Source organism: Anastrepha ludens, chromosome 5, assembly GCF_028408465.1.
Source record: "Anastrepha ludens isolate Willacy chromosome 5, idAnaLude1.1, whole genome shotgun sequence".
In the NCBI taxonomy this organism is placed as follows: Eukaryota; Metazoa; Arthropoda; class Insecta; order Diptera; family Tephritidae; genus Anastrepha; species Anastrepha ludens.
This window is the reverse complement of record NC_071501.1, coordinates 27,816,050-27,960,228: the sequence shown is the minus strand read 5'-3', so window position 1 is coordinate 27,960,228 and position 144,179 is coordinate 27,816,050. Positions and strand designations below refer to the sequence as shown.

Below are 144,179 nucleotides of genomic sequence, written 5' to 3'. Positions count from 1 at the left end.
TTAGTGACTTGTCTTATCTTAGTGGTACCATTTTTCCTGCGCGATCACCACTCAATCAAAGTGGGCTCCTCTACATTCTTATGGAGAGTGACAACCACCGTAACCTCTCCGAACCTAGCACTAAATGCAGAAACAACTATTTTTCGTACCGTTGAAAAAGCATTTCTGGCATGGAAAACCAAAAACCATCTTTTGCAAAAAATCCCCAAATTGTATGTTATGCGCCACAGATGAGAAATTTATTTTGGCTTATAGATATTTCCCTTTTATAAATTTATGCAATTTAAGTTGAAAAGAAGCCTTCTAGGAGTGGGCAGCTTCAAAATGCAATAGCGACTGCTCAAATCGGTGCATTCCGCACATAGTTATTAGCACACATACAGTCAGGCTGTACTGAATGCCCTGGAGAACACAAAGCTAAACTCAAAGATTGTTCAAGAATGTAAGAATAAGCTTTATTCTGTGGCAAGACCGATATAAGTGGGTTCCAGAACACTGTGGTGTTCAAGAAAATGAAATTGGCAATGAATTGGCCAACTGTGGATCAGCGGTTACTCCACAGGGACCAGAGCCAATAATCGGAATCAGTTCTACAGAAACCATGAATTGGATTAGCGATTATATATGCAATTTACACAAAAGAGCGATGTTCCGGTCTAGAATGCTTTAAAACTGCGAAGTGTTTTGTGACAAGGCCGTACAGAAAACTGTCGAATTTTCTTCTAAAACTCGGAAGAGAACTGATGGTCGGGGGTCAACATATGACCACCTTTGGAATCATTGAGGACCCGTTTTGCCTATCTTGCTTAAAGGAGCGGGATAGCATTAAGCATTTTCTCTGTGATTGTCCTGTCTTTGCTAGAGCAAGGCTACGAATTTTGAGTTCCGATGTCACGAGAATGAGTAAAGTTCGCTCTCTCAAACTGGAGGGTATTTGTCGGGTTTGCCAAAGAAACAGGAAAATTCTCACAGAGCTAGCTATCACTGTCTCTGTCTCTTTTCTATTCTATCTTTTTTCTCTTTCTCTTTGTCACTCTCTCTTTCTCTCTCTCTCTCTCTCTCTCTCTCTCTCTCTCTCTGTCATGCTATCTTTTCCTCTCTGTCCTTTTCTTCTTTCCTCCTTGACTATCAACCCTTCTACCAGAGCTGCGTATGCAATGGGGTTTTCAGCCTGAGTAATTTAAGATTTACCAAATCTCTCGGTGCTTCTTGTCTCGCCTTCTTCTAATCTAATTTTCAGTTTGTACCTAACGGAAGGTAAGAAGCCAGCTTTATTTTAATAATAACAACTTACGCAGCCAACCGCTGAAATCTTCTTGTTTCACTCATCTAGCGCCCATCTCAACCAAAGTAGAATAGCAGCTTAATGTTAAAGGTATTTTCTGGTATTTTTCCTCTGTTTTTCAAAATCAAATACTCTTAAATCATTGCAAATATTAAAATTGTCGTTGCAAGATGTGCCTCAACCTCGTCTGCATAGAAATCTCTGCTGCACAGCTTCTAAAATGTAAGCTCGTCCTTCGTTGAAGTTATCTCAACTTATTGCGCACTTTTAGGCAATAAAGCTGCCAGAAATTATGTTCCCCTATTGCTTGTATGCTGTCATAAATTCAACATACAAAGCGCTTTCCCTACCCCCTCCACCCAAGTCAGTAAACGGAAAATTAAGTGCACAACTTGAAATTCGCTCTGATGCACTCATTCGCGTCATACTTTGTAACCATCTGTAGTAATGGAGACCCCTCACATTTGCTCATTTCACTTGGAAACATACTCTTGTATATGTGGGCTTTGTTAAATGTGGCATATTTTTAGGTCAAATTGCGAATATCAACAACAACAGGCAGGCTGTCAAGGCTTAATACAACTTTCACCTTCTCACTAATTTCAGTTTCATATAATACATTTCGCGTATGTGTGTGTTTACGTAAAATTTTGTACGTGTATGCGTTTGAGTGAAGCACTTTATACTGCCCTTAAGCGTATTCCCGGTTTGCATGTCAAATGCGCGCAAAACGTGTACTTCATGAGAGCTCCCTCAGGTGAGTGTATGCGGTCGGTAGGCGGACAGTTGGCTGCGTAGCTGGCTAGTACATCGACTCAAATAACGAATGGGCGGCAGCGTCTCGTGGTGGGCTGACTGACAGGCTGGCCAGTGGTTGCTTGCTGTATAACATGGCGCTGCTTGACTGCTTTTTATTAACCTTCCAGGTGGTTTTAGTATTTTTGCTTGTCTGCTGGTTGCTGGCAGCTGACTGCTGAGCCGTCGACCCCTTTTCGACTGACCTCACTTATCATCATCAAGCAAAATGAAACAAAACCATAACAAAAAGGGAGGGCTAGAAATCAACAACTACTAAACTCATAAAAACATGCCACGTACACGTGCCAAACATGTTGAAACACTTTCGCATTTGCCACTTAGCTCACTTATTCACACATCCACGCATCCTCACTCACTGGCGTACGCATCCTTTTAACCATCTGCAATATTTTGCCAGAGTCATCATGAACATCCTTAAGAAATGCTATAAAAATGTATGTCACTTGAATGGCCAAATTCACTAGACTAGACAGTGGCTGTGTGTGGCTATGTGATCTGCTACTTTTATCGCCATTCACTACTACTTTTGTTACTACACTTTTGTTGCACTGTGTGCGTGTGTGTGTGTGTGTGAGTGGCATAATAATGGAAGTGTACATTTTAGTTGTTTGGAAACGTTTTTTTTATACAGCTAATATCGTACTTTACGCTGATGCTTGTAGTGCAGATCATTTCCTTCTCGATGTTGATGATTTTTATTATCCTGATGCTTATGACCAGCATAAAGTTTGCGATGTTTCAGTTGCCCCGTCCTACTCCTTGGCTGGATATTAGTTCACACTCACACCTGTCTGCTCTAGGATACCAAGGGAACATCCCACCTGATCAAGGTTCATAGCTGCGGCCTTCAAAAATATTGTTAATCATGCAACCCTTGAAATTTTTATTTTGAATTTCAATTAATTTTTTATGAAAATATATTTCATTCTGTAGCAAATACCGTAATAAAACGAGTTTCAAGCTTTGCTTGTTAGAAAAATTAAAAAAAAGTATATTAGATGAAAGTAGAAAAAATCTTAAATTTTTGAATCTAAAAATGTTTAATAAGATTTTAAAAAACCAAATTGGGTACGCAGTTTTAGAGCCCCTTAAATTCTAGTTGACAAAATGCAAGTTTGGGGTGACTAAAGATTCGCGTTGATTTTTGATCATTTTTTCTACTGAAGTTCCATTGAAGGTGTCCTGATAAGAAAAGCACGAAATTTTTTTTATTATATAAGCAAAAACTGCGAAAATCGTCAGTGAAAAAATTATCAAAAATCAGCGAAAATTTTAAGCGACTTCACACTTGCACTTTTCTATAGTTGAACTTAATGGACTATAAAATTGAGTATGCCAGTTTTTTTTTTTAAATACTGCTGACAAATTCTGAGATTTTGCTACCGTCGGAGTTCCATCAAAACTTTCTCCTGAAAGTGTTTCTGGCTCAAAAGTTCACCGGTTTTGCAAAAAGTGTAGACTTTATAAAGAATTGTGTTTTTTTTTTCATAGGCGTAGTGGTAGCGCGCCACCCTCAAAAGGTCTTCTGAAACCAGGCTGAGCCTGTTTACTTACATCACCTCTGGCCGCGAAACTACCGTCAAGTATTACTTCGTTGAGAGGGAAGGCGATTAGTCGCCACTGCTGTGTCGCAGTCTTTCCAGACGCCTCATCTCTTTCATAATCTCGGCCACGAAGTCGCATGCCGCTTTCCACTTTTTCTTCGAGCGCACCATATGATGCAGGAATGTTTCCGGCGAAGGAGGTTCTCCAAAGGTTCCTTGAAGTTTCTCTTTTGCAGAACGGAAGCGCGCGCATGTGAAGAATATGTGGTGAACGTACTCAGTAACTCTTTCGTGACAGCAATCGTAATTGGGAATGTCGTCGTGGTTGGAGATGTATGGAATTGCTTTGAAACATCCATGTCCACTCAAAAACTGGGTCAGGTAGAAGTCCACTCCTCCATGTGGCCTCGTTAGCCAAAGCTTTAGGTTGGGAATGCATTTGTGCGTCCCACGCGCTTTTGCAGAGTTATCGCACCTTGCTTGGTATTAATCGATGCACTATTCTCGGAACTCCGCACGAGTAGACGAGCTTATAGGTTTCTATGCTCTCGCTATTTGGGCAGCTTCCATTGCTTACACGCCTAGCGGGTACACGCCAAATAGTTATTACTAAAGCTGCATCGTCGGACACCATTTTAAATGCGCTATATATGTATGTGAAGTGCGCACAACCGGTACGTAGACTGTAGACCTCGAAAGTGTGATACTTGACCCGTTTTGTTCACTCAGATTGGTGCACTACACAAAATGTGGCTTTTTACGACATTATCCAGATTCTGACGGCTATTGTGTTTTGCTTCTCGTACGTTTAACATCAACCTCGACAAAGCCCTTGCAGAGGTGTATGCTTTTTTGTTGCCGTACTCGAGGTGTGCTTTGAAAGACCGCCTTTGGTCTATCATTATTTCCAAGTATTTGATTGCAGGAATGGTCGATATGTTGAAGTTTCTAAAAGAGACCTCGTCTGGCTTTTTTCGGCTGGATATAAGGACTGCTTTGGTCTTTTATTGCGCTCATTGTAGATTATTTTGTGCTAGTCAAGATTGCACGCTTAGGACTGCATGGATGATGTTATTCCGGATATCGCCTCAATGTTTAGCCCTTACCACAACCGCAATGTCGTCGTGGGCTCCCTCTGAAATCTTGACTCGAAGAACACCTGCGTACATTATATTCCACAGCAATGGCCCGAGTACCGAGCCCTGTGAAAAGCCACTCGTCATTTAGACTTTTTTCGTCCCTTTGAGGTACTGTACGAGTACCATTGAATTTGGGCATCAAAATAACTGCGCAATATTCTCTCCTTTCCTCTAGGGCGTCTAAGATGTCGTTCAGTTTGCAGAGCTAAATGCATTTCTGACGTCTAGTGTGACAGTCAGGCAGTAGTCCTTGGTTCCATTTAGCCAACGGCTACCGCTGGTGTTATTCGTTGCGAGCTGGATTGCTGAAAAGGCTGCATCTAACGTTGACTTCCTCTTTCTAAATGCGAATAAATTCTCAGACTGGCCTTTCTTTGACCTGACTTCCGCGTATGTCTGAGAGAACTTATGTGAGCTACATTATTTCGAAAAACATTTGTGGCTTAAGATGATGTTAAGACTTTCTAGAGAGTCCCAATCGACATTTCTTATACCATTAAGGCAAACTCACGGTTTGCACTTCTTTTGTTTTGAGTTGTCTTAGCTGCTTTAAAACATTTCCGAACATTTCCCATTATGTAATACATCTTAGAGAGTACTTAGCATTTGATACGTATTAGCTTTGTTAATGCCTACAAATCAAAAATGTCTTATCGTTTAACATTTCGCCCAACGTCACACATTGGAAAGAAATTTCACATTAAAGCGGTTGAGTCTTCAGCTCGTCTGCTATGGCCTCATTAAAATTTCAAATCAGCTCAAAGCAAAAGCCTTTTAAGCTATTAAATAAAATGAGCTTTAAGATGCTGCTGATGGGTAAATGCGAGCAAATGAAAGGAGAATCATAAATGGGAGAGTAGGTGCATTAAAAAGTTTAAAATATAAAAAAAAATTATTTTTTGGTTTTTTTATATTTTTCTTATAAAACTGAAATATGGTTGATGGAAATGAGGTAGCAATGGAATGAATGAAGGAGAGCGCGCAAGTTATGGAGTTAACAAGTTAAGAACTGAATAAGTGAATGGATAGATGAGAAAGTTCGTAAGTTCGTGTTTGTGAGTGAGGGAGGTAATTAAAAGAGGAGGCTATTGGTCAAAATTGTTGAGTGAACTAAGCTAGAAATATATTGAGTTAAGTGAAAAGTGTTTTAAGGAGTCAGTAGGTTAAGAAATAGATGAGTGAGTGAGTGGGTAAGTAAGTGAATGAAAAAAGTAGGTGATTGACTCAAAGCGGCTGACTGAAGTGATTCTACAATGTATTGAGCTTGGCAGATAGTTAGTGAACTAGTAATTAAGGAATTAGTACGTCAAAAATGGATGGATGGGTGAGTTCCGAAGAGGATAAGCGAGTAAATGAAAAGGGTAGGCGATTGAGTTAAAGTGGTAGATTAGTTAGTGCATGAGTAGGTGAGTTACTTCGTTAAAAGGTGAGTGAGGGAATAAATGGTTGAAAAGCGATGGCGATTGAGTCAATGTAGTGGGCTTAATTGAGGGAGCAATTGAGTGAGTGAGTTAGGAAGTTAAAGAATTAATAAACTGAAGAGAGAGATAGCAAGTACGGGTCAAACGGGTTGTCTGAAGTGAAGTAGGAATGTATTGAGTGACATAGATATTGAGTTGGTAAGCTTGGGAGTTATTGAGCTAAGAAATGGGTGGACGAGTCAGTGGGTGAGTGAGTAAGTAAGTAAAAGAAAAGGATGGTAGATCAAGCTAAAGAGTTTGTTCGAAATGGAATAGCAATAGAAAGTGAGGAATGTAGTCATTTAAGGAGTTAGAGAATTGTGAATTAAATGAGTTAAGAAATGAGTGAGTGAGTGAATGAAGGGGTAGGTAAGCGACTGAACGTAAATGATAGGCAGTTGAGTTAAAGTTGATGTTGATATAGATGAGAAAGTTTGTGGGTAGGTGAGTGAGTGCGTAAGCAAGTGTTAGAAGAGGGTCCGCGATTGAGTCAAGCTGATTGAATAAAGTGAGATAGCCATAAGCTGAGTTAGGCAGAGAGTGCGCTAAAAGGTTTGTGAGTTAAGAAGTAAGTGATTTGGAGAGTAAGTAAGTGAATAAATTGAAAAATAAGTAAGTGAGTGAATTGGAGAGTAAGTAACTGAGTCAGAAAATATGTGAGTAAGTAAGCGAGTAACTGACAAGGATAGACGCTAGAAGCAAAGCGGTTGAGAGAAGTCAGTTAACAATACAGTGAGTGAGACAAATAATAAATTAGGGGGTTGGTTGGTTAAAGTGGTGATTGAGTCAGAATCCAACTATCGCTTCCGCACCATTTTGTTGCCACATCTTCACTACCAACTTGTTTAACGGTTATTTATAGCATGACTATATCCAGTCTGTGTGGTTTGAAAACTTTATTAGGTTCTTGACATCTAAGCCAGACAGTTGTTCGAGATTCTCGGACACTGGTTTGCCTAGTGTTGGCATTCTCTCCTATCATAAGATAGGGTATTTACAGAGGAAATTGAAAATCGTTTCCTATTTCTCTGGTTGATTACTAAGGAGGGTTAAGGAGTAAAGCAATTAATGAGTGAGTTGGTGAGTGGAAGGAAAGAGAATGAAAAGAGTAGAGATTGAGTCAAAGTTTTTGACAGAAGAGGGTGAGCGAAGGGCGAATGAGTTAAATGAGTGAAGAGAAAGGAATACGATTGAGTCAAATAAATATGGCATTGCTGTATTTGAGTTTTTTTAAAAGTAAAGTAAAAATAAAGAAGTGTGTTCATGTAAAGCGTTTTTCAGTAAGAGCGCTTCAACTTTTTTTTTGAATAAAACACAAACGGTTTGACTTTTTTAACAAATTTTTTTTTTATTATCGAGTTTGAACATATACATTTACGTATGAAATTCGATTTCTTTTGCATGACCACCGCGTGCACGTTTTACGAAGTCCAATCGTTGAACCCAATTTTCGACCACTCTTTTGCATAAATCGGCCGAAATTCCAGCAATTTCGCGTTCAATATTGGCTCTGAGCTCACAAATCGTCGCCGGCTTGTTACTGTAGACCAATGACTTCACATAACCCCAAAGAAAATAGTCTAGAGGCGTCAAATGACACGAGCGCGGCGGCCATTCGACCGGTCCATTTCTGGAAATAATGCGCTCATCGAACTTACTCTTCAACAAATCAATTGTAGCGTGTGCTGTGTGGCTTGTGGCCCCGTCGTGTTGAAACCACATGTCGTCTAAGTCCATACCATTAAATTGCGGCCAAAAATAATCGTTTATCATGTCGCGGTATCGATTTCCATTCACAGTAACGTGGCGATCGTTCTCGTCAACGAAAAAATATGGGCCAATTACGCCGCCGGCATGTAAACCGCACCAAACAGTGATTTTTTCAGGATGCAACGGTACCTCATGAATCACGTGTGGATTGCTTTCTGCCCAGTAACGCATATTTTGCTTGTTGACAAAGCCATTGAGCCAAAAGTGAGCTTCATCACTGAAGATGATTTTCCGACTTTAAACTTTCTTAACAGAACACGCATTTTTATAATAAAATTCAATGATTTGCAAGCGTTGCTCAAGTGTGTAGCGTTTCATGATGAAATGTATACTAATGAGGTTTACAAATGACAAGCGAAAAATAAAAAATATTGCGTCGTTCGCCCTCCCTATCGGAAAAAAGTTGAAGCGCACCTATTGAAAAACGCCTTATAAGCCACGAAAGATATTATGAGCGCTACTTTGTAAAAAAAAAAAAAATACAATACGCAAAAGTATCATTTTACCTTTCCTCTACTTAAACAATTGTTTTCGCCACGTATTTGTACGCACACATAGCAACAAATCTCAACTTCATAAACGTTGGCAAAACAGTTGACTTTCGTGGAAGAGATTTAAAATTTTTCATCTTCCACATTGACTCATAAAGCCACACTAAGCTTTTGTTATACAATTTTTGAGCAAGAGATGAATTATGTTTATAAATCTCACTTAACACACACACACACACACACATACGCAAACATATAATAAATGCTTCGCATAGTAAACACCACTGGTAAAGCGTTGCGCCACAAAATATGCTTTGTAACTACTTACCTGACGTTGTAGCAAAACATTAATCAAAATATAAAGTCTTTAAGTGTCTTAACAACTGGCTGAAAGCCAAAGCCAAAGCATCAGGCGAGCAAAAGAAATAAAGACAAAAACAAATATCAAAAAAATAAATAAAACTTAATAACACAGGAAACGCGAATATCAACAACGCGCACAGTTACCACGCGCCTAAAGACATGCAATAAAACCGCGTAGTCCAATGTTATTTGCAGTTGCCATCTCGTTTCTGTTGTACGTTCGTTGTTTGTTTTTTAATTTTTTGTTTTCTCTTTTTGTTTGTGTGAAAATACTTTTTGCAAACACAAAACTCGCAAACAACCAGCAAAACGTTGGTAGACTTAAGCTAATCTTATCGTTGCTGGTGGTGGTGCGCCTATTGCTATGCTATAAACTGTACGTTGACTGCATACTAAGTGGGAGTGATGAGTAGTAGGCAGTGCAAGGCTTGGGCACAAGCTTAGTGGCAAAACGCGTCATGAAATACAAACAGCAAACAATATTTAAGAAGAAAGTCACTCGCATACCAACAAAATGAAGAGAAAAAAATGTGGCATATTTTTGAATAGGCTTAGCTTGTGGCAACGACAGTTGCGAATAGCGCCTACAAACACCCGCCCCGTTTTATGCCAGCTCATACCAAGCCATGCTATGCCCGACCACGTCAAATCCCCACAGTAATAATAACCAACGACAACACAATAACAAAACAAAGTAGTGTACTTAGTGCGTTTGTGTAGGTGCATGGTTGGTTGTATTAAGTGTGGTATGTATGTGTGTGTGTGTGTGTGGCGGTGTATGTTTTTGTTGCCTTAGTATTGCACATTGTTGACTCTTTTGTTATTGCTGCGCATTTGTGGCTGCTGTGTTTTTGTTACCCATTTGCAAGCCTGTTCTGCGCGCCTCTTCACTGTGCGGTTGACTGCTTTTAGGCGCTACGCTCAGGGTCTAAGTCAAGTTGACAATGACAATAAGTTGCCGTGCATACACATAAATGTCAAACAGATTTTCTGTGCGTTTTTTTTTTTGCCTGCTGCGTTAGCTTACTCTGATTTTGCTAAGCTTAAGTCCTCTTTCCCCGCTCTAAACGTTTTTTCGCTACGAAATTGTTAAGCAAATGTAAGCAAGCCAAATCACTGTTGAACAATACTAATTTCTAGGAGGTGTGAGTAAGGTTTTTGTTACATTTATTCGGTTTTTATTATTAAAAACTTATGCTTTATGCGTTCGCGTCTGCGACGAATTTAGTAGTCTAGCGCCTAAAAATATGCAAAATTGTTTATAATATTAGCATAATCAAAATACAGGCTTTGTCTAGTAGATATGCAGACAAAAGCAGTAGTTAACTTAATAAAATTTAATAAACAGAGGCTAAAAAATACGGCTACACATAGCAAATATGATGAAATATTTTTTCTTTGTAGGTGGAGAGTTGAGTTGAAAATTGAATTTCGTGTTTAAAAAAATTTAAGGAAATTTAAAAAAATAGGAGACAATGCGCTGAGCAATGCTTGCGAAAAGTAGCCGCTTTTAAATCGCATTATACTGGATACTTATGGATATGTAAAACTCTTTCTAAAACCACCGATAAAAATCCATTCAAAATCGGCGGAAGATCTTTTATGGGAGTTTATTATATCTAAATTATTATATTTTTATTTTTTCCAAATTCTATTGGAGCATATGGCGTTCATAGTCCTAATACGATAGCGAAAGGTCGTCGTCGATTCATTTCATTGTTTTATCAGTGGCAGTAACTTGACGTTTCGTTAGCAAAAGGAATTTCACATAGATGCTGGCCCGCCTATCCTAGCTTGGCGATGGGATGTCTATCTGCAATTCCAAGTAGGTGTATGCCAGTTTTGGTACGCGGGTGGTATTTTACTTCCTACCTGCCCCTTTATCTACAGCGTATTTCCCGATCTTCTACCTGTGAAGCCGTCCGATGGGAGACAAGCAACCTCACGCGTCCCAAAGTGATTGGCTTCTCTTCAATTGTCGCATAAGTCGTTGCCTTTGACTAAAGATTTTAGAAGTTTTCCATAATTGAGTAAATATTAAAATTGAAGTATGTTTTCTTGTAAGATTTTGGTGAACTTTTAAAACATCTTTACCTTCATTTGTAGCGGCAGTGGTCTGGCATTCCCTAGAAGACCTATGCGATGTTTCTGGTATTTAAAACAATGATTTAATAATAACTTATTATAACCGCAGATAAACTATAATTATTTTATAAAACAATTTTAGGGTAGAAAGCTATAACTCGGAAAAAACCGAAATTAAAAGTTAAAGTAACATTAATCACATATTCTTTGAATTAGCAATTAATTGTAAACAAAGTAGCGAAATCAGTCTCTCCATTAGATCAACGAATCAAATCAAAAGTATTTATAATCAATTTAGCGTTGGTGTTCTTCAGCTTCAGTTTGCCTTCCAAGATTGCATAGGTGCGTTGTGCTTTCATCGTCTTAGCAGTAACTAAAATCTGAATGAAGTTAGTTTTTTTATTGAGTATAGTTTTTTCATTCTTACGACCATTACTAATGAAATTCTTAAGAACAGGAAGGCATATTGTGATGCTCACATCAGCTTGTTCAGCTAAAACTGATTTTTCGAACAAAGGCGCGCTTATGCTGTGCTTACCATCTAAAACTATATTAGGTCTTGGTCTTGCCAATGCCGCCTACTTTAGTAGGTGATTTGTTATTTGGAATTATATTTTAGCGTATCGCCATCTCACAAATGCAAGAAGCACCTGAAGCATACAAGTCCCGAGGCAGCGCGCATAGTCTATGCTTAACAAGTACTGAGTGCTGAGGAAGGGATGTCTTCCCAGCAGAAGAGGAGGGATTGTTTTAGTGGCCACGCTACTCAGCGCCGTAGATGACGATACCTATAAATTCGCAGGCTTTTTGAACCCTACCTCACCCACCAAAATAAGTACTGAGTGTTTTCCTGTAAAATTATCTTTGCTCACCGAATATTTCACATATCTGTAGTATACATTTTAATGGTCTTGCCATCGACAGTATTAGGTGTTTCCTAATTTACGATACGACTTCGTTATTCAATCTCCAATTTTAGTAATTAATTTTTTGTTGGAAGATTATAAGAATAAGTACCTGTGAAGAGCGTAAGAATACTCGTAAGTGTGAAATGAGCGGGCAGAATTCTGCTATCTAAAGCCGACCGCTGTCTGTATTTTGTTCCGCACACGTTAAATCTGAAAAGTTGACGATGTTTGCATAAAAAGTGAGCATCAGCTAGTCGCCGAATTTTCTGTATGAACAGCTTAGAAAGAGATTGCGGATAAAGTGGAGTGCGAGAGATATGCTTCTTAGTATATCATATCTTTCATACATGAAAGCTGAAGTGAAAATTAGTTAATCTTAAAAAGGGTTAACAATTTATTAAGGAATTTTTGGAGTGAAAAAGACAATTTTAAACAATATAGAAGTAACTGAGAGTGATTTACGAGAAAAGGTTATATTACAATAGTTAAATTAAAAAAAGGCGAAAGTAACTGAACGAAGTATTACCAGGAGAATACAAATTTCAAACAAAAAATAGAGAGTTTTGCCACATATATTTTTTTTAGTAAACCAAGAGAGCATTGCCACTTATTTTTAATATAACAAGTCCTAGTTAAATTAAAGAAAAGTGGTAAAAATTAATGAACGAAGCTCTAACAGGAGAATGTGAATTTTAAATAAAAAACAGAAGGGTTGCCACATATATTTTTTAGGTAAAAATTAAAATTATTAAAACTTAAGAAAGAGGGAAAAAGTAACTGAAAGTAATTTCCAAGGAGAGTTACCACATATTTTTAATACACAAGCTTAAATATTATTTAAGTCACAGGAAAACAGTAATTAGTAGAATTTTTATAGGGAATAAGAAAAATTTACATACAAATTTAATAATACATACTAGAATAGGGCCTCGATAAGACTCAGTCTTGTGCTGGTTTCGTTAATCTGTTTTGCTTTCTGACAGGGTAGGTGATTAGCCTGCCGCCAAAATTTAAATATATCGTTAAGTTAAATAAAAGAAAATTTAGTTTTTTATTCAAAAGAAAAGTTTAATTAAAATGAAAAGTGAGCTGCCACATATTTTGGATGTGTGCATATATTGAAAAATTCGTTAAATTGAGAAAAAATTGGTAATTTCTATATGAAATGTCGCGAAAATCTTAAAAAAAAGTACTAAATTTATTTAAGTTTGCTGTATGTTTATTTTTTTAATTTTTATGATGATCAGTATTTGAAAAGCAAATCTAACGCTGTGCCGTTGTAAAGCGAAAGTCGTAAAATAAGGTTAATTATGAATGAAGTTACCAGCAAATATGTCTCTCGTTTTGTATTTTTTATAGTTAATGGTAAAGCCGAAATTTACATGCATACCCTCTGGTGTCTCGTGACTTTTAGCAAAAAGTATTTACACGTCTATTTTTCTATGATATTTTTTCTCTTTGGCAAGTACATACAAATGTACATATATCAATACCCATCATCATTTATTAACGCATCAGCAAGTAAATCCCATCAAAAACTTTTGTCATTAACACGGTAATCGAACAAACTCCAAATAAGCACTTAAAACTGCTAAACGATGTTGGCCAAGAAAATTCTCAGAAAAACGGCCAAAGGATGGATGGAGAGAGGAAACGCACTTAAATAAACCCAAATAAAACATCATTTTCACAATGGCAACAAATCCATTGTACAAGTATTGATGAGCTTACCAACATCTAGCAATAGCCTATTTGCAGGCGCAGAGCCATTAAGCATTAAGTAAAATAAAATAACACAAGCAGAGCACTAGGAACAACAAAGTAATAAGATATCAATGGTGGGGAGAGACGAAGCGGGGCGAGACGATGGTGATGGGGATGGCGATGGCGATGTCGATAATAAAAAACGATTGGGAATAGAAAGAAAATACGCATGTTCGATGTGAAACTTTTGACATAAGAAAATTGTTTGTCATAATTTGACAGCAACAATGGCAAAAGTAGCTAACACCCATTGGGAAAGGTGGCGCGGCAGCAAAGTATCGCATTACATGCGTAATAACGAAATAAAAATCCATAAATTGTACTGCGTGTGGTGTGTGTGTGTGTGTATGTGTGAAGAAAAGAAGCACACATTTTTGCGTTTGCTTTTCGATCTCTCTGCTGGGGGGCGAGGCGTGTCAAACTTTGAGCTATAGACGCCTGAAAGTATGTGCAAGCAAAGACGGGGCTTACCATCTGCACGTGCCTCACGTATGCGGTGGAATCGAATATCAGCCAGTCAGGTCGTTTTCTCGCACACGCATCGAACATTACATTAAGCCAGCGTAAGGAGAGGGGCAAGAGAGTAAGGTGCATATATTTTTTGTTTTCTCTTTTGGCATGCTTAAATTTATGCGCCATATGCTTTTCGCAAGTTTATTTTAATGTAAATGTACGCCGTTTCGATTTCTTCCTTATTTTTCCTTGAAAGTTATGCACATGAAAGTTTAGGCATTTTATTATGTGAAATTTCAACTTTGCCAACAGTCGCATAAAAAAGTAATTTTGTTTTATAATTTTTCTATTTTTCTTTTTTTTTTGTTTCATACTCGTAGTAATGCTTTGAAGTGTATTATATGACACACTTGTTGACTTTTCACATTCCATCGCGCTCGTCCCTCAATTGGCGCTTTGTCTTATCGCGCTTGGCTCATAATTTTGAGAGTGTATTTATTGAGTATTTGAGGTGTGGTTTTTCGGGCAATTTGCCAGTGAAACCGGGTTATGTGGGGTGTATTGCGATGGCAATTGGTGAGGTGTAAGTGTAGTTCACACTCAAAATGCCTATAAATATACTAAGCTTTTGCTGTATTTACTTTTTCGTTTGAGGGCTAGGCTGTACAGTCAGAGAGTGAAATTTACGAAACGAAAATGCAAATAAATTCTAATAAATATTAGACAGTGTTGAAAGATTGAATAGTATTTTACATTTCTAACATTCTATAGTATCTAATAGTTATCGACAAATAGTTATGTTAGATTGCTGTACAAAGTCCATAAACAAAGCATTCGATAATTTTTTTTAAATGGAAAAAATGGCTAGCACCGTCAGCGAAAAAAATCAAAAAAAATCTACTGCATTTTGTAGCCACTTGCAACTTGTGTTTTATTTTACTTAAAATAAACGGGCTATAAAACTACGTTACGAAAATTATAATACAAATTCTTAATCCTAAAGCTTCAAATTCTGGTGAATTTTTTTGCAGAATTTTCATAATTTGTTCACAAATATTCTTCTCTGAGGTATTAAAAGACTTATTGAATTAGAGACAATTGAATGGCAAATAGTTTTGTTTTACATTTTAACCGGATATATCCTTTTGTTATAAGAATTTTCTGTTTTTTCTTGCGCAAGTAACAAAAAACCCCATATATTGAGGGTAAAAAGGTTAGAAGGTAAAAAGGTTCCACAAAAATGTTCCTCGTTGTGTTTTACATCGAACTGCTGAACTCATCATATATATAAAATTTACAAATCACGCAGTTTCCGAACCCGGTTTACCATAGGAATGTACGAACGGGGAAAAAACTCTGATTCCAGGAAAAAAAATTCAGATGTAAGCTTTCAAACTGCCAATAATCGTCCTTTTTTGCTTTGCTCACCACTAACAAAATCCGTTGTCCATTTAATGTACCGATTTTCCATAAGAATGTTCAATAGGCGCGAACGTTTATACGCTTAAGATAAAATCCAGACTGTAGCTTTCAAATAGCATATTTTTGCATTTTTTTGTTTTTTATATCCTTGTTCACTCCGCTCGGAAGCATAGGACCTTGACAAGACTCTTCAATCGTACACGTCTCTGGGCTGCTGTTTTTGCGACGTCACATGTGAATACGACATCTGCTAGCTCGCGCAACATCAACCTTCTCCAAGTAATTTTTGCCCGACCCCGACCGCTGTTCCCTTGTGAATTCCAGTCCAGTGCCATTCTCGTTGCTGTTGTTGTATCAGCAAAAGCATTTCCCATACATCTACGGGGAGTGCTGCTGAAGTGGTAGTCCTTGGCCGGATATATAGTAAATCCGGGTCGCTTCGGTAACGTAAAACTGACTTCTCGTAACGCCATCTGGTGATTTTCTAAGTGTTTGGCCTATCCATCGCCACTTTCTCCGTTTGATTAGCCATCGGATGGGCTCCTCATTCGCAAATCTCCACATCGTGTCGTCGATGGTGTTCGACCAGAACTCGCCCATACGGTATGCATTCGCCCGAAAGCCGCCTTTGCTTTGTTTAGCCTGCAGTTGACATCTTCATCTGTTCCGTCGTCTCTCGTAATAGTGCAGGCGAGATAGCAGAAGCTTTCAAAAAATTCCACCGGCCACTTGTCAACCATTATTGTCTTGCTTTAATGTGGTTGACTCTAATAGCCTTTGTCTTGGCGATGTTGAACTCCAGTGTTACAGTGCACGCCAGCGTGACTAGTCTGTCCGCCTTCACTTGCATATGAGTGAGTTTGTGAGAAAGGAGACAGACGTAATCGGCGAAGTCCAGGTCCTTAAGATGTCTTGTGAAACTCCATTCGTTGCCACTTTTGTGCAGGGTCAGTTCGCTCATAACGTCGTCTAGGGCGATGGTGAAGAGAAAGAGCGACACGCCTGCGTGTGTGGTGATTGGATCGCTGATATTGCCCTTATGAAGCACTGCGATTTCGGAGTTCTCGTAAAGGGCTCTGATGAGGCCGATTATCTTAGCGGGAACTCCCTTTCTAGGCAACGCCAGCCATATTGAGTCTTGCTTGATTGTGTCGCATGTAAAGCGAGGAGCGCCACTCAACTGATTGTTCTACTATGATACGAAGAGTGTCGAAGGCTTGGTCAATACAGCTTCGTTGAGGCCGAAATCCAGCTCACACGCACCTTAAAGAGCGTTCGATACATATTTTTGCATATTATTCTATATTTTTTTTCTTCTACTCTACTAGATTGCAATTTATGTAGGAATATTGTCAACCGGCGTTCGATGTAGCCGTGATGCCACTCTCAAACCTTTACTCTAATCTCTTCAGCACAGTAATTGTTAGCTCCCATTCACCTCGTGCTACCCCAGGCTTTTGCAGGATAAAAGCTAGCAGCGCCTGAAGTTGTATATTTAAGAGAAATAACCATGATGAATCATGAAACCCTTCGATATTTGGGAATACTGAAAATATACAGTTTTCTTCCACATACGAGGTGTGTTCAAAAAGTATCGCGAATTTTGAATTTTCGCAGGTTACGTATACTCGAATTTCGATTTGTTTTTGGCGATATGTTGGTACTCATGTCTCTCACTCATGCCGACGAGTTCGGCCATTTTGACTGTTCAGTTGATTGTTGACAGCTGCTTTGCTTGCACGTGCTTCGGCTCGTCTTCGATTTTTACCTATTCAAAAAGATGGATCAAAGAACCTGTATCAAATTTTGTGTGAAAAACGACATTAAGTATGCGGATGCATTCCGAATGTTGACTGTATCATACGGAGATGCTACTTTGGACCAAAGCAACGTTTATCGGTGGTATAAAATGTTCTCAGAAGGACGAGAAGATGTAAACGACGAAAAGCGTGCCGAAAGCCCTAGCACTTCAAGAGCAGACAAAAAAAGTGATGAAGTGAAGAAAATGGTATTGGCCAATCGTCGACTCACCGTTAGAGAAGTTGCTGAGGACCTAGACATATCGATTGGCTTGTGCCATTCGATTTTTTTCAATGATTTGCGCATGAGACGGGTCACCGCAAAATTTGTACCAAAACTGCTCAATTTCGACCAAAAGCAGCATCGCATGAACATTACATGCGTGAGATGTTGGACTCTGTCCGCGACGGCCCAAATTTGCTCCAGAGGGTCATAACTGGTGACGAATCGTGGGTTTATGGTTAAGACGTGGAAACCAAAGCCCAATCATCTCAACGGAAGCTGCCGCACGAACCAAGACCGAAAAAAGTGCGCCAAGTTCGGTCGAATGTAAAAGTTTTGCTTACCGTTTTCTTCGATTGCAGGGGCGTTGTTCATCATGAGTTCTTGCCACAGGGTAAAACGGTCAATAAGGAATATTACCTACAAGTTATGCGCAATTTGCGCTAAGCATCGGCATCGAAGGAGGAGCAGAACAAGATAAAAAAAAAATGATTTTGTGAAGTGCTTCGAAGATTGGAAAAAACGTTGGCACAAGTGCATAATATCTCATGGGAATTACTTTGAAGGGGACAAAATAGATATTAATGAATAAATAAATAATTTTTGAAAAAACACAAAATTCGCGATATTTTTTGAACACACATCGTATGACCAAACGCTGAAACACAAAACTTCCGCACTGCCAAGAGTGGAGGAACAATTACCGCAGTTCAATTGATGGTGTAGCCGTGATTTCCTTCAGTTTTGTGATAGATTGGATGTTGAGCTCCGCCTAAGTGCATTGTTCTTGCATGTTGCTTCTCGCTTACTTGATTCTACAACGTCTTCCATCCTGAAGTGTGCTTTATTATAAAACCTGTAGAATAGCTCAAAATCGTAGTTGCCTCTTCGAAGATTTCTGAGTAGGAAGAAACGATTTCTCGATTTTCTGTTACTGTAATTTATGGCATAGAAGCTGGTTTGTGTGTGTGTGTGGGAAAATCCTTCGTTGATAACTTAAATTATAGTAGTTGGCGGAAATTGATTTGAAAATTTTATTGAATTTTTTCATATACTAGGGATGACTAAGACAGCTAAATTGTCGTAGCGCAAGTGAGTCTAACTCAAATTGTGCCTCTCTTTTGGGCAGCAGGCACTGCATTTTACATTTTTGCATTTTTAAGTTGCATAATTCAATTTCTATTACCAATTATGAAGCTCAACTCACTATTAATGGTGTTGTTTTTTTATAATTAATGCCAACTAAATTATTTGAATTTTCTAGCCCACTTGCAGGCGCTCAACAGAAATTGGCTGCTTGAAACTTTATTTTAAGCGGAACCTTGGCTCTTCACACTAACTGCGTAATTACGATAGAACTACACGCTTTTCGATATTTTACATAAAAAATTGTTGTTGTTTTGTGTTTTTACTATTTTCGTTTTTTTTTTCGTCTTGTTTTTATTATTATATTACTCTGTCTTCACTTCAATTTACAAGTTTAGTAGTGCCTTAACAAGCTACTCAACATGCACTCAACCTCAACTCACTTGCTCATTCGCTCATCGGAAGACTTCTTCATTGAGCTGCACTTGAAAGTTGCTCCTTGCATGTTCTGTATCTGCCGGGCAACTGCATTTGCTTTTCTGCTATTCCTTGGCGCATGAATTTGCAACCAAAAAAATGGCATGTGCTTGCATGTATATATATATATGTATATATATATATGTATATGTGTGTGTGTGATTTATTTTTGTGTTTATATTTTCCTACTTTGCTAGCTAATTTTGGTGAGTTGCAAGCTCACTGCGGTTGCTTAAATTAAACCACAAAATAGATAAGTTTTTGACCTCAAACTTTGGTTTTTGCTGCCTACTTTTTACCCATCTCGGCTCGCCACGCTTAGTATGAAAAGTGCATACAATTTTATTTTAAATTTTTTTTTCTTCTTTGTAATATCAATTCTCTGCAGGGACTCTTAAATCATAAGAAATTGATAAAATCTTCCTTCCCTTGTCAAGTTTGCCCCCATTGCTGCATTTTCCTGCGCTCTTTCTCTGTTCGGCACCCTTCGGCAACGTGGTCTATTTTCATGATGTTCCTACATTTAGCCAAATGCTTTGGTAAAGGGTTCATGTTTTGCAAGAAATGCGCCATAAATGCATTGCGGTTTTCTAAGTTTACTGCTTATCAGCAGCAATTGCCGTCCAAAGGCGGAGTTCGCATGCAAATTGGAAAAGAAGATTGAATTATATTTGCTAGTAGAAAAGCAGCAGCCATTGATATCGTAATCTCATTAAAATTAATGCATATTCAGTAGTGCTGTGGAGCTGCGTTTGTGGCAAGAGCATGCATTCATACATATTTACATACTTACATAAATGGCTTACTTAGGGAAACCAGTTTTCGCTTAAAAGAGAAATGAATGACTGCAAAAGATTTCTACTATTACATTCAGTTCTCGGTGTAATGCTTACTTCGGAATTGAGTAAGGAAATTATAAACTTTTAGTAGAGGTGTTCGCATGGTTTTTCATGTAAAAGCGTTTCTATGTCAAGTAATCCAAGTAGTTTGAACAGTGACACCAAATCTGCTAAAAAGAGGCTTTGTTTGTAGTCTTGAGATTTGTATCTCAATGGGAAACATTTGAGATGATTTTTTTTTTTAGCCACTTTGGATTCATCAACATCGAATATTACTAGGGAAGGTTTCGGTAAAGGTAAAGTGATGCTGATTCTGCATCTCCCACTTGCCCAGCTAGCCAGGAATGATATTACTCAAGCCATCAACTTCGAAAAGAAGTGCAGAATTTAACTGGACAAAAAGGTAAACTAGACCCTTGTCTAGTACTGGTACACAGATGACTCACAGAAACTAGAAGGCAGAACATAGTTAAAATTCAGCCAATTTTTTTTTATCTCCTTGAAAATATGACCCGTCTGAAGCAACATTCAACCCAGTCCTGCACCCCTGGTAGGCCAACGAAGGGATGGCCTTCAGCTCCTTCGTCGCATTCTCTTTGATCTCTTCTAATGACTGAAATCTCCTTTCACGAAGTGGTAACTTCAACTTGGGAAACAACAAGAAGTCGCACGGGGCCATATCAGATGAATACGGTGCTAGCATGATGGTATTTACTTGGTGTTTGGTCAAATAATCCAGCACAATTTCGGCTCGGTGGGATGGCGCGTTATCATCATGCAAAATCTATGAATTGTGTGCTCACATTTCCGGCCACCAGGCAGACACTAATGATCCGATGGCGCTAAAAAGTGGCAGATGTATGTCTTACAGTCCTACCAACATAAAAAAAATATGAATCGGTGTCCACGTGCGCGGTTCGTTTAAATTAAACATTCCCGGTACTTTCTGATCATAGGGTATGCCATCTGTCTATGAGCAGAGATTAATTTAGACAAGAATTTCTGGTAAGAGCTAATTACCATTCTGTGCGACAGTCAGGCGGCACTTAAGGCACTGTAATCCTGCGAGATTAACTCCTCTTTGGTCCTTGAGTGTATCGAGAAGCTGAATCTGTTAGGAGCGCACAATCGCATACGTCTAATTTGGGTGCCAGAACACATGGCTATAACTGGGAAAGAACAAAATAGCGCACGCATTAGCAAAAGAGGCTGCGGCCTCCTTATTAACAGGACACGAGCCCTGCCTTGCTATGGGATAACACACCATCAAGGAGAAGCTTAGAAGTGAAGAGCATGGACAAAGGGCGATTAGCTGGCACCAAACTATGGGACTATGCCACGCGAAATCCTTACTGGGAAGGTACAACCAAAAAAGGTTTAGGAAATTCAAAATGTTCCCGAAGGATAAACTAAGAATGCTAATGGGCATAGCCCACTGCAAATTGCGCAGTTATCTGTCAAGTATTGGGATATAGTATACTGACTCTTGCTGTTTCTGCGACCAATTCCCCGAGATTCGAATATAGGTTTTCCTTGAATGCAGTCTTGGGACATCTCAGCCAACTGCAGCGAGAAGAAAGGCATATACGTTGAGCCCAACCCAGCTCTGCCATAAGTTTAATAAGGGACTCGGGTCTGTATTAGGCATTATGGTGAATAGAGGGCACAAAAACCTGGAGGTCGAAGTGCAAACCTTAAATCAAATCTAATCTAATATAGCTGCTGGGTAATCGAAAAGTGCCCACATGAGTGTCCGATTAGACTGCTTCTTTTGTCGGGCGCAAAAGATCAAAAGGTGGACGTAAAACTTTTCCTTTTCATTCAATGCCATTATTATTAATATTACTTTTATTTTTTTCAATATTTTCGACAATTGCGATGCTATTGGGTGATCGCCTATTTAACATCAAAATTATTGGAACGGATTCGATGAAACCAACATTGTGCATGATTGGCTGTTAGGTTCTATAGAGGACCTAAACACACATCGACCTGCGCTGTCTTTGACGACGAAAAAGTGTAAAATATGGCATTTTTTCTTTATTGGCGTCCATCTTTAGCGCAGGATCAAATTACACTGAGTACAGAACTCACAAAATCAGAAGTCCAGAACTCACAAAAACAGAAGCTAAGTACGAAGAAACAGGAATCCGAGAAGAAACAGAAGCTAAGTACGAACCCTGATCTTTCTAACTTTGTCTAGTGCAAGCCAATCACACTTATAAATCGTAAGATAAAGATTACAAGAGCCATCTATTGATAAAATAATTAATATTTTTCACTACCCATTCTCCGGCTATTTTCTCCCCATTCGAAAAGATTCGTCGTGTAACACTTTACCACACCTTTTACTTGTATAGACCCTTAACAAAGCAGGTCGTGCTTTGTCACTTTATAATTTCTTATGTGGAATTTATATTTTCCAGTACATTGGAGCTCAGTGTATCACATTTGGACAGTTGGTGCCCATTTTAAAGGCAAAAAGAGACTAATAGTGCAAATCTTATCGGCCAAAGATTACTTGAAGAAGGTCGATGTTGCCCGAGCTAGCAGATGCCGACATCAACTGGGACGGCGCAAAAACAACAGCCCAGAATCGTGTACGATGGAAGAGTCTTGTCGAGGGCCTATGATGCCGAGCGGAATCAATAAGGATATACAGAAAAAAAATTGAGCAATTCAATGCCTTAAAGAATTCTCATTTTGATTTTTTATTAGAAAATTAGAGTTTTAATGCGAAATTATGTGTATCAATGCAATTCAAAGTAAGTGAAACTTAAAAGTAGTCTTTTAGTGATTCCATACTATTAGAGTTCTTTAGCTGACACTGTCCAACACTTATTATTCAATATGAAAAAACGCTAATAATTATGAAAGAGCATATCTCCGGTATCAACTCTGCCGAAGAGAGTACCAGTCTTTAGTTACCCTCGAATTGTTTTACCTGGGATTAAAATGTTTATTATAAAAATTTTAGCGAAAGTGCGTATAATTTATCAAAGAATTTAAGTACAAAATGACTTCAAATAAAATTTCTGCTCTCAGACTTCTACAGTAAAATTTAACGCAGACGCAAACTACGTGCGGGTTAAGGTGAGTGCACAAGAAGGCTTTGTTCAAGCTAATGTTTGCCCAATTAGTTCGAGTATAGAATATTATTATTATTGGGTAGTCGAAAAAGTATTATTTCTAATCACACTTCAACTCATTTTTTTTTATATTTTCAATGAACTTTATTAAACCAAATATGTACCATTTTGGTCGACCACCTTTTGCCATTTTTCTTCTAGAGACATTATTCCATCAGTGTAAAACTTTTGTGGTTTTTCGCCGAAAAACTGCGAGAAGTAACTTTCACAGGCTTCTCCTGAAGCCAACTTTACTCCATTAAGGGAGTTCTGCATTGACCGAAACAAATGGTAGTCCGATGGCGTCATAGCTATATGGTGGATGCATCAAAACTTCCCAGCCAAGCTCTCCCAGTTTTTGCCGAGTCATCAAAGATGTGTGTGGCCTAGCGTTGTCCTGATGGAAGACGACGCCCTTTCTGCTGATCAGTTCTGGCCCTTTTTTTCGATTGCTTGCTTCAATCTTATCAGTTGTTGACAGTAAAGTGTAGAATCGTTCGAGCAGGCTGGAGCAGCTCATAGTGGATGATTCCTTTGCAATCCCACTAAACACACAGCATAACCTTTCGAGGCGTCAATCCTGGCTTTGCGACCATTTGTTGAGCTTCACCACCCTTGCACCATGATCTTTTTCGCACATTATTGTCGTATTTCATCCACTTTTCGTCTCCTGTTACCATTCGCTTCAGAAATGGTTCGATTTCATTTCGTTTCAGCAAAATTAAATTTTTCACAGACAATTCATGTGGTACCCAAACATCGAGCTTCTGTTTGTAAAGAGCCTTTTTTAAATGGTTCGAAACCGTATGATGATGAATGTTTAGTGCCTTGGCGATGTCATGGCAGCTTATGTGACGGTCCTGGTCAATCTTTTCCATAATTTCATCGACTTTTTCAATGATAGGTCGACCGGAGCGAGGTGCATCTTTCACATCGAAATTTCCAGAACGGAAGCGAGCGAACCATTGTTGTGCTAGACGAGCTGATACAGCATCGTGTCCGTAAACTTCACAAATTTCATTGGTGGCTTGCATGGCATTCTTCCCCAAAAAGTTCAAAATATAGCGAATTTCTTCATTATTTTCACTCATTTTTGAACAGCTATAACTTTTTTTCGACTTCTTCGAATTTAATTTTTTTTAGTTAAATGAAGCTTAATGTCACCTTTCTAACACCATATGATATGACACAATGTGATTGGTAGCACTGGAGATAGATGACTGCAACGACATCTATTGACAAAATACGAAAAGACTTTTTCGACTACCCAATATTATTATTGTGAGGGGATTCAGTATAGTAATATTAGCGACTTAGAAATCTGAAGTGCCGCCTTTATGCATTCACAGTATTCTGCTGAGCCCAATTTCCTCACTAAATTTTAGTATTTGTTACATTTTTTGAGTTTTATTTGCTTCTCTCGTAAAATATGTTTGTCTCGCTCCGGGAACAGTGCTGGGTACGATGAAAGCATATGTTTGGAGGTTTCTTCTTCTTTCCCTTAGAGCTTGCAAATTCTATTCGCCTGAATAACTAGTTTAGTAAGATGATACTTCAATCTGCAATGCGCTGTTCGACCTCCTCTGATCATAAAAAAAAAAAATAAAAAATATTCTCTATATTAAATTCCATTAAATCTTAAAATTGATTTAGGCTAAAGCTAAATATCATAAACTTTGTTTGCAAAAAGTTTGATGGATTTTCCCAGCATGATTTTTTTGTGCCTTTCCTCTGCTTCCTGAATAAAGAGAAGAAAAGTTACTCTTTCCTATTGATAGTCAAGCAGCGATCAAGGCACCGTCCTCAGCACACATCAATTCAAGATATGTTAAAGAATGTGCGATGTCCATTTCGATTATCCAACAATACAAGAACACACTTTGTTGTGTCCCCGGCCACTCTGGAGTGGAGGGAAATGAAAGAGAAGAGGAGTGTTCAAGGAAAGGCTGTGAGTTTGACTTTTAACGTGTAGTAGAAAACATCAGCATTCTTTTAACAGAACTGTGCATTGCAATTGACTTGAGGTGGTCCAATATACCTTCTGCTCAAATATGAACGAGATAAAAATAATGTTAATATCGTTCCGCAAGCATCGTATTCGCCTGATATGGCTCCATGTGACTTTTTCCTGTTTCCCAAGCTCAAGTTGCCGCTCCGTGGAAAACATTTTGAGACAATTGAAGTCATAAAAGAGAATTCGAAGAACACACTCGAGCTTGACTTGTTTACAGTAGCACAGAAAACAAACTATGTGACACATCACGCTGAAATTTGCCATGTAAGCTTATAACAGTCCTACCAAAAAACAAAAAATTTATTTTTGCCATATGTCATCCGCGGACCGTTTTATTGATACCGTCTCGTTCATATTTGAGCAGAAGGTATATTGGACTACTGGACTGGTATCTGACTACTAACTGGCGAGTCTCCAAAGCGCTCTGGCCCAAACTGAATCTCAAAAGGACAAAATGTCTGCTTGGATGCAACAGATCAACTACCAGCGTCCTTACAGGTGTTATAACGTGTCACTGCGCTATTGGTACCCTAGTCAGTGGAATGGATGTACCTCACAATGACGTCTGCAGGTATTGAATCGGTACATCACCTCCTTTGGAAATATCCCACTTTTAAAACGAGCTGTCCCAAATATTTTGGCGACTATTTCTTTGAAGACCTGGAAAATTTGCAAAATTTCTCTCTGAAGGGACTAGTTTTTTTTCTTTTTCCTTGTTTACTCCTCTCGGTAGCATAAGGCCTCGACAAGCCTCAGTCTTGCATTGGCTTGGTTAATCTGTTCTGATTTCTGACAGTTTAGGTGATTAACCTGCCGCTAGTTATCTTCTTAAAAAGATCTAAGCGGTTTCAGCAACTGGAAATCAAATGCTGGTATTGCAATGGCTCTTAGCGCTCAGGAGTATCTGGTCTTAGATAAGCAACCTGGCTAACCTAATCTAACCTACCCTTTCCTAGGCCACAAAATGGCTCTGGTCCTAAAAATAAGGAGACCGCCGCTTACCTAGCTAATTTATCAGCTATTTCTAGATAAATTAGCTGTATTCCATGGCACTCATAGGTTACATAGCTGCTTGGATAGATACAGCCATGAGCATTAGAGAGCGGATCTTTGTTTGTAAAGCAATTTTTTTACTAACTTCCATTAATCACAAAATCTTTTTCAATCAACAAACTCACATTTGAAAATAAGGAGCTCTTCAAAATCAACCGCAAAAAAAAAACAGAAAAAAAAACAAAAATCGTAATTATAAGTAAGTGCAAAAAAATTAGCTACACAAATCTTGATAAATACTCACTAAAAGCTTAGCTTCTTAACATTTCGCTACACTATTGATTATTTAGTATATCCCCAGGTGAAATATTTCAATTAATTCTAGTCGACCAGCCAATAATATCACTTCAAAAAACAATTAATTTTGTGAATAAATTGGACTAATCGCTAGCACTCAAGGGAGTATTGCTGCACACCGCCACCGCCCTACATGCAGCGTTAACTGTACTGCGAGTACCAACAAAATAGGCACACACATACATATACCCATTTACTTATGTATTGGTATTAGCATATATTTATAGTATACCAGTTGGCATTCGCTAAGCGCTCGCCTAAAAAATCAAATCCCTGCAATTTTTCACGCCCACACTCGCATGCCTAAATTACCTAAAGGCAAAGTAAGCAAATGAAGTGGAGAGAGTGGCTATAATTGTGAGTTGCCACAGCACATTAATTCTACCATAAATTTGCACAAACCGTGAACCGCACAATAAATGCTTTTACCTATACAACAAGTATTACCCGCACCACTGCCTTCGATCGACCACACTTTTTCATATATTATATAATATTTTATTTACTAAAAGCTTTCGCTTCTTTCCATTGCCATTTTCACTTTCACCCAAACTACGTTCCGCATTCGTGCAAGCGTCTATCGTAATTCACACATTTTCATGCTTGACTTGGCCTCGGTGTTAATCTAATACAAAATTTACGCTTAATAGCAGGTAGCTGTGCGCCTAATTGTATGCATGCATACCTTGAGAAAGCAATCCTTATTCTGCTCACTTACATATTCGCTTGCTTGATGCTGTGCGGTGTCGCTTTGTGCTTGCCAACGTTCTAATTTTGATTAATGATCAACAATTTTTGCCATTATTTATATGCTTGGCTTAGTCCTAGTCCTGCTGGTATCCACTCACTGCTCAGAGCCAAATGCTGCTTGAGCCACCCACTCACTTAGTGATGGGATATACTTGGTCGGTAACGCTGGCACTAAAATTTGCAGCTTAAGCTTTCAAAATAGATTTCAGGTAGCAATTAAAGTTAGTGGCCGTGGCTGCTTGTCGATTTTCCTTTTTTTATGAATTTTTTTTATTAGAATTTAGTTTCTTATTCCTTGCCATTGCAGTGCCTAAAAGTTTAATTTGAAAGCAAAAGGCGGCTCGTGTCAAGTGTGCCTATGTAGCCTGAAAATGTGTTGGCATCTTGCGCTGACCTAATGACCCTTGTTTGACTTGGGTGGCAAGTGCATGCGGAGCAGCTTTCCAGCTGTTGGGCACTACAAGGCGGTATACCGAGCATTTGATGAATCGTTTTGCACGCAATTGACATTTTTGGGACTTTTTGGCTTTAGCTTAATTTTCTAGCAGCATCATCATTCCAATTTTCTTTTCAATATGTTCTTCTTCACATATTTTTGTTGAGCGCAAAATGTCATTTTGTTCAGTAAATGTATTGCAAGTTTCTCTAAATGTGCTTGGTATGAGGGCGAGCTGGCTTTATTAATGATTTTGTTGATTTGATTGCTGTCATGTGTATGAATTGTGTGAAATTTTAAGATAATTTGATCACTAAATACATTTTTTTTATAAAATAATAAATGATATTTTAAATATTTTGTGTGAGGTAAATTGAAATATTTTCTGTGATTATAAAAATAAATTACCAGCTAAATTGAAATACATTAAAATAAAAACTAACATCACCATAGCCGAACTTCAATAACAGAATTTACTTATTTGAATTGCTCGTATGGAAACCCTACGCAAAACAAATTTTACTATTTTATGGCGCATACTCCAAAAATTTATATTTTCAGTAAATAAATTTCAAGTAATCATGAAACATTCGCACTTTAAATGTAAATTTTTAATTCTAAAATTTCATTGATGCATTCGCAACCTTGTTAGTTGCGGTTAGTATACCTTTACCAATGTCTATGTCCATCAGACAAATGTAAATAAAAAGATATTGATTATTTCTCTTTAATTCCTCATCAAAAATATCTCATCATTAAGCAGCTATAATTTTAAAATTATCATTTTTTTCTTTATATGGCAACCCTGAATTAAATTGAGAGTTGCACTCAAAAAAATGTATATTATTATATAATTTTTCTGTTAATTTACATGGCAACACTGCTCATAAATATTCTGTAATAAAAATTATCCAAAATCAAATCCACTTGATTATTTTATTTTTATTTTTTGAAAATTAGAAAGAAATTAAGAGTATCTTTAATAATGAGTATGGCAACCCTGCCAAAATTCTTTACTTCAATGGCAGCCCTAATCTGAAATTACTCTCACAATTACATCATTAAATAAGAAAAGCTAAATCATTATTTTCTTGCAGTGATATAAAAATTTATACTCACTAAGCAAAATTATAGCAAAACAAAATCTTTTTCCGTTACTCTGAAAAACTCCGAATTATCAGCATTAAATTATGCAATACTTAAGCAATAAGTGCTCGACAGTACTTATCGAGACAGCTCTTCATTACATACATTTTACTACATATTTAATGCTAAGAGTCTTTAATTAAAATGCATGAAACTTTGCATACTTTTACGAGCAGTAAATGTGTTGGCAAAAATTTAAGCTAATTTAAATGCATTTCAATCGAAGCGGAAAAATTGTGCATGAATTGCTTGCCTAATACTCTAAATTGAACTTGCAGTTTATAAAACGTTGCATACTTTTAGGGCTTGTGAATTGGATTTATGTTGCTAGAATAATATTTTCATTTAGTTTCTAAGCAATTCTAAGTGAAAAGGCAAATACTTAAATAACTACTTGCAATTAAATTAATGGGAGGAAATCATTGCATGCCTTTAGGAGCTGCACATTTTGTGTGTTCTTAAATTAATTGCAGATATCTACTGAATATTTTTTTGATATGTTAAACAGAATTTCGTGCGTGTGGGCTTAGTTTATGATTTTAATATTTAATTGCCTTAAATACTTTCATATATTTTAAGCCAATATTCCAAATATATTTAAAAATTTAAATTTCGTATTCTTAAAGCAATTTAAATAAATTATTTGTACTTTTTAAAGTCTGTTACATAAGAGCGTGATCACTGTTAAATAATAACAACAATTGATTTTTCGAAAATTCGCAAATTTATTGACAATTTGGTCGACAATACTCAATGCAAATACCTCACTAGCAAGTCCAATCTCCTGCATTGTCAACTATTGCCTGGCACCGACGGAGCACACTTTCCACTAGTTTTTCTGCATATTCTACCGGAAAAGACTTTCAACTTTTCCGGATTTGTCGAGAGAGTTGATCTAAATTACATGTCTTGTTTTGTCCAGCCGTGTTTGATGCTCGAAAATGCCCAGAAGGAGGATTCATCAGAAAAAATTACGTTGCTCCAATCGCGGTCCAAGTTTTTCTTCGCCCATTCCACTCGTTTTTCAACGTGTTTTGCACTCAACATTGGTTTTTCCAAAGTACTGCGATATTTCAGTTCATTGGTTTCAACATCTTTTGCTTTCAATCTCACAGCAACTCCACGTAAAGTCAAAGTTGGATCTTTCGAGAACAATTCGAGAATATTTTTTTCGTTTTTTTGAGATTTTGCTTGCACTTCCGCGATTAGGAAAATCATCAACGTTACCGCTCTTTTTATAGCGATTTATCCACTTGCTAACGAACTGCTTCGACTTTCCCATATATTTCGCAGCAGCAGTTTGCGTTAATTTGAGTCCTTTTTCTGCAGTTAGTAATGCATTGCATACCTTGGAGGACAGATTTTAATTGATATCTTTGCTCCAATGACATTTTTGGCATAATTAGTTCCATAAAAATCCATTGAAAGTTATAAAACAAAACTTGTTTGTTTTTGCATTGTTTGGTTGCATTCTTTTTTAATAAAAAATAAAATATAAAATTTTCTTAAAATTAAAAAATAAGTAACTGGCGCGTACACTTCAGTCAGGTGTTTGGCCATGCTTTTCCTCCTTTTTCTGGCATACATCTTGATACTCTTATGCAAACAGAGGGACCTACAGTTTTAAGTCGACTCTGTACGGCAGATATTTTTTATGAGGAGTTTTTCCATGGCAGAAATACACTCGGAAGTTTGCCATTGCCTACCTAGGGGCATCCGCTATTGGAAAAAACTTGTTCTATCATTTTGCTGTTTTATGTACGGAGATTTGAACCTACGTACTTCGAATGGGAATCATGTACCAACCCATTCGGCCCACCGTAATTTAAAATTTTAAAAAGTACTTTCTAAAATTTCGTATACATTTTCCTAAAATTTCTATTACATTTCCGTTTTACCATCAAAAATGGATAAATTTAGGAATTTCACTTAAAGTTTATTAATAACAAAATTTATTTAAAATGTTATGAAAAATCGCAAAAACTAGAAAGTTAATCAAATTGAATTAAAAAATTAGAAAAGTGTACCTTCACACGGAATTTAACTCAAAAATTTCAATAATGGAAAAAATATATTTTTTTATTTATCATATTTAGTTTTCGTCATCAAATGGAGGTATTCATAGTTAAGAATTTGGCTAAAATTTTTCTTGAGTGTTTATCGTATAGAAAAAAAAATGGAAACGTTTTTTTCTTTCTTATTTATTTACTATTTGCCATTAACTGGGCCGATGTAATGAATTTAACTCAAAAAGGGAAAAAATTAACAGTAGCATTTTTTTTATTTAAGAAAATTCCAAAAATATTGAAAAAAAAATGTTTTGTTAAAGACAAACGACTAACCAAAAAAAAATTTTTTTTTAATTTATAAATTTTTTTTTAAGAAAATTACAAAAAAAAAACAAAATTTGTTAAAGAAAAAAACTAAAAAAAAAAATTTTATTTTTATATCTAACAAAAAAATTATTTTTTATTTTTTTGAAATTTGCTTAAATAAAAAAAAATGCTAAACATTTTTTTATTAATTTTTTTCTTTACTTTTTTTTCAATTTTTAGTTAAATTCATTGTATTGTACAATGAAATTTTTTCTTTTAATTTAAAAAAAAACTGAAATTTTTTTGAGTAAATAAGTTTTATTATTTTTTTTGTTAAAGAAAAAAAAAATAAACAAAAAATAATTTTTCATTGGAAACTAAAAACTCAGCAAAATTTTTTTTCTTAATTTCGTTCCTTTAATTTTTTTCCAATTTTTAGTTAAGTTCCTTGATGACAAAAACTAAGTAGAAACTTATTTAAACAAGAAGTTAAAAAAAAATTTTAATTTTTTGTGATCTCATGCAAACAATTTTTTTTTTTTGTTATCAACAAGGAACTAAACTTAAGCTTAAAACTTTTATGAAAAAAAATTAAATTAAAAAACTTTGTATTAACAATATTTTTTTTTTTCCATTCAATTTATCAGTACAACTCAACTCAAAATCTCTTTACCAAAAAGTTAAATTTAAAATATTTTATATTTTAATTATTCTTTTTTACTTTTTGTTATGAAGAGACTCAGCTGAAAGTTTCTCAATACAAATTTTTCTTTTTTAATATTTTCCTAAAATTTCCTCTTTATTTACCTTAACATCAGAAAAGAATGTTGAAATTTTCATTTAAAAAGTTGGCTCTCAAATGTATCTGTACAAGGTATCTAACTCAAAATTAGGAAGAAAAAAAAATGTTTAAAACTTCTTGTTGATTTGCTTTTTAATATTGACACGAGATTTTCGCTACAAATTTTCTGAAAAAAAAATTAATTAAAAAAACTAAAAATTGAAAAATGTTGTTCTTGGCATCAAATGTACTAATACAACTCAGCTCAAAATTTCTTTGCAAACAAATTTTATTGAAATTATTTTTTTCTCCTTGTGTGTTACTACTTTTTGTCATCAAGGAATTAAGCTAAAAATTTTCTGATTTTTTTTATAAAACTTTTTTAATTTGCTGTTTATTTACTCCTTATCCACTAGGATTATGAATAATTTGCTTATAGAATATATTTTTCTATAAATTTAATATTTATTTAGTTTATGCCATTTAATTCCTACTTTGTACTTATAAGTATATACAGGGTGAGCCAAATAAGACCTACTAATGACTAAAGACTAATGACTAGCAGTGCGCCGTTGCTCCATCTTGTTGAAACCACAAATTAGTATACTACTCCGCCATTGGCCGCAAAAAGTTTTGAATTTTTGGCCCACCCTGTGCAATATAAATAAATAAATAAAAAATATACGAATACAATCAATTTAGCTCAAAGTGAAAGAAAAGCAAAAGAAGTTAAAATAAAAATTAAAAAAATATATATTTTTTTTATAACTTCTGTTTAATTAGTTTTTTACTTACTACTTTACTTTTTTAGTTTTTGTCATCAAGGAACTTAACTCGAAAATAAAAAAAAATGTAATATTTTTTTTTTTTATTTTCTGTTTATTTACTTATTTTATCAATAAAGAATTCAGCTGAAAATCTTCTTTAAAAAAACAATTTTAATACAAAATATGTAATTCAAAAGAGAAAAGTTAAAAAAAAAAAATATTTTTAATATAATAAAAAAAAAAAAAAACTTTTATTAACAAAAATATATTTTTATTTTATATTTTCGTTTAAAATATTTTTAAATTCAATTAAATTAATCAAATAATTTAAAAATTAAAAAAAAAATAAAAAAAAATTTATTAATTTCTTAATTTTTTTTTTAATATTTTTTTTGTTTTACTTCTAGTTATCAAATGTATCAAGGAAACTCAAAAAATTAGATGTAAAATATCTTTTAACCCTTTCGGTCCGAACGGGACTTATATGTCCCGGCAATGTTTGAAGATACCTACAATTTTGATGGGACAAAAGACTTTTATTTCACCCATTGCAACTATTAAACATATAAAATAATTTGTATTTCCGTTAGCGGCTTTCAGTACCGAAAGGGTTAAACTTATTCTTTTTGCATACTATTTCCTTTTTTTCCGTAAAAAAACAAAACTTTTATTAAAAAATATATTTTTATTTTATATTTACATTTAAAATATTTTTAAATTTTAAATAAATAGTAACCAAATAATTTTATAATTTAAACAAAAATTTAAATATTTTATTTATTTAAAATTTTGTAAATATTTTGTTTTTATTTCTTGTTATCAAATGTATCAAGGAAACTCAACTCAAAATTTGGTAAAATGTCAAACACTTTTGGATTTTTAATTTTTTCGAAATTTGCTTTTTTTCATTAAGGAATTTAGCTCAAAATTTTCTTACAAACATTTTTTTTTTTTTAAATTCTACTATATTTTCTATTTATTGAATTATCATGAATATGAATTTCATATTTATTTACATTTTGCCCTCAAATCTTTTCAAGGAATGTAACTCAAAATTTTGTTTAAATAAATTTTGGTTACATGTCTTTTATTATATACTTATTGAAGTTGGGCCAAAAATATATCTGGTCAAGAATTAATTCAGAATTTTCTTAAAAATCCCCAAAAGAAAACAATTAAATTGAACGTATATTTTTCTATTGTTTGTTTTTTTTTTGTTTTGTTTGTTAATTTTCTCATTTATTTAATTTTTTGCATCAAACTATTTTCCAACGATCAACTCGCTTATTTAACTTAGTTAATTACTCAAACTTCGGCGAACCTTTGATATAAGACTACCAAATAACTTAAATTTGGAGTTCGCAGCATACTTTTAAGGGCTCCATTACATGTCATAACTCTCAGTGAGTACTTACTTCATCCGTAGCAGTAGCATCCACAAAGTACTTTAATATACAATAAATGATTTTATGAGGGCAGAACATAACAAGCGAAAACACACACACACGCACACTCATACATATAACATTGACATAACGGAAAGAATGTGATGCATAAATTGTATTTTTTCGCACAAAACCGCAGCTACTCATTTATTTACCTACTCATACATATAAAATTATGACTGTGGGAAGAGGCAAGGAAATCATTGGCAGTGAAGTAGTTGCGATTTACCGTTGAAAGACGTACACACAAATAGACGTGAGTGGAGAGTAGTATTGGCGAAGGAAATAAATGCATGTATGCTGCTCTCTCTATGTATGCATGAATGTATGCATGTATGTGTGCATGCATGTATGCATGTGCGCTGCCTGCTCTATGGCACTTTGTTGACCGGAAAATTATACTTGTACTATAAAAAGCGCAATAAAATGATAAAATTGCAATGATGCATAAGATGATTGCAGTAGACATGTGAGATATGCGCCATTTCAATGTGTACTGTGCGCCCCAAGCTATGCAACACAATATATTATAAATACGAGAAAGAGCTACATGTGGGTTAAGATCACTATAGGAGGATGGCTGATGAACAGACAACTGGAGTGTAACTGTCAACCGAACAGACATTTAGACAACTACATATCACATGCATACCAACATGTGCATATGTGTGAGTGTGCGTGTATGTGGACATGATATGATATGTATGCACATGTAGAGGATAACGAAACCGAAATGAAAGCTGACAGTACGATAGGCGGACTGAGATATTGCTGTAGAGGCTGAATATACGTGTACGTATGTATGTATGTGTGTACGAGAGATGTGGTGTTTTTCTGTGTATGTGCCCTGGCAAAAGATTACACAAGAACTGCAGTGATGTGGGCCATTTCCGCGGGTTTTGCTGTCGGTCGTATGAACTCTTTACGGCAGCTGGTGTTTATTTGATCGTATGACAGTCGAGGCAATGGCATGTCATGTATGTGTGTATGCGTGTGTGTATGTGTACATGTATGCCAATTGTTGTAGAGTTGATCCTTGAGCAAATGAATTTTTAATATTCTTTGGTTTTATTTATTTAATAAACTATCAAACGAGGTTTTCTTCATAAAAGGAGAAATTCTGAAAAATGAAAATAAAAACAAAAACTGTAATTAAGAATGCTTCAGTGCAGAATCGTATAATAGAGAATTGATGGAAATTTTAAATTCGCTCTTTAAAATCTTTAATTTTAGCGCTACGTCACCTTTCGGTTGATTATTACAGCTTTGCAATAATTTTTTTCTCTCTCTGATTACTCAGCATAGGGGTTCTTTACAAGACTTCATCAACGTACGCCGTTAGATGCTATCGACTTAGCATAATCCCAACTTAAATGAGGTTCCCGTGTCGCACAGTGGTATCACAATAGACCTTTGGTATAAGTGAGTATATCGACCAACTGCCACCATAACCTAACTTAACCTGGGGTAACATGGCTTGAAAAATCGCTACTCTTCAGAGAATATTTCACTATTCTTAATCCTCTGAAACACTTCTTTTCTAGGCTAGTTATCATCACTTAAAATTTTGTCTTAAATGCCTTAAAAATTTCTTTAACATTCTGGTCACCGTGAAAATTTTTTATGAGAGACTGGATTCCATGGCTTTATATTTTTTACTTGTTAAAGAATATCGCACTATTCTTCGCCTTCTGAGAACGTTAACCACTTTTTTACTAGTTTGTTTTTGATCGATTTTAATAATTCAAGCTTAAAATGTTTCGTTGGCCTCGGTAGTCTAGCGTAAGTGCACTAGCCTGCCATCCCAGAGGTTGTGGGTTCGAACCCACGTGAGCCACGCTCCTCGAACTTTTCCAAACTAACCCACTTTCCTAGTTTCTACAAAAACAAAAAAAAATATTCATTCCTCAACTCCGAAAACCAGCGCATTACTTGCATTGTTGCTGCAAAAACAAGCATAAAACAAAGAAAAAGACACAGTTACACATTGCATCAGTGGCGCCAGCAAGAAGAAACCGGCAATCGCGGTAATAGCGCAGGCACACCAAAATTTAGCGAAGTCCTCAACCATCTGTGTGATCCTTCTGACAGAAAAACGTGAGACACAGATGGCGCGCTAAACAGTTAGAAGGCGTTCTTCCTAAGCAACGACAGGTGGGCATTCCCACTATTTAGGACTGGTAGCGGCAGGCTAGTCACCTAGAAAGCAAAATAGATTAACGAAACCAACGCAAGACTGAGCCTAGGCGAGGCGCTAGCTCCCGAGTGGGGTGAACAAGGAACAAAAAAATTATTTTGAAAGAGATTGTCTGGGCCCGAATGTAATTTTTTTTTTATTTTATTGTATCCAAACACACTCTTCAACAGGAATATATTTATGAAAAATTTAAAAATAAAAAATTGCATGTTTTCGAATTCGGTTTGGAAGTTTTTTATTATAGTTCTAATCAACGATAATACATCCCGGCAAGTACGCAAATTTCCAGTCCCCCTCAAGAGGTGAAATCATCCCACAATTACTTAAAGACTAATTTTTTTCAAGACTAAACCTCGAATATTCTCCGGAAAAATTAAAAAAAATTACTGTATGCGGTTTTGGAGCTGCTGAGTCTGAATTAATTTTTTCCATATTTATTTCTGAGTTATCAGTTTGTCCTGGCGGGGTCAAATTGAAGATCAGCTCAAGTTCAAACAGAAAATATTCATCGGTAAAATTTCAAAAAATTAATAAAGGGATTTCCAATAACAGGTGTCACAGGTGAATGGATTGCGTTATCGAGAGATGATTATCGATTTTTTATGGGCGGAATTGGATGGTAGTGATCTGGACAACGTTTATTTTCAACAAGACTGCGGCACGTACCACGAAACCATTGATCTTTTACGCGAAAAGTCTCCGGACCGTGTTATCTCTCGAAGAGGTGATCACAATTGGCCACCGAGATCTTGTGATTTAATACCTTGGGACTTCTTTCTTTGGGGTCACGTGAAAGTGAAGGTCTGCGCCAACAGCCCAGGGTCGATTCAAGAACTCAAAGATGCAATTCGGTTATGGGAAATTTCATAAAAAGGATATGGTACTGTAAGCGTGGTCGGGGTCGTCATTTGTCTGATGTTGTTTCCACTATTAACGGCATACCTTCCTCTTTATAATGAAATAGTCATCCGACCACGTATATTAAAAAATTCCAATTTTCTTTGAATATCAAAATAACACCCCTTATTAAAAAAACCCTACATATACGTTTTTGGGGTTTGCTGATATTTCACTACACTTAACCCTTTAGAAGCCTAACACTTTTCTTTGTTTAAGATTTGTATAATTGTTTGAAATTTTTTTTACTTTATCAAAGATCTCCCTCTAAAATGAATAAGAAGAAAAAAAAAATAAATTCATAGCAAATGGTATTAATTACGTGAAGGTATTAGAAATAGAAATAGTAATATTGTGAACCAACCGAATATCAACCACAAATCCTACAAATATTTATTTGTTGCTGGCTAAATATTTTTCAATGTGCATCAGTTAGAGTTTGCCTATTTCTAGGAGCATATCCAAATTTACTTCTCTCTCTTTGCGCCATGCGGCGGCAAATAAAGGGTGATTTTTTAAGAGCTATAGGAAAGTTTTTCAAAAAAACACGTAAAATTCTGAAAAACGCATGCAATTTTTATTTAAATCGATAGTACAGTCCATATATTTTAATGTTTGAGGATTATTTCATGCAAATGTTGACCGCGACTGCGCTTCAAATGGTCCATCCGCTTAGTTCAATTTTGGCATACTCTTTCCATTGTTTCGGCCGGTATCTCACATATAAATGCTTTAATGTTGTTTTCCAAGTCGTTACTTGAAGCAGGCTTGTCTGAATAGACATGAGCTTTAACATAGCCCCACAAAAAATAATCTAAAGGCGTTATATCGCGCGATCTGGGTGGCCAATTGACAGGTCCCGAACGTGAAATAAAATGTTCGCCGAACTGGCCTCTCAACAAGTCCATTGTTATGCGTGTTGTGTGGCATGTGGCACCGTCTTGCTGAAACCACATGTCATGCAAGTAAAGCTCTTGCATTTTGGGCAAAAAAAAGTTGGATATCATTTCACGGTAGCGCTCACCATTCACAGTTACGTTACGATTCGCAGCATCTTTGAAGAAGTACGGTCCAATGATATCTCCAGCCCATAAACCGCACCAAACTGTGACCTTTTCTGGATACATTGGTAGCTCTTGCAATTCTTCTGGCTGATCTTCACTCCAAAATCGACAATTCTTCTTATTTACGTACCCATTGATCCAAAAATGAGCTTCGTCGCTGAACACAATTTTTCGATAAAAAAGTGGATCTTCGGCCAACTTTCCAAGAGCCCATTCACCAAAAATTCTGCGTTGCGGTAGGTCGTTCGGCGTCAATTCTTGCACTAGCTGTATTTTGAGAGGCTTCCCACCCCCAAATCCTTTCGCAAAGTTTGATCCAATTGCTGCGAACGGCGACGAATCGATAATTGATGGGCATAATTAACACTGGTCGATACAGCTGCGATATTTTCGTTCAGTTCGCACTCTACGTAAGCGTGTTGGTGGTTTGATGTCCAATAATGTAAATTTGGTTCTAAATTTAGTCACAATAGCTCGAATAGCCGCTTCAGTGGGTCGATTAAACTGACCATAAAATGAGAGAAGCGCGCGATAAACTTTCTTAACAGAACACGCATTTTTATAGTAAAATTCAATGATTTGCAAGCGTTGTTCGTTTGTAAGACGATACATGGTTAATGTACACACCAAACTGAAGATGTTTGACAGTGAAACAAAACACGAAACGTGCGTCAGGTGTTTAAACCAACTGTTTAAAACGATAATAGCTAAAAAAATCACCCGTTAGTTTCAGTAAACACAAATTCCAAACCAAAATATTTAGTTTGGCAATTTTCCATTGGCCATATTTTTGCATATCTATGCACTCAATCAAATCAATATTGTGCAATCTATGTTGTAAATTTTTAGTTAGTTTCTGACGAAGAATTCAACTATGAAGCACTAACCTGCTAACCAAATACGAAACGACACTGCAATGAATGAAAAGTTATGAGAATAATTTTATTAAAATATAACCACAGGTGGTAATTTGGTGTGGCATGCTACATAGCTTAGTAATAACTTTAAACCGAATAATTGAAAACTAATAGGGCAGCTGCTCGTAACCAGAAGTAGAGTACGAAATTTTCATGTTTTTAAATACTTTCCATTAGTAAATGGGCAGGTGATGGCAAGCAAGAGCAAAAAACTCCATTAGATTGTATGTCATGTGGTTATGCATGTGTGTGGTTGTGTTTGTGTGCGTGTATGAGTGTATAATCTTTAATTGAACTGTCAATTTTGCAAATACTTCAATGCAAGTGAGCAAATATGTACAGCCACTTTCACCCGGCCACCACCACTGTTGTATTTGTCGAAAAGTGTAAACAAATAATTTTGTTTACGAAAAAGTTATGACCACAAAAACCGAAAAGTATGATAAGCCAAGTACCTAAATGTACACCATCCATTTTGTTTAAATATGCTCTATTTTGGTAGAAAGTTAAGTGAAGTGGAGATTTTGTTGTTATTGTGGTTGTGTTACTATAGACTGGCATATATTTACAGGTCTATGAGTTTGCTCATTGTGTAATTTGAGAAATCTAATGAAAGATTAACACTCACATTGACTCACTGCTGGTGTGTATATGTGCATACATACATACTTACACACATACATACATACGTACATACTTACATACATACATACACACATGCATACATACATATTATACTTACATACACACATCCACACCTACATGCATACATACATACATACATACATACATACATACATACATACATACATACATTCATTCATACATACATACATGCATTCATTCATACATACATACATACATACATACATGCATACATACATACATACATGCATACATGTAACAGCCAGATTGACAACCTGTCGTTCTGCATGACTTGCAAGTTCTCATATGCTTAAGGGTTTGTGTGCCGTAACCCTGTATTTATTGTTGCATATTTTAGGGCAAATTCCGTTTTCTCCTACAAATTTCAAGTTTTTCAACTTCGACATCAAATTCAAAAGTCATTCGCACTTTGACCGCAAGTCAATGGCACACATCCTCACCCATATATGTGATTTTGCATGCACACACTCTTATATTCAGCTCACATACACTCGGAGCCATTACAACCACTTGCACGCGTGCTCTTGAATAGCTATTCGCTTGTTGTTATGATGCTTACAAATTCATTTTCATATGGGGTTTGCATCAGTTCAAAAAATAACAGGTGGCGCTAAAGTAATCCTCCTATCAGAAAATGCTATAAATTTTGCGATTGGCCCCTAATGTCAGTTCTGTTTTGACATTTGTGTAGTAAACACATGCGAAATACACGTTAATAAAGAATGTTACGCTACACTGCTCCAGAACGCGGAATATTGCTGACTATTTATTTGACCAATAATCGGTCGGCGACTTTGGCACAAGGTGAATTTCGTCGCAGATTTCCTCGCCGTCCAACGCCTACTGGTGAAATACTGCGACGTTTAGCCGCTCGCCTCGAAGAGACTGGCACAGCACGAGATGCTGCCAGGCGTGGCAGACCCCGGAGTAGCCGTTCTGCAGAGAATATTGCTGCTGTAGCCGAGGATATCATGAAAGCGCCGTCGACATCGACCAGACGACGTGCCACACAAATGGGTATCAGTCGACGGTCTTTACAGCGAATTTTGGTACGAGATTTGAAGATGTTTCCGTACAAAGTCCAGACGGTGCATCAACTGTTAGCTGCTGACCGCCAACCGCGTCTAACATACGCTCAAGCCATCCTTAATCACCACCAAGAGGAAGATGATTTTTCATCAAAAAAAATCATGAGTGATGAGGCCCATTTCCATCTTACGCTTCTGGGGCACTGAAAACCCGCGTGTAACCCACGAAGAGCCATTACACCCGCTCAAAGTCACTGTATGGTGTGCTGTTTTCGCTGGAGGAGTCATCGGACCTTTTTTCTTCGAAGGCGTCGCGGGCCAAACGGTTACTGTGAATGGTGAACGCTACAGAGCAATGATCAACGAGTTCTTTTTGCCGCAACTTGATGAATTGGGATTGGAAAACATGTGGTTCCAACAGGACGGTGCAACGGCACACAGTGCACGTGCCACAACCGATATGCTTAAGGATGCATTTCCAGGGCGCCTAATCTCTCGTTTTGGCGATTTGCACTGGCCAGCAAGATCGCCTGATTTGACCGCTCCAGACTTCTTTTTGCAGGGCTTTTTGAAGTCGCGGGTTAATGTCAACAAGCCTCAGACTCTTGCACCTCTTAAAGACAATATCCGTCAAGAATGTGAGGACCTATCGCCGGAAGTTTTGGCCAAAGTGATGGAAAATGCCATAAAAAGGGCTCAAATGGCAATCAACTGTGGCGGCGGCCATTTACATGACATCATATTCTCGACTTGATGTGAAAAAAATTAAAAGCCCAAAAAAAATTAATCCACAAGAAGAATCAAAGTTTTTCATTTTTTCTTTTTAATTACAGCCAAAAAACATCGCAAGGTTACTTTTGCGCCACCTTGTAAATAAATAAATAAAAATACTGGCAGCGAACCCACACCACAAAATGCTTGCATATTTTTGGGGCAAAGCAGGCAGTGAAAATAGCAAAGCGTCATTTTTGGGGAATAACTAAAGGAAAATACAACTAAATTATAGCTGATATTGGGGCAAATGCGCTGTTACCTGTTTTGTTGCATAGTAGAGATGCTACGACCGAAATATCGGGATTTCTGCGTGTTTTAACAATAAAAAGCCCTGATTTTTTTGGTATGAGTACTTACATAATTTATTAATTTTTTCAACTTAAATCATTCATAGAAATTACAGATTTTTATGCTTCGAAAAAATTCCGCACACAAAAAAATCTGAACACGAAAAATATTTGTTGGTGCGAAAATCATTATAGTCCTGTAGCGGCAGATGAGGTGCAGGGGAAAACAGATTGGCGTTTTCAGTGACAGTCAGGCTGCACTGAAGGCCCTGGAGAACGCGAAGCAAACCTGAGAGATTGTTGAAGAATGTAAGCAAAAGTTTAACTCTGTCGCAAGACACACTTTTTGAAAATAAAAATAAAAAATTCAGCGAATTTTCTTTAAAATAAAAAAAAATTTAATCAGAATTTAAAAAACAAAAAGCCACGAGTACGCAGTTTTATAGAGCATTGAATCTTGGTATAATAAAAGTAAGCTTGAAGTGTTACAAATTTGCCAAAGAATCTGGAAAATTCTCACAGAACAGAAAGTTCTTCTAGAACGCTGCAGAGCTGCAAAGTGTTTTGTGACAAGTCCGAACAGAAAACTGTCAAACTTTCTACTCAAACTTAGAAGGAAAGACGTTCGGTTGATGGTCGGTATTATTACAGGACACAACCCATGGAGTCAGCATATGACCACCATTGGAATCATTGAGGACCCAATGTGCCTGTCATGCTTGGAGGAGCCGGATAGCACTGACCACTTTATCTGTGAGTGTCCTGCCTTTGCTAGAGCAAGGTTACGAGTTTTGGAATCCGATGTCACGAGAATGAGTAATATTCGTTCTCTAAAACTGGAGGATATTTACAGATTTGCCAAAGAATCTGGAAAGTTCTAACAGGAGTAACTATCTCTATCTCTGTCTCTATTCTTTTCTATCTCTTTCTTTGATACTTTTCTCCTCCCCTCTTTGACTATCTACCCTCTTTTCAGAGCTCTAAATACAATGGGCCTGAGTGTTTTAGGAGCCACCAAATCTCTTAGTGCTCCTAGGCTAGACCTATTCAAATTTCATTTCAGTCCTGTCATAAATCCTGTTACATGTTAAATCCGTTATAGATATGCAATTAAAATACTTTTATTGAGGGAATTAGTTTTATTTAATCAAGAAAATATTAAAGAAAATGTCTGGTTTTCATTTGAAATGGGCACCATTTGCCTTCAAACGATTAGGTCATTAAGCTATTGCAACATGCACAGTTTCCATGGATATTAACGTCGCTGCTCGAACCGAAGATTGTTTGAGACTCTCCAAATTTCTGTTAGGTCTTTACCATGACATGTTCTCCAATTCTGACCACAAACTGCTAACGTCCAATGAATTCAGATCTGGACTTGCAGACGGCCAATCTTTTGCGGTTATGAACCCAGGAATATTGTTTTTTAGCCACTGCTGGCTAGTTTTTGGCTTATAGGTTGACGCTCTCCATTGAAGAGAGTACTGTTCAACAGCTACCAACGCCATACATATGATACGCCAGCTACGACTCACCTGTGAACTAGATTTTCGAGTCAGATTCAAATAGCTCAGAGTTCTATTGTCGATAAGACTTCAGGAGGAAATATTAAGATTCGTTGAGCAAGATACCAATAAACATCATAAAGAATTCACACTTTTTCTTTCCTCCTAATGGCAAAAGTAAAAAGTAATACAATGATTAATAAAACCGGGCTTATAAGAGCAGAATAGTATATGCTTTTTTATGTTTTTTTTTATTTCATGGTTTTGACGAATTTTAGAGCATCCCATTGTGCACAAATAACAATAAAAAAAGATGCAGTAGTTTTACAATACTTTACTAGCAGCTGTTGGTCTTCTCAGAATATCATTGAACACAAAAATTTCTAAATTTCTAAAATAAAAATTTACTTAAAAATACTGCCATAAAAAGTAATAAAACTTGTATTAAATGCGATCAATTATTTTTAATAAAATTTTAAATGCATTTCGCAAGCTTCGGATAACCATTTATGATATCGCAATAATTTATGAGCTGCCTGGAGATTATTTGGGCAAAAATGTTACGAAAATTGCCAGTTCATTTTATGTATGAAACAAGAAGCTGAATAAATTTTCAGAACGCGCACTTCAACACTCCGCAAAACCACCTAGAAGTATGTGTATGTATGTGTGAGAGAAATTGTAAATAATTTTTAGATTCATTTTCATATAGATTAGCAGAAAATTGAGTCCTTGTGTGCCTCTCTAAAATATGCAGCAATACTTACACCCACACACATGCCCGGATAAATGGGTATATGCATGACCTCAGATGGACTATCCACAAACTGCCATTGATAAGCAATAAATATGTCTGTTTATTCGTGCGTGTGTGTGTGTGTGTTGTTCTTTCATCTTTTTTGCTTTAGAAAGAGAAATAAAAGACTTGCTCATGGAATATGAGTAGAATTAGTTTTAACATTTATTTCGTCCGCACTTGAACAAATATTTTCAGCAAAAGTTCGGAGCTGTATACGAATGTGCATGCATATGTGTATGTGTGTGTGTGAATTTATATGTGTGTTCTTGTCCAAGCGCAAAAGTTGAACCCAATTTGCACATATCAACAGAAGGAAAATTATCGGGGATAAAATTGAAATTCGAAGCCAAAAAATGTAAAGCTTAACAAAAAACGCATACACACACACACGCAGGCACATGCAAGACAGGATATTCCCCTACATTTGTGGCCTGAGTGCGAAACTCGGCAATGCGGGTGAATTTATTATGAAATCAAAAGCATTGTTATTGGATTTTTGGTGTATGAAGGGGGAATTTTTAAAAATTGAGCTCAGTATTACTGGTACCTGTTTCAACTTTAACCTATTTTTTTTCTTTATATACATACAGCTGCGGTCGAAATCTTAGTAGTGTACATACGTAAAATGGAATGGGTTAAAAAAGTGCGCGTAATCGCTTTTATAAAAAAAATTGTTTTCCCCCTCTTATAGTCCAAATGTCAAACAAAACAAGTCCCAAAAACAAATCCAACGATTATCTTATTTCAGTAAAGTAAAATTATATAGGGTGGGTCAAATAAGACCTACTAATTACTACTGCCTAGTAGTATGCCCTGTTGCTCCATCTTGTTGAAACCACAAATTAGTATACTACTCCGCCATTGGCCGCAAAAAGTTTTGAATCAATGTTCTGTAAGAAGCTCTTGAAATCGATTCCGGCGTTTCATCCTCATTTTCGAAAAAATATGGACCGATAACTCTAGTGGCCATAACACCGCACCAAACAGTACATTTAGATGAGTGCAACTAATGTTGGTGTGTTGACCTTGGATTTTCAGAGCCCCACAATCTACATTTTTTTTTGTTGACATAACCATTTAAATGGAAATGCGCTTCATCCGACATCAAAACATTATTTAAAAAATAAATTTGTGTGGCTAAGTGTGTAAAACAAATAGCGTATTGTAGTCGTTGTTGGTGATTTTGCGGTAGGGTTCCATAATAAATTTCCAACAATTCAATTATAACCTACAAAAAGAGAAAAATAAATATGTCAAAAAATAAAAAAGTTATTTGTGCTTAATATTAGTAGGTGCTATTTGGCCCACCCTGTAGTTAGAAAAATTGCAGCGAATTTTGAGCTGTCAAAAACTTTTTGAAAAAATTGAAATTTGAAAAGGTCAAGCCAAGGAGCACCAGGAGATTTGGTGGATCCTAAAAGACTCAGGCTAAAAAGCCCATTGTATTTAAAGCTCTGGAAAGAGCGTAGACAGTCAAGGAGGAAAGTATCAGAGAAAGAGGTAGAAAAGAATAGAGACATAGATAGAGATAGTTAGCCCTTTTAGAGATTTTCAGATTCTTAGGCGAATCTGTAGATGTCCTCCAGTTTTAGAGAACGTATATTACTCATTCTCATGACATCGGATTCCAAAACTCGTAACCTTGCTCTAGCAAAGGCAGGACACTCACAGAGGGAGTGCTCAGTGATATCCGCCTCCTCCAAGCATGACAGGCACACTGAGTCCTCAATGATTCCAATGGTGGTCATTTGCTGACCCCATGGGTTGTGTCCTGTAATGATACCGACCATCAACCGAATGTCTTTCCTTCTAAGGTTTAGTAGAAAGTTTGACAGTTTTCTGTTTGGACTTGTCACAAAACACTTTGCAGTTCTGCAGCGTTCTAGACCGGACCATCGCTCTTTATGCAGATTACCTACATAATCGCTGATCCAATTCATGATTCCTGCCTAACTGATTCCGACTATTGGCTCTGGCCCCTGTGGGGGCATCTACGGTTGGCCAATTCGTCGGCGATTTCGTTTCCTTTGTCAAAAACTGAGAAGTGTAACAAATTGTAAGAAAAATTTTGACAAAACTTTTATATGATGGTGATTTTATTTTTATATTTATATGGGGTTTTGCTTAGTATTTAAATTAGTATTTTGTTGCATGACCCTTATTCTTTAGAATTGCAGCACAACGGCGTTGCATTGAGTCAACAAGTTTTTGGCATCTTTCAATCGAAATCAACTCCCATGCGCGCTTTACAGCTTCCCATAGTTGCGTATTAGATGTTGGCTTGCTTTGGGCTACTGCCTCCCCAACATCAATCCACAAATTTTCAATGGGGTTCATGTCTGGTGACTGTGGCAGCCATTCCATTACGTAGATCTGATCTCCTCAAACCAGCTTTTATCAACTTTGCATGTGTGTTTGGGGTCTTTGTCTTGCTGGAATGTTCAAGCAAGCGGTATTTCGTCTCTGGCATATGGCAGCATGATGTCCTTGAGTGTATCAACATATGAAGCACCAGTCATCATTTCCTTAACCCAATGAATGGGTCCCACGCCTAGCCAAGAAAATCATGCCCAGACCGCAATGCTAGAACCGCCATGCCTAATTGTTTTTGTTGTATACTTTGGCTGGTATTCGGTGTTGGATGGTCGTCTTACATATTCGCGCGATCCCTTTCCAACATACAAGACAATCTTCGACTCTTCCGATCATAAAATGTTGCGCCATTTGGTCGAAGGCCAATTTATATCTTCTTTGGCGAATCGAAGCCTCTTTTCTAATTAAGTTTTTGTCAACAACGGTACTTTTCTTGGACTGTTGGCACCCAGGTCGTGCTCACGCAAACGCCGACGAACACTCTCAACGCTCGAAGACACTTTTAAGGCATCTTTTATCTCAGTAGCAGCCGCAAATGGAAACTGCTTCGAGTATCTGACGATACACTTAACTTCTCTTGCCGACATTACTAGCTTTCTTCCACGCTTTTTGCCATTTGATTTGTACTTGATGGCATTACGTACCATTGTTGGTGAGCAACCAATGATATTTTGCACTTCCACATAAGTTTTTCCATCAGCAATCAATTTTTTTATGAGGGCGTCTTTCTGGGGTGTGTAATTTTTCCTACTGGACATTGCTGAATGAGGAATAATAAAAATATGGTTATCAGCTACAGAATATCAGTTAAAAAAACTTATCTCACTGCTTTTTTTTATTTTCTCAAAGACAGTGGTGATAATATTAATTTTTTACACACTTTTTCACGCACAACTAAGTTTTTGATTGACTAAAAAGCCGTTGAAACTAAAATTTCATGCAAAATTAACGAAACCAACAGGTTAAGTTTAACAAGTGATTGCATAACTTGAGGCCGACTTCTTAATCTAACGGATTTTACAGTGGATGTCGAAAAATTGTTGTGATCAAAATAATGAGCCCTAAGCACTACTAAGATTCTGACCGCAACTGTATATGATATATTTATTAGGGACTTCCACGATTTCGGGGGATTTTTGGTGTAATTTCGACATTCTGGGACTGGTTCCGAAATATAACTTTCTTAAAATTAGCCTTATGTTTTCTTCAGAATCGGCATTGGGGAATACGGGTTGATGTAGTCTGGCTCTGGCTGGTCACTCAATACAAGATGCCGAGAACATTTACAAGGTTAAATGGGCTGCAATGACGTTTTTGATAGCATCTTCTGGTAGTATTTCTCCCATATGTGAATTGGTTTGTCCTTAGATGTCGTAATATCACCATTCTCGTTCATAAGGGGGAACACCACTGTGAACGCGTGAAAATTAAGTGATTTTCATGAATTTTTTTTAGAAGTAGGGATGATTATTTGAGGATCGGTCAAATTATAATTTATTTAACTTATATTCAACTATACTGACACAAATTTTTATTAAAAAATATTAAAAATTACAATTCATATTAATATTAATGCAATGACGTCATAAAAAACTGATGCACCCTGGTGGCCACGCTACAGCGGTGAAAAATCTTATAATCGCCTTTTTCAGCGCATCCATACTGGCATATTTTTTAGTTCTCATCTTGTTCTCCAAAATGGAATTTAGGAATAGTCCATCGGATTTGCGTCTGGCGAATTCGAAAGCCATTGAGTGGACGAAATGATTTTTTAACCATTCTTGGTTCACACGAGCTTTATGAGACGGTGCCGAGTCCTGTTGGAACGTTCATGGTCTACGACCAACGGCTCTAAAGCAGCTTCTAAAACATTTTCCCGACAATAAGTCGCATTCACTTTGACACCACGCTCGATAAAAACGATTGTAGAGCGTCCATCAGCGGTCACTGCGGCCCAAACCATTACTTGCGATGGGAAATTGCTTCGAGTGGCCATACGTAGGCTCAAATTCTCGTATGAGCGTTCGGTCAAGTAAACACGATCGTTTTGAGTGTTTATGAACTGCTCAATTGGGAAATTTTTTTCATCAGAAAACACAATATTAGGAAATTCGCCACGTTCGTGCAAGCGCAACAACTCCTTAGCTCTTTCGCACCTAACTTTTTTTTGCTAGGGTGAAAGATCGTGTGCTTTTTGGAACTTGAAAGCCTTGACCTTGAGCTCATTTTTCAATATGCGTCGAATGCTGTCATATTTTCAGTTCTTTGGACATTTTTCTTCCACTTCGATGTGGATTTCGTTCAAGTCGAGCCTTCACTTTCCGAACCATTTCTGGCGTTGTTGCGGTTGTTTTTTTCGGTCCACCTCTTTTGCAATGCATCCAGTATCATTATTAAACTTTGTAGTGTGATACACAAACATTTTATTCACTTTGAGGTGTCTGAGCTCACGAACAATGGCTGGTTGGGATTTTCCAGCCAAATATGACGCAATCACACTATTACGTTTGAATTCCATCACAGATAAAAAAAAACAAATTCAACAAAACTGAGATGCAAATGCTTTTGATGGCTTATAAACAATATATTGAACTGTCATTAGAACAATTTTGACGTTGATGTTATGAGTTGTTTTACAGATACAAGCAGTGTGAAGTTGGTAACACTTCATATCGTTCACCCTGTGTACATCTATGGCTATCGTTGTACGTAGCGGTTTTTTTTAATTTTGTTTTTTTGAGAAAATGGTGTAGGTTTTTTTTTTTTTGTTTTCGAAAGGCTTGAAAAAATATTAATTTTTGGAATTTTTAAAAACAGCTATGTACGACTGTAGCCAATACATGTACAAAAATTAAAAAAAAAATTTAAATCGGTCCCTAAGTCTTCGAGAAATCGAGGCCACCGTGTTCAGAAAAGTCTCTTTGAGAAAAACGCGTTTAAAGTTTTAATTGGCGGCGATCAGTGAGAGCGCTCAGTACTAAGTAGCGATAATTCTTAGTCAATTTTCTAGATTTTAAGTTAAAATTTGTTTACATATTTTTGAATATATCTATTTTAGGAAAATGCAAAACAATAAAAATCAATTTTTTTTGAAAAATCACAGTGGTATTCCCCCTTAAATGAGGGATTTGTTAAGCTGCGTATTGGGTGTACTATTGCTTACTTTTAAGCGCAAATAAATGGCTTGCTATATTTTATTAATGCTCTAGCAAATTTATGGAAATTTGACTAACCGAGATGTTTTTAGGCCAGAAAACATATAGTCTTAAACAAAATTAAAACAACAACAATAATACTGGCCTTTCAAAAGTTTGTTTTGCATACTAGGCGGCACTATTCAAAACTTAACATTTATTTCCTTTACATTAAACTCTTAGGTGATTATTATCGCCTGCAACTCTATTCTTCTCAGCTTATAAGCTTTTAAAATGAATTATTCGCACAAAAATTACAGAAATAAGATAGAAACAGAGGGAAAACGTAGCATAGTTGCAATGTTGTGCGTCATGTTAGCAAAAATATTACATAATTGAAGGCAATTGTTAAGCTCAAAGAAAGCGCTATTTCTATTAAACCAAATTTACTCCAACGTACGAGCTATTAATTATGCATTTGTAGGTGTGTAGCATAAATTTAGCATTTTCATATCACGTTTTTCCTACTAAAAATCATCCGTAACTATTTCTTGAATCATATTTGCACATAATTATTTCTTGAACCATAGATATTTGCACGTTAGACTTCAAACGTTGCATAATTTTAGGCGTGACAAACGAACTAAACTTATAATTTGGTGCTCGGAATTTTGCACTAAAATAGCACAGCCTTAAAATATTAGCATTACTTAATTTACCTAATTGTTGCCAGCAAAAATAACTCAAGCATGTATTTAGGCGCAATAGCATTCAAACAATTGAAATATAAGCATTTCTTATTTTTAATATTCTCGAAATTAATTGAAAATGAAATGCATGCATAAGTAATCATTTGATGCAGCCAAGCAGGCATTTTCGCATACCTACAAACACATAAACAGGTGCATAAGTTTGTGTGTTTGAGTAAACATACTTGCTGGTATTGGTTTGCATAATTACAGTTGTTGTCGAAAACTTTTGAAAGGTTCTATTGAATTTTTAATATAGCTGACGTGCATAATTTATTGCACTGTGTGTTATTTCTCTTAGGAGGCCACTCTCGGCAACCATAGACTCAAATAAATGAATAAATAAATTGTTCAGAAGCACAAGGAGATGGGCCTCCATTAGGCGAGAGTTTTTGGTATACAGGATTTTAAAGTAAAATATCTTTGGTTCTTTTCAACATTTTGAAATTTTTATTTCTTATTTTTAGAATAAATTATATTACAAAAAAAGATGTTTTTGGAATTTTTTTTTGTTTTTGGCTTGGGAAAATAGTTTCTTGGTTGGTTGGTTTAAGGGTGTGCCACATAGACCGCAAGTTGGGTCCGTTGTGTTGCCCTAGAGCTCATTATGTTATATGATTTCCCCACCTAACCAAGATTTTTATTGTAGATTTTGGTCAAAGATATTAATTCGTTTCGAGAATTTGATGAGAGATTCGATTTTCAGGTTCGAGAGTACTGAAGGATTGTCAATTGTTGAAGAGCCTAGAAGAGCGAGTCGACTTCTGGCTAGACCGGGACAACTGCACAGCAAATGTCTGCTCGATACTTCCTCATCTTCGTCCTCGCAGTATCTGCACAGGTCGTTTTGAGGAACCCCGAGCCGACGTGCGTGAGTGCCCAACAGGCAGTGGCCGGTGATAAGAGATATTATATGCCTTAGTTCGTGTTTCGAAAGACATATAAGGGCTTTTTGTCTGTTTCAGATTGTAGGATGGCCAGATTTGTTTGGTCGTAACGCAAGTAGTTTCCACTCGTCTCCTCCGATCTGCAATGCTGTGAAATTCTCGATCAATGAGCATTTTACATGTTGAGAGCGGAATGTGGATGGTGGGTAAGTTATAATACTAACATTTGATTGCGCAGCTCCAGCTCTTGCGAGCTCATCAGCTTTGTAGTTACCTTCGAATCCACTGTGACCCGTTATCAAGATAACTTGGACAGAATTTTGAACACTTATCTCGTTAAGAGATAAGAGACAGGATCGAACCACATCTGAGTGGGTATAAAAGGAGCTGAGTGCTCGAACGGCCGCTTGACTGGCGGTGAAAAAGCGGATATCCTCTAGTGATATTCTATTTTCTAAGAGAGTTTTCGCAGCATACCAGATAGCGCATACTTCCGCTTGGAATACGCTACAGTAGTCGGGTAATCTAAATGATAGATTGATGTGAGGGGATTTGGAAAAGATTCCAAATCCCACTTTGCCGTCTTGTTTTGAACCATCTGTATATATAATCAGAGGGCTATCGATTTCGGTTAGATTTGTCTTCCATTCTTCCCTAGTTGGGAGTGAACAGGAGAAAAGCAAGGGTGGTGATGGAAGACTTACATGATAGTCTATGTCGGAAGAGATAAGAGTGTTCCTGTTCAGTATGGTCGAATGGCCGAGATACTTATTCCATTTCAATTTAGCATTCATGCGTCTCGCTGCTTTCGCTGCAATCGCTTTGCCAGCCAGATCGATAGGGAACAAGTGAAGCAACGTATTTAGAGCCTTAGTAGGTGTTGTACTTAAGCATCCTGTTATCAGGAGGCAGGCTGTTCTTTGAACTCGACAATTGTGGCTACTCTACACCGTTTTTCGAGTGCTGTTTCTTAGTTTCTTTTAATTTTTAATTTTAATCTTATGTTTTTTTTTTAGAAATATGTTATAGTTCCTACTACAACGCGATCCCATTCCGAGTAATCTAAACGCAAGGTGGCACAAAATTAATCATCCAATTTTATTTTTGAATAATTTTTTTACTAAATAAAAACAAAACAAAAATCATTTTGAGTGCTGGAAATATTTATTTTGACCTTTAGTCACTCCTCTACTAAATTTTGCGACCAATCACTTGATAACTCCTCCTTGAGTGTGGCGCTATAGCGCAAAGAAGGTGAATACATCTCGGCCAATTGGAGCCAGAAGAAAGTCATATACGCTCAGCTCAACACAGCTCTATGCTAAGTTTAATTGGTTAGGTTAGGTTAGCCCCAGGTTGCATGTCTTCGACAAGACACTCGGTGGCTCTGACGCGCATTGTGATACCTGCATTTGATTTTCATCCCCTAACTAAGTTGCCGTCCAATGAGACATTTTTCAAATTTCTCAGGTCTTCAAAGAAATAAATGACAAGATATTTGGCACGGTTTCTTTGAAGAGCAGGACATTCACAGAGGAGGTGGTGAACCGAGTAAATTCCTGCTTCATCTCCACAACTCCTGCAGAAGTCATTGTGAGGTACACCCATTCTATTGGCTAGCGTGCCAATAGTTTAATAAGGGAACTGAGTTTAGATGAGATGGAAGTCTCACGTGCAGCAGGTCAAAGCTCACAAAGAGCTGTAGAGCCAAAAGATGATGATGAGTTTAGATGAGGTACCGTGATAAGTAGAGGGCACAAACGACTATGAGTTCGAATTACAGACCTCCATTGCATGCCTTTGGGGAAATAGAAAAATATGTACGAACCAGTGTAACTCACTGCAATTAAAGAGAAAGCTTGGAAAAAAATTTGAGCGCAAGCGGAAAATTTTCTCAAATAAACATTAAAAAAAAAATTACTGAAATAAAAATTAAAAAAAAAAATGTTTCTGAAATAAGAATTAAAAAAAAAGGTTTCTGAAATAAAAATTAAAAAAAACAAATTTTGAGAAAGTTGCTAATCTAAAACAAAAAATTTTATTTGAGAAAATTTGTTTTGCTTGCAATTTTTATTTGAGAATTTTAGTTTTAATTTCTAGTAGTTTTTTTGTTTTTTTGGGTTTTTGTTATTCTCCACTTCCGCTAAAATTTTGTTTTAGTTTTCGCTTTAATTTCAGAAAATTACAAACATTTTTTTGAAATATTTTTTTTTTATTTTTTGTAGTTTAATCAAATAAAATTTGTTTTTTTGTAATTTTTATTTGGGGAATTTTTGTTTTTTGAATTTTTGCTAGTTTTTCGTTTTCTGTTTTTTGATTTTTGTTTTTGATTTTTTTTTTTTGGACTTTTTCTCAAATAATTTTTTTGTTTGCAATTTTTATTTGAGAAGATTTGGGTTCTTTTCTTTTAATTTTTGGTAGTTTTTTGTTTAGCTTTCTCTTTAGTTTTCTCTTTAATTGCAGAAAATTACAAACATTTTTCTGAATTGTTTTTTTAATTTTTGGTAGTTTTCTCAAATAATTTTTCCTTCTTTTTGTAATTTTTGTTTGAGGAATTGCTTTTTTTAATTTTTGGTAGTTTTTCGTTTTCGTTTTCTGTTTATTTTTTGTTTTTTGAATTTGTGCTAGTTTTTCGTTTTTTTTTTTTTTTTAATTTTTCTGAAAAAAATTTTTTTTGTTCGTAATTTTTGTTTGAGAAAATTTTTTTTTTTTTTTAATTTTTGGTAGTTTTTGGCTTAGTTTTCTCTTAATTGTAGAAAATAACAAAAAATTTTAATTTTTCAAATAATTTTTTTTTTAATTTTTGGTAGTTTTCTCGAATAATTTTTTTCCTTGTAATTTTTATTTGAGGAATTTTGTTTTTTTGAATTTTTGCTAGTGTTTCGTTTTTGTTTTTTTTTTAATTTTTCTGAAAAAATTTTGTTTGTTTATAGTTTTGCTTTGAGAAAATTTGGTTTTTTTTCATTTTTGGTAGTTTTTGGCTTAGTTTTCTCTTTAATTGGAGAAAATTACAAACATTTTTAGCAAATAATTTCTTTTTTAATTTGTGGTAGTTTTCTCAAATATTTTTTTTTCTTTTGCAATTTTTTTTTGAGTAAAGTTTTTTGTTAATTTGTGCTAGTTTTTCGTTTTATTTTGTTTTTTTTTTTTTCTGATTTGTTTTTTCTTTAATTTTCTCAAATACTTTTATTTGTTTTTGTAATGTTTATTTGAAAATAATGTTTTTTTTTTTAAATTTTTGGTAATTTTTGGTTTTTGTGTTTTTTTATTCGTAATTTTCCACTTCCGCTGACATTTTTTTCTTAGTTTTCTCTTTAATTCCAGAAAATTACCAAATTTTTTCTGAAATAATTTTGTTTTCAATTTTTATTAGTTTTCTCTAATATATTTTTTTTAATTTTTGGTAGTTTTCTCAAATAAGGTTCTTTGTTTGTAATATTTATGTGAGAACTTTTTTTTAAGATTTGATGGTGTTTCGTTTTTTGGTATTTTTCTATTTGTTTCTGTTTTTTTATGTCCAAAATAGCTGGATAATTTGACGTGGAATCGTTCATTAGTTCACCCACGAGATGACGTATGAGAAGTCGTCTTTCCGTATGTTTCGTGTTATTTGCTCGCCCATTGCTGGGCAAAGTGAAGGCAATACTCAAACGATTTGACACAAGGAAAAACACAATCATATGAAAACATTTTGTTATTTATTTCTATTTCCCTTGTCCATTTACCGAGATCTACGTGCCATATTACTGAAAGCGCGTAAATCAGAGCTTGTCTTTACAATTTAAAAACAAATTTTTTCGCCTTTTCGCCTTTTGATTACTTCATTTCCAATATGAAGTTGCATCCAAAAACTATGATTTTGCGTTGGCTGAGAAATGGCTTTAATGAAAATAAAATCAAATTAAATCTGTTTGCTAACGTACTGTTGCAATGCAATACGACAATCAATGCCTACAGTTATTAAAAATTAAAATTTCACAAGCACAAATTCGTTTGCTACTTCTCATTGCCGCAACGGCTTTAAAATTACACTTGAGTAGCTTGAAAGCCTGCCGCACACCTTTGCAGCGACTTTAAAGCGCTCTGAGTTCTGACACACTTTACCAGCAGCCATTAAAATTTTTTTTATTTCCCAAAAGTGCAAACTGCAACAGCAACTGGCAACCGGCGGCAGTGGTAGCACCAGTAGCAGCAGCATATCGATTTCTTGACACTGCAACAAAATTTATCACCGCTCGCACACTGCTGGCATACATATGCAAATGTGACACACACACATACACACTTATCGCCGGGGTGCACATTTATTTGTGGTCGCATAAATTCTCGTCAAATCAAAAAAAAAAAAACTAAAAGAAAAACACAAACAAAACGAGAAGGAAAAATAACAAAAAATTGGACCTGCAAAAATCACATGAAGCATTGCTAATGCCAATCATGAGCACTAACTTGGCAGCACTGAACCCACTTCAATTCACAGGCACATACACAACTACATATATTTGCATGCATACTATACACAGCCACACATGAAGGTATGGCAGCACCTGTGAAGGCATTGGTAGCCGCTGCTGCATAAATTTAGGTGCTTTATGGCAGCGTCAAGCCATTGCCTTTGCAGGTCATAAAATTATCTCTGAAATATGGAAAATAAATGAAAAATGTGCGGAGCAGCACACCAGAGACGCAAAAGTGTATACGTATGTACACTTGTGTGCACATTAATAGCAACGCGACGTATTGCAAAGATTTGATTGTTTTTATTTATGTTATACTTAATCTTTTTGTAAAATTGTAATGTTACTACAACAAAATTCATATAACTCAAAGTTTCATGTTTGGTATAAAATTTAGAAAAATGGACAAATTTTCAGGAAAATTTATAATTTTTGAGACAAAATTTTTACACAAATTTTGAATATGCAACTTTGTAGCCCATTTTAGTTTTTATATTTTTTTTATAAATAAATGGTTTATACTCCAAAACAGAAAATAATTAATTTAAAGCTTTCTACGAAATTTTAAAACTTACGAAAAAATCTAAAATTTTTTTATCAAAATTTTAAGCAAAATTCTGGGTACACAGTTTCATAGCGCGGATTAGAGTGTCTTAATATTTGTGTGGACTTTCAAAAAAAAAAGTTTTCCGGGCTCTTACGCATTTTTGTCCATTTAACGAATCCTCAATTTTTTTTTACATAAAGAAAATGCACAAGAGCGTCGGCAAAAAAATTTAAAAAAATCAGCGCGATTTCGAACCTGTACTTTTTTGCTTCTAAATTCCATGGGCTATAAAACTGCATACTCAGAATTTTTTTAAAAATTAAAAAAAAAGTAAAATTTTTAAGATAATTTTTCATTATTTTTTTGTTTTGTACATAGGGTTTGAAGGTTTAAGTTATACGGTTTTTGTTGTAGCGCAGACTATATTTTTATAAAAAATAGAAGTAAAAGTAAAAAAATAAAGAGCCAAAACTTTCCCATCTGTCGCGCTGCCTTCACTGTGCACACAACTGTATACAGAACGCCACGTGGGTGTGTTTGTTTATGCCATCACTATTTTGGCATATTTTCCAGCTTAATTTTGGTAGCATACTTTTGGTTGTGCGAGCATCTAGCGCAATGCAGCATGCGACTGAACTCGTTCTACGTTTTAATGCGAACAAACGCGTCAGAAATGGGTATAACGAATGGTTGGCTCGCTCGCTCGCCGGCTGCCCGGCTACCTGCTTGACTTTGGCGCATTTGAAATTGAAAACTGAATGAAATATGTGAGCGAATGCAAGTATTTGAAAATGTGTGTGTGTGTATACATTAAGGAGTTAAAACATATCGTAAAAGCGTTGAATTGATTGCGAAACCGCAGCAGCCAACAGATCGCAGCTAGCAGAAGAGAACAAGCTCGCCAAAAATTGAATTCCACCAAAGAGACAAGTAGACGAGCATTTATTTTTTTCTATATTTTTTATCTTGGCAATTTTTTTACGTTATTTCATTTCTCATTCTTTAGCGTAATATGCAAAAATGTACGTAGATATGTATGTGAGTTTACGTATACTTTTCCTAGTTTTGCACGAATGCCAATTGCGGAAGGAAGCACCTGTAAAATATTTATATATGGAAATCAAATTTTGCCCAGCATCTTCTAACATTTCATTTTCAATTTTGCATGATTTAACAACGGTTTATATTTTTTTTTTTTGTTTGTGTTTCGTTGTTTGCAACTTCCGTCATATCTGAGGGCAGCACGAGTCGAGTTTGGCCAACTTAACTTGGTGGTTATGTAGCTTGGCCAAATTTTGAGCGAATATTTGAAGGCGTAATTTGTATGTAAATTTAAAGTGTGCGTAGTCTTGTAGTTTGAAACATATTAGCCAACCTTTTTTTTCTTTTTTTTTATACCAAGCTGGCGGGAATAAATTTATTGACCTCATGTGTGCAATGCTTGCGTCGAAGTATTTAGTCATGTAAGTTGGAGCGATTTCATTTGTACATTCCATAGCTACGAGTATGTTGCGATTTACTGGTTTAAGATTAAATTTATTTCACTTTGAAGACTGGACGGGCGTGAGTGTAATAGAATTACTTAGTCAATTGAAAAGTAAAAAGCCTGTAATGAAAGTCTTCACGTCACGCTATTTTGGCCGCCAGGAGGTATGAACGCCATTCACATTTCTTAAGCTTTTTCTGCGAAATGTCTTACAAAGAATAGCCACTCAGTAGCTCTTTAGGTTTGTTTTTTATAAAATCAGCATCAGAATTATGGGAATAAAATTCTCAAAAATGTTTAACCAAAACCTAAATTTTTTTCAGGTTGGGAAAATAAGGCGAAGTTATTCAAAAAGTAACAAAAAAAATTCTCAAATATTTTTAACCAAAACCTAAATTTTTTTCACCATGGAAAAATAAGAAGCAATCTAAAAGCCGGTGTTTTTTCAAAAATGACAAGAAAAGAAATTTTCCCAAACATTTTTTACTAAAAAATATTTTTTTTTAGATATTAATGAAAGAATAAGACAAAAATCTGTGAGAGAGTTCAAATATTCCAAAAAAAAACTGTCCCAAAAATTTTAACAAAAAAAAAAAAAAATCCTCAAAAATGTTTAACAAAAACATTTTTTTTTTTTGCCCTCCTCATTGAAAATGTCTGAATTTTAAATTATGTCATATAATCGAAATAAATTTTTTATAACAATTTGACTTAATCACGTTCCAATTCATATAATAACTTCCTCGAACCTGTGGCATACAATTTTTTTCTTTCAAAAATTATCAGAGTCATAACTCGTATGCAGGAGAGTTCTAAAATGTTATCTGTAAGTGAAGTAAGTGCGGACATTGCGGTACACCTTTTTAATTTTCGCCTAGAATATTAAGAAATATTAGCAGATTACAAACCTAGTCATTTACCTTCTGGCTGCCGCAGTAGTCGAATGGGTTGGTGCGTGACTACCATGTGGGAGTGCATAGGTTCAAATCTCCATGCATGTAATACTAAAGTGATGAAACCCTTTTTTCCACTAGCGGTCGCCCCTCTGCCGTCCGGAGTCGACTTAAAAGTGTAGGTCTCTTCAATTGTGGAACAACTTAAAGACACACCGCCCAAATTGGAAGAAAATCTCGACCAAACACCTAACAAAAGTGTATGCGCCAATTATTTTTCTATGCTTTCTTAATATTCTGAGAACCCTAAGCTTTCTAGCTTGCTTCAGTTCTTTCAATATACATACTTAGTTTTCGAAAAAAAGCGTTGTACATCATAACGTGCCTTCATATTCTCTCTGTATTCCACCTCTCGTATTTGAAGAATGTGTGCTTCGGATCATCGTACTCAGTATCTCCATAAATACTATTAAGTAGGTTCACCTTTCCCATTCGCCACAAATACTTGCTAAAGGACCCCTGTCTGGATAAATACTGTGTGTGGTAATAGTTAACCTCACCATGCTTGCTTTCTAGCCACTTTTTAAATCAGGTATTAGTTTCGCTGTCCATCTACCTATCGTTTTGAGCTCCATCTTGCCTGCGAAAGTATGAGCGTTTGAATTCTAATGTCGGAGAAGCATTATCCTTGGATTCCTGAGATTTTTGCCTCCCATCTCCGTCTGCGCTCCTGTGCCAAAAAAGATTTATATCGATAATTCCGCTGATAACTAAAACCGCTGCTTCAAATACTGTTCTGTATGACGAAGTCACTCTGAGAGCGCAGTTGCGTTGCACAGATTGCAGAGTTTTCCGCCGGCATTGCACTCTTAGCGAATCTGCCCATATTTTGCATCCGTATAAGAGAATCGAGTTCGTCGTGTTTTAAAAGTTTTCGGTTGCTCTGCGTTAGACCTCTAAGGTTTGCCATGAGCTTAATTAACATGCCGCTTACTTTGGCAGCTCTTGTGGCAGCATGGTTTATGTGCGCCCAGTAAGTTAGCCTTGTGTCTAATTGCACTCCTAGGTATTTGACCACTCTTTTTGTCGATAAAGTGGCTCCGAGTACTTGCATATCTATTTCTAATGAGATACATCCATTGGTTAGAGGGATTAGCTCTGTTTTCTTTGTGGCCAGTTTTAATCCGTGGTCATCCATACCTTTACGATTGCGATTTCAATCACTAGCATGAGTACCAATACTAATTCGACTGTCAATACCAATGTAAATCCTAGTACCAATATGAACATCAATAGATGTTGCCATGAGCTTAATTAACATGCCGCTTACTTTGGCAGCTCTTGTGGCAGCATGGTTTATGTGCGCCCAGTAAGTTAGCCTTGTGTCTAATTGCACTCCTAGGTATTTGACCACTCTTTTTGTCGATAAAGTGGCTCCGAGTACTTGCATATCTATTTCTAATGAGATACATCCATTGGTTAGAGGGATTAGCTCTGTTTTCTTTGTGGCCAGTTTTAATCCGTGGTCATCCATACCTTTACGATTGCGATTTCAATCACTAGCATGAGTACCAATACTAATTCGACTGTCAATACCAATGTAAATCCTAGTACCAATATGAACATCAATAGAAATTCAAGTACCACTATAAGTACCAATTCCAATACCATTACTAATATTAATACTAGTAGCAATACCAATACCAGTATCAATAACAATAACATTGTCAATAATACTTTCATTGCCAAATCATGGATCCAATACCACTTCCAAAGCAAATATCAATACCACTACCAATTTTAACACCAATGCAAATACCAATACCGATACCATTACCAGTACAAATACGCGTATGACCAATCCCAATGCAATGCCAACACCAATATAACTACCCAAACATACCAATACCAATACTTATATCAATACTAGCAATCAATAATATGGTAAATATCATGTCTAATACCATTACAAGTTTCAATACTAACTTCAATGCAAATATCAATACCACTACCAATTCCAACACCAATCTCAGTACCAAAATTAATGTCAATACAAGTACCAGTATGAAAACCAGTACCAATACCAATGCTTATATCAATACTAGCAATCAATAATATGGCCAATATCAATTCCATTGCCATTACAAGCCCCAATACTAATTTCAATGCAAATATCAGTATCACCACCACTACCAGTAGCATAAGAGGTACCAAAAGCAATAGAGGTACCAATACCAATACCACTATCAATAAAAATATCATTACCAATACCAATACCTTTCAATTTTAACTTTAATACCAGTACCAATACCCATGCAATGCCAATTAAAATAACAATAGCAACACCACTACCAATAGAAATATCTATACCAATACCAACTACACCATTACAAACACCAGTGCCAATACCAATCCCATACAAATGCCAAATCCAATAGCAATACCTGTAACAGTACCAATACCAGTACCTTTCTTTATAAACTATTACCAATATAAAGGGTTTTTCAATAAGAGGTGTTATTTTGATAAAATATCAATGGTTTCGTTGCTTGTGTGGCACGTAGCGCCGTCTTGTTGAAAATAAGCGTTGTCCAGATCAATACCATCCAATTCCGGCCATAAAAAAATCATTAAGCATCTCTCCATTTGTGGAACAACATCAAGACGCACGCCACAAATAGGAGGACGAGCTTGGCCAAGCACCTAACAGAAGTGTACGCGCCAATTCTTCAATGACTCTGTCGGACCATAAACCGCACCAAACAGTCACACGTTTTGGATAGCGAGGCTTTTCAACAATAACTCTTGGATTTTCTGAGCCCCAGGTCCGACAGTTTTGCTTGTTGACGAAGCCACGAAATGGGCCTCATCCCTCAAGATGATTTTTGGATCTAATTCCGGATCATTTTCATGCATTTCAACGGCCCAATCAGCAATCAGCAAAGATACGACGTTGTTGATAATCGGCCGGCTTGAGTTCTTGTGTTAACAGGAATTTATAAGCCTTAAGGTCTTATGCATAATACGGTGTAATGACGTTTGTAGAACGCCTAATTCCAAAGAACGACGAAGAATGGACAAACCTGGGTTTTCGTCAACACTTTCGGCTACAACAGCAATATTTTGGGCTGTTCTTGAGCGACGTGCACGGGTTTTATTCTTCACATCACTAACTTGTCCCAACAGCTCGAATTTTTTCACCAATTTTTGTATTGCGGTCCGACAAGGTGCTTCACGATGATCCAAAAATGTTCGTGTTTCACGAACCGTCTTTGCCAAATTTTCACCATTTTTATAGTAAATTTTATTAATTTCAATGCGTTGTTTAAGCTTGCATCGTTCCATTTTTATTAATGGCGTCGTTTCTACTTGTCAAATACCAAAAAATGACAGCTTCGAAAGTGACATCTACCGAAATAGCGGGCCATTCAAAATAACACCTGTTATTGGAAAACCGTTTAGTTACCTAGGTATACCATTACCCACACCAATGTTGATGTATTTTGGATGTACAGATTCACACCAAATCAGCGATTGAGTGAGATCAGAAAAAACTTAATTGCATTACCAATCCTGGCATTGATTAGTGTTTCTCCAGCAGATTCAGCGCTTAGCTATTATTAATAAATAACCAGAAGAAAGCTTGTACACAGACTCCATATTTGCCCCTGCTTCAATTGTGTCCTACTTGGACAGCTCAACGCAATGGCAATTTTTTGAAAATTACCAAATTCTTGCAGCCAAAAAGTTTCATACAAAGGTGTTCTGCCGCAATGACTTCCTACTACAATAATTTAAGAGCAATTTAAACAACTTCATTAAATGTCATATTGCGCTTAAGTTTATGAAGCGCTCAAATATTTGTGATAACTTATAACTATGAAATTTATCATAATTGGACGCTTAGCGCGTTTTTATCACTACTTAAATTGGCAGAATTTTTTCAATACTACGCACATAAACTTATTTCCATTAAAAGGAATTTTTGTTGTTCTTTGCTATTCGAATGACATACTCGACTAGATCCTGACTCAATCGTACTTAGAATGCTGCCGTTCATCCTCTTTGCCTTTTTTCATTAACAGCACATTTCGTTTATTGTAATAAATCGCTTTATGATTATTCACTTTCTATAATGTCAAGGCAAGAATTACTCACTGTACGCTCTTCATTATCTATTAACAACACTTCCCCTCCTCCCCTTTTAAGCTCCTAGTTGTTCCGTAACACTAAGTAGATCTTATTTCCTTTTACTTGCTTGAATCTGCAATAGCCGACAATTACAATAGAAAATTTGTGCATTGAATTGTATATTAGATATCCACTTATACCAGTGAACAGCGCCTAAAAGCGTACTATTCGCAAAACACAATAACAAATGTATGAGAGGAGAAAAAATGTTCCCTTTTTCCAATAAAATAAAGGAATAAAGACATTGGCAGTTACACAAATAAAGAACTCACTTTTCAGTTGATACAAAAAAAATACGCGAATTTTCCTTTAGTAAGTATCGAAGTGATTGAAACAATGGGGGAGCGGGCAAATATTTAGCTTTTTTCTAATTTTCCCTTTTTCCTTTTCGAGCACTCCGTAATTTTGCACCCACTCTGGCACACACACACATACACATGTATGTGAGTTTAGCTCACATAGGCATCGCAGTGTTTTTGGGTTTATTGAAGGTTTGGGTGGCAGTCAGTTGACGGCGTTGAAAACCCGATCGAAATTGTGTGAGAAAATAAAAAATGGTTAAACTAACGCATGAGCGACACTGATGCGAATTTCAATTTAAATTATACGAAATCTATGTGTTTTTTTTTTCTGCTCTTATTTTTTAACTGTTTCACTCTTGATTCGTGAACCGCCTGCACATTTCCCCCCAACCAGTTTGCCAATAAACGATTTTCATCAATGGCAGCGACAAAACGTTTAAAATTTGCACAGACAATGAGAAATAAATAAACGAGGAATCGGCAAAAATCTGCATAACGGGAAATACAAATACAAGATGCTGGCTTAAGCCGGCGTTAATCGAAAGGGAGGGAAGGAGGCAGTGGAAAAAATCCATCACCAGCCCGAATTTGTGCAAACACAAAAAGAAAAAAAAACGTTAAACGAATAGCAGAAATCCGTATTTGCAATGAATGCCGTTCGATTACAATCATACCGCCTGACTGCGTGGATGTGGGTGATATTTATGTATGCCAGACGATACTTATGCATGTGTGTGTGTGTGTGTGTGTTAAGTAGTAAATATGTATGTATTGGTGTGCTAAGAAGCCGATAAATGGAGACTTTCATTCTCGTATTTCTTTCATTTTCGTGAGAGATTTAAGCTTTAAGAGATGAAGAAAATGCCGGGTCGAAGTGATTAAAAATACAAAAAATTATCTGGGTATATATGGAATGTTATATGTTTTGTATGCAGCGTTTAATGGAATCATGAACTGTCGGCGCTGCCGAAGATGATTCACTGATTTTCGATTTGTTCTACTTCATTTCACTCAATTTTATTTGTTATAAAGAGTGGTTAAGTTTCAAGGGCCGGTGTTGATTTTGAATAAAATACAATTTTTATAGGAAATTATTGTCATTTCTCTTTATTATGAGAATATTGGTATGGCTCAATTACGTATGGAACAAAATATTGGTCAAGTGGCCGCCGCGGCCTCGGCGGCACACCTCTATCCGATGGTCAAAATTTTCGATGACGCTAAGGCATAATTTAGGTTCTATACCGTTAATGTGCCGAATTATCTCATCCTTTAGCTCTTGAATTGTTGCTGGCTTATCGACGAACACCTTTTCTTTCAAATAACCCCAAAGAAAGAAGTCCAACGGTGTCGTTGACGTCTAGGTGTGGTTCACATTTTAAAATATAAATAAATTTTTTTTATTCTGTTGTTATATTTTAAATGCCTTTATGTTTATTTTATATATAAATATTTATATAATTGGCGCGTACACTCTTTATTTAGTGGGTCGTAGAGCTGCTCCTCCTATTTGTGGTGATCTTGATGTTCTTGCCACAAATGGGGAGACTTACAGTTTTAAGCCAACTCCGAACGGTAGAGGGCGCTTTTGCGTGGCAGAAATACACGCGGAGGTTTGATTGCTGAAGAGCGACCACTATTAACAAAAACTGTGTTTATAATTTTGCCGTTTCATGCTCGGAGTTTCCAACCCGTGCACTGCCGAATGATAGTCACGTACCAACCAGTAGGCTACTGCTTTTATGAGGAGCTTTTTCATGGCAGAAATACACTCGGAGGGGCGACTGCTATTCGAAAAAACTTTTTCTTAATTTTTTGATCTTTCACCGAGATTCGAACCAACGTTCTCTCTGTGAATTCCGAATGGTAATCACGCACCAACCCATTCGGCTACGGCGACCGCCATTATTTGTTTTATTATTTTTTGTGGTATTTTTATTTGGTGTAAATTTTTTATGACATTTTAATTGCGATAATTTCGTTTTCCATGTTTTTTCACTTAATTAATATTTAAATCAACTTTTTAGCATTTTAATTTATAGTGTTGCATTTTATTGGCAATACCATATTTTATAATAATATTTACTTTTTTATTTTAGTTTTGGTATATTTTATATATTTTTTTTTGTATTTTTATAATTATTTTAAATATAATTGAATAACATATTTTTTGTGCATGTCGCCATTTGCTTTATAATTTTTTATTTTTTATTTGCCTTATAATTTTTTTTTTTTTTTTTTTTTTTTTTTTGTTTTATTTGCTTTTTGGGAAATCATTAGTGATTTCGCGGAAAAGGTTCTTCGGATAAAACAGCGGGATCTGGACGCAGGCACCTAGGTATAGACCTTTGTAAGATGGCACGCCACGCTGAAGTAATGCGAAAGCGGTTCCAGGATGGGCGATGGTTCCAAACGAGGAGGAGTTTTTTTAGTCTACGGGCAGTCTTGACGATGCATTAGGCATTTTAAGCTTCCTCATCCGCAAAAAACAATATTGTAATTTTTAATAATTGTATGCATTTTATTTGATTAGGCTTTGTTATATTTAATTGAATTAAATTTTTTTTTCGCTTAGTATTTCATTTGGCATATTTTCTTTTATTTAATAACAATTGTTTCTCCTCTATTTAATTTCATTTTATTTTATTTCCTTTAGTTTTTATTTTATTTCTCTTTCTCTTGTTTAACTTCTTCAATAACTTTCGCCACGTTATACATTACCGGCACTCCTTCCTTCCCTTAACTGCTCCCAAAATTTCTGCGGATAACCCATAAAAATCCAATGATGATATTAACGCCTGCTTTAGCTGTTAACAGATACTGGCGGTCGTAATTGCTTTTTATTTGATTTTCTATTTTAGTTCAAAGCTCATGACAAGGGGAAAAACCTCCCAAAAAAGTGAACAACTTATCTTATACAATATTAAAATTTTCGGCGATAAAGTTTTCATGGCCTTAAAAACTGGCACTTTACGCCTACTTATCGAACTACAATGTTTTGTGGGTTTCCGCTTTGTGTTTGTGCGCGGTTGGGCTAAGAGTTTTTAATAGCCTTATTGGGGCGAAAACGCAAGAAACTAAAAAGTGGAATTATCGAGTGATAAATTAGTAAAATATTGCAGTGTATTTAGGCATGGCCTAAAGCCAATATGTGCCACGTTCGATAACCAACTTGGTCGTTAAGCATTTAAAGTTTTTGCTAACTGCTTTAGCCGCTTGGCAGGCAATTTCTGTAAGCTGAAAGAGTTTGCCTTGGAAAAGCTTCTAATAAAATCCATATGTTACTTTTAACTGCTTCCTAATTTGAAAGGCAATTAATATTTGAGTCCATTAGTAGTAAAAATTGCGTATTAGGAACAGCATACCTCGTAAAAAAATTTTATTTATGTATTTTTTAGGCTTTTTTTCATACTCTTGCATATTTCGTAGTTTACATGAAGTTATAAACCGTGTATTCTTATTGTACCAAATATGTATATATTTTAGCTCCACCTTTTTTACAGGATTTTTTAAACTATTTTTCTAAGACTTTGCTACTATAAGAGCAGTTATTGTATATTTATGCTGATTAAGTTAAAATTACCTCACTTTTGTGTGGAAAATATAATAGAATTTTCTGTGCGATTATCCGCTTATCCTAAGTATTTTCTAAAGCATCAACTGCGATCTCGTAACCTAGACTAATTTATTAACAACCAATAAGACGCAAAGCTAATAAATAATGTAAGAATTTAGTGTATCATTATTCATTGATTGAGCTATATTATATATTTAACGCCTAAGTGTATGCTACACTAAAACTAAAACTTTAATGCCAAAAATACCATTAAATCCGAGCGATTGTGAGAGAATATAAACTACTATGTTTATGATTATTTAATGAACTTTTCAAATTAAAACTACTCCCAAAAAATTAAGTGAATAAATAAATCAGAAGCATACGCCACCATAAACATATATTCATGCAAATATTTAAACCATCCACACCAAAAGCTAATTAAAATATGAATAAAACTAATTTCGTACACTAATTTAATGGTGGTGCAAATAAAAACTAAACAAAGACTTTATATGTGACTATGTAATGATTTAATGATAGATAATAATCAAATTAAAAAACAATATCTTGCATATAAAATAAATTAGTTTATAAATTGCAAAATCAATGCATTAAAAATTAAGTTAAAATCAATGCAAAAAATCAAAAAACAAAAACAAAACCAAATGAAACTAATGTTGCTGTGTGTTGCAGATGCAAATTTTTCGGATTTTCCATATATACAATACCTAACACGTAAGTTTTGAAAAGTGTGGGCAAGCAAACTAATTAGTGATTAAGTGACATCTTTTTGTTGTTGCCAAATACCTTGTTGTTATGATCCACTGAGCGTAGGTTGTTGAAAGGCTGCATTTTGTTTTGGAATTATAGAAATACAGCTCGAATACTCAAACTTACGCGTAGTCTGGAGTATATTTTCATACTTTCAGGTGGAGTCACTGGTATTCTAGGCACTTAAAATGTGTCTAATTACGAAAAAAATTTGTTCAAAAGTAAATTCGACCCAGAAAGTTAAAAAAACATATTTTAAAAATTTTATAAATAACATTAAAAAACAGTATACATAAATTTTAAACATTGAATAAATCTCAAAATTATAAATTCTTGTTTCAAACAAAAATTTGTTTTTCGAAAGTAAATTTTATCCTAAAAAGTTAGAAAACAAGATATAAAAATTTTAAAAATAACTTGAAAAAACTGTATACTAAAATTTTAAACATTGAAGAAATCTGAAAATTATATATACCTTTTATCAAATCAAACTTTTGGGTTCAAAAGTAAATTTTATCCTTAAAAGTTAGAAAACAAATTATAAAAATTTTAAAAAACTCACTTCTAAAATTTTAAACATTAAATTAACCCGAAAAAAATTTGTTGAAAAGTAAATTCTATCCTAGAAAGTTAAAAAAACATATTTTAAAAATTTTAAATAGTAATTTTATAAATAATTTTAAAAACCCCTATACTGAAATTAAATATTCAAAATATTGTCCATCGCTTACTACTACTTTTTCCCATCTTTCTGGCAATTCACGGATTCCCTTTGTGAAAAATTCGGTCGGTTTTGCCGCAATCCACGAATCGATCCATTTTTTGACTTCATCGTAATTACGGAAGTGCTGGTCAGCCAGGCCATGTTGCATCGATCGGAAGAGATAGTAATCGGATGGCGCAAGGTCTGGACTATACGGCGGGTGGGGTAGGACATCCCATTTGAGCGTTTCTAAGTATGTTTTGACCACTTGTGCAACATGTGGCCGAGCATTGTCATGTTGCAAAATAACTTTGTCGTGTCTATCGGCGTATTGCGGCCGTTTTTCTCGCAGTGCTCGGCTCAAACGCATCAATTGTCGTCGGTAGACATCCCCCGTAATCGTTTCATTCGGTTTCAGTAGCTCATAATACACAACACCCAGCTGGTCCCACCAGATACACAGCATAACCTTCAGGCCATGAATATTCTGCGCCGACGTCGATGTTGAAGCATGGCCAGGGTATCCATACGTTGCCCGACGTTTTGGATTGTCGTAATGGACCCACTTTTCATCGCCAGTCACAATTCGATGCAAAAAACCCTTTCTTTTGTGCCGTTGAAGCAGTTGTTCGCATGCCATAAAACGGCGTTCAACGTCTCTTGGCTTCAATTCATACGGCACCCAATGGCCTACCTTTCGGATCATTCCCATGGCTTTTAAACGTTTGGAAATGGTTGATTGATCAACTCCCAAAGTTTTTGCAACCTCTTCTTGCGTTTGAGCCGGATCTTGATCGAGCAATTCCTCCAATTCGGTATCCATGAACTTTGGCGGCGCACCCTCGCGTTCTTCGTCTTCCAAGCCAAAATCACCACTTTTAAAGCGTGCAAACCACTTCTGGCACGTTCGCTCAGATAGAGCATGCTCACCATAAACTTCCACCAAGATACGATGACTTTCGGCTGCTTTTTTCTTCATATTAAAATAATGAAGAAGAATTCCCCGCAAAAACACATTATTTGGCACGAAATTCGACATTTTCAAGTGTGGTAAAAATATTGTTGTTTACGCTTCAAATAAAAAACTTATACTGACGTTTGTGCCTTACGACAGTAGCTCTCCAATGAATGTTTGGAAATGTGGATCGATGAAATAATAATCAAGTTACGCCATCTGTTGTAAAACCGCACGAACTTATTCATAGTCCTAAACATTAAATAAATCTCAGAATTATAATTTTTTTTTCAAACAAACCTTGTTGTTCAAAAATAAATTTTATCCTTAAAAGTTACAAAACAAAATTATATAAATCTTAGAAATGTCCTTAAAAAACTGTGTACTAAAATTTCAAACATTAAATAAATTTCTAAATTAATAATTTTTTTTTCAAGAAATTTTTTTTAAAAGCAAATTTTGTCCTATAAAGTTACAAAAAAAAACTTATTAAACTTAAGGGAGACCTCTTATCAGTGGCTACAAAAAAGGTTTTTTTCTCAATTTTTTTCGAGGCGAAAAAAGCGACACACAGGAATAATCTTTAGCATTTATTTGAAGGCATGATTGAAGAGTAATAAACTATTTTTTTACATAAATAGAAAAACAAAATGGCGGACATATGTGGGATCTCGCACAGCTGCTCGTTGCGCGCTAGTAAAACGGCGTGTAAGATTGCGGTCGTAGTTTTCACCTGCAACACAAAAGAAAAATATTGTCTTATTCAGAAATGAAAAAATGAACACACAATTAACTATTGAAAAAAATTGTTTTTCTTTCGCTATTTTTTTTTCAAAAAAGATGCTAAATAACATTAAAAAATGATTTTTTTTTTGTATTTTGTTAGTTAATTAGTTGGGCATTTTAATTATCTTTATATAGATTATCGGTTGATACGATAAAACGATAACTTTCGTCGTTTTTTTTTTTAATCTTACACGTCATTTTCAAAAACATGGTTTTGAGAAAACGTGTTTCAAAGTTTTCAGAAGGTGGACAGTATACTCACACGAGGGACGGTACACAGGCCTCCCAAATCACTTTGAATTCTGCTATAAAATATTGAGGGCATATTCTCCTATAATATTATATATCTATCGATTGCAGTCGATTTTTTGAAGCCGACTGATAAGAGGCCACCCTTAAACAACTCTACACTAAAATTTTCAACATTGAGTAGATCTCAAAATAATTTTTTTTTTTTTCAAAATTCTTTTTAGTTTAATTCTTATTATACTCAAGCCTTATTTAAAAAAAATAGACCACAATATCTAAATTACTTATATCACTTAACATCGAATAGCTTTTTTGATTTACTTTATTTTCCGCCCACATCATTTCATTTTATTTCGCTTCTTAACATTTTAAATTTTCTCTGCACTTTCGTTTTTTATAATCTAGATTTCATTTCAATTGAATTTCTTTTCATGCCCACTCGATTTCATTAAATTTCGTTAATAAAATGATTTCACAACGTGTTGATAATACATCAAACCGTTTTTATGCGAATATTTCTGTCAAGGCGCGCAAGGTGATAAATCATACGACTTTTGAGCAAATACAGGAAATTTATAACTGCCATTTTACAACAGTTTATTTCGCTGATCATTAAATTTTTACTTAAAACTTTTTAATCCCACTTGCACGTTCCCAATATCATCTCATTTGATTAAGATTTTTTTTTTGTACGAGTATTTAATATTAACATCCGACATGCTTGTGTGTGCGTGTGTGTGTACAGCAGCCATTTACCAACTCATCAAAGTAAATAAATTATTTTTACTCTCACTTCCGTTATAAATAATTGTTCATGAAAAATTAATTTCACAATTCGAGTGAATAACCTAAAAATAATAACAACAATACGTAATCATCCAACAATAAACAGGAACTCCATTAAATATTACATACATATAATTTTAATATTACTGGGGAAAATTTAAATTTTATACATCTAAAGTGAAAAAAGTTTTGATATGTAGAGTGGCAATTATGCATATGCACGCATACATACATACGTATGTGTGTGCCTCGGTCGATGCAGAAAGAATTTGCAACGAGATATTCCATAAAGTACCGAACGCGTTTGTTTCGAAAAGTACAAATAACAATAAAATGAAAACAAAAATAAAAATTCGAAAAATTTTCTGTTGCCACGAGCAGCAAAAAAATATTGGAAATAAACGCTGAGAATAATACTGTGAATAAATTCATACACGTATTCATATGCATGCGTTTTTCCATATGTGTGTTTACATATGTATGTGTACACTATGTGCGCGCTTTCTTTGCTTTTCGTGATTTTGCCACGAATTTTCCCACAACAAACAAAGCCGCAAAAGTGGGCGACAATGATGGGCTTGTATGTGTGTGTCTGTATGCACGTGTGTAATATCATTTCCGGCGCATATGCCTTTTGTCCATCGGTGAGCATATTGAGCGCATTTTATGCCATAAGTTACTACTTCTTTTGTTATGCGGGTTTTTGTGCTTACAGCATACCTAGGTAGGTATGTATGTATGTATACGATGTTGTAACCCAGTCGGCCATGCAAAGAGATCAAGTGGACGGAAGTAGGTGAAGTGCTTGGCTTTAATTGGTTTTTTTACTACTATACTTACTTGGTACTATAAGAAAACATAACAACAGAATTGAACGAAACATAATAGAACCGAACAAAAATGTAACGTAGCAAAAAGGAACATAATAGAACATAGCATAGCATAACATAACTATACATTGCATGATCTGTAATATGATAAAAAATCAAACGAAAACATAATACAGTATTTGTGACATAACACAAAATAACATGAAAATACTAAGCATAGCACAACATAACATAGCATAACATAACATAACATAACATAACAAAACATAACATAACAACAGAACTGAACAAAAAATAATACCACCGAACACAAATATAGCCTGGCAGAAAAGAGCATAACATAACATAACATAATATGGCATAGCATAACATAACTATACATAGCATGATCTGTTATATCATAAAAAATTAAACTAAAACATAATACAATCTATGTATCATAAAACAGCATAACATAAAAAACGGTACATTACAAAAAATAGCTTCAATTAGCAAAAAGAAACATAACATAACCAAAAATAATAAAACAAAACTTAATATAACAGAAAATAAATTCACGAAAGTTAACAAGCAACCAAAATAAAACAAAATTGCGAAACAGCACATAACAAATAACATAAAAATATTTGTACGTTACATAACGCAAGCATAGTATAACATAATAGAACTGAGCAAAGGCTCCATAAAAAGAAGTAAAAGCGTAAAAAAAAAAAACGTAATGTAAGAAAAATATCGCATAACAATAGTAAGCATAATATTCCTTGGGTCCAATGGTGGGTCCATTGCAACATCACAGCACATAGCATATAACAAATCCCAAAACTTAATATAATATAACATTAACAAAGCATAAAAACATAACTGACCAAGTAAATAGGTACATTAGCATAACATCACATAAGATACACTAACATGACACACATAACAAAACATAGCAAAACTTAGCATAACAGAACTTAACATAAGATACACATAACGTAGAAAAATGAGATAAACATACCATAAACATAACATAACACAGCATAATGTAACAAGTAGCATAACACAGAAAACCTAACGTAAAACAACCTTACAAGCAAAACATAATGCAAATTATTAAAAATTAACAAAACTTAATGGAACATAAGTAACTTAACAAAACATAACGTAACATAAACTGGCATAACATCTTGAAACCAGACATAATACAGACATAGCCTGAAAAGATTAACAAAGTGAAAAAGCAACAAAATGAAGGGTGGTTAAGTTTCAAGGGCCGGTGTTGATTTTAAATAAATACAATTTTTTTAGGAAATTATTGTCATTTCTCTTCATTATGATAATATTGGTATGGCTCAATTACGCATGGAACAAAATATTGGTCAAATGGCCGCCGCAGCCTCGGCGCCACACCTCCATCCGATGGTCTAAATTTTCGATGACGCTGAGGCATAATTGAGGTTCTATGCTGTTAATGTGTCGAATTATCTCATCATTTAGCTCTTGAATTATTGCTGGGCTGGCTTATCGACGTACACCTTTTGTTTCACATAACCCCAAAGAAAGAAGTCCAACGGTGTCAAATTACAGGATCTTGACGGCCAATTGACATCGCCGCGACTTGGGATTATTCGGCCATCAAATTTTTCGCGCAAAAGAGCCATTGTTTCGTGAGTTTAGCTGTGTGCCAAGTGGCACCGTCCTGTTGAAACCACATATCGTCCACATCCATATCTTCCAATTCGGGCCATAAAAAGTTCGTTATCATCTCACGATAGCGAACACTATTCACAGTAACTGCCTGACCGGCTTCATTTTGGAAAAATACGACCGATTGATGCCGCCGGCCCATAAACCGCACCAAACAGTCACTCTTTGTGGGTGCATTGGTTTTTCGGCAATCACTCTTGGATTATCATTCGCCCAAATGCGGCAATTCTGCCAATTGACGAATCCACTGAGGTGAAAATGTGTCTCATCACTGAAGATGATTTTCTTCAAATATGCATTTTTATTTGAACGCTTGTTTTCATAATAAGCGTGAATACCTTTAACGCGTTGTTCGATTGTCTATCTTTCCATGGTTCAAATTGAGTTAGTCTGAAATTGAAAAATTTCAAATGAAATGCCAAAAAAACCTTGACGTTTAGGTGTGGTTCACATTCAACATTGGCCCTTGAAATTTAACCACCCTTTACATAATATTTATTTTTTATTTTTCTTAACGCATTATTTTTTCACTTTTACTTTCATGGCAATCCATTTATATCACATAAGAGCAACTTCAAGATTTACTTTAATACAAAAGTGAAAATGGAATTTCTCTTTGTAAGTCTACTTGCGTTTCAAATCGAAATGTTGTGTGGCACGCACTTTAATACGCCAAAACATAAATCAGATTTTTTGCAACCGAGCGAAGCGCATTCCTATACAGCCATAGAAAGTACATACATGCATACATTTATATGTAAGTATTTCCACACATAATCCGATATGTTTACTTTTGCTATTAAAAGCATATCTGTTTGTATGTGTGTATCACAAGGAATCGACGCAGCCTGTCACGCTCTGCCATCGGACCCTTAAACGCTTAAGCCAACATAGCGTCATACGAATGCAGAAAAACTAAGCATACACACAGACATACATAACCGTATATAGAATTTTCCTGTGTAAGATCTTTTAAAATTTTTTTTAATATTTACAGCATTTTTTGTTTCTTTTTTTATTTACAATCCGCTTTGATATTAGAAAACCATACACACTCTACATTTGTACTTCATATGCACACACATCCATGCATGCATTCGTTTTGTTGATTTGTTTAGGGACTTAGCGGTAAAGCTTGTTACGTGCTCTTTTCCTGCGTTGCGGACTCGCTGTTGCATGTTTGGTAAAGGTAAAATCCGAGTTTTTTTTCGCTCCAAGTTGTTCATAGGTAAATGTTGTTTGTGCTGAAATGAAATGGAATTAAATTTTTTTCTTTAAAAACCAAAAACAAAAAAAATTGCAAATACAAAGCTGCAAAAATGCACACTTATTTGCCGCTGTATCAGCGCTTGCCTCCTCCATGAAATATAAGGTTGTGATCTTAAATCTTTTCGAAGACTTGTGTACTCAATGATTTGTTTCCATTCACTCTGTGCTAGGGTCGCTTGCTTATTTCCTCACCGTTCCCCTACTCCGTTTTATGTAATTTTACAGTTACTAATTATCTTCTTACCCTCTTATCTTCTGCAGATCCACCGGAGATTATCAAGAAGCCACAAAATCAGGGTGTGCGCGTCGGTGGCGTGGCTAGTTTCTACTGTGCTGCTCGTGGCGATCCACCACCATCGATAGTTTGGCGGAAGAATGCTAAGAAAGTTTCAGGTAAGTAAACATTTGTACATACATAAATGTTTAAATTTTAAGCGAATATTTTTAAAAGTTGGAGTGACAAGGGAAATTTGAACAAAATGTGTAGCAGTAAAATTTGGAAAGAGGTTTCATAGACGGAAGTGAGATCGAAACTTTTCATAAAATTGCTCAACCAAACGTAGCATAATATAACATAGGCGAGCAATATAACATAACATAATGTTACATAACATGACATAATATTACATAAGATGACATAACAAAATATGCCATAATATACCAGTTCACAATTTAAAATAATAGAATGTTACATAACATGACATAACATAACATGGCATAACATAACGTACCAAAGATACAATTTGGGAAATTCCAAAAAACAATTGGAAAACAAAATCTTGCAAATAGGTTTAGTTAATATTGGGAAAGAGATTCTTCATAGCAAAAAATAATAATATATGTTCGTTAACATGGCATAACATAGCACGACATAACAAAGCATGACATAATAAAGCAGTACACAACATCAAATAATATTTACAACGTTACATGACAGGGCATGACATAACATAACATAACATGGCATGACATAACATAACATGGCATTACATAACTTGACATTTGAAATTACAAAAAAAATCGGAAAACAAAAACTTGGAAATACGTTTCAGTTAATATTGGGAAAGAGGTTCTTCATAGTATAAAATCGCATAGCATAGCCGAATCCCTGTGTCTGGTGGCGCGAAAATTGCATCCCAAATACGGATCCACTAAATAGGAGTAACCAAAGACCGTTAATCATTGAGATTCGATAAAGAAAATGGCGCTGGATAGGACATAATCTGCGCAAACCAGCGCACAGCTGCTCCAGACTGGGATTCACAGGGAACACGAAATAGAGGATGTCCACGGGGCTCATAGTGACGTAGCTTGATCGTATAGTCGGAAACCTGACATGGGCACAGGTTAACCCTCCGTTGGACGCCTTTTTTAAAACCTTCGGTTGGACACCATAGTTTGGCCTTCTTTCGTCCTGTTCGAGGATACTTTTCAAAAGGTTATATCCATAAATCGATAAAAATTTAAATTTTAGGAAGCTACTTGGAAGCTCAAGTCTTTAGCAATAATAGGAATATGTTAAATTCACGTGCAAAGTCGAAAAAGTCTACCCACAAAAATCTAAGGGTGAAGGCAAAAGCTGAAAACCGAAATCAATGGAAACATTTGTTCTAGCATTAAGCGCCCAGTGATCGGTGCGATAGCATCATCAACATCATCTTAATATAGCATAACATAGCATACCATAAAATAACATAGCATGAAAGAGACTTAACATCACAAAGAGACTTAACAACACATCAGAAGCCATATTTTTTTTCTCTTGATTAGTCCTATGAGGAGCATAGGACCTCTACAAGGCGTCTCAAACGTATGCGATTAGATGTTATCTCATCTTAACTTTGCCCCGACTTGCGTGTTGTCATGTCGGATCGATCATTTCCAGGTATTCCGGCAGCGGCTTTCGCTTCGTTGAGCACACCAATCTAGGGCCATTCTTGTGAAGAGCGTAGCCTGTCCAACTCCATTTCCTGCGTGTTAGCTAGCGTAAGATAGACTCCTCGTTCATATGCGTCCAGAGCTCTCCATTACTTACTATGTTGAGCCAGAATGATCTGCATACTATCCTCAAGCATTTTTTCGTGAAGCATTGAAGTTTCTTTGTGATTGGTTTCGAAACAAGTCACATTTTACTTTCACATAGCAGCGTCGACTTGACAAATGCATTGAATATCCTGAGTTTATTATATGAAATTTGCGAATTTGTCCAAATTTTTCATAAGCGCCCGAAAGATGATCTTATCTTGGTCAATCTGTTGTTGACGTTTTCCTCTGCTCCGCCATCCACTGCTATACTGCAGCCCAGGTAGCAGAAGCTATCAGCGAACTCAAGTTCGTTGCCGTCTATAATTACGTTGTTATTGTACAAATAATAAGGTATACCTCCTCTTCCATGCTTTAGCAGATTATAGTGGCCGATTGTACTGAATTATGTAATTTTTTCTCGCACACAAGTCCCTACATTTATTCTACGTGTATTCAAGGTGGCGCAAAATTAATCACTCTATTGTAAGATTTATAATTTTTGCAAATGGCGTTGTAAGTCTATCATATTTGGTCAAAATAAAGATTTCAAGCACTCGAAATTTTTTTATTATTTAGTAAAAAAGTTTTCCAAAAACTAATTTCGCGTCACCTTCTATATTCAAAGTCTATAATTTTTGGGAGATTTTATTTTTATTATTAAACGTATAACATCCCCAATTAAAAACCCTAACAATTATATTTATCTATTTTATAATATAGGCACACAATCCCGTTACACGGTGTTAGAACAACCTGGTGGCATCTCGATATTACGCATTGAACCAGTACGCGCCGGTCGTGATGATGCACCCTACGAATGTGTAGCTGAGAATGGTGTTGGTGACGCAGTATCAGCTGATGCGACTTTAACTGTTTACGAAGGTAAGTGAAACGGAAAAATTTTATGTGTTTATGTACATTAATATTTTTGTTATTGAGGTGCCAAAACCTTGTTGCAAATACATTGATTCCACGTCGAATTTTCACAGCATTTCTAGAACAAGTTTTCACAAGGCTCTCATTGGAACAAAATGTACAATACATTAATGAAGTTGCTACCGGGAATTGTGACTAAGTTTTTAAACCTACTTTTCTGCTCTTGAAATTGGTCTGAGAGCAAACAGACGTTGTAACACATATGCATGTGGAAGAGAAAAGTTGAGAGATAAAACGAAAGGCCCACGTTGAAGCCTCCGGCTCGGATTGAGAGGTGGCTTTTGCGATTGCAGTCTTTTAAGTTTTAAGAAATATATCGGCAAACGGCAGCTATCTTAGGTTGTTCAATAAATTTTCCGTAAGTAAGAGAAGGCGTTGCTACTAGCTTGTTTTTTTGTTATTTTGGTACACTCTTCATATGAATGTAAGGGAAGTTTCATTTCCATCTGCCATTTCATTCTTTGTTTACAAGCCATTTAGTATCGAAGTGTCACAGTATTTTCTTCAATAGAAAAAATTTAGTTTCGTGCAGTGAATAAATATTTATTTTTGGAAGGTTTAAATGCAATGGAAATTTATGAACGAATGTTAAAAGGGTATAAGGATTTTGGCCATTAAATAGTAAAGAAGAAAGATGGGTTGCTGAATTCAAACGCGGTCGTACAAGTCTTGAAGACGATCCACGTCAAGGACGACCAAAAACAGCAACAGCACCAGAAATCGTAGAAAAAATACAGGACGTCGTATTGGAAAATCGTCGGATGACTGAAGTATTAGGTTTCAGAAAGCTGGGTGCAGAGAAGAGTGCCGCTTTCGCTGACGATGGAACTAAAACACGATCGAATTGGACTTTCTCAACAACATTTTGAAAGTTTTCGAAAGCATAAAGTGGATTTTGTGCGTCGTTTCAACACCATGGAAGAGACTTGGGTCTATCTCCAAGATCGTAAATCAAAACAAGAAAGAATGGTGTGAACCTGGTTCTTCTGCTCTGAAACGAGTTTGTGTCCAGAAATCGGACAAGGAGGTGTTAGCATCAGTTTTTTGGGATGCGAAAGAAATTTTGTTTGTGGACTACTTGCAAACTGGTAGAAAAATAAATTCTGAATGTTGTTGTAACCTTTTGGAGCAGCTGATGGAAAAAATTCGTGAAGAAGTACCAAAAAGAAAAAAATATTTTTCAGAAGGACAATACTCCGTGTCGCAAAAGTATTTTACAACGGCTGAAATCGATGAATTATAGTTGTTACAGCATCCACCGTATTCACCAGATTTGGCTCCTAGTGACTTCCATCTGTTTGCAGACCTAAAATAATTCATGCGTGGAAAGTGTTTTTCATCAAATGTTGAGTTCATTACTGCTGTGGAAGCGTATTTCGCAGTCCTTCCAGATTCTCACTTAGGGTATGGAATTCATAAATTGGCATCTCGTTGGAGCAAGTGAATTAATGTTCAGGGAGACTATACTGAATAATCAAACGATAAAGTTGTGTTTTTCTTATCGAATCGCAAAACTTATTGAACAACCTAATACCTCCAGGGATGGTGAAAAGAACTCAGATGGTGTTGCCAACATCAGACTGGTAACTGGCTCTCAGCGATTTTTAAGGAATCAGCTGATTTGCTGACGTAAATAGAGTTATGACAGCGGTTTATATACGAAGAAACTGAGATTATTTTAGTGATATATTTACGAATAATTTCAACGCTGCCCCCACCCACGTTACTTCATTGCAGTCTGAACATCACCTGATTGAACAAGCGTAAGAATGCGTGAGAAATGAATGGGCGGGCAGAATACTGTTGTCGAATCACCGATGACGTGGTAGCCGTAATCATAACCCTAGCCGCAGCATTACAGCATTTGTCGATTAGTCATGTCGTAACCATAAACAGCTGATAATGAAGTAGAATTAATGACATTCTTTATGAGGCTTGCACTTCGGCCTCATGGTCTTTTGTGTTATAAAATCTCGGATAATTGTGCAAGTCCAATTCCAAGTCAATTAATTTTTTGTCGTTCATTTCTAATATTCAAATTTTTATCGGAAATATGAAAACAAATGTCAAGTATTTCACAGCTGCTTACAATTACAGGGAAAAGCCAAAATCCAATAGGTGCATACGGCTACGGTTATGGTTACGGCGTTATGGCACCTTGACTCTCACAATTCTGCTTCGGATGGTCAACCCTGTAATCTATCATCTTTGATTGACAGATACTTCGAGAGCAGGAATTTCCGTTAAAGTAAACCCCTTCCAACTCTTCGCTCCGAATGGTATGTGAATAATTTTGTGATAGCTCTGCAACGTTAGACGGCAGACAAGAATTTCGTTAGCATTCTTCCTAGTCTGATAGTAAAAAAGTTCGTGCATTGATTTTAAATTAAATTTTCTACTAAGCGCAAAGTTAAAATAATGAGAAAGCAAACGCATGCCTGGCATATTCTGTAACATAAAAATAAATTAAAAAAAAAAAAAACGTAGTGCAAAAAATTTAACGCAACAACGGAAATGCAAACGGAAAAGCATACAAATTTAAATAGGCAAATATATTTGTATTCACATACACACACACACACACTCTTGTGCACATAGAGCGCCTCGTTTACTAAGTTGCCTGTTTTCTAGCCATACGTGTCTAAGGAAGTTAATTACACATACAAATACAAATATTTGCATGTATAAGTGTATATTTGAGCATATAAAGTTCACATAAACTACTCCAAAGTTGTGCCTATAAACACATACATATGTATGTATGCATGTGTGTAAGAGTACACATATCGCGTCTTATCACTTGATTTAGTTTAGTTTACAAACTGTAAATCGTTTAAGGATAAAGTTTTTTGGTTGTCCAAACCAAAAGCCTAATCAACTTAGATCGTTACCAAAAACCAACAAGCAGGCTAAGTAAACTAAATAACAACAAAAACAACACTAACAATTCTCAGCTTAGCTATGAACTCTTAACCAAATTTGCTTGTCGCTCCCATACCAACGGATTTTAAGCTTTAAGCACTCAAACCAGCCAACAGCTAATCAGCCACTACGAAGACTACAGTTTGTGTAAAACTTTTCAAGTGTGATGCTGTCAAAAGCGGATGTTTGTGTATGTATGTATTAGTGTAAGAAAATACTTTGGTGTAACACATTTATTGTATAGAGCGCATGTTTGTAAGTTTGTAGGCTTCCTAAGTGCCCTCAGTCGGTATATTTACTTGTATAGTGCTAAGCATAGTTTAGCTAATGCTCTAATACGAGTACTCATATGCACATACATACATACACTTGGGTTCAGAATAATAGCAGCGCGCGATATGGTAAGGTTTTGATTTAATTTTTATTTATTTTTAAATTTTAATATAATTTTTTTTGTAATAATTTTTTTTATTATATAGTTTAAGTTACAAGAAAAACCGCATTTTTTTAAATTTCAAATTGGTATAAAATTTGAAAAAATTCCAAAAATGCTCATCAAAATTTTAGACCTTTAGTTAGAATTTAAAAAAACAACTTCGAGTATACAGTTTTATAGCTCACTGAATTATAGTAGGAAAAGTGCAAGCTTGAAGTGGCTCAAAAATCGCGTTGATTTTTGATAATTTTTTGCTAATAGTCTCGTGCATTTTCTCCTTTTAAAAAACTTAGAGTACTCGTTACATGGAAGAAAATGCGAAATCAACGCGAATTTTCGACTGACACAACATTGTACGAAAATTGAATGGGCTACTAAGCTGCATCCTAAAGCTGCTGTTTAAAAATTTGAAAAAAATTTGAAAATGTTGAAAAAAATTATCAAATTTATTTTTAATTTTGTAGAAAGTTTAAAACTGATTTTTATAGTTTTTTCGTAGTATGTATGATATTTTTTATAAAAAAAATGTTTAACTAAAAATAAAAGAAAATGTAAGTAATTTAAAAATTTTGACTAAAATTTATTAAATTTATTTTTAATTTTGTACAATACAAAGTTTTAAACTGGTTTTTATTGTGTTTATTATTAGTATGTTGTATATTTTTTATGAAAAAAGTAAAACAAAAAAAGTTAAGCTGAAAATAAAAAGAAAATTTAACCCCTTACCTAAATCTTTATAAAAATTCTGATTAAAAATTTAAAAATTTTGACGAAATTCATTAAATTTATTATTCATTTTGTACAGTACAAAGTTTTAAACGGGTTTTTATTGTAGTTTGTACTATATTTTTTATGACAAAAAAATTAAGCTGAAAATAAAAATTAAATTTAACTGCATACCTAAAATGTTATAAAAATTATAATAGGACTATGAATAAGTTCGTTTCGGTTTTACAACAGATGGCGTAACTTGATTATTATTCCATCGATCCACATTTCCAAACATTCATTGGAGAGCTACTGTCGTAAGGCACAAACGTCAGTATAAGTTTTTTATTTGAAGCGTAAACAACAATATTTTTACCACACTTGAAAATGTCGAATTTCGTGCCAAATAATGTGTTTTTGCGGGGAATTCTTCTTCATTATTTTAATATGAAGAAAAAAGCAGCCGAAAGTCATCGTATCTTGGTGGAAGTTTATGGTGAGCATGCTCTATCTGAGCGAACGTGCCAGAAGTGGTTTGCACGCTTTAAAAGTGGTGATTTTGGCTTGGAAGACGAAGAACGCGAGGGTGCGCCGCCAAAGTTCATGGATACCGAATTGGAGGAATTGCTCGATCAAGATCCGGCTCAAACGCAAGAAGAGGTTGCAAAAACTTTGGGAGTTGATCAATCAACCATTTCCAAACGTTTAAAAGCCATGGGAATGATCCGAAAGGTAGGCCATTGGGTGCCGTATGAATTGAAGCCAAGAGACGTTGAACGCCGTTTTATGGCATGCGAACAACTGCTTCAACGGCACAAAAGAAAGGGTTTTTTGCATCGAATTGTGACTGGCGATGAAAAGTGGGTCCATTACGACAATCCAAAACGTCGGGCAACGTATGGATACCCTGGCCATGCTTCAACATCGACGTCGGCGCAGAATATTCATGGCCTGAAGGTTATGCTGTGTATCTGGTGGGACCAGCTGGGTGTTGTGTATTATGAGCTACTGAAACCGAATTAAACGATTACGGGGGATGTCTACCGACGACAATTGATGCGTTTGAGCCGAGCACTGCGAGAAAAACGGCCGCAATACGCCGATAGACACGACAAAGTTATTTTGCAACATGACAATGCTCGGCCACATGTTGCACAAGTGGTCAAAACATACTTAGAAACGCTCAAATGGGATGTCCTACCCCACCCGCCGTATAGTCCAGACCTTGCGCCATCCGATTACTATCTCTTCCGATCGATGCAACATGGCCTGGCTGACCAGCACTTCCGTAATTACGATGAAGTCAAAAAATGGATCGATTCGTGGATTGCGGCAAAACCGATCGAATTTTTCACAAAGGGAATCCGTGAATTGCCAGAAAGATGGGAAAAAGTAGTAGTAAGCGATGGACAATATTTTGAATATTAAATTTGTAACCATTTTACGTCAATAAAGTTTCAAATTTCGAAAAAAAACCGCACGAACTTATTCATAGTCCTATTAATTATATGTATAATTGGCGCGTACACCCTTTTTGGTGTTTGGCTGAGCTCCTCCTCCTATTTGTGGTGTAAGTCTTGATGTTGTTCCACAAAATGGAGGGTCCTATACTTTTAAGACGACTCCGAACGGCAGATATTTTTATGAGGAGCGTTTTTGATGGCAGAAATACAGTCGGAGGTTTGCCATTGCCTGCCGAGGAGCGACCGCTATTAAAAAATGTTTTTCTCTAATTTTGGTGTTTCACCGAGATTCGAACCTACGTTCTCTCTGTGAATTCCGAATGGTAATCACGCACCAACCCCATCTGATTAAAAATTTAGACTAAATTTATTAAATTTATTTTTCATTTTGTACAGTACAAAGTTTTAAACGGGTTTTTATTGTAGTTTGTACTATATTTCTTATGACAAAAAAAAGTAAGAAAAAAAATTAAACTGAAAATAAAAATTAAATTTAACTGCATACCTAAAATTTTATAAACATTATAATTAAAAACTTTAAAATTTTGAAGAAAATTTATCAAATTAAATTTTAATTTTGTACAAAATTTGAAACAAATTTTTATGGTTTTTTTTTTTGTAGTATGTACGATATTTTTAGGAAAAAAAATTTAAGAAATATAAAAAAATTCAACTGAAAATAAAAAGAAATTTTAATGGTATACCTAAAACTTTAGTTATAAACTGATCAACATTTTGAAGAAAATTTATTAAATTTATTTTTAATTTTGTACAAAGTTTTCAACTGGTTTTTATTGTATTATGTAATATATTTCTTTATTAAAAAATTTAAAAAAATATTGTATATTTAAGTGGAAACAGTAAAAAACTGACTTGAAAACATAAAGAAAATTTAACTGAAATTAGAACAAAGAAATTAACTGAAAATAAATAAACCAAAACCCTTGCAATATATCGCGCTACTATTATTGTGCACACACGTGTACATATATGTGGGTATTTGTCTAAGTAGACCGGTTTCACAGTTTATATAAATTGAGTGCTAATTCGTTGGGCTTCCTGAGCTAAGTAGGAAGACTCTTGTCATGTAAGTGGAGATTACGTGAAGTGTTGTATTTGTTTTTGTGTATTCTACTGCATACATAAAGCTTTGAAAAGCAACCCTAAAAATATAACTCTTGTAAAGTGATGTAGTAAAAGACTTAGTGGAACAGTGTAAAAATATTTAGTGAAGTAAAAAGTACTCTATATTTTTTCGCTTTATTTCTAATATACATTAAAAGTAATTTATAGTTATAATTTTCTTTCTATGTACACAATTTTTTGAATAATTTTCTATGTAATAAGTACTCACAAATCAGCCCCATTCGCTGAATTATGATTTTATAAAAATTTTCGATGATTGGCCTACCGGAACACTTCTTTCTGTGTTGCCTGTTGCGTCTTTCTACCCTGGTGGTAGTGATGTATTAGGTCAGCCAAGTTCGTGCGTTTTGTAAAGGTGGTTTTAACATTAATAAAAAAGATGTTTAAAGTATTTATTAATCAATAATATATTTTCCTTCATTATTTGCTATGTCTTCCCAACGTTTAGGCAAGTTTTCTATTCCATGCTCAAAAAATTTGTTGTCCTTGGAGACAAAATAAACTTCGATATCCCTTTTTATAGCTTCTTTTGAGAAGTAGTTCTTGTTACTCATATGGGATTGACGTCCACGGAAAAGGTGATACCATAATCACAAGGTGCAATATCCGGAGAGTATGGTGGATGCGGCATTAGATCCCATCCGAGCTCGTTCAGCTTGCCTAATCTTTGCCTTGCGTTATGAGGCCCTCCGTTGTCGTGGTGAAACAAAACTTTGCGTCTATTCACTAAAGACGGTCGATTTTTTTTAAGTATCCCATTCAGGTTTGATAGCTGATGGAAATAATAATCAGCAGTTATCATCTGGTTTGGTTCCAGAAGTTCATAATAAACAATACCGGCCATATCCCACCAAATAGACAGGAGAATCTTCTTGGGGTGAATACCACCTCTAGGGGTCGCTTCTGATGCTTCATCTTTATCTACCCATTGGCGTTTGCGAACAGGATTATTGTAATGGGCACATTTTTCATCACCAGTAACGATACGGTTCAAAAAATTTCATTTTCAAGCCGTTGCAGCTGCTGAGAACACGCATTCACTCTCTGCTGAAGGTTGGCGACGGAAAGTCGCCATTTTCCCAGCTTTGAAGCCTTTCCCAACTGAACCAGGTGCCCGTGAACTGTTCCATGCGATGAATTTAACCTCTGAGCTATCGCATCGACTGTCAAATTTGGCTCAGCTTCCACGAGTTCGGGCAAGGCGTCGGAGTTAAAGACTTCATGACGAACAGCGCGCGGGGCATCTTCCACGTCGCAGTTACCACTTCGGAATTTTGAAAACCACTTTTGCGCAGTCCTTACACGCACAGAATCCTCTCCGTGAACAGTGTTTATTTCTGCGGCAGCAGTTGTTGCATTTTTACCAGTTTTATAAAAAAAATACAAAAGATGCCTCTTATACGCGTTCGAAGATTCCATTTCCACTATCCGCGATTAAAATCACTTGTTGAATGCACAATATTGCACAAAGAAAATATAAATAGTTCCGTTATGGGTAAAATACGCACGAACTTATGGACTGATCTGTATATTTAAATCTTCTTCTTCTTAATTGGCGCGATAACCGCTTACGCGATTTTGGCCGAGTTTAACAAAGCGCGAAAGTCCTCTCTTTCTCATGCTAACCGGTGCCAATTGGGCACACCAAGTGAAGCCAAGTCCTTCTCCACCTGATCTTTCCAACGCAGAGGGGACCTTCCTCTTCCTCTACTATCACCAGCTGGTACCGCACCCAATACTTTCAGAGCCGGAGCGTTTGTAGCCATTCGGATGACATGACCCAACCAGCGTAGCCTCTGAATCTTTATTCGCTGCGTTATATCTATGTCGTTGTAGAGCTCATACAGCTCATCGTTCCATCGCCTGCGATATTCGCCGTTGCCAACGTGCAAAGGTCCAAAAAGCTTACGCAGAATCTTTCTCTCGAACACTCCAAGCGCCGCTTCATCGGATGTTGTCATCGTCCAAGCTTCTGCGCCATACGTTAGGACGGGCATGATGAGAGTCTTGTAGAGTGTTAGTTTTGTTCGTCGAGAGAGGGCTTTACTGCTCAGTTGCCTATTTAAATAGTCTTTTAAAAAAAAAATTGGTTCGAGGTTACATCACAAGTGTTATTTGTGACGATTATGCGTTACTCTTTTTTTGAGTTACATTTACAAAAGATTTTTTTTAATGTTTTAAAAAATTCTGTGTCGCCTCTCAAGTATCACAATCCCCGGACGGCTGTTTGTACTACTCGTTTTTTAAGATACACATAGTTTTTTTTTTGTTGTTTTTTTTTGTCTTTTTTTTGTATTTTTGTTTATTTTAAGCAGCATTGTGCTTAAAAATTTGTTTGTATGTGTATAAATAAGCACCAGGAGGCGTGGTTGCACCATTTCATCTTCGTTGCGGTTGCTCTTTGCGAAGCTTCGGTATTTCGAATATTTGAATTGCCTTCTTGTCGTCATTATGCCTTCATCTGTGGCATCATTACTTTGAATTGCCCTTAGAAATACTCAAACTCGTATTACCCACCTGCCTTAATAGTCGAGTATGTTAATATATGCCAAGAAATATGTGTATAATTTTCCACTCACAACACCTTTGTGGCAATTATCATAACTTCCGTTGGCTGCTACATTAACTGCAATGCTGTTTCGATGTAACGGTAGCTATGCAAATTACCAACGTTAGCAGCCTTGCAGTTGTAAAAGGAAGTGTGAATTAATATCGACTACTCTGTATTCGAATATTCGTTTATGTAGCTTGTCTTTGGCTTTCTAATGGCACAAAGACAATGAAGAAAGACAACGAAATGAATGGAGGAAATCCAAAATGAGTCGGAAAAAGTATTACAATCCAGTCATCAGTGTAGCGGCTATGCAAGTATGCGTGTCGGCGCTCTCTTTTTACCAGACAAACGCTTGTTAAGTAGGCCTAACAAGCAATTTAGATTGGCGCTAAAAAGTATGCAGCACTTAGAAAAGGTAAAGCAAAATAGGCTGTTAGGCAGTTATCGCTGCAACCAAAATAATTTCGATCTTCCGCAGTCAGGGCGAAAGCGGATTTAGAGGTGAGAAAACATTTTCATAATAACACTAAGCCCTAAGTATGCGGCTAGTTAAAGAGGTGGTAACATAATATACGTGTGTGTGTGTGTGTGTGTATGTGCTTGAGCGGTAAAAGTTTAGTTTAGTTGCATATGCCTTGTTAGAAAATAGTTTTGCCCACAAGTAGAGTTCACCTGAAGTGTAGCGGATTTTGTGGGGCTTGAGTATTTCCACGGCACTATTTTAACGGCTGCCTACTTTGAGGCGCAAATAGCAGTTTTAGGCATCTGTAGCTACTCGCTTGCGTTTATGCTGGTGGCAAGCTAAGCTCAACCAATTTGGACGCTACCACAAACATTTTTGGCAACCCAACACTAACAGCACAGCAATAATGAGTAACGGATTGCGAAAGTTTGTGCTGCAAATATATTATATTTGCCACACTCCGTTTGCGGCGCCACTATATGCGCTTATTAAGCATAGCTAATAATTTACGCTGCTTATGAAAATGTTTGCAACATGTTATTTGGTCTACTAACAGGCGTTTTAACTAGTAGTTCCGCCAAACTACATGCAAACAGTCATAAAATATAAACTGAATTGCCATAAATATCATAGATTTAATAACGAATGTGCGCAAAACGGCTTTGTGGGTGGGTAGATGAAAGTGTATGGCGTTGGGATAAGTGGACGATTTTAGTGGAATTGTTTTGCCATCGATGCATATTTTGAGTGTGTGTGTATGTGTGTGTGTAGTTGTATGTAGTAGCTGAAAATATGGCTTGCTTTTAATGATCGTGTTAGAGGAAACTAGTAGCACCAATACACTCACACACATATGCATACTCACACACATCCACATGCATGTGATAGTTTTATGAACTATTTTCCAACTGCAAATTATTTCTGGCTGCTAGTTTTAATTATTTTGGCAATTATTCTTATTATTCTAAATTTTTTGTGGCGCCGCATGACTTTTGTTGAGTGCAAAAAAGAAGATAAAAAAACCAACTAAATAACAAACAACCACAGTAATTTTGGAATTCTTGATATGCTATTGGCTCACAATACATGATTTAGTAGAGTTCTATATTTTGACCTGCCCAAGAATCAGATGTAGCTTTTTATTAATGAAAATTGTATAACCACTAGACTTACCAGATTTCACAATTTACAAAGTCTTGGAAAGTACCCATGAAACTGGGATCCACGCACATCATATTTTCGTCGATTTTAAAGCTGCAATCGACAGCAAGAAAAGAAGTTGCCTGTATGCCGGGATGTGTGAGTTTGGCATCCCCGCAAAATTAATACGTCTATGGAATTTGACGTTGTTCAATACCAGCTGCGCCGTCAGAATTTGGAAGGATCGCTCCGAGACGTTTGATAACAAACGAGGTTTAAGACAGAGTGACTCCCTTTCATGCGACTTCTTTAACCTGATGCTGGAAAAAAATGCCGTTCGAGCCGCAGAAGTTATTCGCTCCGGCACATGTTTTTATAAGAGCCTAAATTTGCTGGCCTCGGCCGCAGATATTGATATTGACCTCATCGGCCATAACAACCGCGCTGTTAGTTCTGCCTTCTCCAAAATGGATAAAGAGGCAAAGCGAATGGGTCTGGTGATGAAGGAGAACAAAGCGAAGTACCTTCTGTCATCAAACAAACAGTCGGCGCACTCGCATAGCTCACTATTGGCAGTTATGATATCGAGATTGTAAGAGACATCGTTTCTGTAAGAACCAGCCTTAACACCGAAAACAATGTCAGCAACGAACAAAACTAAAACCCTACAAGACTGTCATCATGCCCGTCCTAACGTATGGCGCAGAAGCGTGGACGATGACAACATCCGATGAAGCGACGCTTGGAGTATTTGAGAGAAAGATTCTGCGGGAGATTTTTGGACCTTTGGACGTAGGTGACGGCGAATATCGCAGGCGATGGAACGATGAGCTGTATGAGCTCTACAACGACATAGATATAACGCAGCGAATAAAGATTCAGAGGCTACGCTGGTTGGGTCATGTCATCCGAATGGCTACAAACGCTCCGGCTCTGAAAGTATTGGGTGCGGTACCAGCTGGTAGTAGCAGTGAGTCAAAATTTCTAATATTGGTCATATAAGTAATTTGGTGTTGATGTGGTCTCTGGTGCAAACGAAGCACTCCCTTTATTTTTCTGAAGGATACTTTCACGAAATTCTTCAGCAATTGATTTTATCCATGAATTTAATATATGTATAGAGAAAATGTGCAACACCGTCAAGGAAAAAAAATCTCAAAAATTTTATTACAGGATAATTGAACAAGCCAGCAACCACTGACTCAAATGGATCGGTACGTGACTACCATTTGGTTGTATGCGGCTTATAAATCTTGTGCATGAATCGCAAAACCATAGAAGAAGTTTTCTCCGATAGGGGTGGTCATCGGCAGACAATGGCAAACTTCTGAGTTTATTTCTGCCTTGGAAAAATACCTCATAAGAAACCATATGTCGTTCAGAGGCGGCATAACGCTGTAGGTCTCTCCATATGAGGAAAAACATCAAGCCAACCACCCTGAAATGAAGATATTTAGAAAAATCGTATTTCTGAGCCAACTTTCTTCATATTCAGATGCATTTTACTTACGTTATAAAAAATGTATTTGCAAAAAAATTTCGGAAAAACTTAACCTCAGTGCCACCTAATGGATTGGCGAGAAAAATGTATTCCGAGGAGGCTACATTTCTGCCACTGAAATTGTTCGAAGGTCTAGCAATTTCTTGCACGATATGTGCGCTCGCTCTTACCTCACCAATCAGAATAATCTATATACTTAATGTGCCACTTATCTTTAAGAATTTTAAAAAGTTTTTTCTCTTGAGCGAGCAACCCTCCCATAATATTTTATTAACTTTTTTACACATTTCTCATAAGCGGACACCTCCCATAAACGGACCAAATTTCCAGTCCCTTAGGTGTCCGCTAAAAAGAGAGTGCACTGTACTTAGATGGCGGAACAGCGCATGATAATAATAATAAGGAAAGGACGTTCAGGATGCGCCTGCTCATGAGCATCCCTGACAGGACACTGCAGATTGCGAAGCCATCTGTACAGGATGGGATATGGTCCACTGACTCCTGTAGTTTCTGCGACCAGTCGCCGGAAATTCCAGCACGCCTTCTTTTCGAATGTGATTCTGAAGCGTAAAAAGAGATGAGATATCTTGGCCGTATTCGACTGGAAGAAAGTCACATCAGCCAAACCCAACTCTATCTTAAGTTCATTAAACCTCCGTTGAGCACTCAGATCTGGCCAGATAAATTGTTTCGACTTTGTACGTTAATTTGATATATTTCTTTTATAACTAACGACTTGAGCTTCCAGATAGCTTCCTAAAATTTAATTTTCTATCGATTCATGGACCTAAGCTTTCAAAAAAGATCCTTGAACAAGACGAAAAAAGGCCAGATCCGGGTGCCCAACCAAAGGTTTTAAAAAAGGTGTCTAACGGAGTGTTAAGAGAACTGGATTCAGATGAGCTACTGCGATGAGTAGCGGGACAAAGTATTTGAGGTCAAAGTGCAAACCTCATTTTGATTTATTAATTCATTCATTCATTCATTATGCCTTTTATCGTTTGTTTCTACTCCACTCGCGCTATCACTTTACTGTTACACTTTCTATTTCTGTTCTTTTTTAATTTTTGTTGGAATTTTTTTAAATTTAATTTTCCAATTTTATTTCCCTTTCGTGCGCACACTTTTTTCCGCTGCATCGCACCTTTCACACTAGCATTGGCGGTGGGATTAATTTTGCACCGTTTTGAGTCACGTTACGTTCACAAGAGTGCTCTTACTTTCGATGTTGTTGCTTTAATTCTGCAGTGTTGCAATTGCGCTTTGGCGTTAATGCGATTTCTTTTACCAGTGCCACGCATACACACGCACCCGTGCACATCCATGCAGCCAGAGATCACTTCATCGCTCAGCAGGTTGTCACGCCTGTCTTTCCCTGCACTCCACATCGCCGACTGGAGTGACATACGAGTAAAATATTTGTATTTGCTGTTTTTGCAAGTGTCAGGTGTGCGCGCTTATCTGTGTGGATGTTGTTTTTGTTTTGTTTTTTAGCATGTTGAGAATTTTGATTAAAAAATGTTTCATGTAAACTTAGGCAAGAGTGCCTTTAGTAGGTGTGGCTTCGCTTCAACGTTCGTAAAATACTTTATTGTGTAGATATTTTGCTGTTGTTGTAATGCACTGCAAAAGTTTTTATAATACATACATTTTTAATTAATATGGCATAGCTATGACATTTCATTTTATTGAATTATACAAAAATATGCACATTGCAATTGTGTTAGGAATGGATTTTAATAATTAATTTAAAAAAAAATTTCAAAAGTGTCATTTACATTTTGACCGGTTTTAAATATGTGTTGGTGGTTCTCTCTTTAATATTTTTTATTTTATTCGTAAAAATCGGAGGAGATGCTGGATTTTATAAATCTTGTTAGTGTATGAAGCCATCGCCGGGCTCCTTGTTTCCAGAGGGATGTTTTGGCGATAAAGTTCCCAAATCAGGTTTCCCAAAAGTATTCAGATGAGTTCTGTCTCCCTGGTGCAGTCTCGATTTGTGTAGCTGTACAAGATATCAGAGTTGAAAGGACTGCCTGAGTATCGGAAAAATGAGATCGCTTACCTTGAAAAAGCTATGACTTACATGTAATGGACAATTAGGGAGCAGATCTCTCCAAAAGCAAACACTTTATGATGGGAAACAACCACCAAATCTGGCTGGTGTAAAGATCTTTTTACTGTAAGAATTCCAAACTTGGATTCTGCCAGTAAAGCATACTTCTCACATTCAAAACTCTACAAATCACAGCTGCTTAACAGACCGTGCAAGATCACGAAGTATAAATCTGTAGTCCGACCAGTTTTGTGCTCTGGATCCAGAGTCGTGGATATTAAGTGAATAGGACAAAACCCAACTTGAAATATTTAAAAGACAAATTTTCAGAAAAATCTTCGAAACAGTCAAAGACAACATTGATGAATGGCGCATGGAACCATGAACCGGACCAACTAATGAAACGAGAGAACGTTGTGCGTTTCATCAAAGCTCAAGAAATCAGATGGTTAAACCATATCACGAGAATGGACCCTGCGAGAGCTCAACGGAAAACAAATGACGCTAAAACACTTAAACGAAAGCAAAAGGTAGACCGAAATCAAGATGAATTGATAAATTGTAGGATGGCATGAGGAAACTCAAAGTAAACATCTGGAAAGAATCAACTAAAGATCGGGGTAATTGGAAACATTTTGTCTAGCAGTTTCAGAGCTACAGCGTCAATCATTTATACTAGGCACTACAAACCTCTACTAATAAGCCCTATAGACACTCTTGCAAATTCTTGAACCAGCTAACTAAGCATAGAAATGAGACCACAATTTGGCTGGAATTTTGACTGTCTCCGTTTTGCGACAGTTTTGTGCCAAATTTCATAAATTATATCAAGGAGCGCATTGATGTAACAATCAGAAAGTCTTATAAGGTCATGAAAAAAATCAGCTTTTATTTTTTCGTTAAGCTCGGAAGAATCTCATAAGTTTACAGACTTAAACGCCAACTTATTACATCAGTAGTTGAAGTCATTGCATGAGACAATTAAGCGATTAAGCTCTGAAAATGCCCCACTGTGAAGTTAGATGTTGCTAGATATTTGCAACACGACTAACAGAGTGTTGCTTTATTGACAAAATTTAACTACTTCTGAATTAAAATTTTGTTTTCGCAGCTCGTCTTTTCCCTACAGGTTGACTAGTATTGACTCTCAAATTCCTACTTCCACTCACTATCGCAAGGAATGAACCTTACATATTCAACGTACGTAAGTGGTGTACCTTCGGGCACTTTACTATGTGACAACAGCTGCATTGTTGTTACTATTAGTTGTTATCACTTGTGTCTTGATTTCATCCAGCATATGTGGCTGATTTTCTCGGCATTATTAAATTTCTCCACCATAGCCGCAAACTAACTTTCAATGCAATTCGTTTTTTTTTTTGTTTTTTTTGCGACTACCTCTTATTACTCCATTTGCTCTATTAAATTGCCTGGATGCTCGTTCTTGTTTTTATCCTTTCTATTCTTTTCTTCTAGTTTTATTTTTTTTATACATCTTTGTTTTTTTTTTGTTGTGCCTTCCTTTTTTGCCATTGTGTGTCACTGTTCCTTTTTATGAGCTGTGATATTTTCGACATTTTGCTGCAATGCGGTTGTGCGATTTTATGAAATTTCGTAGATACCGCGTACAAGTGGGCGAATATATTTACATGCAGGGGATAGAGAATCTTCGCAGCTCGCACTATTGGAAGTTCACTCTACGAGTTTGCATTACAAGCAGGAAAATGTGATTTAAAGTCAAAAAATTTAAGGCGGGATTTAATAATCAGCCTTTTGGGTATAGACTAAGGGAATGCCAAGGGAATCTGTGATATGATGAAAGGTCGTCTTAAAATGATCTGCTGGTTATACTAAATTCACATTTTCTGCGCAAAGATGTCCGTTTTAAAGAATTAATATCATCAAGAACATGTCTATAAACCACACAAAGTATAACAGATTGCGTAGGTCCTTCCATTTGTGAAACAACGCCTAGACGCACCACATAAATTGGGAGTAGGAGCTCGGTCAAAACCTAGTAAAGCATGTACGCACCACTTATATACACATACTTATATATTCGGTTATCTGTCCGAACCTGGTAGCTAAAATAAGGACTGACTCCGGGCTGCCTGTTAGTCTTCTCGTCTCTCTCGTCCTCTCGGAGCTCGTCTTATTTTCGACTTGATATGAGATATCTGTGGCAAAGATTCGCTCAATCGCTCGTGACCTATTGTTGCTCTCTGACAAAACATCAATGAAATCGTATTCCTATTGGAGTGTAGTTAGCAAAAAGCGAGGCTTGGTGCCTTACGTAATCTATTTTATCTATAAAACTTTTATAAAGGCAATACCCTAGTATGGAGTTCCTGTTAGGTGGAAGGTTTAAGAGTAGTTGAGTCCTGTAAATACAGGCTGAACTATGATGCTAGACATAATATCCTGATGCTAACATGGGTCTTTAATCCGGAGCCCGTTCTGCCTCTCCTTCTGCAGTCATCAAAGCCACGGTTAGCAAACGGGTTACTTCAACCCACGAGCGAGCTTAGCAGGCTGAGAAAGGCTGCAGGTGGACAAAACTGATACTACTTGTCATGTCCGACCGACTGTTGTAGAAAGTCATTCCTGTCATTAAGAAAGTTACAGAAGGAACTGCAAGCAATTGGTTTGACTGATGACGAGCCACTTTTTATGGGGAAAGCACATGGAAAAGGTAGATATCTAAGACAGTGCACCCAGCACAGCATGTGAAGAGGAGGATGAGACGGCGGACCACTTTCTGTACATCTGCCCGACCTTCGCTCAGAATCAGACCTGTGGTCTTTGGCACTGATGTGTTAAGAAGCGACCACCTTGGCTCTTTGGCACCACAAGATCGACTCGGATTTCTTCGTAAGTCGGGTAGATTTAAAGAAAATTAAAAAAGGAACCCGAGTGCAGTAGAATGGATTTAATTTTGTCTGTGTGCTGCACTTGCCAGTCTGTCCCGACAAAAAAAAACACAAAAAACGGTGGAACTGACTGGGAAGTACTATATTAGCTAAGCAGCTGGAAAAGATGTTACCAGTTAGCTTATTAGAGTCAGTGAACCAATCCGCACCACCTCTACTCTATGGTCACTTAAACATTACTGCTACTTTAAGGCTCTAATGTTTAACAATTGCCAAAATTATCCAAAAGGTTGAGTCCTTCTTCTTTTTATTTTTTTTTTATATTTTATACGGTCATAAGGCGCTATAAGTGCGTTGATTTTTGAAAATTTTTGCACCTGACGATATAGGGTGTTTTCTTTTATATAAAAAAATGTGGATTAGCCGTTAAATAGAAGGATTGCACAAGACCGCGACCAAAAATTACTGTGATTTTTGATCTACTCGAAACTTGCACTTTATTACACCAAAATTCAATGATCTATAAAACTGCTTACCCAAAAGTTTTCTAAAAATTCTGATTAAAAAGCTTGAAGTAGTGATGAAAATTTACCGAATATTCACAAATTCTATATAAAGATCAAAACTTTGCGTTATATGGTTTTTATTGTTGCGTGAACTATATTTTTTTAAGTAATTGAAGTCAAAAATAAATAAATTAATTAATTAATAAAACCTACGAATATGTGGTGTACATTTTCCTTTGACGTTGACTGTGCATGGTTTGTTGTGTTATAATCATTCAAGCAGACCTAAGATTCAAGCAGACCTAAGCGTAATAGCACAAATTCTTTGAAAAAAAAAATTCGAAGTGCAGCAATATGTACGCAAACAGCTAGTCCGGGTGAACTACCGACAATCTCTATTAATTAAAAAAAACCTCCAGAATTAAGACTGCAGAGGACTGTACTAGTCTATTGAGTTTTTTATGAAGTGTTAAAATTTTAAAATTTTTGAACGAAAGTGCGCATAGTTTATCGCAATTATTATGTATGAGACGACTGCAAATATAATTTCTGTGCTAACACTTCCATAGTAGACTTTAGCGCATTTTTTCGTAGTACATTTTAACCCTCTAACTTCTATCTAAACGGGCGTATTCGACCCATTTCCAAAACAGGTTTATTTGAAATTCCTTTAAAAAGACAGTTAGAGGGTTTAATTGGTCCACAAAAATTTTAAGCAGACAATTTTAGTGAGTGTCACCTAGCATGAAAAACTTGTACGGGTTAAGATGAGTGCTCAAGAAAGTTTTGTCCAAAGTAATGTTGAAGTATTTAATTTAAGATTAGATAGATTATATTTGTGGGGGGTTGGACAAGTACAAGAATTCAGTTAGGACGACCATTGTGCTACACTCGGATGGATTACAGTAGAAAGAATAGAGAAACAGGGCATAAGTATATTCTATGGATAGTTGGGCGGAAAAATTGGTCACGCAAAAAAATTGGGGCCACATTTCCGCACATCTTTTGGATTCATTGATGTACGAGTATCTTAAGAGCTCTAAAAGCGGAAGAGTATAAACTTTATCCATACACAGTACATCGCTACCCAACAGCTGAAGTCTGATGCTAGAAAACGGCCGACAGGTACAGAGAAAACACTCTGCAGTCTCCTCATTCCCAAGACTGGATAAGCATATTGGGTCGTCAATGATGCCCATGTTAGCCATATGCTGACCACAGGCAATGTGCCCTGTGATTACACTCACTAATAAATTTTAGGAGAAATGTCGCTTATTTCATGTTTGGTTCTTTCCTAAAGCGCTTGTCTACTCTGCAGGTGTCCAACTCAGACTTCTTCGGCTTCTATGACTTCTTTGTCTTCTACGAGGTCAACGCCTTCTATGTCTGGATCTCATAAAGTCGTCAATAGTTGGATCGATGCAGAATTGACACCTATAATGGTTTAGTGGTGTGCTTGCATAGTCTTCATTAGCCAGCATATCAGCTAACTCATTCCTTGTAATACCACAACATCAAGGCACCCAAAGAAGACAAACTTTGTTTTGATGCATTCGGTTTAGATGTATTGCCAACACACATCATTACGGAGAATCGATTTGCAATTTTTGACTTACTAACAAGTGGCGCAAAAGTAACCTTCCGATGTTTTTTGGATGTAATTTAAAAAAAAAAAATGAAAAACTTTCATTCTTCTTGTGGATTATTTTTATTTGGTCTTTTAATTTTTTTTACATCAAGCCGAGAATATGATGTCATGTAAATGGCCGCCGCCACAGTTGATTGCCATTTGCCAAAACTTCCGGCGATAGGTCCTCACATTCTTGACGGATATTGTCTTTAAAAGCTGCAAGAGTCTGAGGCTTGTTGACATAAACCCACGACTTCAAAAAGCTCCACAAAAAGAAGTCTGGAGCGGTCAAATCAGGCGATCTTGCTGGCCAAAACGAGAAATTAGGCGCCCGGGAAATGCATCCTTCAGCATATCGGTTGTGGCATGTGCAGTGTGTGCCATTGCACCGTCCTGTTGGAACCACATGTTTTCCAATCCCAATTCATCAAGTTGCTTCAAAAAGAACTCGTTGGTCATTGCTCTGTAGCGCTCACCATTCACAGTAACCGATGACTCCTCCAGCGAAAACAGCACACCATACAGTGACTTTGAGCGGGTGTAATGGCTCTTCGTGGGTTACACGCGGATTTTCAGTGCCCCAGAAGCGTAAATTTTGCTTATTTACGTACCCGCTAAGATGGAAATGGGCCTCATCACTCATGATTATTTTTGATGAAAAATCATCTTCCTCTTGGTGGTGATTAAGGATGGCTTGAGCGTATGTTAGTCGCGATTGGCGGTCAGCAGCTAACAGCTGATGCACCGTCTGGACTTTGTACGGAAACATCTTCAAATCCTGTACCAAAAATTCGCTGTAAAGACCATCGACTGAAACCCATTTGCGTGGCACGTTGTCTGGTCGATGTCGACGGCGCTGCCATGACATCCGCGGCTACAGCAGCAATATTCTCTGCAGAACGGCTACTCCGGGGTCTGCCACGCCTGGCAGCATCTCGTGTTGTGCCAGTCTCTTCGAGGCGGTTATCTAGGATGATATAAGGAACGAATGTGCATCGATTATTGAGAAATAACAGCAGCGCGACATACTGCAAAGTTTTTGACTATTTTTTAAATTTGTGTGTTTTTTTTTGTGTTGTTTTTTTTTTTTTTTTTTTTTTTTTTTTTTTTTTTTTTACTTGTTTTGTGTTTTATAAAACTTAAAGCTTTAACTTTGTACAAATTATAATTTTTTAGCCAGAATTAAAAAAAAAATTCCAGGTAAACGGTTTAATAGAGAATTGAGATAACAAAGTGCAAGTTTCAAGTGGCTCAAAAATCTGATTGATTTTTCGCAATTTTTTTTTCACTGGCCATCTTATGCCATTTCTCCCTATACAAAAAATTGAGAAAAAACAGTATAACTTAAAATTAACAATGAACTTAAAATTAACAATGAACTTAAAATTAACAATGAACGCGAATTTAGACTACTTTAAACTGACAAAATTTCATGGGATAAAAACCTGCAAACCCATAATTTTTAAATAAAAATAGTCTCCCCAACATGCCAGAGAGATTCACCTCGCCTTTAGACTATAGACTTTTCCAGTCAAAAAGCTGTTCACACTTTGTTTCCTTAAATCTTCTTGTTAATCATAAATGCATACAAACTTCGTTTTCGACCCCCACAACAATCCACAAACTTCTCGAAGGCAAGGTGAAATCCACAAAAAAATTCTTCGTTTTGTTATGAAGTGTAAATTGTTCGTGCTAACAAGGAGCATAAAAAATAATTAGCATCGCTTTCGATGGGTCTCTCTGCGTAACCTGAGACGCTGTATTAATACCAATTTATTCCCTTTTATTTTCATTTATTCATTTCAGAAGCTTATTAAATTTTCTTTCTGTGCATAAAGCGGCATAATTGCAAGCGCTTACGATTCAACTGAAAGGCTTAATGAGTGCAATGAAAAGAGTTCGGAAGAAAAAGGTGCTGAAAAGTATGAAGACGTACAAACAGAGTGGCTGTGAAACGGAGGTTGAAGTGCAATTTGTAGAAGCTTGCGCCCAGTTTTATACAAGAAAAATTAAAACAGTGACTTACAAATTGGCAAAGTCACGTGCAGCGGCGGGCCGAGTGGGCTTTGTTGCACATTTGCGAGGAGTCAATGGTGGCATAAAACAGCTGATTGCTTAACTCATGTTACGCATATTGTAATGGAAAACTTTTCTTTCAAGCAAAAGTTGTTCTTTTTTATATAAATAGGATGAAGAAGTGCTAGAAATGGGGGCACGTAAGCTCCAGTGCCTAGAAGTATGTCAAGTGTGTGGTCATGCGAATAGTTTTTTTTGTTTTGTTTTATATAACATTGACCTCTTTTACTCTCAGATTTCAGTCATTATTTCTTTGCCTTACGCTGACTTTCTAATTCACGACCACTCAGAAATTGCGTTGCTTACATTTAGGCGCATACAATTTACTTTTATACTTTATTTTATAAATTAATTGCATTGTTTTCACTGCTTAAAAACGTTTAAGCTCAATGTCAAGTAGCGTAGTGAAACATTAAAAAAGAAACGACAAAGAAAACTGAAAAATTGCGCTCATCAACTTTAATTAATTAGTTTAAGTTGATGCGCCTGTAAGTAGGCACAAACCAGCTAATTACAAGAATACTGCACAAAAGCAACAGCAAACATTTTATAATAATATCAAAAAGAAAACAAACGGAAACCATTCACTTTATGAAGAAATTTCGCTTAATTTTACTGCGTACTCATTACCACTCACTGCAGCAGCCGAAGAAGCCGAGTGATGGTGACGAAGCGCGGCTCCTTCAGAAAACTACTAACTTTGTGCAATTAAAATAATTGAAGACAACTTACGAATGTTGATGTGGATGTGGATGCGGATGAGGATGCGGATGCTCCTATTGTTTGTAGTGTAAGGCTCTGACTAAGTTTATGCCATGCAAATTCTTAAATGATGTGCGTTGAAATTGGAAGGGGGCGAATGGTCTTGTGACCATCGTGGCGGCTCGTTTGCGTTAAGCTTAAATAATTACAATTATTATTATTATTATGCCTATTCACGCTGGCCTAGCGATTTTGTAAAGTCACTTTGTCTTTAAACGAAAAAAAGAAGAAAGTTAATAGGACTATGAATAAGTTCGTGCGGTTTTTTTTCGAAATTTGAAACTTTATTGACGTAAAATGGTTACAAATTTAATATTCAAAATATTGTCCATCGCTTACTACTACTTTTTCCCATCTTTCTGGCAATTCACGGATTCCCTTTGTGAAAAATTCGGTCGGTTTTGCCGCAATCCACGAATCGATCCATTTTTTGACTTCATCGTAATTACGGAAGTGCTGGTCAGCCAGGCCATGTTGCATCGATCGGAAGAGATAGTAATCGGATGGCGCAAGGTCTGGACTATACGGCGGGTGGGGTAGGACATCCCATTTGAGCGTTTCTAAGTATGTTTTGACCACTTGTGCAACATGTGGCCGAGCATTGTCATGTTGCAAAATAACTTTGTCGTGTCTATCGGCGTATTGCGGCCGTTTTTCTCGCAGTGCTCGGCTCAAACGCATCAATTGTCGTCGGTAGACATCCCCCGTAATCGTTTCATTCGGTTTCAGTAGCTCATAATACACAACACCCAGCTGGTCCCACCAGATACACAGCATAACCTTCATGAATATTCTGCGCCGACGTCGATGTTGAAGCATGGCCAGGGTATCCATACGTTGCCCGACGTTTTGGATTGTCGTAATGGACCCACTTTTCATCGCCAGTCACAATTCGATGCAAAAAACCCTTTCTTTTGTGCCGTTGAAGCAGTTGTTCGCATGCCATAAAACGGCGTTCAACGTCTCTTGGCTTCAATTCATACGGCACCCAATGGCCTACCTTTCGGATCATTCCCATGGCTTTTAAACGTTTGGAAATGGTTGATTGATCAACTCCCAAAGTTTTTGCAACCTCTTCTTGCGTTTGAGCCGGATCTTGATCGAGCAATTCCTCCAATTCGGTATCCATGAACTTTGGCGGCGCACCCTCGCGTTCTTCGTCTTCCAAGCCAAAATCACCACTTTTAAAGCGTGCAAACCACTTCTGGCACGTTCGCTCAGATAGAGCATGCTCACCATAAACTTCCACCAAGATACGATGACTTTCGGCTGCTTTTTTCTTCATATTAAAATAATGAAGAAGAATTCCCCGCAAAAACACATTATTTGGCACGAAATTCGACATTTTCAAGTGTGGTAAAAATATTGTTGTTTACGCTTCAAATAAAAAACTTATACTGACGTTTGTGCCTTGCGACAGTAGCTCTCCAATGAATGTTTGGAAATGTGGATCGATGGAATAATAATCAAGTTACGCCATCTGTTGTAAAACCGCACGAACTTATCAATAGTCCTAATATTTATGCACAGTGGTGCTAAAGTGAAGAAACCACGGAATAGAAAAATAAATTATTTTATGTTCAAAAAAAAAAAAAACTTAGGTTCTTCTAAAACTTGCTATTTTGGTAATAAACCAAATTTCTTTTTAAAATTCCACAATCTACGGTGCATTGAAATACTATAGCACAGGGGTTTATTAACAAGTTTTACAAATTTATTTCTTGCTTATTTAATTTTAATAATTTGTTTTGTGAGAATATAGTTAATTCTACTACAAAAATCCACTATTTTCACTAATTTTTTAATAGTAGTTAAAATGAGGGTTTCTTTATCAATAAGTCTTCAGTTTTTTAGTGTTTTAACTACCCGCTTATTGCATTAATTATTTAGTGCACTATGCCCAACCCTCCTTACGTTACCTTCGGTAGGAAGAATGATGTTTTGATCCCACATACAGATCAATGATTAAGTCCAGAGAACCTATTAACGGGATTTCAGCACACTTTCTACACCGACGGATCCAAAACCAGTGATGGAAGCGGATCTGAATGGTACTTAGACGAATACACTAAGCACTCCTACGCTACAGAACAGATGGGTACGGTATTCTTAACTGAAGTCTATGCCCTTTTGAATGTGACATACTGGCTAATTGATAAAAAGTGGCGGGGTAGTAGTAGCGGAATTCGTAATGACATTCAAGCTGCACTAAGAGCCCGTTCTAACCCACGCTGCTCTTCGATACTTTGTATGATACTTTGAAACACAACTAAGTTTGTCTTATTTGGGTGCCTGAATGCTGTGGTATTACAAAGAATGAGTTGGCTGATAAACTGACTAATGAAGGCTAACCACTAGGCCCACCCTGAGCCTTTTGTAGGTGTCGCTTATGCTTCGATTCTACTTTGGATTGATGATTTCATGTGGTCTACCCATAGAAGGCGTTGACCTCATAGAAGACGAAGAAGTCTGAGTTGGACTCCTGCAGGGCAGCCAAGAGCTTTGTGAAAGATCCAAACAGGAAATTAACGACCTTTCTCCTAAAACTTAGTAGGAAGCACCTGAGAGTGTTGGTGAGTGTAATCGCAGGGCACAACGCTTGTGGTCAGCATTGGCGACCCAGTTGCGTATTCTGTCTAGAGAATGAAGACACTGCAGAGCAATATCCTCTGTAGCTGTCCGGCATTTTCTAGAATCAGACTTAGGCTGTCGAGTTACGTTGTACTAAGTATGGATAAAGTTCATACGCTTTCTTTTTCGGATCTCATAAGATACTCGTACATCAATGAACTAGGCCCTCAACCCTTTCTAGGTGCCAATGCTGCATCGATTCAACTATGGATTGACGACTTTATGAGATCTACCCATAGAAGACGTTGGTCTGAGTTGGGCTGTTGCAGAGTAGCCAAGTGGTTTGTGAAATAGCCAAACAGGAAATTAGCAACATTTCTCCTAAAACTTAGTAGAAAGAACCTTAGAGTGCTGGTGGGTGAAAGCATAGGGCACAAGAACTGTGGTCAGCATATCACTATCCATTATTAGCTAACCAATATGCGTATGCTGCCCTGAGAATGAGGCCACTGCAGACCAATTTATCTGTAACTGTTCGTCGTTTTTTAGAATCATACTTAGGCTGTTGGGTTGCTTTGTACTAAGTATGGATAAAGTTCATAGTATTCTTCTTCCGGATCTCTGATGATTCATCAATGAATCCAAAAGTTTTGCGAAAGTCTGACCCCAAACCAATTTTTCCGCCTAACTATCAATAGAATATATATCCTTTCTCTCTATTCCTTCCACTGTAATCTATCCGGGTGTAGTACAATGGTCTTCCTAACTGAGTGCTTGGAGCTGTCCATTCCACACAAATCTATTTTAAATGCCCAATCTTACTGGCTAATTAATGAAATGAATTACTTTGATTTCATACAAATACTTTATGAGGTTTGTTAAATAAATTAAGTGAGTTTTAATTTTTTCAAAAAATATTTGTTTTATCGAACTCTTTCAGCGATTCGGTTTTTATCTCCTCAATCGTATCAAAACGCCTTCTTTTTTCGCATTTTACGGCGCTTAACTTTAAGGTAATACTCCTTGTTTACCGTACGACCTTGTGGTAAGAACTCCTGATGCACTACTACATGGTAATCCAAGGAAACAGTTAGCAAAACCTTGACATTTAATCGAACTCGGCGTGCTTGTTTTGGTCTTGGCTCTCCTGGACTCTTCCATTGGGACGATTAAGCTTTAATTTCGATATCATAACCATATACCCATGATTCGTCACCAGTTATGACTCTTTTAGCAAATCTGAATCATCGTTGACATCATTCAACAATTCCTAAGCTCTGCTCATGCGACGTGGTTTTTGGTAAAACGTCAGTATTTTTGGAACGAACTGCGCTGCCGCACACTTCATGCCCGAAATTCCCGAAAAGATTGCAAACTCACCTCATTTTTTGAACACACCTCGTATGTGCGCTTAATCACCTTCAACATGCGCCGCTTTTCTATCGCCTCATTTGTTTTCACTGAAAAGAGCTATGAAAGAAAAAAATGTATCTTCTATTAAATTTTTTTTTAATTCGAATTTAAAGTCAAACCCAAAAGTCAAAACCCCATTAGAATTTCTACAAGGTTTAGATGGTCGAAGTCCTGGTTTGTTTACAGGAAAAACAAAATTTAGAAAATGAAATATTAGAAAAAAAATTATTTAACAAAAAAAAATTTTAGACAAAAAAAAATATGAGAAAAAAAAAAAATCTTAAAAAAAAAATTTTTGAAACAAATTAAGTTTTTTAAATCTCTCTTAATTTTTTTTTATTACATTTTGTCAGTACAAAGGAATTTTAGAAAAAAAAATGTTTTAAACTCTCTTAATTTTTGAAGTGAAACTTCTTAGGTGTCGATGGACGAGCGAGAATGAAGAGTAAAATTTGAAGGCCATGCAACGTTTTGGGTATTTTCGTTCCGCGAGAGAGAAAAAAGATATAAGGTAGACGAAAAATATCTGCCGTTCGGAGTCGGCTTGAAACTGTAGGAACAACATCAAGACGCACACCAGGAGGAGGAGCTCGGCCAAACACCTAACAGAAGTGTACGCGCCAATTATTTATTTTTTTTTTTAGAGGAAAAGGAGTGAGAGAGCTATACCTTATATATATCTTAGATACACTTTAGGCTATTTTTCCTGAGTTTTTCCTTGTGGTTGCTAATTTCTAGTGAAAAATAACACTGCTTACTTTCTGGCGCTTGTTTGTTGGTGCAAACTTGTAGAAAATATATTTTTGGTGCCTACTTTTTGGCGTTATATTTCCTTGGTGCCTCTGTTTGGAGCGTTTGTTGGTCCCAATTTTTTTGGAGTTTTTTTTTGGTGCCTACTTTTTGGCACTTATTTCCGTTTCCTGGCTAGTGCTTGTGCGTACTATGAAGTGCTATTCATTCCGGCGTCGGATTTATTGGTATTGTCTTCCGGTAATTTGTGCCGTTGCTGCGGTCCTGGAATCGCTGCGTTTGTGTGGTTGATAAATGTTCGGAGTAGTGCGCGTTGTTGCCACGGCTTGTGTCTGGCGTTTACCTACTCCGGTGGACCCTTCTCTGTTTTTTGTAAATTTTGTTAATTTGTATTCTCTGCAAATGTTGTGAATTTATTTAGATATATATTCTTTTTCTCTCATTCTGTCTTAAAAGTTTCACTTCTGTTATGGTACTACGCTACGCGCCCTTTTCTTATCACATTTTGCCAGTGCAAAGTAATTTATCAATACCCGAAAAGTTCTTGCTCGTCAGGTTATCTGGGTTAAGAGACCCACATAATTTTTGTATTCCGTTTCTTCAGCAAAGCAAGACACTGTTTCAATCATCACTTTGTGAAAGGTACTTGACTCGTACAACCAATGAGATAATAATGACGCTTTGCAGGGTGTGCATAGATTTTTTACTTATTTTTGCTCAACTTTCTAATTCCACGTTTCCAAAATTTAGTTGAATAGTCATTTCTTCCCCGCCAGCCGACGCCAGTCGTTGATGACTTGTTGATGAACCGTACAGTTCATTGATTAGCTTTTGTCACCGAAAAACACGCATACACACATAATGCGCACAATGTAATACGCACTGCGGTTTCGCATGTGTATGTGTGTGTGTGCGTGTTTGCCTGTAGGGCATGAAATTGTATAATTGCAGTTTATTGAGTAGAAAATTAAATTTCATGAAATTGTTATATGCTAAACGCACCCAATGGCCATTCGAACGCCCACCCACCCACCACAATGCGTGTTATTGCTTTTCGCGCTCAAATGAGCCTGTCCACCAATGGCTGGCTTTGTTGCATAATTTGCGGCGTACAAAATTAAAATTACTACAAATTTGATACGCTTAGTGAAATTGCGCGCCCACCAAACCTGCCTTTAGCATTAGACTTACGCAAAAATGGATGAAATGTAGCATAGGTTTACCGTTATGTCGCAGGCTAAGCATTGAATGTCTGCCCTGTGCAAACTAAATGACATTTCCATGATGAGATGCATTTAATTTGTGCAAAAAATAAATACAATTACATTTGAATGCCCAATTCTGCATGTGTCTGTGTATATGTAGGCGTATGTATTTTCTAATATATACATACATATAATTATGTGTGTATGCGTGCACTTAATATATAATTCTTAAATACATTGTGGCAATATTTTGCGTTTTCAAATGAAAATTGGTTAAATTAATTTTATGGCATTTTGTTGATTTCATTTTGGTTGTCACATCCTCTTTGTCCATGCACTTTACTATGTTTACACTATTGCATAGCTACAATTTAATTTTAATGCTATATCAATTGGTTAGTTGGTTGATTCATAAAATGTATGGTTGCCTCTAAACTGCTGAGGCTGCTCAGTTAGTAAGTAAGGCACCCAGCCAGCCAGCCAGCCAGTTCAGTCAAATGGTTGCACTCGACATATGATTTTCCATGTAATTGCACCGCATAAAATATGAAATCAGATTCAATTAATTAGCATGTAAATATAAATTTCGTTAGTCGTTTGCAATTGTGAATACTTTTAGTACACCCTCAAAAAATAAACGTGAATCGCACAACAAATAGAAAATAGAGAATGTTTCACAAGTGACGCCGAGAAGCCAATAGCGAATAATTCCCAGGCGGTACTTTTTTTATATCATCGTTGACATTTGTCACGTAGTTAAATGCACAATTTTATACGATTGAACAACGCGTTAAAATTATTGAGACTCATTATGAAAACGGTCGATCATTAAGACCAATAAATCGCAAAATTCATAATTTTTGTTTTTTAAATAATCGGCCGAATGTGTCTCCCATTCAAAGGTTGGTGAACAAATTTCAAGAAACTGATTCTCTCGAGGATAGAAAGAGAACTGATCGACTAGAAACTGTGCGATCTGTTAAGAAAATTGCTGCTGTAGCGCAAAGTGTTGCTAAACATCCTTCAACAGCGATATCTCAAAATTCTCAATCAGCAGACATTCATGAATCGACTGTTTGACGGATTTCACCTGTTGCTCATGGTGGACATTTAAATGATGACATTTTTCGCATGCAATTGTTAAGAGCCGTATTTTGAATACAAATAGGGAAATCTGAAAGAATCTATATTTTTACATTTTTTATTTTAAAAGAGTACCAAGACCCTTTATATAAAAAATTTCAAGCCATCGTTTTATGACAAAAAATGAGTAACACCATCAACAAAAATAATTATCAAAAATCAACGCGCAATTCAAGTGACCTTAAACTTGCAGTAGGTCAAATTTGATTAAGCCACGAAACTGTACACCCAAACAAACTGTACATCAAAACAAAAAAATTTCAAAAAAAAAATTTAAAAAAAATTTGGAATTTTGAATTTCGATTTTTTTTGAAAAATTTTGAAATTTTGCTGAATATTGGTTGAACTTTTTTAAATTTTGTACAAAATTCGAAACTTTACGATATACCTTTTTTATAACTTGAACTATTTTTCATAGAAAGTAAAGAATAAATCAATCAAAGAGATAAGTAAATAGTCAAAACTTTGCATTATGTCTCGCTGCTATTGCTATTGACAACAGAAGTGTAAGTAAGAAGTTAACCAATTTCTTTCGCTTTATCTTAACCATTGAACTAAGTGCATCATAATAGGTGTGAAATCCAGCCTCATCAACATATGCGAATCAACCCTGGGCTTCAAACCCCCTCTTCCTAGGCTTCCTATTCCTATTTCCGTTCCTGTTCCAAGGCTTCCTATTGCCTTGGATGAGTGAGTCAACATGGCGCCTGATTGAGGACGGAGACGGCCAAAGTAAATGCGAGATCAAGCAAAGAGCCTTAATGACAAGCAACAAGTTGCTAAAATCTACAACCAGCTCATAAAACCTGTGCAGTAAGCCTGCCCAAACGCAATTGGATAATTGGGCTTGCACACTAGGCCGAACAAGCAACTCAAGCCCAGAACTCTTGCATGCTGGATGAGATAACAAGAAAAATGTCTGGTGCTAGACAAAAAACAAGTCGGGCAATCAGAGCGAAAGAAAGTATTAACAACAACGACGATGAGCAATTCCAAAGATGGAGAGAAAACTGTGATGAAGACCTCAAGTTGTATGCCGCCTCCAAACTCAAAAGAAGGTTTGTTATTAGAAGTACCTTAAGGCCGGATTAAGAGGCTGTTAATATGGCCTGCCGAAAGCGACCGCTGTTCTATAAAGTTTATTGATGTTTACTTACCCCCTGTATGGTTCACAACGGACGAATTTTAATTATTTGTCAAAGCAGGCCCCTCGCAAGGACAGCCATTTATTCAAACCCCACATAATCTAACCTATAATAACCATAGTTGAGATTGAAGACAAAACCTACCAGAACCAAAAAATCCGCAAAAATTTTAACACCAAACAGTAAAATATCATAATTTTCCAGAAGAACTCTAAAAAGGAACATCCCAAGCATTACGTTATCGTAAGTATTCTCCTCAATTTTTGCTGTCCACTAACTTTAAATACGTATAAGAAACGGATTTATAGGCTAAAAATTCTTTTGAAAATTTGTTAAGGCAGGTGTAAGTTTCACCAACTTCTGGTTACCCTTTGGATGTGCCCGAGTTTCAGCAATTGATGTAAAATGTTTTTTCTAATAACTTTCGCCTCTCGGCATATAATCACAAGCCTCTGCGTGTATTTCTCTGCCATGAAAAGCTTCTCATAAAAAATCGTCTGCCTTTCGGAGTCAGCTTAAAATTGTAGGTTCCTCCATTTGTGGAACAACATCAAGAAGAACACCACAGATAGAAGGAAGAGCTCAGCCAAACACCTGAAAAGGGTGTAAGCGCCAATTATATATACGATGGCTGTTTGACAAGTTTGTAAAAACTCAGACAGATGGCACTGCTGACGCATATCGAAGTTATGTTTATTTAGTAGCATCTTTTAGAAGAACACGCACCAAGGTTCAGCAAGATCGGTTTTTTTTCTCTTTGTGTTTCGCATTCGTTTGAATCGAGGAAGTCAAGTGATTTGCTTCGTCCATCACGACAATGCTCCAACTTGCGCCTCAGCAGTTGTAGTCGCAAAATGTATGGAAATACGGTATATACCTATAAAATGAGACTTTTAGCTAGTAGTTCATAGATGTCGCTAGGAGTGTTTTTAAACCTTCCCAAATGTCTTGTTTTTTTCGTCTATCATCTGTCAACAATATTCAGTTCATGGTTTGTTACGTTTCATACAACAATGTATTTCTGTCGCTCTTAAAAATGTCGAATTTCGTGCCTTCAAACTACGATTAGCGGACATCGAAAAACCACTTGTAAAATGCTGCTCTCCCGGTTCAAAAGGAAGTCTGTTTTGCATCGAATCGTTACGGGTGATGAAAAATGGGTGTGTTTCTCCAATCCCAAGCGTAAACGATCGTATGGTCCGCCCGGCCACAAGCCAAAAACAACGGCCAAACCAAATCGCTTCGGCCGCAAGGCAATGCTGTGTGTTTTCTGGGATCTGCGTGGTATGATTTGGTACGAGCTATTAAAACCAGGTGAAACAGTTGACGGTGCACGCTACCAACCACAATTGGCCGATTTGAACAGGGCTATGCACCGAAAACGCCCAGAATATGCCGATCGGCGTCACAAAGTAATTTTTCTTGATGACAATGCACCGCCACATCCAACAAGAGACGTTGGTGGAGACGTACGATTGGGAACCGCTGGTGCATGCGGCTAACTCACCGGACTTGGCGCCTTCCGATTATCATTTGTTTACATCGATGGGCCACGCACTTTCCGAGCAACGCTTCAATTCTCACGAAGAAAGCCAAAAAATGGCTCGATGATTGGTTTGTGGCCAAAGACGGCCAATTTTTTTGGTGCGGCATCCACAAATTGCCTGAGAGATGGGAAAAATTGTGTCGCTAGCGATGGCTATTATCTTGAAGATTAGATTTGTAACCATTTTTTGTTAATAAACGTTTGAAATTGAAAAAAAGTCTCATTTCATAGGTATATATGTTTCCAACTCGTTTCACATCCCCCCTATTTTCCAGGCTTGGCTTCCATAGATCTCTCGAACTGCTATTTGTACCACAATTGGAAGAAATGTTTGCCGGGAAAAAGATTTAATTCAAATGAGGAGGTGATTGCAGAAATGAATGGGGTTTTTAGACTTGGACAAGTCCTATAATAGGGAAAGGATCAACAGAGTAGAACAGAGTTGTATGAAGTCTGTACGCCTAAAAGGAGATTATATCGAAAAATGAAAAAGATTTCCCCCCAAAAAATTAAGTTCATTTTATTTTTGCACGAACGTCCCTCGATGTTTACATTTTTTAAATATTCATATTTTTGTATATTTTTATATATATTTTTCCCCCCTCTTGCCAATTTGTGAACACTTTGCTTACCACAAATTTTGTGCATATGCATGAGCACATTTTTCATTTGAACTAATAGTGCAAAATTACCGGCAAAACATGGAAAATTATCAGCTCAACTGCGCACAATAACAAGACAGAAAATTTATTAGGCAATCTAAACAGAGCATTCCTATGAGTATGAGCAAATCGTTCTGTGCATATGTATGTGCATATGAGCACAAAGAATATGTGTGCGTGCGTGCAGTGTTTACCAAAAAACACAAAAAAAAAAGATCAGCAAACAAAGTATTTTATTGCAACTGCGCCTTAATGTATGTATGTACACTTTATACAAATGAGCTAAGCTCTTACCCGCCAACTAACCAACCAACCACCCAGCCAACCGACCGACATCATTACTGTGGCATTACTCATGCGCCACACACTCATTCGCTGATATAAATGATGACCGCATTTAAGTCATAACTCACGCAAAATAATGTTGGTGGCGTAAAAATTTTGTAACAATTTCTAGTAACTCATGGAAACGCGCTTTTGGTAGTTGGTGAGGGATATACTGAAGCAGTGCATGAAAGTAATAAAGTGCGCTTAAACTGTAACGAGGCGGTTAAGGAACTTTGCATTCAAATAGACTTAGAGTGCAATGGAGGAGTGGTGATAGTGGCAGTGGTTGTTCAGTTGGTGGAGATGATGTGGAGAAATACTGCGGATTTCGCATGCGTAGCTAGACGTTGTAATACGTCAATGTCGCTGAGTGTGTGTGTCGAGGCGTTTATGGGCGTGTGTGTGTGTGTGAGTTCGACTTTGCGTTCATATGAATATTCAGCGGCAATATTTTCTAAACCAAAAACGTTACAATAGTCGACAAGCGCGATTTGTATTGTTCTTGTATACCCGACGCGCCTTTACGTTCAATTCATATGCTGGCTGGGTATGTGTGTGTGTATGTGTGCATGTTTGTGTATATTTTTTTTTTTGTTTTTTTTGAGTCTAGTATTAAGCTATAAATCAGCAATATTAAATATGGTATGTAAGGCTGAAAAACAAATGAAAAATAATATACAAACAAATGCTTCCGTTACGCCTTTTCCTCCCTGCATTCCGCTTTCGTACTTTCCTTCCTTTGGCACCACTCTTTGCTCAATGCAATCAACTCGTGTTTCGTCTTAGAGTTGCGAGTAAATATTTTAAAATTTCCGCTCATGTTTTTTGTATATGGATTTTTATTGCGTATTTCGCAATGACGAGGTATCTAAAATTGATTGCCTGCATTTTGTCAGTAAGTCTGTGCGATGTTTCAAATACGACGAACAATTCAACTTTTTACTTGCAATTCTGTTAAAGTACTTCATGTAGGTATTGTAGTTTTGCGTAGATTAGGGTGGTCCACAAAAGGTTGAAGTACTAAGTGCGAAATTGGCTATTTATATTTCTTCCCGAACAGATTGTTTTTTGTGAGGAGATTTTTCATGGCAGAAATACACTCGGAGGACTGCTATTGCCTGCCAATGGGCGACCGCTATCAAACAAAACTATTTCTTTCTTTTGGTATTTCAAGCACGGAGATCCCAACCTACGCATTTTCGAATGGTAGTCACGTGCAAACCCATTCGCCTATGGTTGCCGCCGATAGTATTGTGTTTCGAAATATTCTCCTTGATTATCAGCACACTTTTGCATTCGTTTCAACTATTTTTCGAACTATTTTTTCCAGTCATCTAGCCAGGGCGTTTTTAAATTGTATGGGATACAACAAAAATACACCATTTTACCACTTGGCACTCAGGCAAAATGTTATTAATGCTCTTCATGTTAATGCCTAAGAATGCCTCAATCTCACGGTATGTGAGAGGACAAGCATGCTCAACATCGATAGTTTCTGACACAACAACTGATTTTGGATGACGTTTTTCGGAATTTGTCGATGAGCGCACAGCGATTATGAAAAAATTCATTGCATTGCTTGCCCGTAGTGTAATGATTTTAGTTCATCGATGTATTTTTGTCCTGCTAAGCTACTTCGAAGATTTTGAAATATAATCACAAGAAAATGTTCACGAGTTGCGGATAGAGAAATCTATACGAAATTCAAAAAAAAATGCAGTGTTAGCTGCCAAAAAATGCTACCATGTCCCGTGAGAGATTGCCTCAATAGTCCAACCTCCTTTAACCTTATTGCACTTTGACCAGCGATGGAAATAACGTGAAAGTCGATGGGAAGTAAGTGCAAAACTCCCCTCAGCCACTCCCTTCTGCAGCCATTAACGCCACGTTTAGCAAAGGGGTTACCTCAACACACAAGCGAGCTTGGCAAGCTGAGAGAGGCTACAGATGGACACGGTCACGTCCGATCGCCTGTCGGAGATCCTCCTGTCATTAAGCAGAAGGGACTCTAGACAGCTGGTTCGACTGATAACAGGCCACTTTCTATGGCCGAAGCACATGGAAAAGTTAGGCATCTCAGACAGTGCACTCTGCCCAGCATGTGGAGAAGAGGATAAGGAATGAGACGGCGGACCACTTTCTGTGGTCTGCCCGGCCTTTGCTCGAATCAGGCGAGAGGTCTTTGGCACTGATGTGTTAAGAAGCGACTACCTTGGCTCCTTGACACCACAAGATCTACTCCGATTTTTTCGGAGGTCGGGTAGGTTTAAAGGTAATAAAAAAGGGAACCCGAGTGCAGTAAAATGAACTTAATGTCGCCTTAGTGCTGTACTGACTAGTTTGTCCCGACAAAACGAAAAAGGGCAACACGATATTAAGGGCAGCACTGAGACAAGTTCTACTTATACATCCTACGGTGATGCCAATACAAGCCATCCGTTGCACCATCTCCAGATTAGTGAGATTATATCCCTTCCGAAGTGTTTACCATCAAACCAGATCCATCACGTTTTACGTATAGGAATAACCTGTCTTTTGAATGAGTAAGGCGACACAAACGCAATTTTATTTTTCGCACACAATTTTTTTTTTCAACATTTTTTCTACCATTACATTTACCGCAACATTTTAGTTAAGGTAGTTTGTATTTTATCTTTTTTGACATTGGTTGGTTGGCCATTCAGAATCCAACTTGCGCTTCTGCACCTTTTTGTTGTCACATCCTCGTTACCAACTTGTTCAAAGGGTATTTATGACTATATCCAGTCTGTGCGATTTAACACCTCATTAGGTTGTTGACGTGTAAATGACATTTGTTCGAAGTTCTCGATCAGTGGTTTGCCCAGGTTTGACATTCTCTCCTTCCATAAAGCAGGGCATTCAGAGAGAAAATTGAAACAACTTTTACAGTGTGTGTTGTGAGTGATGCCCATTCCGGCTACGTTGTTCCCCGATAGACCAAAAGTCAGTTATCACTGCCGAGAGTCTCCAAGCGTTCCGCCATTTCATGTTTGTCAACGGTGACGTATATTTGTGTTTGTAGGTGGGCCTTACCTGGCCATTCTGCTAACTTTACATGTCTGGTGGCGCTGAAGCTTTGCCTTGCCACTCCATCTGCATTCCGCAATTCGTAGATATTTTAAGGAAATTGCCTTCTTGATTGCACCCAGTGGTGCGAATACCGATTCTGCAAGAATATTACCCATGGCAGATCCCCTTTTTGCCAGTTTATCTGCTTTTACGTTACCTTCAATGCTCCGATGCCCCGGGACCCAGATTAAGGTAACATTATGGTAAAACCACTCAAGGTGGTAAGGCTATTGCTTGTCAGCCGAAGTTGACATTGCTGGGTTCAAAAATATTTGTGTTTAATTGCAATTAATTTTTACTACTAATGAGGAGATTCCGAGCGCAGAAAAGTAAATGAATGCATACAAGGTGTGTTCAAAAAATAAGTTGAATTCTCATTTTTCTCAAAAAATATCTATTTATTCATCAATTTCTATTTTATCTCCTTCCAAGATAATACACTTGTGCCCGCGTTTTCCATTCCTCGAAGCAGTTCTGATGTGCACTTTTTGGTATGTCGTTGAGCTCTCTCAGCGATTCTGTTTTTACCTCTCCAATTGTCGCAAAACGGCGTTCTTTCATGGATCTCTTCAATCTTGGGAACTGGAATAAGGCGCAGGGAGCCAAATCTGGTGAATACGGTGGCTTTGGCATGATAACGTCGTTGTTTCTGGTCAAATAATCTCTTAGAAGCAAAGATGAGTGATGATGGTGCGAAAGCCATGCAGTTATATCCACAATTCCAGGCGTTTTTTCATATTACTTAACGCAATTTTAAGCAAAATTAAGCTTTTTTGGAGCGAACTTCGCTGCCAGATGCTTGATATCCGAAATTTCAGAAAGTATTGCATGGCATGAGCCATTCGATATGCCGACATCCTCAGTAAGTTATCTGATTGTGGTTCGACGGTTCTCCATAACAATTTTCTTCACTTTTTCAGCATTTTCTTAGGTTGTTGATGTGCTGGGGCGTCCAGAGCGGGCGTCGTCATTCACATCTTCTCGACCTTCTGTGAAAAGCTGCTACCACTTTTAAAGATTTTTTTCACTCAGAGTACTCTTACCTTATGCCACTATCAACATTTGATATGTCTTTGGGCACTTAATTCCGTTATTTACACAAAATTTGATGCAACTTCTTTGATTTTTTTTTTCTGATAGCAGAAAATCTCCCAAAACGCAAAACACTCGTCTTATTTACGCCTCTTACAAACAAACTAAACATCTTATTTTACTAAAACCGTGGTCATATCTTCGAGACGAGTGTACCAACATAAAAAATAGTAAAAATCGAAAGTCGAATCTACGTAGCCCGCGAAACTTTAAAATTTACCTTATTTGTTTAACACACCTCGTACATGTACTATACAACTACTGCAGAGAAGCAAGTCTTCATATGAATTTCTTTCACTTTCTGGAACTTCTCTATCAAACTCCTTGCATAGGCATTTATTTTTCCAATTACCCTTATAGACGTTTACAGCCTTTGTTGTTCTATCTTCATAATAATCTCAGTCCACTTCCTCTTCTTTTATTCCGCATGTTGCATCTCAGCAACAACGGCGTCTTATAGGTGACTAAGCAAATGTCACTTATTCTTATAAAAAAAATTTTTTTTGGTTTTTTTGGACTAGCAACATTTACGCTAGATTGTCTAGCATACCAACGAAAAGCAAAAACCCATTACACGCGCATTTATATATTTGAATAAATGTATACACCAGTGTTCACATAATTAAGGCACTTTATCTTTTTACTTTTATTCGTAATATTTTTCATGCTATAATTTTTTCGTTAATTTGTTTTTTTTTTTAATATAGTTCGTTGCATAACAGAAGCCTTATCTCAGAAACTTGACCTAAGTTCCAAACATTGTACGGAATTCATAACAATTTAGTAGCATTAACTATATTTTTTCTTCCATATAAACCAATTTGTCAAAAATTAACGCAATTTTTGTAGGACTTTATGCTCACACCTAAAATTATATTACTAAAGTTGAGTGGACTTTAAAACTGCATACTAAGAAATTTTCCAAAAATTCCTATTTAGAATTTTAATAACAATTTTTTAAAATTTGTTAAATTTTTGTGAATTTTTTACAATATTTGGATCTTTAATTTATAAGGTTTTTGTTATATAATTAACTATGTATAACTTTACGAAAAATTAACGAAAAAAATTACCATAAAAAATATTGGGAATTTTCTAAAAAAGTAATGAACTATAATTTAACGAAAAAAATGTACCATAAAAAATATTAGGAATCTTCTAAACTGGACGAACTATAAATTAACGAAAACTTAACGAAAAACATGTACTATAAAAAAAGATTGGGAATTTGAACAATAACTTCACGAAAAATTAACAGAAAAAGTTTACCATAAAAAATATTAGAAATCTTCTAAAAAAATAGTGCACCAAAACTTTACAAAAAATTAACGAAAAAAATTTATCACAAAAAATATGGGGAATCTTCTAAAAAAGTAATAAACTATAACTTTACGAAAAATTAACGAAAAAAATTTACCATAAAAAATATTGGGAATCTTCTAACAAATAATGAACTATAACTTTACGAAATATTGACGAAAAAAACTTACCATAAAAAATATTGAGAATCTTCTAAAAAATAATGAACTATAAATTTACGAAAAATTAACAAAAAAAATGTACTATAAAAAATATTGGGAATTTTCTAAAAAGTAATGAACTAGAACTTTAAGAAAAATTTACGAAAGTAATTTAGCATAAAAAATATTCTAAAAAAGTAATGAACTATAACTTTACGAAAAATTAACGAAAAAAATTTACCGTAAAAAATAATGGGAGTCTTCTGAAAAAATAATGAACTATAAGTTAACGAAAAATTGACGAAAAAAATTTACCATACAAAATAATGAACTATAACTTTACGAAAAATAACGAAAAAATTTTACCCTAAAAAATAATAGGAGTCTTCTGAAAAAGTAATGAACTATAACTTTACGAAAAATTAATGACAAAAATTTACCATAAAAAATATTGGAAATCTTCTAAAAAATAATGAGCTATAACTTTACGAAAAATTGACGAAAAAAATTTACCATAAAAAATATTGAAAGTCTTCTAAAAAATAATGAACTATAACTTTACGAAAAATTAACGAAAAAATTTTACCATAAAAAATAATGGGAGTCTTCTGAAAAAGTAATGAACTATAACTTTACGAAAAATAACGAAAAAATTGTACCCTAAAAAATAATAGGAGTCTTCTGAAAAAGTAATGAACCATAACTTTACGAAAAATTAACGACAAAAATTTACCATAAAAAATATTGGAAATCTTCTAAGAAATAATGAACTACAACTTTACGAAAAATTAACGACAAAAATTTACCATAAAAAATATTGAAAGTCTTCTAAAAAATAATGAACTATAACTTTACGAAAAATTAACGAAAAAATTTTACCATAAAAAATAATGGGAGTCTTCTGAAAAAGTAATGAACTATAACTTTACAAAAAATAACGAAAAAATTGTACCCTAAAAAATAATTGGAGTCTTCTGAAAAAGTAATGAACTATAACTTTACGAAAAATTAACGACAAAAATTTACCATAAAAAATATTGGAAATCTTCTAAAAAATAATCAACTATAACTTTACGAAAAATTAACGACAAAAATTTACCATAAAAAATATTGGGAATCTTCTAAGAAATAATGAACTACAACTTAACGAAAAATTAACGACAAAAATTTACCATAAAAAATATTGGAAATCTTCTAAAAAAAATAAGTGACTTAATTATGTGAGCTCAAGTGTATGCGACTCATCAACAACACTTCTATTCATTTTGCCATTGACATAAAATTAAATTATATGAGTAATGAGTAAATACACGCGTGAATGCGCTTGAAAAATGTTTTTGTGCTCTCATGCGCATGCGTGTATGGGTTTGTGTGTGTGTCTGTGCAGCATACCAAAGTGGATGAAATTATAACGAATTTACACAGATTGCAATATTTGTTGTGCTCGCCTTATTTTGAGGTTGTTTTTAGTGCTTTTTATGTTACCCAAGCAGGTATATATGTATGTGGGTGCGTATGCATACTTTCATAATGCGCACGTATGCGCACGCACATATATCCCTATATGCATACATCAACAAGTAATTTGAACTCAAGCTTCTTGGCTTTATTTTTGTATTTTTGTCTTGAATGAAAATATCTACACACCCGTTTGTATGTGTTAGTGTGTTTATGCCGATGTGCGTGAAAATGAGAAATTCCCCAATGTTACTTGTCACGCGGTTATGGCATTTTAATAACAATTTTCGTATACCATTTCAAATTTTTTATGCATACGACTTTTTCATTCTTCCGCTTTTTCATTCTCTCTTTTTAGGTAAGTGCATTTTTCACGCTGAATTGTGTGGTTTGAATTTGTTTGGGTAAGTTTGTGTTGAAATGGAAAAAATGAATGAAGTGCAGAATACTAAACGAAATTTTGAGTCAACGAAAATATTTAAGTTTTCTTGAAATTAGTACAACGAGCTGCTGTCGCTGCAATAGTGCGATATTGTATTGTCTTAATTTAAAAAATTTTAATTAAAGCTATTTTGAAATTTTTAATAAAAAAATGTTGACATAAAAAAGTTTTGACAGTTTATAAAGTTGCATGTCTTTTCTGCTTAGGTTAAGGATTGCTTCTGCCTTAATCCGTTCTAGATCTATAAGTCTTTTCGATTGCCGCATGCCCGATTGGGCTCTTCAGTAATCGAGTAGGCTTCGTTGTTTCCGCTCACGTAGAAAGGCACTTTTGAAGCTGTTATTTACCCCGCAGATAGGTTCAAGACCTATGAAGGGATTGTTTGCCCCATTTTTCGCTAAAGTGTATTATTTTTTAAAGTTTTGTAGTTCAATTTCTCAAAGACTTAAAAAAAAAAGTGTGCGTATAACAATGAGAAGCCCATCCCGAACACATAACCGAAATTTCAAAAAAGTCAGTAAAAGTGTTTTTGAGCTTTGTGAACCACCACAAGTAAAACCGATTTTATTATATTCAAAATATCCTCATATTAGAGATAGACAGATATTCACAAAGAGTATGCATTTCTATTCTTTTGTATATTTTTTGATGTTTTGTTGTTTTTTTTTTTTACTTTTCTTAAACAATGTTTTCAACAAATATACCGAACTCTAAAAATTCATATAAAGCCAGTTGGGTCCTCGTTTTATTGCTCAACTGCTAATCCGCTACTTATCTTCGTGTTCAAGCGAGTTTAATCTTAATCTGGCATTAAAAGTATGAAAAGAAGCGATAAAAATCAAGCGCTCATTAAAATAATCCGAGATTTAACTTTGTCGCTTTGAAAACTTTTCTTCGCATGATAAGTAAAACCTGCCCATAATACATTAAATACAAATATGTTTGTCTCTTAAAGCACACAAAAATGCACGCAAAGTAAAAAAAATCCCATCGAAAAGACGATAAAATCATGGAGTTACATGCAATGAAATAGAAAGATATTTGACTTAGTTTAGCGACTACCACAGACACTTATCTTTTCTATGAATATTTCTTTATTGTTTTCCACATTCTCTTTACCAATACAAAGACATATATATGTATATAAGTACATGTGTAGCTTCTGTGCGCTTATGAAGTCGTTTATGTTTTTTATTGCGGCTGTTTATGCAAAGGAAAAACGATGAAGCAAATAAATTCTAAATATGTAACAATAGTACGAGGTGTAGCTATTTAATAATCAGATTGACGGTTTTATAGTAGAGGTACGCATGAGCCAAGTAGAGTAACTGCGGGTATTGTGGTATACCCATTTTATTTTCGTCTATAAAATCGTTAAATTTTATTTGATTTGAATGAAAATTTATCAATAATATGCTACCGTTATTAAGTTCAAATAAACCTAGCTTCAAAAGCCTTAGAGCCGCGAGTTTCAGAAATATTTAAGAAAGTACTGCAAAAGACGGAAACAAGCCCTTGAAGAAATTGGCGGGTAATGTGGTATACCTTATACTGGTAATGTGGTATAGTATACCACATTACCCGCATATTATGCCTTTAATAATAAGTCAGTTACTTTTGATTGATAACTAAAATTTTATTGCGAACCATTTAAAAAAGGAATATGAACTGAATTAAAACATATTGAACAAAAATATTTTAAGCTTCAATTGACAAAAAACGCAACAATAAAATTCATAGCACTTGTAAGAGTATTACTTACAAGAATCGCAAAGAAAAATAGCACTTCGATTGGGAATACACTTTTCGTGGGCCCAAATTTGTTCGCATTGCAGACAAGAGGTCCAAGGCTTCATTATTATATCTTGCCCATAAATTTTGCCACAGTAGTTGCAAGACGATTCTTTTGTTGGTGGAACATCTGGAAACTCCTCTTCACTGTCACTTGAATGCGAGTCAACAAACGATTTGGTAGAAATATTTTTTTTATTAGAGGGTTTTGGGGATGGATTAACCGGAGCATTGCGTTTCCTGTTAATGCTTCCAATGCTCTGTAACAAATTACACTTATAAGGCGAAGTTGTTAAAACAGTTGCCTTTGTTTTCCGGCCTTTCCGATTAGGTGGAGGATCTCGTAGCTTTGGTGGTGGAGATATTTCCCAGGGAGTAACGAGTCCTCGGCTTGTGCTTGCTTCTATAAACAAATTAAATAGCGTTCCTAAAATTTCCATAGATTTTATTGCGAAACTTACGAATTTCAGGCTCAATTTCCATGGCTGATGCGCTTGGGGTTTCTTCTGTCGTTGAATTTATAGTTTCAACTGGATCCTCTGAGAAGGCAATATATCTAGCAAGATTTTTTATATTTAAAACTGAATTGTACCTGATGATGATGAGTTCCCAGCTATAAAATCTGCATCTGTGAAAATATGTTTGTCAAACGGATAAATCCCCGTGGCTTTAAAACCATTTATTGCAATTTGTCCAGTTTGAACCCTCAAATAAGCCTTAGTAAATAGTCCTGCGATATCAAAATGTGTAACTTTTCTGCCCTGTTCACGCATAAATCGTCTTATTTCGTCATTATAGTACTTCTTAAAAGGTCCCATAAAAGCCTTATCCAACGGTTGAAGTTTGTGTGTTGAATGGGGTGGCAAAGAAAGTATAGTCACATTGTGTTCGTGAGCTAGATCAATAACTTCTATATTGCGTGTGTGGCTATAATGCCCATCTAATATAAGAAGCAGAGGTTCAGACGGAGATGGTTTCGTTACGCTTAAAAAATGCCTGAACCATTTCGTGAAGATGGGAATCTGAACCCATCCAGACAAATGGCACGCCGAGTTTGAGCCAGGGGGAGCGTCTTTCAGAGGGTTATGGTTTTTTCGTGGAAAGATGAAAAATGGTGGTACGAAACCACCTCCAGCGCTCATGCAAGTGATGACTGTAACAAGCGATCCTCGCTCAGCTGAAGTCATTGTTCCAATCTGTTTTTTTCCTTTCCGAGCGATTATTTGTGCCTGTTGCGAAGGAACTACTGATATTCCGGTTTCGTCAACGTTCCAGATACGAGTAGGCGGAAAATTATGTTTTGCGTTTTCTTCTTCCAGCAATTTGAAAAATATATCAACATTTTCTCGAGAAAAACCACGTGCACGGTCGACGCTTGTTCCAGTTGGCTTTCGAAAACTCAGAACATTTCGGTGTCGGATACAGAAGCCTTTTAGCCAATCCTTGCCAGCGCACTCTTTAATAATGGAGAACTTATTGGGAATGTTGTTTTTTGTGGCAATTTGATAACACAATGACCGCACGTCTGCGCGTGTTAGTCCCCAGTACCTTGACTCCATTTCTAGTAAATATTTAACTAAGTCATTTTCAATTTCCGCTGTTAAAATCGGAGCCCGGCCAAGTTTAGTTGTCAACAGCTCCTCGATGGATTTCTCGCTTCTTGACATGCGCTGCAGAGTGGTATGGGGGACACTAAATGTCTTGGAAGCCAAGAGAATACCCATTTTACCTTTTCTAACCGCTTGGATAGCTTTTTTCATATCCTCTGCTTTCCATTTTCGTATTTCACCTTTCTTCGGCATTTTTTTGATCGAGAGGGTAATATGGTACACTATACCACTTTAGCCGCCTTTACCTATCCCACAATAGCCGCATTAGAGTTTGAACAAATTAATTTTGAATAATTAAATAACGATCAAATATATAAAAATATTGCTTATATACTTCACTAGTATTAAACGCACTTATTACTTCCCGATGAATAAATGCAGTTTAAAGCACAAGATTTTAATTTGCCAGAAATTTTCCACTGAGGACAAAAAAATGCCAACCACACGACCACTCGATTTTTTTACAACTGACTCACTGTATGCCTTGCAAAACACGAATCAAATCACGCGTTCTTAAGATTCTGAGAATGCCGAAATATCTAACTTGGTCCCGTTATTTCCACGACTTTAGTTTTCGAATAAAGCTGCTATACCACATTACCCGCCTATACCACAATACCCGCAGTTACCCTACCAGTGACCACCAGCTGTATTGCGTATTCTCTTTCGATGGTAGATACCTTTCACTTCTGTTAACACTTCGGTATGGTTATTGCCTTTGGTGCGGTTGTTTTCTTTATTTTGCCGGAAAAATGTTAGGTATAACAAAAACGAAAATATTTGTTGTGGAGATTCTCATGAGACTCGATCTATTCTTTTGTTATTAGAAGTTTCGAGTATACATAATTTAACCCATTGAGGACGAGTGGCGACATATAGCCGCTCAAGTCGTTTTATAGTTCCGGACGCGTGTCGGCATATAGTCGCCCACATTAGTTGGTAGCTGCAAGGTTCGCGACGTCTCTCGTTCTGAGCGATAAGATACGCATAGGTATAGTAAAAGCGTCACGTTTTTATTCAAATACATTAGGGGCTATTAGCGATGAAGTCTTATCTTCTTTATAATGTAAACTTACAATGTGAGTCGACGGTAGAGTCAGAACGAATTTCAGTTCTTCGATTCAGTCTTTCAGTGTCACTGCCAGAGGAACCAGCAATCTTAGCAATGGCTAAGCAATCTGTAGATGTTGCGTTAGATAGTGACAATTCTGACGAATATTACTTTGAATCTGATAAGACGGAAGATGTGCAGTGGAAGTGAAATTCGTGCAATAAACCACTCAGGCATTTCAACATTAGCAGTGATAGCAGTTTGTTTATAATTATTTTTTGATTTTATGAACAATTTTGCTTGTGTTAAATAAAGCCTTTGTATTACTAACGTTCAACGTATTTATTTTCTTTACTGCGTACCCCAATACCTCTTCGTCCTCAGCGATGCTTGCTCGTCGCGCGGTTCCGTACTTAAAGGGTTAATACGGAAGTGTATGGCAATGAATACACTGTAGAGCACTGATTCTGAGACATCGGACTCGGTAATTTGAGGAGAAAATGGAAAAACTGAATTTCGTGTGCTTATTAAGCCGATTCAACCTTAGAAACCCACTGTTTCGACTGTTGTTTGGTCTCTGGTGTGTGGTGATGGATTCATGTTGCGATTAAACAACGCCAAGCCTTCCTGTGAAGTTGTTACACGATTGCGTTTGTGGTCGACTGTGAATTACTGGGTAGTCTGATAAAGGTAGCTGTAAAACACAAACTAACTGCGCAGCACGTTCAAATTTTGAAAGGAGTCAACTGACAAATGCCTGTTGACAGGAGCAGTATTTCTTTTTCAGTAAAGAGGTCAGAAATACAAAAAGTCACGGACTTATTGACCCACCCTCGTAGCATTTTTGAGTGACATATGTTATCTTCGGTTCTCTTAAATATTTAAAATTTTTTAAGGCAAAATATACTCTTTTGTACTTTACAATAAACCTGATCTGGGTGCCGTATCACAGCGACATAGCAGGCAACTGCAAAGCAGATGAAATAGGGAAATTGGGTACCACATTACCGATCCAACCAGACCAAGCGAACATACCTATACCTTTAGAAACTTATAAAATGCTTATAGACAAACACACTATCTGAGCTGCCGACGGACTATGGCCTCAGTCCCTGACCTGAGCAACAAGCAGAATGACGTGGCCGGAATGAAACTTGGACCACACAAACCGACTGCTGAAACTGAACAGAAAGGACAAGGGAAATCTTCTTGGGGTTCTAGCAGGGCATTGTCTGATTGGCACTTATGCCAGTAGATTAGGAGCACCCTGTAAAGAGTATTGCAGAAGTTGTAAAGACATTGAAGAAGAAGAGAATATAGAACACTTTCTATGCGTGTGCATGGCTCTGGATAGATGAAGGTTCAATATTTTAAGAAAAAGTTCCTTGAATAACTTGGCAGAAGTAGACAATTTAAAAGTAACAAGCCTTGGTAGTTATATTAAAGCCACAGGTTGGATCAATGAGGACAATGTAGAGTGAGGAGAAGGGACAGCCCTGGGTGTACAGCAGGCCTAGGTATGCCAATTGACCTTTTGTACCTACCAACCTACCTACACTTCAGAATTTTTTGTTGTTTTGAAATAAAATTTAATATTTTAGTTAAAATTTTGTAATACATTTTTTTATCATTTTTGATTCAGGTTTTCAAATTTTTTTTTCTTAATTAGTTAATTAAATAAATAAATTTGTGATGAAGTTTTTTTTAATTTTTGATTCAGATTTTCCAACTTTTTTTTAATTATTTCATTCATTCAAATTTTTAAGAAAAATATGTAATTATTTGCCCACAAATATTAAAAAAATGAATCATTTTGAAATTTATTAAATTTTGAAAATTTTGGTATAGAGTGTTTTCATGTGAAATATATTCGGCTCTCTTTAATATTCTTTATTTATTTTTTAATATTCTTTTCATTTTTCTTTATTTAATTTTAAGATAAAATATAGTTAAATTTTTTTATTTTGAAATAAAATAAAATTTGTTTTTTGTCATATTAGAAAAATACTCCTACTCCTACTCCTACTTTCTCCTTAATTATTTTATTAATATAAATATTGAAAAAATCAACAAAAAAAGTTTTCCTTTAAAATTTGTGACAGAAGTATGTAACTATGCCAAAAATTATTAAAAAATATATATTTTGCCCAAAAAAAGTAAGCAAACAAAAATTTTCTAAAATGTTAATAAAGAAGTATGAGGCGAAATTTTCAACTGTGAATATAGTAAATCTCAAAATTTTCAATTTGTTTTTTTTTTTTTTTAATTTTTTTACTTTACTTCTTAATTGCCACGCAGACTGAAAATAGGACTAATATTGTTTTTGTGTATTAAAAAATATTTTTAATATAAAATATGTTATAACGTCCATCTCGTTATTTAGCAACCGCACCTCGTATATTGCATGGAAGAATCGAGACGAAATACAACAAAGGCGTGTTTATCAGCGCGTAGGCAGTGCACGCCTGTGAAAAAGTACAAAAGCTAGCAAACCTTTTTGCTCAATTTTTTTACGCATTTGCTTTATCTTAGTTAGTTACACATTTATTTTTCCTTTGGCTTTATATCAGCGCAGTTCGCTGCTCACTTATTCAGACAACTCAATTGAGTGACTACATCATGGCTAACAAAAATTTTGCTAAAAAATAACTCTACACAAAGCAAAGTGCGATTTAAAGGCCAATATAAAAATTTGCATATGTTTTTTTCTTCTCTTTTTGATTTTTTTCTTTTTTTATTTTTTTGCGATTTTGCTTTTCGGTTTTTTTTCTTTGTTAATTCACATATCAGCGGTTGGTTGTTGCAAGCTTTGCAAATATTTCAGTTTAGTGCGCATTTGTGCCACACATACACACACACACACACACACGCAGACCCAACTGCGCACTCAAACAATGCTGTCCAGCACATGTAAATACACATAAATCATAGATGTGCTGTATAGAAAATCAACTAGCTGGAACACTTACTTGCACGGTCGTCCTATTGTTGTGCTCTATTGAGTGCCAAAAATGAAAAATATAAATAAAATAACAAAAATAAAGCTGACAAAATGAAAAACTAACAGAGTACCAGAATTCCATACTAACAAAGTAACCTAGTTTGGTAAACCAAAAGTATGCTTTGTTTTTCATCCTCTCACCCACCCATTCAAAAATATATATATGTATGTGTGTGTGTGTGTGCCACTAAAAATGCAAAAATAACAAAACTTTAACAGAAAACCTGGCGTTAGCACAAATAAAGTTGACTTTATTTTCATATTTGTCAATTGTTGTGCGCACATGAGGCGGCATGTCAGCCACTAGCTGGCGCAGCTGTGCACCTAAGTGTATGCTACAATGCGTTGAAAAATACATGAAGAGGATGCGTTAGTTGTGTGTGGCAGAGCATCCGCTTTTTGTCGGTATAGACATCACAATGAACAAATCCTCTTATCGAATTGGTTTTGTTGTTATTTTGGCTAAATTTTTTATACCTTTCGGTTTCAGCGCAATCTCTGATACACATCGGAAAATATGTTAAATTTATGAATAAGTGCGATATAAAATTTGTGAGTTCGTACTTTAGCCTTTTTTGCGAAGTATGTCAGCTACCTAAAATTCTTCGTGTTGGGTACAAAAAACGTGTTTTTGTAGCGCTTCCTATTTGTGGAAAAGTTTCGAAACATAGGCAAGGACTGATAATGATGGACTATAGAACTACGTACCTACAACATTTTTTCTTTTTAATTCGAATTAAAAAATTTGAAATTTTCATGAAATTTCGTCGAAATTAAAAAAATAAAAAAATAAATAAATAATACATTATTATACTTTCGGAGGTATATGAGGGACTTTTGAAAAGTCTGGCCAAAGACAGAGAGATGCCACTACTGTGGCCTATTTTGATGAAAATTTGTCGAAACTAAAAAAAAAATATATAAGAAATTATTATAATTTTGGCGGTGTATGAGAGTCGTTTGAAAAGTCTGGCCAACGTCAGAGAGATGCCACTACTGGGGCATACTGAGGTTATGTTTAGTTGGTAGTATCTTTTGTAAGAACGCACCCCAAGTTTCAGCCAGTTCGGTTTATTTCTTTATCTTTGGCATTCATTTGAATCGATGAAGTCGAGTGATTTTCCTTTCCCATCACGACAACGCACCAGCTCACGCCTCATTAGTTGTGGTCGCAATAATAATGGAAATAGTCTTACAACTCATGTCACATCCCCCCTGTTCTCGATACTTGTCTCCCTCGGATCCCTCGGACTACTAGATTTTATTCAAACGAGAAGGTGATTGCAGTAAGGAATGGCTATCTTTCAGACTTGGACAAATCCTCTTATTCGGAAGGGATCAACAAACCAGAACAGCGTTGGACGAAGTGTTGGATGCTTGACACTTACTTGGAAGCATTATTCGGCATTCACACACACTTCGATGTGGGTGTGTGCTGACGCTTTTTTCGATAGTGTTTGTCTGGAAACGTATTCAGTAGTACTTGGGCTTTAGTTAAATCGTACAAAGGTGATTCTCTCACCTGTTTTGAAGAACGTAAGCGAGTTGGAATATCTCTTTGAATTTTTCCATCTTCGCTGTGCTATAAAGCTTTACGTATCTGGTATTTATATTTAAAAAAAAGTTATACTAGGTTAGGTTAAGGTTGAGTGGCTGTCATTCGATTCACTTCGGCCTGAGAAATTCTATTGTGATACCACTGGAACTCTTCATTTATACGCCTAAGCCTTCTCTGAACTAAGCTGTGGATTTAGTAAATTGTGTTAATTTCGGCAACCCTATTTGTAAGACGTGGAGAGCATTTTTCTGTATGCAGCAATGCATGTACCAAGGAGGTGTTCCACGGTTTCCTTCTTCAGTAACTTGACAGCTTCGACGACAAAAGTCACTATATATTACCCTTAGTCTGGGGTAACAGGAGCGCTGGAAATGATACTCAGTATTCCACCTATTGATCTTATGGCGGAAAACCTGGCAGCGAAATCCGCGAGGAGGTTAGTGCCTGCAGGAGTATTCACCTGTCGAACCTTCGGACACAGCTCAATAGGAAAGTGGAGCTCAGGTTGCACAGACTACATGACTCCGTACTTTAATTGAGAGAGAAGGTTTCGTACTACAATTGAAGAGGAGGGATGGCACAAAGGCATGAAGCCTGACCATAGAACTTTTCACATCTATACAGACGGCTCTAAAACTATAGATGGAGTGGGAGCGAGCATTTACTGCTCAAAACTAGGGATAAGGTCATCTATCAAGCTGCCAGACCACAGCAGTATTTTCCAAGCGGAAATTTTTGCTGTGGGGAAGCCGCAGAGCTAGCCTACACTAGAACAAGGAAAAACTCAACAATTAACATATAAGTGGACAGTCAAGCAGCAATAAAAGCAATAAGCTCATATTATATTAAGTCCAAAATTGTTCGACGGAGCAGGGAGGCCATAGAAAGGCTAGCCGCAAACAGTAGGCTGCACATCTACTGGGTACCTGGTCACAAAGCCATTATGGGGAACGAAATAGTAGATGAGATAGCAAAAAGTGCTGTTACGTAGACTACCATTTGAACAAGAGAACGACATACCAAAACTGCTAAATACTATATACAATGAAGTGGATGACTACATGAAAAGGCGAGTGGAAGTTAGGTGGACTAATCTGACCACATGCAAAACAGCAAAAGTCATGTGTAGAACTAACGACAAAAAACTTACTCAATTCGTACTTACGCTCTCGCGAAAGGACTGCAGAACTATCACAGGTATGCTAACAGGTCATAATCTATTGGCTGCACATGCGTACAAGATAGGGATTGCTAACACGGACAAATGCAGGAAATGCAAAGAGGATGTTAAGGAAACTTTAGAACACCTTCTGTGCGTTTGTCCGGCATTATTAAAAACGCGACGAAAATGCCTGGGAGCCCCACTGTTTGCGGGTCTGGACGTTTCAAAAGCTGATCTCCCAGCTCTGCTTAGATTCGCCAAAAGCGCTGACATCCTACATGATGTCTACTTTCGGTATTCATAGAGATCGGTCTCCATCTGGTATCGCTAGGGGCCAACCAGGCTAACCCCTCCTAACCTACCCTTAGTCTATTTGCATGCCTTCCCATTAGACAATGCCGTGTTAGTAGTCCTATCGTGTTTTTCATATCCGGTGTCCGAAGATTCAATAGCGATTTTGTGCGGCCGTGATTCCATTCTAGCCAAGTTTGCCTGCTTAGTGGTCAAAAGATGGTCGCCTCCAACGGGCATTAGCAGCATTGATAGAGTGTCCGTCTATTAATAATTTGTACGTAGCTAAGGAGATGGGTATTAGAACATTATCTGGATGAATGGTTAGTGGTGTATCTTTTCTGGCAAACTCTCATTGGTACCAACGATTTGTAGAAATCCAGGTACAGAATTTAATTTTTCTAAATTTGCATCTCTCACTAAATAAAAATATAAAAATAATTTAACAGAATTTTCAGAATTCGTTAACTTTAAATTTAAAGCAATAAGGTACTGAAATGTGTTTTTTTACAAGCTTGCATATGTATGTGTGTACATAATATGACTCATGGGGGAAGATAGTGGATACGCTAGTTTTGAGAGTGTTAGAAATAAATGAATGGTGTGCTTTTGTCAGCTATCGCACACTGTTTTCACTTGAGAAGACCCCTTCTAAAATGCTCCGGGGAATATTTTTGCGGAACATTTTAACCCTCCAACAACCACACAAACTTAATATTTTGTGGAGTAGTAAAAATAAGGGACAAAATGACCCACGCAGCTGAGAGATATTGAGTTGAAATGTTCTACAAAAATATGCGCCATTAAATTTCATTATAGGCGCTCAAAGACCATATTAATGGTAAATGTAGTTTTATATGAGTTTTTTCAAATAATTTCAATCAATTTCAGTCCCAATTATGAGAACTTGCACTGTGCAAAAAAAATTATGACGTTAGGAGCAGAACAGCAGATGGCACAATATTCAACAGCTCTTCCTTTTTCATAGCAGGTCTCCCGTAGCCTTTTCGTTTTTTGGCTGCTGTGCAGTATTATTAGTGCTCTTTGGCATCAATCAGAGTGCTTGAATTTTTCGCTTTTTCTTAAAGCTGTGTCCGCAACTGTAAAGCTGCATTCCTATATGGAAATAAAAAAAAAACATGTTACTATAAAGGTGAACTGCTTCATTTTCCACGCGTTTCAAATGAAACCCCTTTAGTTTTTATCATATTTTACATTAAAGTTCTTCGCTCCACTCAAGCCCCAATCTGATCCATCATCAAGCCATATCATATGGTGCGCTCAAAGCATTTCGCTTGCTTTCTATGAACTCGCCAAAGGACCTACATTCATGCCCTTATCTCATTTACAACACTCTTTTCAAATTATTATTATTTTTCCTTTTATTTTTCACAAACAGCAATAAAGGCAGTCACTTTCAACGACGTCGTGCGACAAAGTGGAAATTTTCCGTTTGCAATTTTTTTTTCCTCTTAGCTCTTACACGCTTTTCATGCAGACGTACAAAGCAACACGTTTGTGCCTTTACAACTTTGTGTTACACCGTCATTTGGCTGAGTGATTTTGTCGAATGTATACTAGTATTAGTGTGTCCGTGTGTTTATGTTTGTACACCGCCCAAAAAGATGCTTATCGATGCGCCTTTGATGGCGTTTATATTATAAGAAATGACCCTGAGCTTTTACGCTTCAATGTATTTTTTCACGTCATTTTCATTAATTTAGCTTTTCTTCGTTTGCTGTTTTTTTTTTTGCCCTCTTTGGTTAGCTACCTTAAAAGCGAAAGAGTCATTCGAGATTTTCGAAGAGAAACAAAAATCAACTTAAGCTGATGGAAATTACGTTTTAAGAAACAAATGTTTTTGGTGTCAAAAGGTTAATTGAGGCTTTTCAGATTTTAAATGTTTGCATATATATGTACTTTGTGTGTGTATGTATTGGTATATAAACAAGCGCTGGAATTCTAGCATTTTTTGAATCTACGTGTTACGTCGTTACGTAACAGCTGAGGCAATTGGAAGTAGGAAGAAGTATAAATTGACTATGTAAGCTCAGGCACTCTTAACACAAATTGGTATGTAATCTGCGAGTTACTTTTAAATGGGTTCTCAATTTGCTAGCAGAGAGTTTGTGATTCAGAAAAAAACAATAGTCACTCCTCTTGAGTTTGCTTGGATAAATATCTAGGGTGCGTAGGATTTAAGGATTTAAGGACAACTTGCGATTAAAGCGAATTAGCTTTAATTTTGAATAAAATTTAATTAAACTTCACGATTTTTCTTACACAACATTAACTTATTAAAAGAGCCCAACTCCAGCAACGGCAATAGAAATACTTCACTACTGGCATCCAATCAAATTAGTAAAGGGTTTTCCAAACAGAGGTGTTATTTTGATATTCAAAGACAAATACTACTTTTTAATATAAATGATCGGGTGTTTATTTCATTATAAAGAGGAAGGTATACCGTTAATAGTGGAAATTAACATCAGGCAAATTACCACCACGGCCACCCTTACATTTCATGAAATTTTCCATAATCGAACAGCAAAGTGGCTGCCCTATGTCTTCGATAGCCTCACGAATTTCATCTTTGAGTTCTTAAATCGACCCTGTACGACTGTTGGCGTAGACCTTCTCTTTCACGTGGGCCCAAAGAAAGAAGGCACAAGGTGTTAAATCACAAGTTCTCGGTGGCCAATTATGTTCACCTCTTCGAGAGATAACACGGTCCGGAAACTTTTCCCGTAAAAGATCAATGGTTTCGTTGCTTGTGTGGCACGTAGCGCCGTCTTGTTGAAAATAAACGTTGTCCAGATCAATACCATCCACTTCCGGCCATAAAAAATCGTTAGTCATCTCTCGATAGCGCAATCCATTCACCAATAACACCTGGTATTGGAAAACTCTTTATTACGAAACTCAGCCATAAGATCTGCACTAAGACTGTGAATGACTGGACTATTCCCTCAAAGGCTTGGTCACAGCAACATACGGGGCTAAAGGGAAGGTAAGACTACGTTATTCCACAGATAAACTGTTTTACAAAAGAACAGAATGGCTGGCAGAAGGGCTTAGAATCCGATTACCAAGCACTCAAAATGGCGCAAGTAGTAGAAGCGGCCGTCTTCTGCCCGTAGTTTGATCTTCAAAAGTCCTTCAGGCTTCCTAGTCACTGTGGCATACTATATTTCAAGCTGAGATCTATGCTGTAACCCAAGCAGCTGAATTAGCGTTGGAATTTACTCTCCTCAATACTCGCACAAACATCGTCATCGATAGTCAAGTTCCTATTAAAGCAATAATGGCTGTGGTTCCAGTTGTAGATCTAAAATGATTGAGCTCTAGGAGAACGGCTGGTCAAAATTTACTGGGTATCACGGCACAAGGAATTAAAGGGAAATGAGAGAGTTGACGAGCTTGTTAAGGCAGGCACCCGTTTGCCTAGGATGAGTACGACGAACTTATTATTCCTCACTCTCAGTTTTGAAGACGGAACTAAACGAGGAACTAACTCTGGAAGCTTAATCTATAGGGGAAGTCTTCAAACTCCTACAGGATTGCCAAAAAAATGTTACAAACTTGCAACACGAAAACAGCCCATTTCATTCTATCACTCCCAATGAAGGAATGTAAAATATTGGTTGGAGTTCCGACAGGATATTGTTTCACTCCATATCACGCAGCTAAAATGGGATTGGTCGAAACCGACGCGTGTAGCTTATGCGCAGAAAACGAGTGTACGTTAGAACATCTCCTTTACCACCGTTCTGCTCCAAGCCGAACTCGTTAAAACTGCATAGGATCGATATACTTTTCTTCTCTGAGAGATTTTGCTGACAAAAATTTTAACTCTTTTATTAAAACTCGGCAAGACATATATCACAAACTATGTTTAACACGACTCCAACACCACGGGTAACACTACGGACCCTTTGGTCTATGTAAGATCTGTTTAGATCAGCCAGATATACCTAAACAAACTTATTATATATCTATAAAATTTCCAATATCTGCAATAACTTCTTCGATTCAGGTGCGAAAACGTTTGCATACCAAAATCAAATGTTCCTTATTCATATTGACCAAAGCGGTATTAAATGCAGCCTTCAGAGAAGAATTGGTATTATAAGGATACTCATTGGTTTCACGCCCCAGACGTAGTAATCAAGATATGGGGTGTTAGGCAGCCATAAGTTCGGTGTTATGTGGTCATAGAAATTTTAAGCCATCCAATCTTGTATCTCCATCCCATTGTGTGAAAGAGCAGAGTCTTGATGAAAGATGTAAGGGCTGTCACCGCTTACACTATCAATCCAGGGGTTCACTACTTTCTCTGGAACATCTTTATAGTTACCATAATTCACTCGAAATCTTTGAGTAAAGAATTATGGTGGCATGACAGGTCTTTTGTAGCTCAGAGCACCTAAAATTGGTTTTGAACAACGGCTGGAAACGTCGTTAGCTTGACAAAGGGAACCTATTTGGGATTGGAAGATATCCATCTTTCGAATTTGCCTGAAGTCTTTTGGTGCAAGGTCGGTGTAATATCAGCTTGTCATGACTTAAACCTAATCTTGGTAGACTCTCAAAGTTCTTCAAAACCATTAAATGCGATATTCTAAAACGATTTTAAACCCTAAGCTTGATAACTCATTGACGCTTGAGTGAATTCTGTAACCCCATAGCCACGGGGTACTTGAAGTAAAAAGTATTTTAGTATTCGCTACCTGTGACATGCTACTTGTCATTTGTCACTTGCCTCTTGTTACTTGCCACTTGCCATTTGCCAGTTGTTACATACTGTCTGCCACTTTTCACTTATTTGTCATTCGTTACTGGTCACTTTGTACTTGCCACGTATCACCTGGCGTATATTATTTGTCAATTGTCATTTGACACTTATCATTTGTTACGTTTCACTTGTATTTACTTACTTTTTACTTAATACATATTTGCCACTTGTCACTAGTTGCTTGTCGCTTGTTACTTGTTGTTATTTTGCATAAGAGCTGATGCTGCATCTTACCAGCTCCTCACCACCATATTGGTATAGCTCAGCCAGCAGTTCTTCGCTCCCGTGGCTTTGTGTTCTTTAGCAACGTTATCCCTATTCTCACCTCGTCATGGTTGGGTAACGGAACCACAGTTCTGTCGTCAACGATTGGGGTATCGGGATCTTCACATTCTCAGCTGTCAGGCGCCGCTACCACTATTTAGCATGCTCGAGAGGTGTTCCCTCCATAATTTATTGACGCTCTAGATGTCACTTATTACTTGCCACTAGTTGCTAGTTTATAGATACTTGTCACTGGTCATATGTTATTTATTACTTGTCTCTAGTCTCTAGTTTATGGATACTTGTCACTTGTCTTATATTACTTGTTACTTGCCGCTAGGTACTAGTTCATGGATACTTGTCACTTGTCATATGTCATTTGCCTCTAGTTACTAGTTTATGGATACTAGTCACTAGTCACTTGTCAGATGTTACTTATTTCTTGCCTCTAGTTGTAGTTTATGGATCCTTGTCACAAGTTACTTGTCACTTGCCTCTAGTTACTAGTTTATGGATACTTGTCACTAGTCACTTGACAGATGTTACTTATTACTTGCCTCTAGTTGTAGTTTATGGATCCTTGTCACTAGTCACTTGTCATATGCCACTTGTATCTGGTTACTAGTTTATGGATACTTGTCCACTAGTCACTTGGCATATGTTACTTGTTACATTACACTCGAATTTGTGCCTTGTTACTTGCTACGTGTTGCTTAAACCTATTTAATTGTCACTTGTTATTCTTCACTTGGCTCTTGTTATTTTTCACTTGTCACAAATGCTTTGTTACTTCTCATTTGTCTCTTGCCTGTTTTAGCTTTAACTTGTTGCTTGTCACTTCTTCCACGTCTCTTGTTACGTTTTACTGTTACCTGTTATCTATTACTTCTTACTTATTATTTTCTTCTCCCTTTTTCCGCTTCTTAGTAGTCACCTCTCTCACAGGATATCATTCACAATATAATTCATAATATTATTTTCCAAATTTATGACAGCCCAAATGCCTATTAGCTTCGCTGATCATAGTTACCAGCATTTACACATCAGCCTCCATTTTTACTCCTTGAACAGGACTTTTTGTGCCACTAAAATACATAGTATAAATTTAATGCATTGTCTGCAATATCATTGCTATAGTTGCCATTTCGCATACACACTCGCCAAAGCCAGTGCATTGTAAAGGTCATTTTCTGACTCCACTTACACTTTCCTCCCACTCTGCCTGTTACGACATACATATAAGTTACATAATTCAGCATTCATTTATTTAAATGAAAGAAGACAGTGGGGGTGCAATGCAAACAGCGATAAGGATATTCATGAAATGTATTTGCATGCGGCAGCAACAGAATATGCGACAGGTTGGCTCGTTGGCAGAAAGCATAGCCAGACAAGCGACCAATGTATTGTCTGTAGCTATACTGAGTATTAAGCAACGTGAGCGTTGAGCGTTGGGAGAAGAGCGCATATAGCGAACGCATATGCAACGCGCCCAAAAGTATAATTCATGTGCGTTACATAAAATAAAATTCATTACTTTCGCCAATGTACATAATTTACAGCGACAGTTTTTATATACACCCACATATATATACATACTTATTCACACACATGCCTGTCGCTCTCATTACGTGTTCTGTTCGCTGTCGACTGTCTATTGGAATATACTACCATATTTGCGTTTTCCTGCTGCTTTTCCTTATTTTCCAATAAAGTATACCGCTGCTGGCGGGCACAATTCCGCAGTCGTCTTATTGCACCTACACACATAAGTATATTATTATTTATTTATTTTATTTTTTTAATATATATTTATGTAATATTTTTTTATAAACTGCCCTTCTTTATGGCGTACCATTCCATGCCATCGCCACTTCCGTATTTGCTTGCCGCTCTAACGCACAGGCGAAAATGTGCGTTTGGGGAAAAATTATGAAATAATCTACTCAGCTGCTGGTATATCAACTTCTTTTCCACTGCACACACGCCAATGTGCCAGCATTTGTCATTGCGCTTTTCCGCCAACATTAACGCCTTCATAATTCCCCAATGAATTGCCACGCACGTTCTTGCTTTTCAAAATTTTGTAAAAACAGCACAAATGGCAGCAAAAGCTTTGGCCGCATAATATTTTTGCAGGTTTTTCGGCGCACTGGTCTTACTGCTATCCACCACCACCACTACTGCCTCCTCGAGGCATAATGCAAATTTATTATCGAAATTCAATTACGCCTTATAATGTGGTTAATACCCTAGAGTTGTTGCTTTGCAGCTGGGGAGTGAGAAAGAGAAAGAGAGAGAGAGAGGGATCAGTCGACTACGGCCAATTAATGTCCTCAGACATTTAACAGTTGCTAACTGGCCTTGACGGCGCTGGGGTATGTCAAGTAGCTGGGCGTGTGCGTGGAATTTACTATAACAATTTTAGAATGCATTCGAAATGCTTAGACGTGAAAATATACTTATAAATATTTGTATGTGTGTTGGTGGTTGTTAGAAATCCGATATCCGCGCTGGGTGTGAGAATAAAAGTGGCTAAGCTCAATTGCAGTTCATTATTTAGTTCAGTATTTATTAATTGACTTGTAAAGTAACATCTTAGAGTTGTATTAAATTAGGAAGGGGGTCATTCCATATACACAAAAATTCATGACAAAATGTGTATAAGCATTTTCGGATTTTTGCTTGTTTAAAAGCGTAAAAGCGCACTCTTAAAAATTAAAAATATTGAATGTTAGCATTAGGATGGACAAAAACCAAAAAAAAAAACAAAATAAAAATGTATTTCTTGATACCACCTCCTGAATTTTTTCTAAAGGGTGGCCATGTAAAATTTGCTTTTTGAATCGGCTAATCAATATTTTTTCAAACTTTTTTTATTCTGAATATTGAATATTGTCATTTATAAATGAAAAATAATATCGTTCAAATGACTGCCGCGACTGGTTTTATAGTAGGCCATTCGATCAATCCAATTTTTAAGCACATTTTCGATTGTTTGGGCTCCAATTACTATTCATGAGAACTTCGATTTCGTGTTTTGAAGCATCAATCGTCTCTGGATGGCTCGCATAGCATTTGTCCTTAACGGCTCCCCACAAAAAATAGTCCAACCGGCCTAAATCACAGCTCCGAGGCGGCCAATTGATATCGGAATTTCGGCTGATTATTCGGTTTTCAAAAACGGAAGCCAAAAGTTCGAGTGTAACTTTGGCAGTGTGACAAGTTTCACCGTCCTGTTGAAACCAAATGTCGTCCATGTCATCCTCTTCAATTTTTGGAAACAAAAACTCGTTGAGCATGCCACGGCAACGCTCGCCATTTACTGTAACCGCGGCTCCTCGCTTAATTTCGAAAAAAAAAAATGGCCCGATGATGCCGCCAGACCAAAAACCGCGCCAAACAGTGACTCGTTGCGGATGCATTTGCTTCTCTACAGTAACGTGTGGATTTTCTGAGCCCCAAATCCGACAATTTGGCTTATTGACGTAGCCACCGATGTGAAAATGAGCTTAATCAGAAAAGAAGATTTTTCGGTAGAAATGCTCATCTTCGGTCAAACGATTTTCTGCCCATTTTTCCAATTTTGTTCAAGCGTATTGCGTCCCATTTCGTAAATGTCAAACCTTTAAGTAAATTATGAACACATTTGACATGTCATTTGTGTTACCATTTTAAAAAAATAGGCGGTTCATAAAGCAAACGCTATATGGCCCACCCTTTATTTCCAAAATGAAATGAGATATCCAGTTTTAAATTTTTTGTTTTGTAAAATTTTCTTGTGCTTCCAATGCCTTGAAAATTACCTTTGAATCTCCGTGAAAACGGGATGTTCTTGTTAAAACTTATATCAAAATAAAAAAACGAAATTAATTAAGTTATTTTAAATATTTTAAAAAATTAAACAATGTAAGAATAATTTTGAAAAATATAAAATTTTTTTTTAATTATAATTCAAAAAATTTTCATCTCGTTTTTTTATTATTTTCAAATAGTTAATTTTTTATTAAAATTTTTTTTTCTTCGTTATTTTTTTCCAATTTTCGATATTAATTTTAAAAATTCTAATAAATTTTAATTTTTTAAACTAAACAGAATTTTGTATTAAAAAAAAAATTTAAATTATTTTTTTTTTTTTTAAGTTTTCGATATTATATAATATTCTATTCAATAATTATATAATATAAAATTTTACTTTAAAAGAAAATTTGTTTTATTTTAAAAAAATTTAATATCGTTTTTTGATTATTTTAGATTATTTAAAGTTTTTTAATATGTATTTTTAATATTTTTGTTTTATTAATTTTGTTTCGCTTTATTTAAAAATCGTTTAAAAACGTATAATAAAAATACGGGATACATTTTTTTAATTAAAATTTTCTTTTTTATTAATTTCCATTTTTTTTTTCATTTTAAAATTTACAAAAGATTGTTTTTAAATTAACTTTTAAAATTTTCATTTTTTATGAAAAACAACAAAAATATGTTTTTTTATTAATTTTTACATTTTTATTGAAAAAAAATTTTTTGTTTTAACAAATCAGGGCTACTTAACACGACAAAAAAAAAAAAAATTTGGGCCACCCTGAAAAGCATACATAAATTTGTGTGTATATTCACCATACACTTACGTATATATGATACTTTGTGTATGTGTTCGCTAATTTCAAAAAAAAAACGAAATAAATTTTTTAATTAAATTTGTTTATTAAAAAAATTGTTTTTAAATTAATTTTAAAATTTTTAATATTTTTTTTATTTTTAAAACTTACAAAAATATGTTTTTTAATTAATTTTTTAATTTTTGCATTTTAATTGAAAAAAAAAGTTTTTTTTAACAAATCGTAGGGTACCAGGGCTACTTAAGACTACGAAAAAAATAAACACATGTTGTTATGAAAAAAACGAGACACATGTTTTTTCAATTAATTTGCAATTTTTAATTAAGTTTCATTTTTAATTTTAAAATTTAATTAATTTTCTTTTAATTAATTTTTAAATTTTTAATTTTTTAGTAAAAACTATTTTTTCAAACAAATCTCGGGTATCATTTTAAGTACCACTAAGAGAAACACAGTTTTTTGGGCCACTCTGGCAAGCATTCGTAAATATTTGTATATATTTTCCATATACATACATACATAGTTATGTATACGTTTGCTTACGACCACAACCGAATTTAAATTAACCGACTTTAATTTAATTGAATGAATTCCTTTGTCTTACAATTTAATAAACTGCTACGTAACTCATCCAACCCAAACTAATTTCAGCAGTTGAAAATATGCAACACAAATCAATAAATTCATACAATTAGTTCGTTTTTTGTTCTCTTGCTTGCACATAGCTCGCCTCGGCCATAGCTTGTCTTCATTAATTGGCCATTATACAGCATTACAACTCCGGAATGGCTGGCTAGCTGGTGGTTCGCATTTCATACGCCTCAGTGGCTGAAACCATTGCCATATTTTAGACGCCTGTCAATTGGTTTTGCTTTCATTTTATTTCGTTGACTGCTCAACCGCAAATGAACATTTAGGCACTTGGTATCGGTTCACCGCCTTGTTGGTCGTCTGATCTACTTCGCTGCGCCTATAAATATGCAATGCTGCATAATTCTTATTGCCTACCATTTATTTATGTTTTTTTTTTTTGTTCCTAATTTCAGTTTTGTGTCTTACAAATTCTGCACAAAGCCTGTGCGGCTAAATATCAGTATTTGGTTTTTGTTCTGTTCTCTTCTTGTCTGTTCACTTCGCATTCTGTCTTTGTTTGTGCTTTTCTTTCATACCCACGGTTTCCTTTTATTTCTACGCTATAGAATTGTTTGCTAACTTCTTTCACAATTTGATTTCGTTTTGTGTTTTTTTTTTTTGCGTTATTGTGCCCTTACTTCTCTGCACTGCCGCGCCGAGCCCACTTCGCAATTTTCCTCCACTATTTTGTTGTCCACTTTTAGGCGCTTAATTATGCTATCAATGCTGTTTTTGTGCGCTTTAACTGCTTTTTGCTTTGTCAAGTTCTGCTCATATTGATTGCCATTACTTTGCTGTTCGTAGATTAATAAATTTTCTTGGCGTGTATTTTCGTGTTAATGCCATTTCGTGTCTTGTTAAACACGAAACTAAGTAAGACAGATAAAACGTCGAACAAAAGCGTAGTTTAAGCAGCAAATAAGAATGGCTAGCATTGGGTGCGGATGGTGCGCAAAAATACGTTAGTGTATAAGATAGCAATTTGTATTAGTGGCACAATACAATCTGTAACAAATTATCAAATTACCTTTTCTTCTGCGAGTTTCTTTGGTGAGCAAATTGGTTGATAAAGAGGATGGCATGAATTGTGTGTGGAATGAGCCATGACAGGTTGGGCGCATTAAAGATGAGAAACGGGCGCGAACGATGAATAGAAAAAGGAAAGCAGATGGGGATTCGATCGAAACGCTCAACTCACCTCATCGCATATGGTTTTGCGGCTTTGATTTGGTCAAACAAGTTGACTAGAAACTGTAAAAAAATAGAACTGTTTATTTCATTTTGGTCCTCAACTCTATGATTTCATAAACCTTGCCGACCAGATTAAAAAATTCGGCTTAACTAAGATTGTATGGCTAAAAGTATGCAGCGAAAATGGCTAAGTCAAGGCTACAGAATATTGCCTAGAACTCGAGGAGAGGTGTTGTAATGAAGTCAAAAATAGTATACTCATAGTTAACTTTACTTAACTTTTAGGCGCGTGAAATGGAAAGTGAAAGTTAAGTGTTCGTTGTGGCACATTAAAGCATAAAGACTCAAGTAGCAATATGGTCCTTAAGTATCTAGAACGTCTTTCTCGGTAACCCTGTAAGCGCAGTATAAGAACCAAATGAAACTGCAAATAAGTTTATTTGAAATATCTCTATTATCTAGCGGCTCGTTTTTTTATGAAAATATTTATTCGCGTGGAAAGATGCAGACATCCTTTTACTTTACTTTGACATTCTCTTCTTTAACGAACTTAAATTACCGGCTAACAGCGGTAGAATTTGAAATTAAATGAAACAACTACAAAGCCCTTTATGCTACCCTTTAAAAATCTACATTGAAGTTTTCAGAGTATGAAGGCATATGATGAATTTCTCATGGGCTTTAGTCGCTCCAACCTACAATGTCTAAATTATTTGAGTGTATAGTGAAGAACAAAATATACTTTGTCATTATAGATTTGTTATGTCCCAATAAACATGGGTTTGTTCCGGGCAGATCTACGTTAACGAATTTAGCTGCCGTTACGCGGGATTGTTTGGATAATTCAAAGATGTTTCCAAATGGATGTAAAATATACAGATTTTTCTAAGACTTTTGAAAGGATTTCACTCTTAATTTTTTAAGTGGTTAATTTCATTTCGTAATAATGGGTACTGTATCCATTTGACTTTACTTATTGTATCGCCTTAATCTTTTGTTGCTTCGTCTGGTGTCCCTCAAGGTAGTGTTCTAGGTCCGCTACTATTTGTCCTCTCGTTAACGATATATCCTCATGTTTTTTAATTCATTTGTAATTTTCTTCTATATCGCGGATAATCTGAAAATCTAAATTATGAAATTAAATGTCCCGAAGATTCATCCACTCTCCAGCGGGAGTTGAATAACTGAGTGTATGAGATTTTAATATTGTTCCAACATCTTACTACATCTGAAACTCGCCGCCAAAGACAGTTGGTGAATTAAAAGACCTGGATGTTTATTTTAACACTAAGCTCAACTTCACCACTCGCATAAACTATATCCTTCCTAAATCGTTCGCATTGTTAGCCTTTTTTCGTTGAAATAGTTCTTCGTTTTCTCATCCACGTCTAGGTTGGAATACGCTGTATTTGTTTGGAGACGGTTTCATGTAGTCTATATTAATAGATTTGAGTCTGTTCAGAGAGCTTTAGTGCACTTTGCTTTGCGCTCTATGAAATTCGTTGATCTCATTCAGACCTAATGCTTACTAATAAATCGCATTCCCTTAGGTTCTAGGAGTGTTCTGTTGCCGATATGTATTATCTTAGATATTTCTGCGACCCCAATACATTGTTTTGTGTGGGTATTGCCAAAACTTTTTATGGAATGCATGCTCGTTTTAGAAGTAATCTAGCTCAATTTAATGCTTATTATTCTTTTTTTCAAGCCATCCATTGTGGAATTACGAGTGCACCTATTGAAAAACTCCGTGCATGTAGTGAGAGTGAAAATAAAACGAAAAACGCAAACAAATTTAGTACGAAACAGCTGCTTTTTTATACTATTCCGGTAGTTTTTGCTTAGGTTAGGTGAGGTTAAGTGGTTTTCTAGCTTAGGGCACATTTGGACCAATATTAAAATTTCGTCCGTTGTGATGCCATACATGGGAGAGGAGAAAGAAGGAGCCCTGGGATTAGAGACGATGATGGCCATGCATTTTAAGACGACGCCGACGGTAGCTGATTTGCGTTCGTAGTTAGCCGCAACAAGCTACTGATGAACTTCACCAAATTTATGATATTTAGACCCGTATATTCGCGGGCGTAGCGAAAAAATGAGAGCCCAGATGTCTAAATCTTTGCCAGACGAGAGCAGGGCAGCTGAGAAGAAGGTGTTGAGATGATTCCACCTCGTCCTCCCGACAGCTTCTGCAGAACGGACATGAGGCAATCCTAAGTTTCACGGCATGCACACCTAACGAACAATGTCCGGTAAGGATACCCACCAAATTCCAGAGCTTGGGCTTTGCTAGCATTAGGAGTTCCCTCGAGCATACCCGATTTACCCGTGGCCAAAAGGATCTTGCGACCTTGCACGTTTGTGCACTAGCCCAGCGCTCGCTGAGTTGACTCGAGGCCCATCTTTCCAGGAGCAGACCACAGCTTCTTAAAGAAACCCCAATTCTCTCATTTTGCGACGAAACCATCTCCAAAGTTCCCTGTGTAGCGAGCTCATCAGCCCAGACATTTCCCTCTATGCCGCTGTGACCGCGAATGAGCCTGATATCGAAATATTCGGATGGAATCGAGAGAGAAGCCAAACATTCCCCGACCAACCTCGAACCAACAAACAACGAGCCCAAGGCCCTAATTGCCGCTTGGCTATCGGAGTAAATATTTACTTCCTTACCGAGGTAAGCAACCAGTCCACCACTTCCTTAATTGCGGATACCTTCCCTGGGAAAACACTACAGTGGTCCGGAAGCCTAAATTTAAGTTTGATGGGAGGCTCCTTACAGAATACTCCCAAGAAGCTGAATTTTCTGACTCATTCCACCACTTACACTATCGCAGTTTATTTCATCACGCAGCGCTATTCAAAAACTCATTTACTCTAATAAGTACCTAATTGTAGCCAATTGGATTTTTAGTGGTGGTATAAGATGGAGTTTAAGTAACGACTGCACGGCAACGGCAACTTACCTTCAAACGTTCTTTGAGGAATTCCTTTTGGAGTCGCATGCATGAGTAAAAGCGCAATGCTTAGTATTGGAATTTAAAAGAGATTTAACGCCCAACATTCTACGATCGATTTGGCGAACTACAAGGAGGCGCAAAATTAATCATCTACTTTTTTTTAAATTTTGTTACTAAATGATTTTAAGCGCTTCATCGCTTGTCTCTTTGTATGCAGCTGCACCAGGTTCATAAGTGTCAAATATGATTGACGTGCGATGCCATAAGCAAAAATTAGAAATCGATAGGGTGATTAATTTTGCGCGAACGTGTATATGTTATATTGGAAATAATCATATTCGAATTTCATTCCGAATTTTTTTTTTTTTTCTATTTTTTTTTTTACTATTTTGTTATAACTGTAATGACATACGTATGTCTTTGTGTTACTAATAATGTGATATTCACATACCAATTGAAAAGAAATATTTTCCTGAAGTGCAAAATGAAAAAATGAAATTTCAAATCAAATAATGATATTTCCAAAAAATATTATATTCATTTTAGCAAGGAAAAATTGGTACGAAATATACATAAAATTTGAAATTAACTGCTTACATACACATCTACATAATATATATTCCAACTGCCAATCGTGATATTCCTCGGTTGAACAAATAATATGAAATTTCACAAAAATACTCGATTGAATTAATTCATATGAGCAAATTATTAAATGTCGCCGCATTTGTTCTAGTAAATGCCAAAAATGTTAATACTTAAATGATTTTCGCATGACGTAATGCAAAATTATTCATTGTACATAAGAATTTAAGTGTTTTATCATTCAATCAAGTTCGTTTGCTACTTTTAAGTAGAAAATTCCAATAACACTGGCTTACAATGATTTTGACCTGTGCCATTTGACTGTGATTTCTTATGGAAAATTCGCTGCCTATTTCGAATA

The 144,179-nt window shown here is 36.2% G+C and overlaps 2 protein-coding genes across 2 annotated transcripts; one reads left to right on the top strand and one right to left on the bottom strand.

Annotated features, from left to right (window-relative positions):
- Window positions 1-67,421: 67,421 nt before the first annotated feature.
- Window positions 67,422-118,375, top strand: LOC128865103 (tyrosine-protein phosphatase Lar-like). Its single transcript, XM_054105075.1, has 4 exons — window positions 67,422-67,506; window positions 75,071-75,202; window positions 77,555-77,716; window positions 118,224-118,375. Exons 1-4 carry the CDS (start codon window positions 67,437-67,439, stop codon window positions 118,271-118,273), a joined length of 414 nt encoding a protein of 137 aa, XP_053961050.1. The 5' UTR covers window positions 67,422-67,436; the 3' UTR covers window positions 118,274-118,375.
- Window positions 118,376-120,369: 1,994 nt separating this feature from the next.
- On the bottom strand, window positions 120,370-121,149 carry LOC128865102 (uncharacterized). Its single transcript, XM_054105074.1, has 2 exons — window positions 120,691-121,149; window positions 120,370-120,637 (listed from the first exon to the last, which is right to left on the bottom strand). Exons 1-2 carry the CDS (start codon window positions 120,914-120,916, stop codon window positions 120,513-120,515), a joined length of 351 nt encoding a protein of 116 aa, XP_053961049.1. The 5' UTR covers window positions 120,917-121,149; the 3' UTR covers window positions 120,370-120,512.
- Window positions 121,150-144,179: the final 23,030 nt, after the last annotated feature.

Bases quoted from the DNA above. Each gene is read 5' to 3' on its own strand.
- LOC128865102 (XM_054105074.1), bottom strand. From the start codon at position 120,916: ATGGGACCTTTTAAGAAGTACTATAATGACGAAATAAGACGATTTATG. The intron at 120,638-120,690 runs GTACAATTCAGT...TTGCCTTCTCAG, and splicing joins TGGGAACTCATCATCATCAG to AGGATCCAGTTGAAACTATA.
- LOC128865103 (XM_054105075.1), top strand. From the start codon at position 67,437: ATGAAACTAATGTTGCTGTGTGTTGCAGATGCAAATTTTTCGGATTTT. The intron at 67,507-75,070 runs GTAAGTTTTGAA...TATCTTCTGCAG, and splicing joins ATATATACAATACCTAACAC to ATCCACCGGAGATTATCAAG. The intron at 75,203-77,554 runs GTAAGTAAACAT...TTTATAATATAG, and splicing joins GAATGCTAAGAAAGTTTCAG to GCACACAATCCCGTTACACG.